The sequence below is a fragment of the Lepidothrix coronata genome, unplaced genomic scaffold (assembly GCF_001604755.1).
Source record: "Lepidothrix coronata isolate B3197 unplaced genomic scaffold, Lepidothrix_coronata-1.0 Scaffold40, whole genome shotgun sequence".
Lineage (NCBI taxonomy): Eukaryota > Metazoa > Chordata > Aves > Passeriformes > Pipridae > Lepidothrix > Lepidothrix coronata.
The window spans coordinates 2,606,392-2,750,570 of NW_016690220.1; the positions used below are offsets into that span (position 1 = coordinate 2,606,392).

The following is a 144,179-nucleotide window of genomic DNA, read 5'->3' on the forward strand; positions in this document are numbered from 1 at the left end:
TACAGATTTCTCTCCTCTCCCGCATACACTCTCTTAATTTTCATCACTGCTGTCAAGCTTGACAAAAAAACCCCAATCAATATGAAACAATCATTCAGACTACAGATATGCTGTAGCAGTATAGCAAGTCACAATTTACATACATTTTCTTCGGTAGATTCCAGACCACTGCTTATCCTGTAATGCTAAAGGGATTTTGATCTGCTTAACCACTATGAGGTATGACAATATGTATTGTACTGCATGGTTACGGCACAGCACTGATATCTGCCCCTGACACAGTAAGGTAGATCACAGATTACTGTTGAAAAGGTAGGTATGCTATGTAATGTACCCTAAAATCATCATACTTACTCAGACTGCTCATCAGCCCCACTAAAGAATGTGCAGGAGATGCTTTTCTTCCACTCCCTCAACGAGGAGGACCTAAAATTCTCTTTCCTATGCTGCTCCTCTCAGCAGAACAGAAAAAAATAGAGAAGATTGCCCCTTCCTGTTGCCACTGCAGCTGCTTTTAGAGGGAGAAAGCTGTGCAAAGCAATCCAGGAAAAAGTGGGTAGGATCTTTCCTACCCACAGACAGAAAATGCTGTGCTGTGAAAGATGTAGGATGAACTTCATCTTTGTCTTAAACTTTTAACATCATCTTTTCTTCTTAGAAAATAATGTGGCTGACTCCACAGGGAGTTCACTACTGCACTGAATTTCACCACTCTTTGCTCAGCCCCACAGTGTGTAGCATACTTGAAGGAAAAGAGAGCTAGAATTGGCAGATCCTTCCAGAATATCAAATGCATCTATGCTCCAACTTCTGGTAAAGAAAAATATAAGGTATCACTGCCCATCTTCTGGCCCTGGAGGATCCTAGAACAAGTCAAAATGAGGAACTGTTCATTTTGCTCTTCTGTTCAGCAGTGCATGGGGAAAGGAACATGTTAAGTCTAGGCTCTCAGTCAGTCATGCTGATCACAAGTCACAGGCTTATGCTCACTGTGCCTTGATGATACTCAGGTACTGAGCCTGCTGCAGGTAAAGGAAATTATATTTCTAAAAGCTACCACTGTTAATTTCTTCTTAGAAAACTTCATTAAAATATCACCTTCATTAATTATTTAATGAACTCCTTTGGACTTTTTCAGATAGAACACGTATCTTCAGCAGGAATTTATATCTGCCCCAGGACATAGTCAGAATCGATTTGTATAATTTGGTTTTCTTCTGCTCTAAAAATGTTATGCTCTGCTTTAGTTTTCTTACTATCTTTGTTATCACATCTGTTGATTTAATTTTTGATGTGTAGCTTTAAATAAAAGAAATAACAGCTATATTATTCATATATTTCAAACTATGTTGGTTTATTTGTCTTTTGGGGTGTCCCTGTAATTTTAGTAAGTTTGGGGGTAAAAACTATACTTCTTAAATTTCATCAGAATTATGATATTGCAGAAAGTATTAGAGAACAGTAGACTCATCTCTGTCAAATGACTTAATTCAAGTTATTTTTCAAGTTATTTTTCAGTTCACAGATCTGTGTTTGGAGGACACAATTATATAAACACATTTCTTCTAGTGTGCTACAAAAACTTGAGATTATTCAATTTTTGCTCAAATGAAATGCAAAATCCTTTTCAGTGACTATTCAGGAGTTAGATGTCACTTTCTTCTTATTCTGGATGCATCTGCCATTCCTTTCTTCAGATAATTGATAGAACAGATAGGGTAAAATCAGCTGTTCTTCAGCAACACTATTTTTTCTGCTTAGAAGCAGAGAATATGGATAACTTGTAGCTGTTATTATTTTTTTCTCAGTAATAATGGAGCCAATTGGTATTTAAGACAAATATATGTCCATTACAACAGCAGCCCATTGGCAGATATTAATCGGCAGCACATTAACTTACAGAGGGATAACTACATTTAACCAATACTAATGGACAGAGTTATTAATATAAAGGTTGATATATCATATGTAATTTTTAGCAGTTGCAACCTTTAGCATGTGAGAGGAAAAAAAAAGGAAAAAAAACCCTATAGCGCTGGACTGCTGCCCTGAGGAAGCCATAAAGAAAATACCTTACTCCAGCAGGGAAAACAAATAGACTGAGCCTTAGAAGAAGTCATGGAAAGAAATCAAACTGCTTTACTCAGAGGTGGAAACATCATCCTTTGCAGTATAGTTCTTCCATGGAGACAGAGATGATCGAGATCTGTTGCAAATGATCCCTGGTCAAGGGTCCAAGTTGTGCTGGGGAAACTTTCTGCTTATCCATGGTCATCCGTCAATCTGTCTTAATCTGACAGTTTTATTAACATCATAACTAGAGAAAATAGAAGTGCTCATGTAAAGAGATAGTGAATATTTCTGCTTAAGATTTATAAGCTTTTTCAGGAAAAGAAAAAAAAAACACTCTAGGCTTATCTGAAAAGTCACTTGTCAGTTTTCAGCAGCATAATGGGCTTGTTCATTTGGATACTGTGGATTATTTAACTGCTGGGTTAAATATATAACTATGGGTGTATATATATATATATGTTTATACAAATACATACATAAATATATCCATGTGCACTATTCACGGGCAGCACTCCAGGTGTAGTTAAAGATGTTTTCTAAAGAGCAAATAAGCAAATGAGGGAACAGAGATCCTGTACCAGGGTGAATTTATGCTGGTACTTTTGGTCTGCGTTTGGCCCAGACAACAGTAAAAGTTCTGTTCTTTCCCTGCCAAGTTTTGAGAAAACAAGTACGGATAAACGGGTACCTCGTCCTTGGAGAGAGAGCTTCTTGCATAAACTGTTTTAAGTGGTGTTCTGTGATTGGCTAATTGTCCTCCAAGGTCGCTTGAAGGAGAAAGTGAAGACTATAATGATGAAGTAGCGCCCCCAGACTCATTTGGAAAAGCCCCCCCAAGTGCAGTACGCAGGCACAGGGAAAGCCACACGTGTGCGGAAGAGATGCACTTACAAAACGAAGGGGGTGGGACGGAGAGCCTCTGGCTGGGCGGTGATGACCACCTCTGCTGCCCAGGTTGGGGTCACTCAGTTAATTGTATGAAAGCAAATAGTGCTTTCTTGAGGGGAGCGAGCTTTACACCAAGGACAATGTTGCTTTTTGGCAGGGATGCCTGCCAGTTTGTGAACTTACTGACTCTCCAAGGATGCAGCTTCTGCTATGGGTAATTATAGGCATGCTAGGTCGGTAAGATAACTTTATGGGCAACAGCTGGGTAACTGTGGAGGTCATGCTGGGGGCTTATTTCTCTCCTCCTTCTTCCCTTTTGGGTTTGTTTGTTTTGTTGGCCACCTCTTGGTAATAAATATCAGTTTTGTAGAGCTTGCAACGGTGTCATGGTTTTAGATTCAGTATGTTCCGAACTCTCCCTAATACAGATACATTCTATATATCCTTGAAACGAAAGAGAGAAGGAGATTCTGTCACTGACTGTTCCAAACGGTCAGGTTTAAAGGGCTTGTTTATGAAGCAACTTCCCAAACATCTTATTAATGACATGTGTGAAGAGTGGGTTTTTTATTAATACTAGGACTAAAATTTTTTCAGCAGCTCAATTTATAAGCACATACCACAACTGTCATGTGACTTACTAGTAATAATTGTTGTTACTACTCTAATGTGACAGTTTTTCTAAAAAAAGCTTGTGAAGCCATGGTTGCATTTGTGACATTGGGATAAGAGGCAAAGAAAGAGAATGTTTATTTGATATAAATCCAATCTTATTTAGATATTTCCTGGTCAAGTCAGGAATATAGCTAAGATGACAGACACTAAAATACCCCAGAAAAAGTACAAAGAAGTAACTCTTTGGAGATACAATCTCTATTTTTATTTCATGCCTTGCTTAGCCCCAATAACTATTTGGAGCTCTAAAATATATCACTTTAGATTGTATCTGGACAACAACCTGAAATCTATAATTTAGTTTCTATTTCAGTTGGTCACACACTTCATATGTGAAAAAATAATCATTTTGACTTACTAAGCAGGAATAGTCTAAAATTGCTTTGTTTCATTCTCAAGTATTTCACAAAAGGCCCTTCTTTCTTTGGTGTCGCCTTACAAATACTGAGTTTATGACTGAGTTCTGTCTATTTAAAGAGTTTATATGGCCCATTACTACTTATTCAAGTCCTGAAAAATGTAGTGCTCTAGAACAGTGTTACAAAAAAACCCCCAACATCATACCTCAGAACTGTATTATTACTAGGCAGATTCTGCTATCAAGATGCTACAATGCATTTATAAATAATGCAAGAAATTGCCTCATTTGAACTATTTCCAGACCTCTCATGGTCTCAGAGTCCAACAGTCTCTCACTAAATTCTTTTATATATTTCACACAACGAAGGTTTAACATCCTTTAACATGAAGTTTGCTTATTTGATATATTTGGCGTTACATGCCATTTTGATTTAGAAGCATGAGACAGCAACATGGTGAAATCTCAACACAAGCATCATACAGTTAAATTGCAACATACACTTAAAGCCCTAGACAAAGGGCACGCCCATTGCTGGTCTCTGTGTGCTCACCATCACAAAGCACAGCTACTCCTTTGAAGTGTTCAACAGGCTCTGCCATGAGACCTCCTGACTTTCCCTTATAGGTCGTGGTAAACTAGGACTCAGGAAGCTGCATACTCTTCTTGCTCTGCAGGGTTAAACTGGTACATGGAGGCTTAAAAGCACAAGTTCAGTATTTTTCTGATTTTTTGATATTTGACTTTTCAATCCAATGGTCCTTTCAGATCATTATCTCAGTAGAATTGAAAATTTACATTGCAGTAATACTCAGAGAAACCAAGTACCTTTGTAACCTCATTGTACTAGGCACTGTCTGAAAGCTTATGAATATACATTTCAGGTCTTTAATCTCAGAGAAGAAGTGAGTAGGATATAGATTACATGTAGACCACATTATGCTAAATGTATGCATTTGCTTCCTAGGCACTTTCTTATTTTCCCTTTTGCAGAACATTATTCCTCAGCACAGACTTTCAATCCAGTATATATGCAGAAGTTTCATTTTTCTAGTTTCCTTGGCTATCAAGATATATTATTTCTGGAAAATTACCCTTGCTTTACAAATGAAAAGTTAAAAACTAGGAGTCCTTTTTTATTTTTTAAGGACCTAGCATTTTTAAGCAATTTATGGTGCAAATTGTATCTTCCAGAAAGATATATTCCTTAATAATTTGCTTGATCTGGGTCAATTCTCCTCATACTATAGTTGCTAGTCAGGACTCTACAGTTTCAAGAACAAATTCTTAGATTAAAGTCCAATAACTCCAACCAATACTAACTCTGCTTTCACATCACCCACGACCCAGTTAACCCAAGTGATGCCACAGCCTGTGACCTCCAAGGCAGCCTATATTCCTCAATCTAATCTAGACTAATTTACACTTAAACAAAGAGAAACTAAACATAACAAGCAAAGGTCCTGCTGCTGCATTTGTCCAAGGGAATAGGAGATAAACCTAGAAAAACTCAAGTTCCTCTATCATGCACTTTTTCATTTGTGCAGCTTCAGTGATGACTGTTTTCAACATCTTATTTTCTGGCTTGTGATACAGTATTCTCATCCACAGGTTTCCTTTCTTGGAAAATTATGTTCTCACAGATTTTTCTTCTTTAACAATAGTTCTGTCTTCTCCCAAGTTTCACATCTTTATCTGACAAACTTCTAAATTCAAAATGAAACTGATGCTGAATTAAGCATCTTTCCCCTAAAACTCTTTACCCCACTTCTTATTCTCTGTATCTAATGACAGGGTCATATTTTTGATTTATAAATCATACTGGTGAAACTCAATTGGGGTCAAAACCAGCAAATGGATACAGTATTGAATTGCATAGGAATTATTAGCTCCAAACAAGACTTCCAACCAGACATACTATGAAAACACTTCTGGTCTATTGGATTGCTATTTGATAATAGAATAATTCAGATTGGAAGGAACCTCACAAGGTCATTTAATCCATCTTCCTGATAACAGCTGAGTCAATTGTGAAGTACAGCTGGTGGAGATACACTTTGCATCCCTCTACTTTGCCCATCTGGAAGGTGGGGGTCACTGGTCATTTTTCCAGGCCTCAGAAACTGCCCCTGCACCACTAACCCTCTCCTACTGCCCCACAGTCTTGCAATGACGCTTGAGAGTGTCCCTGCAGTGTTGGAGGCTGGTCCCAACAGCAGCCTTGGAGGCCTCTGGGCACTGCGGTATTGCCTGAGTCACCAAAGGGAACCTGAACTTTAGCTTCACTCTCCCCTGTTTGGTGTAATCTGCAAACTAGAGGATCAAGCACTCCATTGCCTCTTCCAGATGATCAGTGGCACAGCCCCCAAGACCAGCCCCCGGGGTACTGCAATTCCAGGGGTACTAAAATCCCTTCTCCACTCTTCTTGGAGCTCCATCAGCTGGGCTAGTGTCTTGTGGTGGGGATCCCGAAGGGTGGAGCCAGCCCCTCAGTCATGGTGTCACAAATGGCTGAGGAGAGGGAAGAAGCAATTTTCCTTGCCCTGCTGACTCCCACCTTGCTCACAGCTGGCCCCTGCCTTTGCCACAAGACACCTGGGGCCACCAGCTGAGCCCGGAGTTTTCCAGGTGCTGGGCTGCAAGTTTGGTCCTGCTCCCTGGGCACCAGCCTCCCCTTCTGTGGGACATGTGCCTTGTGTTGCCAGCTAGATGTAAGTGCTAAAAGTCTCTGAAAATGGAAAGAATCCTGGTAGATATAAGTAAGGTAAAATAGATAGATAAGACAGACATTCATGATTTCAAATATGAGCATTTGGGAGGGCATACAGCCCATGCTTTCTAGCCTGAGGGCTCACCTGTGCCCCGCTGGCCTGAGCAAGAAATCCAACACACCAGACTGTATCAGTTTGCTACAGAGATACTAGTTCATGTCTGGTTTCCCAAGAAATTTCACTCTTTCTTTCTGTGCAAGCACATTAGTATAAGCTGTTGCCTCCTCTGTCTCCCTAGTACTGGTGGAATTTGTCAGTTCAGGGTCTGAACCCAGATATGGATAAAAAATTGCAGAAACAAAAATAACCAGGCTGACTCAGGGAAGAGGAGCACCTGAACTTTTATCCATCAGATCAGAAATTCCATGTAACAGCTTTATAATCTTCCTTACCAAAATTTCTCCAAATCTTATACATTTCCATGAAAAATTTTGGTTTGAATAGAAATTTCTTAATGAAAATAACTTAGCGCTGTAAACGCAGCCCAGCCTTTCTTTGCTGATCCCTGATCAGCTTCTATGGCTTGCAATGTTTTCATCTTAAAGTTCCATTAAATTAATGGGTTAGTCTCCACCCTAGCTCCATTACAGACTGAATTACAGTCAGGAAATAGCTAGACTCCTATGGCACTAAGCAAGTCACAAAGCCAAGAACAAAGCTATATGAGATCCAGAAACAAGGCAATAGCTGTTTCATAAATCCACTAAAGACATAGCTAATACTACTGCACATTGAAGATGACTCCTATGGCCAGTAGCAGTACAGAACTTTAAGTGACAGAAAAACACACCGACTTCTGACTGGTATCCTTGTAGAGGCTGCTACAGGTCTTTTCACTGAGTTGATCCTTGCAAATGCATACAGAAAAAAGGAGAACTTCTGAAAGGAACTTTTTCAGGGTGTCCTGTAGAAGTTGATATGTGTCTCTCAACTTGAGCCTACTTGTCTGGGGCAAGTTTCAAAGGCTGTTTGTATTCTGGCTGAATTCAAGGCACAGTAGCTGTGGTACAAACGCTAAGCAGAGTGCAATACCTGCCTCAAATTCTAGCCCTCAAAAATTTAAATAACCCCCCAAAATTTAAAGAAATCTTGAACAAATTTGGCTGCTGTGAAAAGAATTCAGGATATCACTCCTTTTTAATAATAGAGACAGAAACATATCCCATGAGTGTGACTCAGTGGTTCCTACCCTGATCAGAGCATGTGAAGAGGATTGTGCCTACAGCTCTCCTTTCTGTCTTGAAAGAATCATGTTTGTAATGTTTAGCTAAAGGAAATTGAAGTGCAAGTATTTTCTTCAAATTAATTTTATTTAAACACTAATTGGTAATGTTAGTGATGGGTTTTCCCTTTAATTAACAATGTATAATGCAATTTTAACTACAATTTAATTGCATTATGAAGGCAAGAAGGTATTTTCTGAAAGATCTTGAAGTTTTTTTTTCTTGCTCTTAGGGAATTAATCCCATTAGTATTAATATTTATCTGCTTAAAATCCTCATATATTATTATGAAAACTGAGCTCAAAGTTTAACTATTCTAAAAATTGTAATGCTTGTAAATTAAACACGTTCTACTGAATCTTAGAGACATTAGAATAGAAAATGATGTATGGAATTTCAATGTGATTTTGGCTGAGTCTGTTAGAGAAACTGGACTTTTATTCATCTTAAGAAATGTGGCATAAATGTAGATGATCAAATTTCTCAAAATGAAAATAGCTGGTATGTCACTCACAGGAAAGATTTTGACATTGACAGAGGACACCTCTTTCCTGCCCAGAAAATAAGGTGTGAAAGCATTCCTATTTACACTTCTAAAGAAAATGAGCTGTTTCTTCTCCCCTTGGCTGCAACAGGAAAGACTCTTTGCTTTAGTTCCTTGGTGTTTAGGTTTAAATGGTCACATGCACAGCTCTCTCTTAAAGGGAGATGTTAGAGAAGTGGCTTTTGATCCTTGTCATGAATGATGCAATTCACCTCTCAAAGCAGCTGTTTCAGACTATCTGTCAGCTTAGGCAGATACATTTATTTGGTTATACCTACATATATAGGTCATGGTTCCAATTAATCTGTGGGCTAGAGATCCCTGTGTACAGAAAGAAGATAAAAAGTCCATCAGCAAAATCATGACATTCTGATGCAACTATTTCACTTTCAAAAATAGCACAAAATGTAAGAAACAAGGGATCCTAAAATTTATTTTGACCTAACCTCCAGAGGAAACTCAAATATCTGTAGCAGGCTCTAACCCATTACATCCTCTCAGAGGAGAAATTTTAGAATAACCACCAGAGGCAAAAGAACAGCAACCCAATAATCAAAGTTGGAAATGCAACTCCAGTGAAAATTTAAGTTTCCTTTAAATGTACAATGTTCAACTGGCTCTTTTGAGTGTCAGTATATGTGCATTCTGAGTGCAAAGTTTGGACACAAATACTGAGTTGTAAAAGCAAAGGAGTAAAGAAACAAATACTACAACTTTCTCAAGCAGACACTGTGGAGTAAGCTTGCCTTGGGTTCCCTAGATGAAATCAGCTAATATTAAGGGAAAACAGGCTAACTGGTGGAACACACTCTGGCTTTGACTGAGAATGAGAAGCTCCTGATGCATATGTTTTTGGGAGGACTGATGCAAATGAGTGGTTCCTACCAGAGTTTGTCAAAAGCAAAAGAAGCTGAAAGAGCTCTATTCTTTCTTTATGTATGCAAAGGGAAAAGTACTATTACAGAGACATTTATTGAGGTAAAGAAACTTTCCCTCAGTTTCTCTGGATACACTTGAAGAAAACTTGCAACTAATACAAATTTGTATGTAATGAAATGATAGGCTTTGACAGAGATTCAGAAATGGGGACAGCTATTTTTTCATGCAGTCAGGATTCCCTTCAAGTTTCTAATTCCATTTCTGAGGAATCTCTGTGATAAGCAATTTTGGAAGCTGCAGCAAGAGATCTTGCTCATCAAGAGTAAACTCTGATGACATTTTTCCTACTGACCACCTCATTAAAACCAAAAACATGGATTATGCGGGAAAGAGCCTCCATAGAAGAGAGGAGAGGCCTCCAAAGAGGCTTATAGGTAGCTATGACTTTCTGTGTTTTGGTGGAGCCTCAGTCTCATGTTAAGGCAGGGAGTTCTTACGAACCCCACCTAAAGTAGTGGCATCCATTTTCCCCATATTTCTGGGTGCAGAAATCATCTCAGTTATTTTTAAACAACATAACTTACTGACGCTGGTGAATGCATAACTGGGGCATATAGCCAGTCTGTGGTAACAGTGGGATTTCAAGTATTGCTGGACACAGCTCATGTGGAGTAGACTGCTTGTTACTTGCTTCTTCAGAGTACTACTGAATAATGCTACCTTATGGATACCCTCAGAAGAATTGATCTTTCTCCCTATAATTTCTTTGAGACATCAGGGAGGAGCCCAGAAGGTAATTTGCAATTTTCCTGCTGCCAAAAATGTCTTTAGAAATGCTGCAGTACATATCCAGGCAACCCCAGGGCTATAATGGTTTAGAATAACTCAAGGTTTGGTGATGCATTTTTGTTTAAATTTCTTAAGCCAATTCTTTGTCAGCTTTGAATGTTTCTAATTGACAACCCACATTACTATCCTATGAGTAATAGGATGAAAAATGAAACGTAGATGGGATTTATGAACTCTCAGATGGTACAATAGTTCTCATCAATAAATAGTGGAAAAACTTTTACTGGGTGCATTCCAACCTACACCAAAGGAAAAATTTAAGGATTAACTTTCCAAACATTCAAAGTTGATCTTTTCCATTTTCAAGTTTTGTGTAATTTGAGTGATACATATTTCCTGTTATTATCTTATATATTCTACATGATTTTTCTGTACTTATAATTCTGCCCATGTCTATAATAATCAAGGTAATAACGATCCATAAAGGGTCTATGGTTGTCTGAAACTCCCAAGAATCCAATCTCCTCTAGAGAGAGACAGAGAGAGAGAGAGAAAGGAGCTGAAAAACCCAGAGTTGTCCTGAGAGCTGAGCCAGGACGGAATGCGGAAGAGGTGGCCGTGCCCTCTGCTGCTGCTTCTATCATGCTGGCGAGCTGAGACAGAGCAGAAGAGCTTTGGTAAGACTGAACTGAAAGCTGCCTTCAATGTTCTAGCCCAAGAGGAGTGAAGATCTACAAGGAAATCCCCCGAAGGCTCGGGCTCGGGGTTGGAATTTCCACAAAGTAAGAACAAAAATCCTGACTGCCATACTTAAATCTGCTGCCTCAGGAAAATGAAGGATACTAACCAGTGCCACAAAAAACTGAAATGAAGGAACTGTGGCCTGAGGAGTGACAGAAAGACTTTTCTCTTTTCTTCTTAGACTTTTATTGAAGGAAAAGAGGAATTTAATTCAATGTAAATATATATATGTGTGTGTAAATAAACCTTTGTAAATATTTTCCCCTTCCCCCAATAACGAATGGTTGTGTTTTGTCTGAAAACTCTCCACATGAGGTGAAAAAGACATCAAGTCCATACCATCACTAAACCCTCTCACAGGGGCAAACTGTGGGAGGAGGGCTTGAACTTAGATTCTTGGGAGTTTCAAACCACCACAGGGTCTCTAAATAATTAGGGTGGATAGTTTAGGCTACAGTGAATCCAATACAACTGAAACTTAGAGCAACTGATCTGCAATTTGATTGCATTAAAAACAATACAGCATGTATACAGATGAGGTACCTTACCAAATGAACCAGCATCTTATAAAACATGGGAGCACTAAAATAAAACTTGACTGCAAACTTAACACTGCTGACTTATTCACAGATATGATGAAAAGAAAAAATAAGAAATTAAGTATCAGCTGAGTATATATAATACAGGCAATACTGCAGTCATAGTGAAAAAATAAACATTTTTTCTGGTAGTGGTGAAGAATAAAAGAAATTCTAGAATCATAAATGCAATTTAAGATTATTTTCCTTGTTTTAAGTATCAGATAGATATCACCCGAGATTCAACACATAAGGCATAAAACCCCCATGACATATTTAAAAACAAAAGCAGAACTAGCACTGAAAACAATCAAGAGGACTTTATTTTTAACACCAACAGAAAAAATAATTTAGTTTCCGTTTATTTGTGAATGGCTTATACTCTCAAGCAATCTTTCTGGCTTCTATGAACAATATTGTTGAGCAAAATTCAGCAAAAAAAAATGCTTGAACAAACCATCAGTGGCAATGCTGAATTCAAGCAAGAAATGTAAAGAAAATTACTCACATGCAAGAAAGAATTACTGAATTAACATCAGTTTTTATTTGACTTTTCTGAATACATCTTCTCAGTATTCTATTGCAATAGCCCAAGCAGTGCTTTTCCTGCACTGCTTAAAAACTCTTACTTCTACATTTTCTCTGTTCTCCCCAAGCTATATTCCAATTTACTAGTAAGGTTATTTGAAGATATCCCTTCTAGTCTTTAATCTTTGAGAAATTCCTTCAACCGATTATCACCATTCCACAACAGAAACTTGTAATCACTGTGTCTTATTGAGATGAAATCAAACTGAGTCAGACAATGTTGATTTTACAGATATTTGAATATAGAGGGAAGTGCAGAATCAGACTCACAAGAGTACTTATGCTTTGAATTTATATTTAGAAGACTTATTTTCTATGAAAGCAGGGAGTGGCTGGTGTTAAACTAGAGTCAGGTATGTAAACATTCGTAAGCACTGAGAACTATACAGAATGTAGGCTGTAAGATCTGTCACCTGCTCAGACTTTATTCTACTTCTACAGGTTTTGCCCATTTAACACTGAAATGAATTATTCTTTTTTCTTAAAATTACTTCATGTACAATTGCTGTATGATTATGTCCTGTCTCCACTGTCACTGTACAAATGCTAAATGATTACTTAATCTTTCCTCCTTCACAATCCAGGTTTAATCAAACCAACATGTTTCTGAATAATTAGGGTTTTCTTATGGAAAGCCCCACAAAACCTAAAACTTGTAAAACCAACATTCCTATTTCAGTCTGTGTCTTTCCCCGCCATTTACCAGAACCTCAGGCGCAGTTTCCTTTCCAACGTAACCTTTTGAGAATGTCAAAAGGGAGAATAATTTATACTTCTCCTTGAGTTACATTTCAGAAACTAGCTTTTGAAAACAGTTCACTGAAGCAACTAATCCTGAGATTTCAGAGAGAAATAACATATCCTTTTCTGTTATCTGGGAAGTTCAGACTTCAACGCTCTAAGGGCTCCTTGGTCTCTTATTTTTTTAGTTTCAGTCAAAGCTAAACAGAGGTGGTCAATCAAATGCCTGCTTAACTTTTACATTAAAGAGAAAAATAAGAGATGAATGATCTTTAATGCTTCAAGCTCTGAAAACTGAATCAACAACAAAATTAGGAAAAAGTCAACTGGATTTTTAATTTAGTGGATGAGATAAAGTTAGTTAAATTATGATAAATACTGAATATCAAGAGACATTTCCAAATAATAAGATCTATTAAAATGTGTACTATCTTATGTGTAGGAAGAAAAATCTTCACAACTATAATTAAACCTTGACTAATGTGGAGAAAATGACTTCTGTAGATACTGAAGGACAATATCACTTCCTCATTTCCCTACATGAATTAATTTTAAAAAGCATATTTTAAAAATACAAATACATACAGCCTGCAAACCCCATAAATCAAAAGATGAATAAGTTTCTATTTGTCTAGCTGTATCTTAGTTATCAAAACTGCTACAAAGGCTGTGCTGATACACTACTGGCAAAGAGAAATTGATGGCTATTTAAGCAAAATATCTGGAAAATAAACTTAATTATTAGAATATCTTTCATAAGTCTTTGAGAAGATCAAGTGGGTGAATATATTGGGTTTGTGTGGCCGGGTTTTGGTAGAGGGGGGGCTACAGAGGTGGCTTCTGTGAGAAGCTGCCAGAAGCTTCCCCCCATGCATGGCAGAGGTAATGCCAGCTGGCTCCAAGATGGACTCACTGCTGGCCAAGGCCAAGCCCATCAAGAATGACAGTAACAGCTCTGTCATAACATATTTAAGAAGAGAAAAAAGTTGTTGTGCAGAAGTAATTTTGATCCTCATGGGTCCCTTCCAACTCCGAATATTCTGTGGCTCTGTGACTGCGTCTAGAGAAGAGCAGAGTGAGAATATGTGAGAGGGACAACTCTGCAGACACTGAAGTGAGTTCGGGAGGGGGAGGAGGTGCTCCAGGTGCCAGCTGGTGCTTCAGCAGATCATGATGAAGACCATGGTGAGACAGGCTGTACCCCTGCAACCCGTGGAGGGTCACTTTGTGGAAGAGTGACTCATGTTGGAGCAGTTCATGAAAAAGTGTTGCCTGTGGAATGGACTCCTGCTGCACAATTTTGTAGAGAACTGTCTCCCGTGGGAGGGACCCCTCAAAGAGAAGGGAAAAGACTCCTCTCCCTGAGCAGCAGCAGAAACAACTTGTGATGAACTGACCGTAAGCCCTGTTTCCTGTCTCCCTGCACTGCTGAGGGGAAAGGTAGAGCCCGAGAAGAAGGGAGGGGTGGAGGGAAGGTGTTTTTAAGACTTATTTTACTTCTCACTATCCTGCTTTGATTATGTTGTTAATAAATGGAATTGATATTCCTAAAGTCCGTTTTGCCTGTGACGATAATCTGTGAGTGATCTCCCCCAGTCCTTATCTCAACTCATGAACCTTTGTTATATTTTGTGTCCCCTGTCCAGCTGAGAAGGGAAGTGAAAGAGCAGCTTTGGTGGGCACCTGGCATCCAGCCACAGTCAACCCACTACAGTGAAGAATCAGTCTCTAAAAATGTTCAAGGAAATTCTGAATTTTTCTAGGTTTTTGTTTGTTTGTTTGTTTAAATAATATAGCTGTTACTAGCATCTGTTAATTACAGAGAAGATCACAGAAGTTAAGAATGGACAAGCATACAACTTGCTCTTCTATGAGAAGCAGCAGTGAGTTTCCGGAGAAGCATGATTGCGTCACAAGCTCTCTGGAGACCAATACCATCTCCCACATAGTCAAGGCAAAGAGATGTCAGCTGACATTTCCGTTCAGCACATCAATGTTTTTGAAATTCTCACCCTAAAGAAGTAGAGAAGGACATATCTGGACCTCACTGTGTTATGTGCTTTAGTCCCATTGGACTCTATAAATTGTGTGCTTGCTTGAACCCTTCGAAAAATAACTAACTGCACCTCTCTCAATCTCTCTGTGTCTAAAAGTAACTGGCAACTGATCCATAATCAACCCTGTAGGCCAGAGTCCTAAATGAGAATTATAAACTTCAATTAAATAAAGTTGAAAATTATTTAGTGACCTCAGAGAAGAAAAACGTTATCAGATAAAAAAGCACCAGTGTGCTACAGCACCAGTGTAGCACCAGATAAGCTACAGATTTTTGGAAATGTCTTTGTAAATAATAAATTTAATTGATAGGAGCAAGAAAGGATTCCTCAAATGAGGAGTATTTGGCCAAGAGTTAAGAATTTTTATAACTGGTTATAAACTGGTTTTAGCTCATTAACTTCTAAAAACTTGTGCAGCTTTTGTAACACAATGTATCTGCTTAAGTAAGGGTTTAGGCTAGTTTAAAATTGCTTTAGTTTGAAAATTGTTAATTTAGATATGAACAATGATCTAAGCATTTGATACATATCATTACCAATATAATGACAAACAGCTTTTTTATCTGCTTACATTTCACATAACTCTTTTGTGATCTTTTGCTGTTCTGTAATGTACTTGCTGCTTCTGGGACTCAAAATGCTGAACAAATTCATCTTATATTTTAAATTATCTAAGTCACTGTTTTAGCAGTCCTGTCTCCCAGAACTACATTTACTACATTTATGATATTTGTTTCTGTACTATAGTACTTCAGAGCTACTGGACTGGTAACTAGCAGCCAGACATTTGATTGCCTTGCAGTCAGTCCAAATGCTAACACTTTCTTTGTAACTTTTGTAGGAATCATTGATTTAAAATACAAATATATATAAAGGAAAACTGCATGCATCTTGTCATCTTATGTAAAGTAGCACAATGAATCTTCAGAGGATTTATTAAGTACAGAAGTGTTTTTCTGAAGAATGCTTCACCTTGCACTTACCACTAATCTGGCAGTGGTCCTGCCAGAAACAGGCAGTGAGATCTGCCTGCAAGTGTTTTTAACCCTAGTTACAAGCCTGGGCTGCTGTACTCACATCAGTTACTCTGCAGAGCTCCCTCACCGACTTCTTGCCAGCCAGCTTCAGTTACTTTACAGTAATCCTACACGTTAAATACATCAGGACATGCAACGAGCCCCTGGTGTGATGACATCTCTACAGTTTTTTGACACCATTATGATGATTATGAAAAATCAAATCCTACCACTCAGGAAATCCACTCTATATTCAAGTTATTGCAAGTTTATTGACCAAAACTGTAATGCTATCAGCTAGAAATTTTTGGCTGTGATGCATGCACTGACTGGCATAACTCAAATTTGTCTAAATGTCAGATTGATTCATAATAGCCTGCTCTCTCTCCTTTTTTTTTTTTTTAGTTTTTTCCTATCAGCAAACATGGCCTCTTGGTATCAGAAAAATAAATATGAGTGGAATATAAACTTGGAGATCTGAAGGTTTCTGATATCATTAGTTTAAAATGGGAGATTAAATCATTAGATATTCTGATGGAGTCCCATAATGATTAGTTATTATATCCACAAAGAGGTTTCCAAGCCATGCCAGATTGACTTTGTTTTTTTCCTTCTTTAAAGGGTTGTTTATACTTGGCCAGTCTTATTTTACTGGGTTAAACAACAAAGAATCTTTATGTAGTGCTTTCCCTGTGTAACTTCACAGGTATCTGGTGTGCCTATCCTAGATGTCTTCTTCCTCAAGTTTGTGCATATTCTTTGTGAAGCAAGAGGCATTTTTATTAATAGGCAGAGCAAAGTGTACAGATCATTCTGAAGACAAAAAAATTAAGGTACAGAATCAATTTATTACTTGATCAGTTCCTCTTCCCCACAGACTTTCTAAACAGGAAAAAATTCATGTGGTTCACAATCCATTCAGACTTTGAATTCTGCATGAAATTACGATTTAGGACACCTCTGTGATATACACAAAGTGCTCTCAGATGTCAAGGGTTTTGGCAGGAAGTGAAAAACTCTGATCCATACAATATACAGAACATGGAAAAAAATTATGGCTGTTGACAATTTGAAATTCTGCCAATGCTATAGGAATTTTTATAATGGCAGTAAAAAGCACCTTTCTAGCCCAAAGACTCTTTCCTGCCAAGCTTTCAAAATATGCAGCTAATCATAATGGAATTGGAGCTTTTAAAAGTTATAACCATTTTATTTTATTACAGAAAGCAGTAGACAAACTGCACTAGAGGCTGCTACTCATTCTATCACAATGCCTATACAGTAAGGAAATAATTATGTCAAGCAATTACTTTTCAAATAAAAATATTGCAAATTTTTAATATATGGTTCTAAAAAACTATTTATATTGAAGACTGAAAATGCTATGCTTACATTTAGTTTGATAAGGTACTAAATTCTGACAGGTCAGAATTTTTCTTTTTCTAAAAAAAAAGGATATTCTCTTTGTAGCCACCCTTTAAGTACTGGAGTACTGTGATGAGATCCCTCTGAGCCCTGTCGTCTCCAGGGAGTGACTAACTCCAGTGTTTCCTCACAGGTCAGGTTCTCCAACCCTTTGATGATCTTCATGGTCTTCTGTCAGTCCACATGCATCTTGAATTGTGGGGACCAGAACTGAACACAGCTGTAGCCTTATATGCACTGTGTAATTGATCTTGTGAATTTTACAGTTTGAAATGACCTTTATTAATGAAGACCATTCTTCTCGTGGCTTCTAACCCTATTTTTAATTATATAAAATTGAGGAAAACATAAACAATTGCTCATTTAAATCGGTGGATTTTAGGCTTGAGAAAAGAGCTTTGAGAAGATAGGCTATGTTTCAAAGGAAACAGTAAACCATGCCATTTATAAAACACAAACCCTGCAATTTATATAAAAATATGCAGAGAGAAAATGCCCACAGAATTGAGAAATGCAGATTTGGATCAACACACACTGTATGACAGCAAAACTCTCTTGGGAGCAAAAAAGATTGAAAGGAAAAGAATGTTGCTTTGTCCCTTTTAGAGTATGAAGTGTTAAAACCATCAGAGTTTCTACATAGCAACATCATAAATGACACAGTTGTAACAGTAGCAAAGGGAATGATGTTTCTAGGAGAAAAAGTTGTTAGCCATGTTTCTTCTGTGATTGCAGAGAAGAAACTTTCAGTCAAAATAATTACTGCAAATGTGGTTAAAGGCACCACAGATAAACTCCTTTTAGCAGATTTATTTGTAAGAAAAAGAAAATGGAATTTTAGATGTTGGCAATGGAAAGCTACTAAAGCTTCTGCAAGATTACAGTATCCAAAATATTAAAGATTGGCAGCAGCATTTTTTCTTCTCTTCAGTACATAATATGTCTTTTTTCCCCATTGTTCAGAGACAAACCTTCAAGTCTGAAGAATTCATTACCCTTTTACCATTTTTAAAGCTTTCAAACCTAGTGACTTTTGCTTGCTATTAATCTATTTTCAAGGAAGATGGTAGAGTTGTTTAAAGTCTCTGCTTATCAGTTCCTAATTATAAGCTTTTGCCTTGTTAAAATGTTTGTATACAGATTCTGATAAGCATCTACTTAATTCAAAAATTATTATTTTTCCACAAAAAGACCCTAAACATAAAAATATTGTGTCCAGAGTCTGTAAAATTTAGTTTTTGAAAATAATGTTCAAAACATCTGCGCAGAGACACAAGGAATATAGAGAGCTTAAAATACTGTATTCTAAAAATTAAAAGACCTTGCCAGTAATGAGTACTGACAGTTTACTGAAAATGATGATTTTGCAGCTGCATTTTCAGCTGTCCATAATTAGAATGAATAGCACATATATATAGAACAATAATTATTGAGAATCCGTCCCAACATTGTGCCTCAGCTTCAAATGAACAATATCTATCCTACATGGACTTGTAGTGTATGCATTCAGAAACAAAATTATCATCATAAAAAAGTGAAAATTAACATCTTAGTGTATGACTTAATTAGTAACAATGTTATTTACAGTGGAATTTGGAAAGCTAAGGTATTCCATAAATAATACTATATTCTAAAATTCAATTTGCTTGCCATTATGCTATTGGCAACAGAGTTTTCTCCCTCTTCCGTTTGGTAACACTGTCGTATATTACTTTATTTTAGTAAATGTAAGAAACACTAATGCCCAGAACCTGCTGTTATGCGAGTAGGCAACCAAACACCTCAGGTAACTGAGTGTTTACCATGGAGAAAAAGTTAAGGAAACATATGCCCGTTTACAAAAGACTTGATCAAAAGCCTGTAGAACGAAGTTGCGTAGGGCCTGGGAATACTATCAGACTTCACAAGTTAGGTTTATCTCAGATTACCCGCTTCTTTATTTTATGCTAAATAAATGGTCTGATCCATCTCTCTGAATACTCAGCAAGCAACAAGTTTTTGACAAGTTCTGTGACATTATTACCATCATCTTTCCCTACCCCTTAGTTTGATTCTTGACTAAGGCACAAGATGAATTTTTTCTGCCAGGAAGCACAAAATCAAACACTAGGGCCTCCATTATTTTGGTGCTGGAACACATTTCCAGTAATAATGACTCAGTGGTTAACCCTTTGCTGCTCACGGGAAGTTCTTATCCACAGTCAAGAGAATAGTGTCAACTTGACTCATACATAACCAAACCATCCCAAGCAACACATTTTATATATATATATATATATATGTATGTACATATGTATGTATGTATTTTAGGTATATATATCAGCTTACTTACATATTTGACTGTTCAAATTGCTTCAGCTCACAAACCTACTATGGATACTTTATAGTGAATTAAATGGACTGTCCATAAAGAAGTTTCTTTTTAATCTTTGTATAACCTTGCGCCTGTTTTGCTGACATATATGTGACTGCATTAGTATCTGGCACCAAATCTGACCTAATAAGCTCTTCAAGAACACCGGAGAGACAAGTTCTGACTTGATGTCTTGCTAACGGGTTCTCTGGCTTTTGGGCTAGAACAGCCTCGTGGGCTGTTTAATCAGAAAGTAGAGAGCTTGTTTGTACCTGCCATCTGTACAACACTGTAGCCGTGCTTCACAAAGCTGCCCACAAACTAATTAACCATTACCAATGTGACTTTTCTTCAGCATTACATTTTATGTTGCTGGACCTCTCCGTTACCCTAAGGCTGTCCTTTGATAAAGGAGACTCAACCCACCAAGTCTCACTAACATCAGTGATACTGCAGCTTTGTGCTCTGACCAACGCTTCCAGTTCATGCTGATTGTTTCTCATACTGTGTGTAGTGGTGTACAAGCATTTCAGATATGCTTCTGAGCTATCCGTGCTCCCAGGAGCAGTGCAAATATTCCCATGAGCACTTACCACACTCAGGTGATGCCATGCCAACCCAATGGTGTCGGTAGCCCCTTTCCTCATCAATTCTAGTTTAAAGCCCTCTCCATCAGTTCCAGCAGCTGATTCCAACACCCAAAGAGGCACCTGCAAGTGCAATGCAGTATTTTGGTACTTGTTTTCATACTTGTTTTCAAGTATCTAAAGCTTCATCTTTCCTTCTCGTCTCCTAAAAAGGGCAGTTGCCTGTGCAAGGAATATTTTGTTTACAGCTATGTAAAACTTCATTAAAAAGACTCAGATGAAGAAATATAGAACCATGGAATATCCTAAATTGGAAGGAATCCACAAGGATCATTGAAGTCCAGCTCTTGGCCTTCAATGGGACAACCCCAAAAATCACACCATCTTTGTACAAGGAGCACGAAGTAGGTAGAAAGGAAGACCAGCACATGCAGGTCCCAGGACAAATCAATGAAGGAAGAATCTATAGAAAATAATGGAGCAAACATTGCTCTAAAAGCATTATTAGATCCTTTTGCATTTTGTATCTTTCTACAGGAGCCTTCTCTGGCTGCTGACTGAAGTGCTAGCAAGTGTGGAGGTTTTATTGTGAGTCCAGAAATACATGATTAAGTGTGAAATATGGTCCAGAAATATCTGGTATTCAACATTTTGAGATATTTGAAAAAGTCTGTTTTGATTTTCTGGGCTTAAGTTTGCCAAAAAATCTCTGAAGGCAGAGATTGCTGAATCACTAAGATCAGAAGGCAAATTTTATTATTTTAATCTTAAAAGAGTGGAGACTTTCAGTCACTCAGGCTTGCTTTCAGCATTTGGGTTACTGTTTTTTAATAATTATGATTAGTGATCTTTGGCCTTCTCTTTTCCATGCTCATTTCTGAAATACTAAAGTGTATGTGAATCAAATTCCTTTTGAAGTGAAAGCACTAGAAATGTATTTTAAAGACATGAACAGTGATATTAATTTCTAAAGACATTTAATAAGCAGTACTTTAGGGTTTTAAAATAACCATAAGAAAACAAAGTTCAATATGGAGGCATGAATTGACATCAGGTAGATATTAAGTTTTTTATACCAAACACACATATTTAATGTAAATTCTTACATGTCTCCATTCCCCTCTTTAGGATTTAAGCCATAACTGCTTATGAGACAGAGCACGGAGAATACTTGAAGGCTTTTCTGATCCATCACATTTGAGGTGGCAGTGTGAGAAACTAGGTAATGGAAAAATATTTTTCTTCTTTTCCCACAACTACACTGTTAGTTAAAACATTCTCCTTGAAAGACAGGATTTCTCACACTTCAGGTCTCACTTTTGCTCCATCCTTTCACCACCTTGTAAAAGTCAGTCCAGGGTAATTCTTGGGCATTGTGCCAATGGCTTCAGCTAAAGCTTTTAGAATACACCTCAGTGAAAAATCAGACTTACTAGAGCTGTGCTGCACTCAATTAGCATACATTCCCATTCCATCAAGTCAGGACACCCACCCAGGACTGGCTGCCACAGACAGTATAGGCAATGGTTTTCATGTATCTGTAGTTCTCTAATCCAAATATCTGATCTCTGCATTTGGTGAATGAAGCAGACAGGAGGCATCATACTTTCTCAGGACACCACTTATGAAGAGATCTGCTTATTATCAGGAGGCTTGGAGACTACAACTGACTTGGGTAACAGCTACATCATTTTTTTTCTTCACTGTTAAGAACATTCTGGTGACACTGAAAAAAATAAGCTCTCATCAGTTGTGGAGGAGGGGGGAAGAGATGTGGTTATTGGGTCAATGATTACACAATACTCATTTTCTGGATGCTCACTTGCAACCTGATTTACAGACAGGTCAAGGGCCTCTTACAGGACCATTTACCATCAGTGCAAATTTTTCCTTTTTAAGAAGTTGTTAGTCAGAAAAAAAAATCACAAACTGGGTGTCTAGATTATTGTGCAACAAGCATAAAAATATTTTTTCCTGATTGCTACCAGTGCAGCATCTCTGCAGGAGTTCTCAGTGTTGATGGTATTGTTGAGCAAAATCAGTGGAAAAACAGCACAAAAAAAATTTGCAGACTTGAACTGAAATTCTTACATATAGAGTAGGATTTTCTTTTGTTGTCACTCATACTCTATTTCCAATTTTGTTTCTCTATTTTACTTTTGCACAGACATCTTAAAACCATAAATGGTAAGGGAATTAGTATCTATTACCAGTACATAGAGTTTTTTGAATGTTATTTTTGAATGTAAAAACATTAACACATGTTAACGCTTTGTGTGATTGACTGAGATCTGTGAATAGCACCTTTCAATTATACAGCAGTAATTGCATTACTTTGGAATTTTGTGAAGTAGTTTGCTCTCAAGATAAAGGATGGGAAACAGGCAACTGTCTTACAAGAAGAAAGTTTAAAACTGAGTAGGATGAGAAATATGAGAAAGTTAGAATCTGGAAATTCTTTCATGTCCCAAACAGAAGAGAGCATTGAACCAGCCATGGTTCACAGCAGAATATGAAGTGAAACACTTTGGAGAATCCTGATGACTGAACCCAGACAAACTGTAACATCTTAAGTAATGCATCAGCACTTACTTTGCTAGGGTTGAAGAACCACCACTCAGGGTACTAAAGGACAGGCTGTTATTTCTTCTGGAGAAGACTACTAAAAATTAAAACTGCAAGCGCAGCTGAAAGCAAAGGAAGAGCTACAGAATTTGACAGCTATGACATCAAAAGTAACTGTGTACTCGTGTGTCTGAGCAAATAATATTGTATCTTAACAGGTTAGGTTAGGAGACAATGTTTTAGCTATAGCTCTCAGGCCATCAGATCACCAGCAACAACTCAGAATGAAAAAATGAGTGCAGCACAGCACTGAGTGTGCTGTCAGTGCTCAATAACAGATACACTACTTACTGAGCTGTGGTTTTGTTGTCATTGTCTGGCAGCAAGATCATTTGTTTTAATGACCTTCTGCCATCATGTGAAAGCAATAGCTCTTTTGATTGGACGTGTGGTAAAATTAAAGGCTAATTGGTATTCCACTGACAATATACAGTCCTGCCTTGTTGTGCTGCTGACAGGATCTGATGGATGCTGCTTCAGGTTCAAAGGAAATTAGTTCGATAGGAAAAAAAACCTGGCAGTGCCTGGTTTTCCAGTTATCTACTAGTGTTCTATTTCACAAGAGATATTATACCATCCAAATTTAATACATACCAGGCAGAAGAAAACATAATGACAATAATCCTAAATATTACTGTGGCATCTGTCCCCTGTATGAGGTTACTTTAGTGTCACAGTTTTGAAACAAGCACACCTGAAAGCAGCAATAATTTAACACAAGTGAGGACATTAGAGTAACAGTTTGTCAAAACAGGCAAGTTTTGAGACAAACAACAGGTCTCCTACTTACAGAAATGTTACAAGAAATTCTGAACGTTAGAGCTTGGCTCCTTGATATCTAGAAACCCTGCATGTGCTAAGTAGTTCCAGAGGTGTAGCTTATCTAAAGTGTTAAAAGTGCTACACGCAGTTTTAGAGTTTGTCTACTTATGTACAGTTACTACAACACACAATCTATTCTGCGGAATGTAAACAAGCAACTGTGGCATGTCCCAAGACCTACCCAACACACACGCTGCTATTTCTTTCCAGAAAGTGCCAAACAGAAATACAGCAATACTTTTAAGGTATAGATTTTCCAGTTATGTCTCCATCTGTGATCCAGGCTTTGTGTCAGAACAGGTTTACTTCAAATATTACCTTAATGGCAGCCATTAAAGCTTTACTGATCAGAATTTAAACTTACATTATTCATTAAAGATAGGCTTTTAAAATAGCATGGGAATGCTAGATCCAGACTGAAGAATGTAAACAAGCAGGCTTGGATTCTGAGATGCTCAGTATTCATTAGCTTCAGTAATTTCAAAGACATTTGGCTTTGAAAACTTTGACTTTAAACTCGTGTTTAGAAAGACAACTTCCCAAATGCATGCCTTCCAATTATCTTCTGTATCCAGCAGAGAATCTAAAACACAGCTAAAACTGCTGTGCTCATATGCGCTTTTTGGATCCAGCTTTTAACAGTCCTAGTTTTCCAAAGCAATCTGAATTCCAAAACTTTATTCCAACAGTTGATTAAACAGCTATGGCTTCCATTATTACAATCCATTTTCCAAATACACAAACCAAAGTAGCATCGTTTTTCTGTTAGGACAAAGCAAATCAGAGTGCAAAAAAGGAGCAGGCTGTGTCAAAAGGTGGCCAGCCATCAATCCAGTCCTGCGTTCAGCCCAAATAAAAGAGCTGCAGCAGAGGTCATCCTGGTGCAACATTCCTTTTACAAGACACTGTACCTAAAATTGCAGAGAATATGCTGCTACCATGAACATCATTCTTCACCATGAATTTTCTTGTCGTAAGTGAATGTTGCATTGTTGGCTCAAGCACAGAAGTGAAGGCAATGAGTGTCAAAAAGCCCAGTGCTATCCCAGTAAGATTTGCAGCCTGCCTCTGCTGATTGAGTCAGGGCACTTGAGATTCAGGCTTCTATTTATGCAATCAAACATGGAAAAAAGGAACAAACAAATGAGGAAGCTATTGCTTCTGTGTTTTTTAAATATAACTTTTTCTAATTAAGCAGAAAGTTGCTGATGAAAGAATTCCTACCCCTGTGTTTTAGACATACATAAAACATGCATGTTCTATGATGCAGCTTTGACAACTTTTAGAATAAAAGCTCTAAGCTCCAGATGATAAACTGTACTCAGACACTTTGACTATTATATTCCAGTGGCACAAAGGAACAGAATTTCCATCCTGGGATACCTTGTAATTATGTTGTAAAGTCTCCTGTGAAGATAAATAATAACTTATAGTACTTAAAAGCATGCCATGCATGAATAAATGCTGTTTTTCTCCTCCTTCAGCATCTTTCATTCAATGGCATCCACAAGAATGTATAAAACTATTGCATATTATTGTATTGTGTATGTTGTGTGTATATATATATAGCCTTGCTATATAACAAAGTGCATTGTTCTAAAATTCTAAATAGGTCTCTCTAGAGTGCTTCTCTCTTCCCCTCCCCTCTCTCCTCATTTTCTCCATATTCTTTTCTAGTATACTTTGCTGTTGCTTACACTCTTTTCCTTCCTGAAAACTCAGCCTTTCTCTATCTAGACCCAATACCACTACGATACCCAAACAACAACAGTTATTAGAGGTTACCAAATCTTGTTGCCCAGTAGAGGCCAGGATGCCGATAGTGGGGCTGAGCATGTTTTCTCAATAGGTGGAAGTGTACAGTACACACATGCACACACAGCCATCCACACAGATACACAGACAAAAAACATAGCCCTGGCACAATCACCAACAGCACCAGCACCCACAATACTGTTCCCCTGTTTGGCTGATTAGGATGAAGGCCTGCGAGCAAGGAACACATACTCCATACAATACTCCAGTGGCTGTTCATAGACACTCCATCTGTCCAGTAACTGACTGCTGGATCTTCTGGTGTCTCCAGTGTCTGGCACCTGGATATAAAAGCCCCTAAGGCCTGCACGTCCACGTGGGTTGCTAGGTCCCAAACCCCCGGGAGCATGTGACACACACCCTCCGACTCTCTCTGGTAACTGGTCTTACTCAATCTATACCCAGTCCCTGAATCCCCTGATCTGACAGTCGCCTCATGTACAAAGGTACGTGCTAACAGGCTCTCTTACAGCTGGTCCCCTGACCCCATGGGTCCTTCCCACAGCTGGCCTGGAGCTCCTAGTCCCTCCCATAGACCACACCCAGGGTTCTCTGGTAGCTCCAGTACTTGGCTCCCAAGCTTATCTTACTAGCCTGCTAGTCCAGCTTCATGCTCTTTAGTAATTACACACAGTGATGTACAGATCCTCACAAGACACACGTACTCCAGTCTTTCCAGCTGCTGCCACTCCAGACAAACGGATATCTATGACTGGGCATCTGTCCAGTTGCTGGCACTCAGCCCTACACACACTCCAGTCTTTGCAGCTGCTGGTATCACAGAAGCACGGGCCCCTGTGACCACTGGTCCCCTCTCCGTTCACTGGTACTTAGCTGTCCATCCACTGACAGACAGACTCTCATCCATGAAAACAGTTGCAAATGAAGTTCAGCAACAATGCTGGAAAAGCAGCTCTGATCAGGTACTTACCAGCGGCCTTACAACTGGCCCTTATTGCTACCTCTTCCTTATCTTCTCACATTTGTCCCTCCTCAAAACACCTTGATCCTCCTTTTCCCTACCTTGGTCCTTCCCCTTAATGTTTTATAATAAGTCTTGCACAATCCCAAGGATTTCTGAAGTCATTATGGGATGCAAGGACAATGTCCCTCTCAGGATGATGTGGTATCTGTAGTAACCCAGAGAGCCTCTTCCATTAACTTGTGTGCTGAGTTTCACACTTGGTCCTGAGGCACATCCTCCTCCTTTTACAGTCCCAGATCCAGATCAGGGTGTTCTTCCCTGATGTTTTCCCAGTGATTTCGTCACTGGAGTTTCACCTCCTGTCATCGCTCCTCTGTGCTCATGGCAATCAGCCTCTGGTCACATCATGTGGAAATTAACCAATTTTCTGTATTACTGTTACATTATCAAGCCCAGCTGAAAATTTTACAAATTATTTTCAATATAGATATTCTAGATACATCGTAAGCATTGATTAACACAAAATACAATCAAAATTACTGAACACAGGAACCCCAACAGACCCAAACTGCAAAGCTTTTGGTTTGTAAGTGCCTGTGATAGCATGCACAAATCCCTAGGGAGTTTTCCCAATGACTTCAATAACTGATAGATGAAGCTAAAGGCAAAAGATGCTCTGTAGGGAAAGACAGCATAACTTTCATATTTTATTTCTGTTCTTTACCCTTTTAATCATTTTAGGGCTCATTCTGTAGAAATTATTTGCAAGCACATCTAAATTGAAATGTTGTGACTATAGCCACGATTTGTAAGAAAATATAAGATACAAGTTGAAGCCCCATCCTGGCAGTTAGTGCTCCCCTGGATGTCTGTGCAGCTAAGCACAGCACAAAAGGATCTAATGCTCCTCCTGTGCAGCTTCTAAATAACTATTTCTTCTGTTAAAACCTCTCTATTTCAGAGAGGTCTTTGGAAAAGAATTTGTTGACATGAGAATGAGACAGGAAGAGAGACAGGAAAAGGTTCTGGATATTCTTAGGTAAGGGCTTAGGTACTGCTTGTTAGCATCTCTATTGAAAGACATATATTTATATATATTTTGTTACTTAAAAAACAACTGCTCTGTTCATGTGCTAATTAAAAAAACCCCAAACCCCCAGAGCTCACCTTGTAGGCTACTAAAAATCTGCAGCCATTCAGCAGACATAGCCAGTAATACTACTTTTCTCCAGACAGAATTCTAAGTATTTTAAAAACCATCACAGAACACACACACAAACTAAGGACATTACTACTTTAAAATATATCTTTAGGAATTAGAATATAATAACATCAAATATGCAATTGCTAACTAGTTATTCAGTATGGCATTGGGGAGAGGAACTTTTTGGAAGAATAACAGAAGGAATTGCTGATTCGGGGATTTCTTTACAATTGCGGAATGCTGGTATAGAATAAAAGGATTACTAGAGATTTTAAAGAAAAATAAGGGAGTTTTGCATGAGGCTACACTGGTCCAGGAATTGCATGGTAACAGCTTTGCAGTTTAAAACAAATTTTTGGTTTTTAACTTTCAGAGTTTTCATTCATACATTTAACATTTCTAATCACATAGCTGTTCTCAATTAAAAGTTAAAAGGCAAGGAAATATAAACCCTTCCAAATCTCAAGAAAATTCTACGGATAGAAGCTTAGAAGGACCACAGAAGAGTGGCCCTCAGCACCATGCTCAGGGCCACTTCCCTGCTCACTTCTTTATCATCACCTCTGCTAAGTGTGTAATGCTGAGCTCATCCAACACAGCTGTGATAAAGTCATGCAAAGAGACTAGAACTGCATGAACAGCTAGCTCCTTACTGGTTCCACACCACTACGTTTTAAAGCATTTGCATTGACACATACTCAGCAAAGCAATCAAGAAAGTTTTGGGCAACACCAGTCAGAGCAGTTAGGCAGGTGGTAATATTTCATTAACTTTTCCACTTCCAACCTATTCTTCCTCATCCATCTCTTTTCCATGCTGAAAAGGCTGTCACCTCCTGAAAAGCTCTTCTGAAAAGGAAAAAATATAACCAAAAATCCCAGCAAAGATGGTCTTTTCAATTCCAATCATACTCTTTCAGGAACAGAGGCCTGGAGCTACACACTGTCATTAAGATGAAGTCCCATGATGAATTAAGACAGCTATCAAACTCTTCCTGGTTTGCTCTCCACTGACTCTCTAAGTAATGTTTCCCATATGTCCACAGGTTAAGAGATTTTTACACATTCATTAAACCATCCACAAGGGTCACCAAGACCTTTGTTTTATCTGATCACAGCTACTCCAGAGCTCATGGCTGGACTAAGACACGGCTAACAGAAAGGGCAAAAATAGACTGAAGGGCTTTAATTTTACCATGAGATAAACTTACTGGGATAATTCAGGTACCGTAAAACTGACCTGACATCAAGTTTTACTGCAAATAAGTTTTTTCGGTGAATTGTTTTTACCAGCATGGGGTCTTTTCGCCTACCTGATGTGTGTTAGCTACTCAAATTAAACAAACAAACAAAAAAAAATAGAGAGCATTTTAGCACTGAAGACCAGTTCCGTGACCTAAGCTTTAGCACTTAGGTCTGTACATGACCTTGACAAGATGTTAGAGGAAACTGCAGATTTTACACAACGAAACAGAGACAGTGGATGCATTCAAGAGGCTAGAAAAACAGGCTCCATCATTTAGCAGCTGTAATGTGAAAAAATTAAAAAAAAAAATTTACCCCAATCAAATTATTAAAAATAGCATCATAGACATAAATGTTGTGTTACTGAAATATTACTAAGGCATCTAGTAAATAGTATTCATGGTAAATGAATTGGCATTAAACAAAAAACGCCACCCACTCCTGCATTTTATAGCCTCCCTCTCTTCCTCCAGGGGGGAAGAAAAAAGGAAGAGTAAGGTTGAGGGACACAGAGTTTTTTTCAATACCTCAAAAGTGACTGCACAGAACAAATCCATAACCTTCTGACATGTTGCTCTCTGTTTCTGGAGTTGTTCACAACGCATATTTCCCTTCTGTCCTTCAGTCAGCTGAACTCACAAAACAAAGAGGTTTAATTCAGTCAGAGTTGGAGGTATTAGGCATAAAAAAGATAGATCTGTCACCTCCTGACTGGTGAGCAAGGTCAAGAATGCAGACAGCAGAAGGAGAATCGTTTGGATGTTAAGTTTAAGTCACTGAGAATGGCTGAGAATGGTTTGGATGTTAAGTTTAAGTCACTGGTATAACATTTAGGAGTCATTGGTGAAGCCAGATCCTGCAGCAGGATTCAGTGTTGCTTTCACACTCTAGCAAGCTGAAAAATCTTGGCAACTGATCACACAAGAGAAGCCAAATTCCAGAGCCAGCTGGGATGGGTAAGCACAACTGCACCCACTTTACTAGCAATATTAATCATATGATGGTAGAATGTAAAACTCTGGAAATGGTAGAGGAGTAAAGAGGAAATGTAAGAGAGCCTATGCCAGGAATACAGAGTGGTGAAGGGCTCATGACGAGGTAAGAAAAGCGGTACAGCAAAGCAACGTTTGAAAAACTGAGTATGCCTATTCAGAAGAAAGCAACATGTTTTTAGCAAGTTTCAAGCCTTTCTCCGAGGTGACCTCATTCCTTTCTTACAGTGTCTTTGTCGACTCGTGAGCAGAGCACAGTTTTCTTCTGCCAGATCGTTAGTTACAATGGCAGTTCAACCATAGAGTGTTCATCACCATGGCCTCATGGATGCCAACAAAACTCGACATCGCCTGCCATTTACCCGCACCCCTTGTTTACAACCAGTCAGCCCACTTCCAGCCCTTGCTTGCCTGCACACGTACTCTTTGAGACTAGGAGTCCTCGTACAAAGCCCTTTCCAAGCATCCCTCCAAGGGATGCTACCACACCCAACACCATCATCCAAACCGCCGATTCCAGCCCAGAACAACTCGTATTTTCTGGGAGGAACCTCTCTGACTCTCATCCTTTTAACTCTTTGGGGAGCACTTCACACCTCCTCGCACGGAACCGCCATCTTCCAAACACCTCCAAACCCAAATTTCAGTGCTTTCGTAAATAACGACCCTCTCGGGACTCAAGTCTTCCTCCTGGGCCACCTCCTCCGCGCTGCTGACTCTCTCCCGCCTTGCCCTCCCCCAGCCCGCACGGTTCCTCCTGGGCTGGCCCTGTAGCCCCGTACAGAGCCCCGGAGGAGCTCCCGCAGGGCACCGGCAGCACTCGGACGAGGGGGGGTGGTGCGGCGAGACCCTCGGGTGGTGTGGAAGCCACACAGCCGGTGTGGAAGCCACAGCTCCGCCACCCCCACGTGACTCCCGCCCCTCTCCGCCGTTGGAGAAGCTCCGGAGCGGCGCGTGGCGGCCGCCGTACCCGGAAAAGGAAGGGAAAGGGAAGGGGCGCGGCGCGGCCGGCGCGGGCGGGCAGCGGCGGCAGGGCTCAGCCCGTCCCGGCGGCGGGCCAGGTAACCTCTGTCTTCTTTTTCTCCTCCCCTTCCCGCGGCTGCTGCCCTCTCACGGCCCGGAGCCGGCCCGGGGCCGGGCCTGCCCCAGCGCGGCGCTCAGGGCAGTGCCGGTGTCCGGGGCCGCCGCGGCGTTGGCGGCGGGGACCGTGAGCGCGGGCGCGGCTCCTGCGGGTCACGGAACCACAGAGCGGGTCAGGTCGGGAGGAGCAACAGTGGAGCATCTGGTCCAGCCTCCCTGCTCAAGCAGGGCCGTCCTTGCGCACATGGCACAGGATAGTGTCCAGACGGTTCCTGAGTGTCTCCAGTGAGGGAGACTCCACAACCTCTCCGGGCAACTTGTTCCAGTGCACGGTCACCCACACAGTAAATAAGCTTCTCGTCATGTCCCGGTGGTACTCCTTGTGCATCAGTTTCTGCCCATTCTCTCTTGTCCTGTTGGTTGGCACCACGGAGAAGAGCCTGGATCCATCCTCTTGGCACTCCTCCTTCAGATACTCATAGACATTGATGAGGTCACCTCTTGGCCGTCCCTTTCTGCCGGCGGTGTGGGGTTTTTAAGGCTGACTAATCTTTTAGGAAACTGAGGTTCTCGGCTTTAGGTTATGTTCTCTGTGTCTCCCTGGAAAAGGGAGGCAGCCCTCGGGTGTAGCCCTGCACGCAGCCTCCACAGCAGTTCATTCGCAGCCTTGCTGGAGTATTTATATTTATGGAATGAAACACATAAACGCTTGTGAGCATCTGGTCCACAGCAATGGTCTGCCTGCCTAGTGAAAGAAGCCGTGTGGCCATAATGTTAAAATACAGATAGAACATGGCAGCATAACAAATGCAATTTTGTGGAGTGGTGGAAGCACTCGCCCAGCTGGTTTGGCAAAACCTCCAGGAAATCCAGTGATTAAAGGTTGGGAATTTTGATTTTTAAGCAGGAGCATATAGTTTATACTACTTATTCATTCCTAAGAGAGAAATTATAGGGCTTCTTTTAAGCACCAGAAAACCTAACCTAGAACTGAGTTGGTGCACCCTTGAGGGCTCTCATTGTTTAGCCAGTATTAGCAGTGACTCAGGTGAAGCTAAACAAAGGTAAGCTTGCACCTGGGGAGGTGTTTATGGCCAGTGACCTCACTGTGGTATGCAGCTTCATCTCCTGTTACCTGAGGCCACATATCTGGGAAAAGTGCATAAGAAGTTTAAATGTCTCTCGCTGCATTGATGCTTTGAAAAGGGTTTGATTTTGTTGTGGGTTTTTTTTGTTTGTTTAAGCAAATTATGAACTAGCATTACAGAGGAAGATGTGATTGGTTCTATGCAAACTGTTAAAATTTTCCTCTTTTTTTAGATTGTTTGCACTGCTAAAAAGGAACTGCAATGGAGAGTACAGTATCGGTTATTTTCCTTGTATCCTTTTCCATACTGCTGTGTGAAAGTTATCATCATGGAGTGGAGACCGTTACTGTTGTGCATACATCAGAGAGAGCTTTTCCAGAAAAGACAGTGGGCATTAATACTGACTTGGCAGGACTAATACAGAAGTTTCACCTTCAAGAACTTTTTCATCGTTATGGAGAAAACAACTCTCTATCAATTGATGGGTTTAGAAAACTTCTCCAGAACATAGGTATAGATAAAATGAAAAGGATTAAAATAGGCCACGATCATGACCATGATCGCCATGATCATGACCATGATCGCCATGATCATGACCATGATCACCATGATCATGATCATCATGATCATGACCATGATCACCATGATCATGATCATCATGATCATGACCATGACCATGATCATGACCATCACTTTCACCATAATCATGTTTTGTTGAGTAAAAGCTCCGAGAAGACTGCTTGTCCAAACCATGAATCTGATGCTAACAAAGACCACAGGAACAGCCACGTGAAGGAACCTCATAAAGCGGAGAACGCGGAACACCAGCAGAACTTTGTACGCAGCAAGAACACAGTTAATGAAATAATGGCATCTGTCATCACTGCTTCTGCAGGTGGCCACTCCGAGGTGCAGAATGTGCAACCTGGGGAAGTCAAGACAGTTGCTCGCTCAGGGCTGACCGGCCCCAATGCCGTCAATGTCACGGGCGGCCGCAATGCGAGCTGGCTTGCTGTCAGCAAGGCAAATGAATCTCGTGCTTCCCCGAAGGAGTCGGAAGGAGGAAGTTACCTGTATTCTAAACTGAAAAAACAAAGCACTCAAGAGGTGAGTCCGATTCTGTTGTATTCTCAGGAATCCGGATCCGCTGGGAATGTTGTCATGGCTTATTTGTCAGATGCGTGTCGTTCAGCTGGGTGCAAGCTTTGTGGTGTAACCATACCCATGGCAAAACACATGCAAACAACTTTCCTTGAAACTTGACATTTTGAAGGAATGTTGTGTCATGTTCACAAGCTCAGAGGAAAATTAAGTATAAACGTATACTTTGTTTAATATATTTACTATTTATATAATAATTTAAAATATTACTAAAAATGAAAAACATTTAAAATTTAAAACTTGCAGTTCTGCCTTAAAGTCAGTCTCTGTCTTGTTTTCCTAATAATATGATGAAAGTAAAAAAATCTAGTTAAAATACTGTCATTCTTATCAAAGCTGTCACAGCTGTGATAGCATAGAACCATTTTCCTTCAACGCCCTCTCCGTCTTCAAGACTGTATATAGAAACCAACTAAAATATTGTGTCAAAAAGTTACCTGGTACTTTAAAATAGTAAAAAGTAGGGCCAATAAAGTCAATAATTGTGTCGTAGACAGTTTTCTTACACAGTCAAGTAGTTTTCTGTTAAAGCCTTTAAAAGGCAATTGGGGTCTTAACATTTGCAGCCATGCCAGGTAATTCAGACTGGATGTTGTGTAACATGTGACTGTAGGTACTGAGTTCACAAGTTGTTGCTGTGTTCTGCACAGTCAAAGCAGAATTACTACTGTTCTTTAAACTTGGTGAGACTACATGTAGGTCATCCAATGGGGAGCTCTTTACTAGAGGAAGTGTATGCAGAACATGCTCTGTGTAAGACTTTCCATAGTAGTCACTTCTATAAAAAGGTTTTTGACCTTGTTATAGCTTCCTTGTGTGGCCTTTAAAACAGAATGAAAGGTATTAGGCCTTTTCTATTTATACAGCAAAAAGCATCTGACCCACTTGTGCTGAGAATGAGTGATAATTATCTACCAGGACTCCCAAATGAGCTTTCTGGGAGAGGAAAGGGGTGGAGGGACATTTTTCACTTAAATTGGTCTGTTACCAGTTTTTGAGTTGTGTTGATACAGCTGCATTTCAATTAAGATGGGATGTGCAGTCCTTTTAAGGTATGTCATGGTATTTTGGTTCTGGTTAATCTTTAACATATGTCTTATTTCCGCAGTGCTCAAATGCTTCAAAACTGATGCAGTCACATGGAATAGGCACTCAAGTATTGCTGTCTGCTACAGAATTTAGTTACCTCTGTCCAGCTCTTATTAATCAGATCGATGGCAAGTACTGCATAGTCCATGCAACTAGTGAAAAAGCTGAAACTCCTCCCAAAAGTTACTCTCTGCAGATAGGTAGGTTGTTTTTTAACATCAAAGCTTAATGGATACATATTTCAGTTGGTTATGAATCTTTGTGGCTTACCCGTGATCAGAAGTGTTTGATAACAGAAATGTTAAGGAAACAAAATCACGTACAGCTGTTACTTACTGTTGTTACTGCTTTTTTTTTTTTTTTTTTTTTTTACCAGCCTGGATTGGTGGCTTTATATCCATCTCCGTCATCAGTTTTCTTTCCTTATTGGGTGTTATATTGGTGCCGCTGATGAATCGTGTATTTTTCAAATTTCTTCTAAGTTTTCTTGTGGCACTGGCTGTGGGGACCTTGAGTGGAGATGCCTTCTTACACCTCCTTCCACATGTAAGTATTAATTACTGTTTCATTTCTCATCTCGGAGAACTTGACACCTGTCTGCAATACTTAATGATAATTTTAATCCCTTTTAATTAATACCAGTTTGGTGAGTCACTTTTCAGCCTTGTAAGATAGATTATGTGATGGAATGGTTTTCCATTTGAAACTGTTTGTGTTACTCATTTCCGTCCTTACATTGCAAGAACTTCACAGTGTTATCCCTCTCTCTATTTCCTGTTTTTAGTCATATATATGCTGCCAAGTCAGTTATTGTTCCTTGTATGCAAGAATTTTGCATAAATGTTCTTAGTTGTTTATGGCAATGCTGCCTGTTCTTTTTCCAGTTTAATGGACTTTACAGATAGTGGAAATTGCTCACTGAAAACTTCAAATGTTGAATAGATAATCAACTATTTTCTGTTATAAGCCACTTATGTTGATGGCTTATCTATAGTAATTTTTTTATCAGAATCAAGCATTTCTGAAGTCCAGGGAAAATATTACTTGATAGTTGTTTTTGGAGTTGTTTTTATGTAATATGGACAATGAAATAGGTAGAAATTTAGCAATCAAATTCCCTTCTTGAAGCTCTCAGACAGACATTTTGCTGCTTCCTCTCCCAAAAATAACTCGTTCCAGCTTTCAGAAAAGTATAAGAATGTAGCTTCAGTGAATGGGTGAATACCAGGCCTATTCTCAGTCCTTACAATGTTTCTTCCCATCAACAAATTTCCAGCCAAAGGATTTCTTGGTAATTGTTTGAGTCTGTATGCAGAGCATTTACCCTGTGAAACTTGTCAAGTCTGGCCTCCAGACATGAGGAAAATAATATGAAAAAATACTTCCTACGTTTCTTTTGTTACGGTTCTTTTGAATGTAACAACTTTCCACCTTTGGTTCTCCTTTTAGTCTCATGGAAACCATCACCATCACCATGAAAAGCCTCTAACTGAACAAAACAAAGGCTCTATGCACAAACATCCTGCATTTCAAAGTACAGAGGAGAGTGCTTACCTGGATTCTACATGGAAAGGACTTACAGCACTTGGAGGCTTGTACTTCATGTTTCTAGTGGAGCATTTGATCACTTTAATAAAGCAGTTTAAAGACAAGAAGAAAAAGGTAGGGAAACTACTACTTTGAAGCTCTATTGTACTGCATGCTCATTTCTGAAAACACTTATTAAAACCCTTTTGCGAGTATTATATGTTTTTGATTTAATAGCGATAGCTGACTTGATTAGTGTTAGAATTTCATTTATATTGGTGATACATATACTTTTAAACTGCGTGATAACCTTTTTGTGTGATCCCATTATTAAGGGCTTTTAGCTATTTCCATAACCAGACAATACAGGCTTGATATCACAGTGAATTGTTTAATAAGCAAATGTGCAAACATCCAAATGCACCCTTTGTTTTAACAGAGTGATTTAAGAAGTCACTGTTCATTATTGACTTCCTTCTGACTGAATTTTGGCAGGTCATAAATGTTGGTAACTTGCCAATTACTCGTTCTTTACAGACTAGTGTAGCCAGGAATAATGAATGATGTAAACGCCGACTCAGTAAAAAAAGATACAGGAAAAGCTGGTGATATAATAGAATCATAGAATGTTTTGGGTTGGAAGGGACCTTGAAGGTCATCTGGTTCCAACAATCTTAAGCTTTACTTTGATCATGGAAGGTTGTGTTGGTGTGGTTTATACTGAAGCTAAACTAACTGTGAGCTTTCCCTATCTCTAGTTAAGTTTATTTGACAGGAAAGAAAATGAAGAGTTTCAAGCAAAGCAAGTATTTTGTGTGTCCTTCTCTGAGCCACAGGAATGAATCTCCTGTTAGACTAATAACACTCTTCTAGATACTGAGTCTAAATTGTTGTGATACAGACATTAGTGAGCAAGGATTAGAGATTTTACTTGGTTTTCCTTCTGTACATTATAAAAAACCCCATTATATTGACCTTACAATAGAAAAGAATGAGTGGAATAACTTCTACTCAGTATTTGATGTGTTTTGCTTCTCAGCTAACCCCTTTGCTTATTCCTTGTTCAAAAATGTGGTGTATTTATCTGTGTGGGTTTGTTGTTTGTTTGTGTGGTTTCTTTTGTTTTTTTTTTCTCCTCTCCTGTGGAGCCTGAGGAATCCTTTTTGTCTTATATTTAACTGGGTTTCTAATATTCCTCTTCTCCACTCTTTATACGGCCTCCATGTTGTCTTCTTTCTATGCAGGCTGCATAAATGTTGTGAATATAATTTTGCTTATGTATATCCTGAAAAATAAGTACAATATTTGTAACTGCAGTATTTTCTTTTGGACTAAGAAAAAAAATGAAGACGATGGAGAAAGTAAGAAGTTTTCAGCGAATGAAGAAAAGTTAGATGCAGATGATCGTAAGTATCATTAATATTGCACAGTTGTTATTTTGTGGCAGAGCTGTTTAAAAAACACCTGATTGATGGCAGCTCACAGATCTGCTTCTTACTGTAGGTTGGATAACTGCCTGCTTGAATTCTTTCCAAAACCAAACCTGCCTGTGCTTTGATATATAGAGGACTAGCTCTATTTGCTGCTTTCCTTTAAAAAGGATCAATAGGTTGGAAGTGGAGAACTCACAGTTTTGAAACCTTAAGCCTTTTAATTATGGATTTAGCAGCAGAAGTTGAAGTCATCCTGTGAAGCTCTTCTGGCCATGGCTGTTGCAAATACAGCTTTACCTGCTGGCTTCTGCACTTCTCTTTAGACTGTTAGATGTTATATGTGTGATTCATTATTTAGATTTCTGTGTACTTTAAGTCTGGATTTTGTTAGTTTGATTATTTATAAGGGTGATAATCTAAAATTCTAGATATTACTTGAGGTATTCGGAGTGCGAATGATCATATGTCCCCAAGGTCACGCTTTAATCCAAACCACACCTCACTAGGTACTTGTTAGCTCTTGTAGCTAAAGGAGACGCTCAGTTTTTCAGAATAATTTTATAACGAATGAAAAAGTTGTCTCTAAGGTAGAAAAACCCCCGTAAATTTATTCATTTAATTGCAGGGGAAGAATTTTGCAAGTTTTAGGAGTTAGTAAAAATAACTAACCTTAGTGTGCCTTGATGTCTGTACGAGGATCTCTCATGGTCTGTGTTGATGGCTTTATTTCTATGTGTTTATTTTTCAGGCGTAAAACCAAAGTGCATATATTTATATGAAATACAGGAGTTTCCAAAATTACCTGTAACGTAATGTGTTACAGGTAACCTCTTCTGTGTCCTTATTCTTCAGCCCTAAGATGAATAAATGGCACATGCTTTTCAGATACTTGGTCCTTCTGAAGCAATTGAACTAACAGCCTTCATGCTGTGAAACTGGGACTTGGAGCCTTATGCTGTTGTGTTTAAATTGCACTGGGTCTTAGATTAAAAGCTTTTTTACCTTTTAGGAAGCATTTGTGGCCATAATGTAAGGGCTGTTTCAGCAGTTGGGGACAGAAACTAAAAGTTTTTCTTATTTTGAACTATTGGGAATTATTTCTGAAAACTGATTAAAGAAAATAAGTTGTGGAAACCCTTAAAAATAAAATTTTTGGTGCAAGAACCTGCCTTATCAGTCTCATCTTCTAGACTAACTGGTTTGTTCTTTACCACATCACATGTTCAACTTGTTTGTTTGTTTCTTCCTAGGTGTTTTTAAAAATATATAACATTTATACCCTGGGTTTTTGTAACAGGTCCTGAGGGCTATCTAGGGACAGACTCTCAAGATCCATCAGCCTTCATGTCTCAGCAGCCAACTGTACAAGAGGAGGAGGAAGTGATGATAGCTCATTCTCATCAGGAGGAGGTTGACAATGAATATGTGTCCAGGGGCTGTAGAAACAAATGCCATTCTCACTTACATGATACCCTAGGACAGACAGATCATCTTAGTCACCATCACCATGACTACCATCATATTCTGCATCACCATCATCACCAGAACCATCATCCCCACAGTCACAGTCAGCGCTACTCACGTGAAGAACTGAAGGACGCGGGGATAGCAACTCTGGCATGGATGGTGATTATGGGAGATGGACTACACAACTTCAGCGATGGGCTAGCGATTGGTAAGTGTTAACTGGGACTCTGCAGCTTTGTTATATGTGAAGACGGTGAAGTCTTCTTGCTGTCACTTATCTCTATTAGGAATGTAGCTCGTTAATCTGCGAAGCCTAAACTGTTATCCAATAGCATCTCTGAATAAGAAAAATCTCCAGTTTAGCAACATGGAGGTCAGTTAGAAATGAAACAGAAGTTATGTGCTTACAGCTGCGTTTCTTTAGGAAATCCATAAACTTTGCTATATTTTCTACTTCTAGCAAAGTTAAAGCTAACATTTTTCAAAACTAAAGCTAGGCTTATAAAACAGTATTTAGGACTGACTTTTTATTTCAAAACCTGCAGATGTTCCACAGTTTTTTTAATCCTAATTATTTTTATGACAAGCTTGTATTTTTCGTCACATACAAAGTAACTATGGTTTTTTTACTTTAGTCAATCCACTAGTGTCATTGGCTTCTTTACTTCTTTTTCTCTTCCATCTTCACTTGTTATGCAGCAAGGTCGGGTTCTATACTTGGCATATCTGTCTTCTGGGCCCTGGTTACATGTCATGTGTAAGTTCCCCTAGAGCACTGGTGAGTAGGGAGGTGGGGCCCTGGTTTCAATCTGCTTTAGTCTAAAGTTTACCCAAATGGATTAGGCAATATATATGTGTGATTGCTGTGCTGTGGGAGGTAGGCATGCATTCATTTTTGCTGTAAAATTAATTTGGTCCAAATCATTGCGTTCTTCAGAGTGCTTTTACACTTTTGCATAGCAGTCATGTCACATCCAGATTTTCAGATCTTACCATCCCCTAAAGAGCAGCATTGCAGTTCTTCCTAGTGCTTGTACTAACTTTCCAGAGAAGATCTATTCTGCTTTTTGTATCCTAGGAGTGGGTGAGTAGGACAGTAGTTAGCCATTACCTGTCAGAAACATGATTCATGGAGAAGATACCAATGAAGTCACTGTATGTTGCCTTTATGCAGATTTTTGGATTAAGAATACCTATATCAATTGTGGCATTAACAGTTGGACTTGATCTTAGGTCTTTTGCAACCTAAATGATTCTATGATTCCAGAAGTAGTTTTCTTCAGATGCTCAGTGTACTGCCCTCAGTCTCTCTTCTTGGAAAAGGTTTTAAAAAAATTTTTATTTTCTTAAACGTCGGTCAGTCATAATCTACTCAGAATCTTGTTCCTAAAGTTGAGCTTAATAGTCCATTTTTTTTCAAATTTTAAATTGTATAAACAGTTATTTTATCTGTAAACAAAACATGTATCTTTTTGTTCCTGTTTTGTTCATGTCCCTATTCTTCCCTTAACATGTTGTAGTTGCTCAGTCTTTTTTGCTAATGCTTCAGTGAAAATATTTCTTTATCACAAAAATAGTAGGTTGAATATTTTGTTTTGGACTTCTGTCTGGGAGGTCAGGTTTGGGGATTGTCATTTTTTCTAGGAGAGGTAGACTACTGATATTTTGAATTTAAAAGATTAAAGTAAGTTACAGAAAGTGAAGTCAATCTTCAATTCTTATGCTAATCTTTTCTGATCTTGACTTTTGTATTTAAGACTAATCTTTACAGGTATTGGATTAATTTCCAGCTTGTTTAGGATACTGGGGGCAGTTCAGCAGTATCAGTCTTTCTGTAAATTTTATTGTAGGACAAGTTCATTCTTGTTTGAGGAGAAAACCCAATAATAACTATTTTTTCACAGCAGTATTTGCAGTTGTTCAGATTCAGTCAATTCCAAGTATAATGTGAAAAGAGACTTTCTTATTTAATCTCATTTTTGATGAAAGTTGAAGCATGAAATGTAAATTTCTGAGCAGATCAGTAGTGAAAATGTGGTAGAAAGAAGATTTGCATACAAATGACACACAGAATCAATTAACCTCCTGGCATTAGGGAGATTTGAGAAGGAGCTATGACTTTATAGTTACGAAGGGAAAAGTATGAGAAAGGTTAATAAAGGCTTATTGAATGGGAGAGCAATAGCTTTTAGAAGTCCTGCTGTGTAGCTTGTTCAGGCTAATGGAAATATGGGTTTCCTTCAGTTCCGTATGTGCTTAAAAGTATTATGGGAAAACATCAGTTTGATGGTGTCGTGAAAATGCTACTTGTGTAGTCTTACCTGTATTTAAAAGATGTGAATGCTTCTGTAAAGATAGCTTTAGCCACCATAACCCTTCATTTAAGTTCATTCACTCTGTGAATTGTTATTCATGATTTCCATCAGTTTCTTCTTTCCTCAGATCTGTTCTGCTAATTATGTAGGAACAAGTTTTAGAAGTGCTTATTTTTTCATTAGAGCATGGAACAGTTGCATCTGACTCGTTTGTACAAAATCATCATCTGTGATTTGGACTTTTCTGTGTAACTGCAACTAAATAAGTAAAATGCAGAACCCTATTTTTACACTAGTCTTGCGTATAAATTTTTTCCTTCAGCTTTGGAAAGAAGTGATGTCTTTAAAGTGTATTTTAAGATACCAATGATGCTACTAAATCAACTTATTGATAAGGGATAGTGCCAGATTTGTTAACGTCATCTTCAGTTTGTTGACGTTTCAAGGCTTCTTTTTAGCAGTGAAAAAGCAAAAATAGATATTTTTATATAAACTTGTACTTTGGTTACTTCTTACTTTTCCTTCTTGAACTTTGTAAGAATTAAGTTTACTGCAGTCTTGTCTAAAGCTCCAATGCCTGGTGTGTCACCTCAGAACTTACTTTCTCCCCATTGCCCCCCAGCTTAGCGTCATCTGCAAATTTGCTCTTGGTGCCGTCTGTTTCATCCAGATCATTAGTGAAGCCACTGAAGAAAATTAGTTGCAGTTTTTGTCCTGGTGAGCTCTACTTCTCAGTAGCCAGCCATCCGGCCCTCTTAGCTCAGCATTCGAGCCAGAGTGCAAGCTCATGTTTCCTCTTTGCCCAGATGAGACTGGCTGTAAGAGATAGTGTCAGAAATCCTACTAAAGTCAAGTTCTGTTACATTCACTGCTGTCACTGTCTCTATAGTCAGTTATTTCCTCAAGCTGGATGAAGCATCTGGAGAGGGATTTGAAGAGGATATTCAACATGATCTTTCCAGGAACTCAGATGGTGCTGACTGTTCCCTAAGTCCTGTTCTTTGCCTTTCTTAAAGATGGGAATAATGTTATCCTTTTCTCAGAGTTCCACCAGGGCCTTCCATAGCCATGATTCTCCACAGACATGTGGAGACTCCAAGACTGCAGCTTTGTAGTCACACCAGTCAACTCTGTCAGCGCCCTTGAGTGTGAGTCCCATCCCGGCATGTGTATGAGTGTTTCCAGTTTTTTCTACATATCGCTCAACTGTTACTTGTGTGGTTTGCTGTGCCTTTGGGATGGTGTTGGAATCTGGCTTTGCCAATGAGGACTGAGAGGAAGGCTGTGCTGATGCTTTGCTCTTTTTATGTCTACCGCTTGTTTCCCTTCCTGATCTGTCAGTTTTTCCAGAATGTTGTTTCTCAGCTAGCATTCTTGTAGAACTGTTTCTTGTTATCCTTGGTGTCTTGTTAGTTTTAGCTCCAGCTGGGCTTCGGTCTTCCTCCTTTTTGTTCCACTGCTTTTAACTTCCTTGTTACCAGTCTTTGTTCTGTTTCTTGTGTGCTTATCTTTTGAGTCTTAATTCATTAAGACACACTGCTTAGCTGGGCATGTCTTCTGTGAGTGTTCTTGCACTAGCCACCTCTTCTGGGCACTATTTCCCTTTTGACTGATTCCCAGGGTATTCTGCACTGCAATTCCTTAAAGAATTCAGAGTCTGCTTTGTTAAAGTTTAGAGTCTTAATTTTGCTTCCTCCTTTCCCAGTCTCCTTCTGTATCCTTAACTCAGTTACCTCATGCTCTCAAGATGTCATTTTTTGCTGTATTTGCCATCGTTTTTTCCTTGGTTTGGTGCAGTAGCATCAATTAGAAGGCTAATCCTGGCTGGCTTTTCTGTCATTTGTATTGAGGAAAGCATTAGCAATGCAATTAAGGGCCATCCTGGATTGTGTGCCCAGTACTGTTACCTTCACAGCTGAAAAATCTTCTGTGAATGGTGATGTCCTGTGTTCACAGGTAGCCTTAGCCACCACCTTTTCTTGATTAGGTGGTTTGTGAGCGGTACTCCTGGGTCTCTTGTGTGCCAGCTACTGTGTCATGGCCTTGTGGCTCTTTAATTGCTTATTGGCAGCACCTTGTTTGCTGGCAGGCTGCTGGGAGCAGCTGAAGAGGAAGTTGGATGTGGTTCTGCACCCTGGGGGAGGCTCTCCATGCAGCTGGGGACCTCCCATGCTGCGAGTGAGCTGTGGTTCAGCTCTGCAGTGTGCTGTGTCCTCCTCAACTGCTGCCAAATAAGAAAAATGGCAAGCGAAAGGAGAAACAGAGAAAACCAGAAAGATGGAGACTGTTGGACTAATTTAAGGGGGTTTTGTGTTTTTTTCTTTCCTCCACTTAAAGTGTAGTAGTTTGCTTATATTCAAGCTGCCTAGAATTCAGTCTTTGACTGTTGATTTTGTGTGACTTACACAGCTTCTCTTACTGTTGAATTGACTTGCCTTTTTCAAGTGCTGACTCTCAGATGTAGTTGAACTCCTTCCCTTTGTATCTTAAAAAAAAAAGTATTTATTGCATTTTTTGGGAAGGGTTATGTTGTGGAAAGTTATTAGTTCAGAAATAAGATAGTGAAATGTGGTTTACTTTACTTGGAAGATTCTGAAGGAGAATTTTGAAACCTATGAATTGTAAACAACACTTCAGTTAAAGTTTAAATACTTCCACAAACAGAAGAATAACTTGAGTGAAACTAATATGTCCTAATATGACACAAGCATGTGCAACGATGCTTCTGCACTTGATGTCTAAATATGCAGTAATGTTTTGTTCACACCTTTTTTTTTTCCTGTCTCTTCATAGGAGCAGCCTTTACTGAAGGGTTATCTAGTGGTTTAAGCACTTCTGTGGCTGTGTTTTGCCATGAATTACCTCATGAGCTAGGTAAGTATTTCCATATACTGCATCTATATGTTCTTAAAGGTGCATATGGGAGAATAAGTGATTTTATTCTGTGTCTCTGTAAAATTTGATCAGCAAACTTCATCTGTGTCAGGTTGTCTATTCAAGAATACTTTTAATTTACTTAAAGATGTTTCTAAACATTTCTTAATTGAAATCATCTTACTTTTAAAAATCTAAATATTTCTGCTACTTTGTTTAAAACTCTGCCTCTTGCAGTTGCTTACAGCTTGTTCTGTCTAGTTTAGTTGTAGTTTTTACTCTCCTTGTATATAACGTAAGTTGTGAATTGCAGGAGGATGCATGACAGAATTTGCCTTTCTCACATCTCTCTTTAATTTTATTCTTGTACTTGTGCTGTTAAAAGAAGGTCACGATTAGTCAAACTACTTTCCGCATAACATTTGCTGCTTTTTCATTAAGTCTTGCAAAGAACTGCTGTAGCTCTAAATTAAACTTGAAACTACTTAGAAATGTTTCCTAGAAATAATTTGTCTTTCAAGCTCAAGTGATTTAAATTCATGTGCTGTCTCATGAGATATTATTTTCGTGTTTTACAATATAAGTTCAGTATTTGGCCCTTTTGTGGGGCAGCTTGTGGGAACAGGACAGATCTGCTTAGTTTAACCCGAGATGAAGCTGATCTTCCCAATTGTCAAATCATTTTGAATGTGCAACTGGTGTTTATTTCTTAGCCGTCATAGTCACAGTCATACTGGGTGTATAGAATGGAGAAAGAAAAGTTTGCTTGCACTTTAAGGTTTAATTCCCTAGAGAGTAGAACATTCAGTTTCATTTAAAGGAGCTCGTAAACCAGTATGTGTAAACATCAAACTCTATATTAAACAGCTCGATATATTTGTGCAGTAATGTTATACAGAAATAGTTATACTGGGGAAAACATACCTGATTTTATGACTCGGGAGGAGTTGAGTCTTGTTCATATTAATCATGGAATCTTGTATTAATTACATGTATTAAAAGTTGTTAGTTCAGATATACAAAGTAAATTCATGTTATGAATCTGATAATTTTAGATTCAGCTGTTCTGTTGGGCTTGGAAATAAGAAAAATCTTTTAAAGTTTAAATCATACTTCTTTAATCAGCACAGAAAATTTGATAAGAAATACCTTCTTTAGCAGAGGACATGAAGTAGCATAGGAATATCGAAACAAATGGGACTAGCTGAAGTTAGCTGGGATTAAAATTGGATCATTGTTGTTAATGCTAAACAATGTTTATAATATACCAGTTCATCTTATCAGCAGTATCTTGTAGGAAAAGCTGTTGTAACAAATTACTCAACTCAGCTTTGAAGATCACTTTTGTTTGTTTGTTTACTTTAACTGGAGATAACTTATATAAGCTTCTGTTACTCTGGTTTAGAAAAAAATCTGTTCTGCATTACAGGAAATCTGTTTCTGGCTGGGGGCCTGTCATTTCTTCAAGTAAAATTAAGACGCTAAGGATCATTTACAGAAATTAACAAAGAAATTATTTTAAAATTTATGAAAAGACTTAAAGAACAAAGAGCAATTACAGGATAATAAATGTGAATGATCACCATTGCTTTATGCAGTCGAGTGGGAATATTTTATTTTAGGGACTTCTTTAGAATGCTCATGTATATCAAGTACTGCCACATTTTACAGTGGTGGTTTAAATGCAAACTACACTAAGATATAAAGCTCTTAAAGAACATCCAAAGCAGGGCTATGAAGATGGTGAAGGGCCTTGAAGGGAAGCCATACAAGGAGCAGCTGAGGTGACTTGGTCTGTTCAGCCTGGAGGAGATTGAGGGGAGACCTCGTAGCTGTTTACAGCTTCCTCATGAGAGGAAGAGGAGGGGCAGTGATCTCTTCTCTGGTGACCAGTGAGAGGACCCGAGGGAGTGGCCTGAAGTTCTCTTAGGGGAGGTTTATGTTGGATATTAGGAAAAGGTTCTTCACCTAGAGGGTTATTAGGTACTGGAACAGGCACCCCAGGGAAGTTGTCACAGCACCAAGCCTGACAGAGTTCAAGAAGTGTTTGGACAATGCTCTCAGGCACATGGTGTGCTTCTTGAGGCTGTTCTGTGCATGGCCAGGAGTTGGACTTCCATGATCCTTGTGGGTCCCTTCTAACACTGGTTATTCTGTGATTCAGTGCAAAGTTGCTTCTTCCAAAACTCCTAAGACTTTAAGGTTATAAACTTACAGTGTTTGCTGCTGTGTTTGTTTGCTGTGCTTCATGTGCATCCTTTAATTTTCTGTCCCCCAGTGATTTCTAATTTTATGAAGGAAAAAGAATAAGACAAATAACAGCATAGACAGAGCTTAGTAATCTTGTAAGTAAGAGAACTGTAAGTAAGAAAATACTACAATAATTACCTGAGAGTGAAAACTTTGGGTGTTTTTTTTTCCTTCCCCTGTTGTAGGAGATTTTGCTGTACTTCTAAAAGCCGGTATGACTGTCAAGCAAGCTGTGCTTTATAACGCTCTGTCTGCTATGCTGGCCTATCTTGGGATGGCGACTGGGATCCTTATTGGTCATTATGCAGACAACGTCTCAATGTGGATATTTGCACTTACTGCTGGCTTGTTCATGTACGTGGCTCTTGTGGATATGGTAAGTGGCTAGACTTACTTGAATTTTATATAACACAGTTTAAGAATTAATGCTAATTTTTTCATCTCAAATTCTTCCATCTTTTCTCCCTCAATTAACTTTCTCTGTGCTTGGAGGTGCTAATGAGTGTAAGCGCTCAGTTAAATGTTAATGTGACAGTGCCTTTATTCAGATTACTGTAGGAACAGGCTCTGTTTTCCCCTTAGCTGTTAAACAGAAGCAGTTAACAGCAGAGGTAAAGAATTTTCTGCTGACAGTGGCCAGTATAGCCGGTAAGACTGCTAGTTGCACACTATCAGCACCACCAAATTTGCTCCAACTTTTCCATGAAATCATTACTGCTTCTTGGCATGAAGACAGATATTTTTTAAAAATGTATATTGTACCTCCAGAAGTATGTTTGTACAAAGTGGATATTTGTGAAAGCTCAACTGTCATTTTAAGAATAAAACTCTTGGCTCAGTCAAATCACTTATTAAATAATCATATCCCAAGTCAATGGTTGACTTAAGACATCAGCATAATTATCATGAAAACAATAATTAGAACATTACTGGTTCTCTCCGTCTGTAAATATGAAAGTAGCCTCTCACAGTGTTGTCCATGTTGAGTAGCACCTAATTCAAGGAGCAATATTAATACAGTTGACAAGAACTAGAGGAGTAAGACTCCTCCACCTTGTGCCTCATGGTTGAAGAACTGGGTTTGAAGTAATTGTTTGTTTTGAAGGCATTTAACATTTTCATGTTTGTTTAGGTACCTGAAATGCTCCACAATGATGCCAGTGATCATGGATGTAGCCGGTGGGGATACTTCCTGTTACAGAATGCTGGGATTCTCTTGGGTTTTGGGATAATGCTGCTTATCTCAGTGTTTGAACATAAGATTGTATTCAGGATAAACCTGTAATCCTGGCTGCCAGAAAGACAGTTTGGTGTTAAATTATAACTAGTAGGGTTTTTTCTGTTAAACTCCTTATTGGAGAGGTACATTTGATATAGACTAGATATTTTTATTGATGTGCTTTGTTGTTAAGCCCTTTCCTCCCTTCTCCCCAGATAGAAATGAGCACTGTAAAGTTTTGGTTTTTTTTTACTTGGGATTTAGCATTGCTTATGGTACTGTGGAAAGTGGTACTTAGTAAAACACGGTTAAAGTGCCAAATCGGTATTATCTTTGGGGTTAGGTTGGTTTTTTTACTAAACTTATTTACTGTATGTAATTATATGTAATGTTTTTTTACTTCAACGGTTTGGTTGGTTTAGAGAGGCAAAACAACAGTGGTTTTTATTTTAGCACAATAAAAATCAGTGGATACAAATCACAGTGAACAGCGTAAAATGAGAAAAAGATGTAATGGTTAGCATGTGTTTATATTGGTAGACATTCATCTCTTCATCCACCTAGTGTATACGGATTTGCAGTGGTGGTGCTCTCAACAGCTTGTGGATTCCCTGTGTCTTATTCCAGTTGGTTTCTACTCCACACAAATTAATATGAAATAATGTTCTAAGTGTTTGCATCAAATATTTTACTTGTTTCATCCCTTCTGATACCAGTTGCTTTTCACTGATTTGTCAAATCAGCAACAAAAGTACAGCTATGAAATTGTAAAAGTATGGCTCTAAAATATGTGAATTTCATTAAAAAGGCTTTAAAACCAGTGCTATATCCCACTTATATTGCCTGAAATGACAAAAAACCTGTTTTATATCAAAGGGAGGAGTGGTACAGGCTGAGATAAAAGTCATTTACTATAAAACCTTCCTGAAGTAAAGTGTTGGTTTACTTTGGGAAAATGAGCTGAGTGGGAGAGCTGCCTACTTATAGTTCAGTATGATTGCACACAAACTTGTGCTCCCAAAGCAGTTATATTCTTTGCAAGAACTGAGGCTGAAAAATACAAAATACCAAAATTTCTTTGACAGCATATCTAGGGAAGCAGCATGTTAAGAATAATAAGCGTAGACTTAACTATGTGGTTTGAACTTAATATTTTTCACGACCCTGAATGTAACTGAAGGAAGAAGGCTGAAAAAAACAACAGCAAAATAAATAAATTCTGCATTTGCAGGGAAGGTGAATGTTAGACAACTTTTGTTTGATTACTAACTAACAGAATTATAGTATCTTACTAGCTAGCTTTAAAAATCCCAGAAATATAACAATTAGAACTTATTTCTGATCCACTGCTTCAAATCACGAGCTGAATAAGAAGCTTGGACACCACGGAAGTGTTTAATGATACCTGATGGGTTGAAACAGTCTGTTGGTCTGTCATACAATGGAAGCCAAAACCTATTCTATCACCTCAAAAATAGATGTTTTCAATTAATTGAGTGGTTCGAGAGTTTTTTCTTAGTTGAGAAATGGGTATCACAGGAGTTTTTGCAGCCAATGGAATATTAGCTGCTTCTCCTCCTTCAGTCTTTTCTGAGGTTAAAAAGATTGAGGTTTAATCTTCTGCCCACAGTGATGAAATGCTGTTCAGTGCCTCCTTTGAAGCCAGGGGATTGAGAAAGGCATACTTCCTTCAGCGCTGCTAATGCATCCTGAAAGCAGCACTAAGCTATGATGAAGTCTTACCACCTCCCCTATATCTGCACGCGTAGGAACCTGTGTGTCTCTGCTTGGTGAGCAGTTGCTTGGAGAGAAGAACAGAATTCCCTTTTGGAAGCACTCATTTTCCTCCTCCTAATCTAACTTTTCATCACTAGAAGCTACTCTGCTGCTGGGCTTTCATCTTTAGTAAGAACACTGACAAAATGTAGGTGCATTATCTCCCGTCATCAAGCAGTTTACATTCCGTATGTCTTCTGTTCTATGCTATTGCATTTGGACTTTTGTTAGAAGCACACCTCTGAACAGAGGAGTTGTGCCATGGTACAACAGCCATCTGCTATGTTTTTATAGCATCTCCTTGATCACCCATCCTGTGCTGTCTTTACTCCTTTCTTATAGCAGTCATATTCTAGTGTTCCCAAGCTTGAATTAGTAGTATTTATAAGTATGATGAAAAATGGATATATATCTACTCATTGCTTCTGCATCTTCCATGCACTTAAACTGATAGCTTACTTGAACTCTCAGAAGAGAAGGTAACCTGTTTTTTTCAGTCTTAACTCTGATGTTAATTCCGCCCTTTCTTCTATGTTCATTTAACTTCAGAGTAGCATTATACCCACCTGCTGATCTTCATCTTTCCCTTTCCACCTCTAGTGCTTGAATACCGTAATCTTTGGCTCATCAAAAGGTGTTTCATTTTTGCTATCACCGCCTCCCTTTTAGAAAAACAGATCCAAACAACCATGCTGACACCCATGCTGACAAACATATACACACTAAACCTGTCAAATGGAATTTTTTCATGCCTTTTCCTATACTGACCTCCAATCTTGGCAGTCCCACCTCATTCTAGATCTCTCAAAATATAGCTGCTTTTGCCCTGGAGGTGTTCCTGATATCTCTTTATTGGAGCTGAATGTATGATTCTTTGGGGTGATCTGATTTCACCCTGACCTGTCTAAAGAAGTCTTGCCTTTGCTAGGGTAATAGTGCTGGTCACCATCAGTGCTGATGTGCCTCAGTTTGTGCTCCGGTACTGCTCCTCATGGGCAACACGTATTCCTGAGGAAAAAGAGTCAGCAAGACTTGTCCCTTCCTTTCCTCCAGACCTCTCATTGTGACTGTTCTGCATGATGCAGTTTCTGGGATGCAGCCTCACTGTGTCCTAGCAGGCTTTGTAAGGCTTGGGCACCATGTTTACCCAAGGTGTAGTAAACCACCATAAATACCGTGCACTTCAGCCCATGGGACTTTCACCTTCTGTCCTGCACTCTCAGCTGCTACAGAAATCGGGCATGCTCCACCTCTGTGGTCCTGAGGGATTTCAGACTTGGATGAACTCAATTTGCTTTGAATTTTTTACTAGCCTACAACCATAATAGCTGCCAGTTCAGCTGGACTTCTGTTGTCCACGTACTGGATATGACACAGGAAGCGGACACGTGGCCCAGTGTTGCTCAAGAGACTTTAAGATCAGTGACTAAATGATGGAGATAAATCTACATATTTCAGACAGTGTTTCCAGTGGGTTCTTGGCTGGTTTTTGATGTGCCCAACTGACATTAAAATATCTGCATATCAAAACACATTGCTAATGTAACAATATGAAAAATGAATGGCCTTTAGAGCATGTGGGTAGAAATGTCCCTAACCTAAAAAACAAGCATATTCCACCTCTTTAATGATTGATGGAGAGATGTCCATGACAGACAGCTGTCCAAACTAGTAATTGAGAAGACTATAGACTGAAACTTGCTGTAGGTTTGTACCAGCAAGATGACAAAAGGTTGGTTGTTTGTTTGTCTGTTTTGAGTTGGTTTGTTTATTTGTTGTTTTGTTGTCAGCCTTATAAGGTAGAATCTGCATCTGTTGCAATGTTCTCATGTTGAAAATATTCGTGGTTTGGCCAACCGATGGGGCAGAGCCTCTAAGCAGCCCTTTTATGCATATATTTTTCTGCAGCAGTTTGTAATGTGCCTGCCTATTCTGACTGATAAATGGAAGTGTCTGTTTTGTGTATCTGTCTATATCTTAATTATGGTACAGACCTTAATTTTATACGCTGTTACAGCTGCCTTTAGTGCCTGTGCTAGATGCGGGTAAATGGAATAGGCAAACGATGCTGGAATCAGTTGTTTGGGTTTTTGGTAACATGTTCTTCTAATAATTTTGGCCTGTATTTGTACAGAAAAGGTGTCGTGTAGTTACTATGTGCAGCGAAAGTCAAAACAAAGGAGTGGAAGTTCTCACCTGCCTGGCCTGTGGGGTTCAGGCGCCGGTACGGTTTCTCTGCTCCTTTGTGGCGATATGTGATGGCAGGTGTGTATTTATGTTTATCTAAAACACAGCGAAGGCTTGAATGGAACTGAGAGGCTAAAATGGAATTCATCGAGGCTCTCCTGCTGCCTGAACTGAGACACCAGCACAACTAAAATTTCTGTGGAAAATGTGGCTCATTGTGTTTGTGTGCCAAAAGCAAGAAACAAAACGATGTTTTAATGAAATGTGCTGTTTACTTAAGGTACCTTTTTTGGCGTGTATATATCATGACTGTTGCTGTTACCGTACTGCTGTGTGCTAGAGAAAATAAACCACTGAACCAAATGCTGGGTTTTGAGCGTTTTTCTCACTGACGTAGATGTGGCGAAAGATGCTACATCTTTCGTTTACCTTCTCGGGGCGGGGGGGGTGGGGTTGGGTGGGTGTGGGGGGAAAAAAAAAAGTAAAATTGCATTTCCTTGGAGTTTCCCCTGCCGGGGAGAAGGAGGGGGCCGGGTTGGGGCCGCCCCTCTCTCCGTCATCGCGGCGCGCCGGCTGGGCGGGCCGGGATGGGCGGGATGGAGGCGCCGGCGGCGGGTCCGGGGGGAGCGGAGCGGTACTTTACGCGCTGGTACAAACCAGGTACCGCCGGGCGGGGGGACCCGGGACCGGGGCCTGGGCGGCGACGGGGCAGTGACTGGTGTTTGTGCCCTTGTTGCAGACGTGAAGGGGCGGCCGTGCGAGGACTTCTGCGTGCTGCAGCACTCCAACAGGCGAGTGGGGCGGGGGGCTTGGGGTCTGTCCTCTGCCCGCCGCGTTCTGACCCCCGGGAAGACTCTGGCCTTGCTTTCCATTCGGCAAAGGAAAGTGCCGGATTCTGCACCTGGGATGGGGCAACCCCGGATGTACGTACAGACTGGGGAATGAGATGCTGGAAAGCAGTGCCACGGAAAGGGACCTGGGGGTCCTGGTCGATGCCAAGTCGAATCTGAGTTAGCAGTGCTACGGCAGCCAGGAGGGCCAACCGTGTCCTGGGGGGCATCAGGCAAAGCAGCCGGTCGAGTGGGGGGATTGTCTCGCTCGGCACTCGTGCGGCCTCACCTTGAATATTGTGTGCAGTTTGGGCACCACAATATAAGAAAGATATTAAGCTCTTAGGGAAAAGGTTCTGTACCTAGAGTGTGGTTGGGCACTGGAACAGTCTCCCCAGGGAAGTGGTCACAGCACCAAGCCAGTCTTGAGTTCAAGAAGCATTTGGACAATGCTCTCAGGCACATCGTGTGACTCTTGGGGATGGTCCTGTGCAGGGCCAGGAGTTGGTCTCCATGATCCTTGTGGGTCCCTTCCAACTCTGCATATTCTGTGATTCTGTGATTTGTGTACTATGGATGGTGAAGGCAAGATAGGAAAATGTCATGCATTGCTTCTGCTTGGCTGTAGCTGGATATCCATTTATTTGGAATAAATCAACCTGTACCTGATTTGGAGTCTCATACTTTACCTCCCTCAGCAGCAGCCTGCTGGGGTATTCGGAGTGTTTCTGGGGTGTTTGGTCTCAGAGGGAAGAATAAAACCTAACTACTATCTACACAAAAACTGGCAGTGCCAATGGCTCGTGTTGAGGGAAGGTAAGGCCACATTTGTGTTCCCAGTGGGTTGCTTGCTCCTGTTAAGAATTCAGAATAACAGGAAGAGCGTGCTTGGCACAGGGCAGAACCATTGCCTTGCTGCAGCCTTTTGGAGCTGGAGCTTCTCTGTGGCTGTTTTCTGCAGTTCTTTCTCATTCTTTCAAAACAGAAATCAGAGTGCCTGTGAATAAAAGGCATGACAGCAACAGCAAGAGAGGCCACCCTTGCATATGTACTAAATACTAAATATGTAGTTACTAGTCTCAGTTGTCTGATATAAACAGTACTTTAAATCCTATTGATGTGGGGGAAAAGGAAATTAAAATTTGTTCAAATGTCTATGAAGACTGTTTTGCTACTCTGAATTGTGAAATATTGGCTTACACAGAAGCTTAGCCAAATGCTCTGTGAAGTATTTTACCCTTATTATGCGTGGGGCTGTAGCTCAGTTTGCTTTTTCTAGGCAGTATAAAATTCTGGGGGGATTTTTTTTTTGTTTTGCAAGGTCTCAGCTCCAACAGATGACTGTTCAAATAAATGATTTGCCATCTCCCCCTTAGAAAGAGGCTGGAGTGAAGAGGAGGTAGCTTTGCTGCTGGGGCATGCTGAATGCATTCACCAGGATCCAGCTCCCTCTTGTGGGAGCTGTGCAGCCAGAACTCCCTAGGAGTGTGTGGAGATGGATGCAGCATCCACAGGGAAAGCTTGGCTTGTCTCAAACCGTCCAGTTTCATGGCAGGAAATAACCCTCCTTTAGAAAAAGATGAAATGCAAGCAGCAGGTTAACTAAAGCCCAGATCACTGAAGGATTTATCTTCTCTAACTATTCACTACAAATGGCCTTTAGCTGTTCTGAGAAACATTGCCTTGCATTACATTTTGTGACAAAAATGTACTGTGCTCATACTTGTTTAAGTGAGTATCTACTTCAGGTATTAGCTGTCAAGTGAACAAAGTATGTTCCCACAGGGTACATCAACAGACAGAACAGCTCTGGCTTATTTAAAAGCAGTGGTTCTGTTTAAGTAAAAAATGTAGTGCTTTTGATGATTCTGTCTAATATCTCAAAATGAAGGACCTTTTAAGGGAGTTTTAGGTCAGAGTGCAGTTTTCATTTGGGGTGGCACAGCAGGCATCAAGTAAGATAGGCAGAGAAGGTTGTGGAGCTTGCTTAGAGCACAAGAGCATGGCTTCTCAAAACTATAGCATAATACTTTTATTTTTTTTTCTTCAGAATCTGTGTCATCACCTTGGCAGAAGCCCATCCTCTTCTTCAAAGTGGGAAAACAATTAAAAGCATTAATTACCAAATCAGTGCCAACTGTAGCAGACTTCAGAATAAGGTCTCTGGGAAGTCAAAAAGGGTATGGCTTTTTTCTTTCGTTAGTTTTCATTTTAATCTCCCATACTGCCTAAAACTTTCTGTCCTTTCTAGGATAGAAACCTAGGAGGTTATTTTTGTATTGTATTTTAAACCAGCCTCTCTACAGCTGAAGAATTTAGACTTCCTCAAGAGGTGCCTGTCTGGCTGTCCCAGCCCAGGTCTTGCAGTGCTCCTACAGCACTGGTGGTTTCCAGTGTTGCTCAAAGCCACTCACTTTTAGTAATTTTTTTTTTTTTATAGTATACAGAGGGACATAAGCATCCCTGAAAAGACACAAATTTATTTCCAGGAAAATGCCAAGGATTTGTAGACTGCTGTTTTTCTCAAGCTAGTCTAGATAGCAAATGGACCAGTTTAGTGTGTTTCATGGTGGGTTTTTGAATGTGTAGTTGAACCTGCTTATACTGAAATCAGCCGTGCTGTTTCTTCCCTGATTTTAATCTGATCAAACTACAGGTCTGCTATTCTGCAAGAAACTTAATTATGACTCAATCTGGAAGCCCTTAACAAGCTTCTGTTTGATTTGTGCACGTAACTAAGTTGGCATCTTCCCTTCTGTAGGGAAGCACAGCTCTGTAACTTGCAATGACCTGTAACTATCACCCATCCTTGCTTTCTGAGAAGCTTGCAAACTTATGTTGCTGATGGTAATACTTTTAAAAGCCCTGTGTCATTAAACTACATATATATTTATTTATTTTCCAAATGCAGGGAGCTCAGTTTTTAACAGAACTTGCCCCTCTGTGCAGGATATCTTCATCAGATGGAGAGGAATACACCATTTACAGGTAAGGTTTTTCAAACCTTTCTCTTCTTACCTTGACATACCATGCACATCTACTGAATCTAAACACTTTTGCAGTTGTATACGAGGGCGGCTGATAGAAGTGAATGAAAACATTCTCAGTAACCCCACTCTTCTGCAAGAAAAGGTAAGACACCTTCTTGCTTTTTATTTTTAACTTTTATTTCACTGCTTACTTCAGTCTTGCTTTACAGCCATCAACTGAGGGTTACATTGCAGTGGTTCTACCCAAATTTGAAGAAAGCAAGAGCGTAACTCAAGGACTTCTGACGCAGAAGGAGTACGAGGAAGTTTTGTTGAAACGCCGTAATTCTTCTTCATGAAATCAATTCTACACTTATCATCTGTACTTGATACTAAACAAGCTACTTTTATTGTACACTGTGAGTTTTGTAGTATTGAAAGGCCTAGTGCCACTTTTTAAAAGTGGAACTAAACTGCTTGATTCATACAAGAATAAACCAGTCCAAGTAGTTTGTATATTAAAATTTCCGTACTCTTTTTCTCTGAGTTCTAACACTACAAGTTCTTAAATAAGCTCAGAATGACATGTTGGAGTATTTATGTTCCACAATCAGTTTTGCTTAATGCAAGCCTAAAACATACAGAAAAATCATATGAATTAGCTATCATCAAATTCAGCTAAACAAAAACAATATGGAGTTTGACCAAGGTGAATTGAAAATAAAAATGTAACACAAGCGTAGGTACAAAGAGCAGATAAACTTGAAAATAAACATTTCACACCAGGTTGTATTTTCATGGCATCCTGAAGTCAAATAATGCCCTTTGTACAGAATTCTGTATCAATAAGTATCTATTTTCTTAAATTTTAAATGGTATAATGTCAAATCTGCATAATACTTCAGTGGTTCAACATGCAACTCAAATTCTCAGTAAATTTTAATAAAAAAGGAAGCAACAACTACCATCTACAAATAGAGAGGGTAAAAGAAAAAGGATTTGAGTCAAGACTATTAGTCACTTAGAAATACCCTTTCGTAAAGATCAGTCATGTCATCAAGATTAAAATTCAGGGGTGGAGCTACTGAAAGAGGGTTTTTTTCCTAAAACTACTTCATTGCAGGTATAACTTGTAACTAAGATAACATTTCAGTGCTTCAGGCCACAGCTTTTCAGACTATATTCCTGATTCTGCTTTATCAAATATATAGACTGATATAGGCCGGAGATGAGTTTACAGACTTCAACAGTAGTGTTACATATAGCATATGCAGCACAGGCATCTTTACATAAAATGTCTATTAGCAGCATCTTTGGGCTGAAACATCCAGTAAGACATTCATAAGCATTAATTACAAAATCGGTATCAGTGAGCATAGGAAAGGCATTCACATTATAAAAATACAGAAGATTTAACTAGTTGGTGTTGTAATAGCTAAGTAATGGGACATCTATTAGATGTGACAAAGGCCAACAGTTTCATTTCAAATTAACCTGGCTTGACTTTCCACAAATGAAAGCAATATTGAAAATTCAGGAAGTGTTATTTTCAAATGGGAGTTCCTGCATTTCTCAGTGCTGTAATTACTTGCTCTCTAAAAACGTCATGTTTGTTACATGGTTTTCTAAAGACTTGATGCCAAATGTCTCCGCTCTCCTTTCTGGAGTATGTGCATTTGTACCAGTTCGTATTCTGTCTTCTTTCCATGGTGGAGCAGGTTTAAGGCAACCATTTCCTGCTTTATTCTGTGTATATATAAAAAGAAGAATATTTCTTAAAAACAATCAGTCAACCAACCCCAACAAAACAAAACCCAAAGCCTATTTAAAGTAGTGCAGATGAACCAAATACTGACCTTTCTCAGTAATTTGAAGCAAAGTGGAAGAAGTTGGCATAATAGAGTCATCACATTCCTTGTTTTCAGAATGCATGCATCAACCTAAACAAGACAATTAACAGAGCAAGACCACTCATTACTTGTGTTAGGCAGTTGTTTTCTACATGAGATGGTAATCTGCTCCGAGCTGGAATAAGTAATATTTCGCCTTCTGAAATCTCATGTAATCAAATGGTTTTGCCTGCATTTTTATAAATTTCTCTGTATAGTACATGTAAAACAAGAGCATCCTTTCTGTTTAGCTAAGACTTGAGCTATGATGCAGAAGGAAGGGAGTGACACACATCCCAAGAGAATGTGTAATTCTCTACTAACAATACAATATTAAACAGTAATAGGAGTTTCTTGAAAAGGAGCTCTTGTCATCTAAGTATGAATCATCACAATTCTTCATGATTTTCCCTTCTGTTTTATGTCCTGTCAGCATGCTTTAGAAAGCCATGCATCATGAAAGCCTTACTTTGATGTGAGTTACACTAAGAATTGTCTTAAAGCTTAGAGCATTTGAGTTCATGCCTCAAGTCTGACACTCAGCACAGATTATAAATTTGGGCCCTTTACAAACACTTATTTGAGAGCCTGGTACTGCTTTGTAGTGATACATCACTGTGTAAACAGACTGGAGTTCCCATTCAGTTTAGAGAGTGTAAAACAAACCAAGAGGTAGCCCCAAGGTGCTCAGTTTGGTTCTGAGTGGCTTGCATGCTCTATCTAGTTTTAGACCTTGCTGTAAAATTGAAACACCTTTTCCACAGCCAGTTGGAAACAAACATTCAGGTGCGCAGAAGTCGTATTGCTCCCACTGATCATACTGCTGCTCAGGGATACTTCAGTTCTTCAAGAAACCTGACCTCCATTCCCCACTGAGTTCTGCAGATCTACTCCTTGTGGTAATTAACAATGCTGAAACTTTCATGGCAGCTGTATAGGTATTTATTTATAGCAAATATGAATATTATCAGAAAAAATTCTGGGTAGTCTAGGGTACACTACCTACCTACTGAGAAGCAAGCATGTATTTCAGAAATAGAGCCAGGGGGTTGGAATTTACATTTATATATATTTACATTTATGTTAAGCATTAGTAACAACAGAAGAACAATAATTATTACAGTGGTGGAAATACTGAAGTCCACAGTAAGGTATGCTTAATTACAGTTCCTATTTCTCTGGATGAAATTCGAGTGGATTACAGTATTATTACTGCAATCTAGTGGATTGCAGTGTAATTATATACAGTATTACTCCATCTCTTATTATTCTGCTGAAAATTCTCATTTGCAGCATGATAAAATCCCAGTACTTCTCTTTATCTAGTGGGTAAGGTCAGGGGCATGTTGATAGAAGTTCTCTGAAAAAAGATCTCAGCAGCAAAAAGAATATAAAGTAGTGGAAGCCTATGGACACCTTCCCACCTTTTAATTTTTTTTAAGTGCAGTCCAGGAAAATCATTGTCTTGGCAAACATTTCTGTAAACTCTTTCAGTAACAGTAATTTCAGTACTTTAAGCAATAGGAAGGAAAAAATATCCTATTACTTATTTTACTGATTCTTAGACTCAATAAGTCAGTAAAAGCTCAGAGTAGGGAAACTGTTCCTTAAAACATTAATATCAATTATATGTCTGTGGCCACTGGGCCAATTACACAAAACTTGATATCCTATGATCCCTAAAAAAAGTTCATATAAGCCTGTAGAGTAATACCATCCAATATCCAAGTCATCCAATGACAGGCTTCCATGTATGCTGGGTGCCAGTGCACTGTATTTTGCCTCCTATCAAACAAACTCCCAGCATGAATGAGTGGATCAGGTCAGGATAAACTTCAGTGAAACCCTTCTCTGGTAGTAGGGAAAACATAAAGAAAAAAAAATAAAAGGCCAGAAGACAACAGCACCTATGCTGGAGAGAATCCCTTCCTGAGACAAGGCAGTGCAGCAAATGGCTGGGACTAGTAATCAGTGAGGGGTGTCCCAACAGACAAAACATTTTCAGCAAGGACAGCAGTTCTTATGGTTTTTCCTCTTTATTTTGCACATCAGCTGCTCAAAACATGTTAAGTGCAAAATAATACTTTCGTTCCTCTCCTACACAGGGAACAGCAACAGTGACATACTGCATGGCAGAAAAATGCTTGCTCAAAAGCACAAAATTTTGTACTTATTAATTTTTATGATCCTCTGTCAATCCAAAAGCCAGTCAAGAAGTTCAGCTGTCATGAACTGTTCCATATTTTAACAGGAGCATAAATTAGTAAATTACTGCATTCCTAAACAAGTTAGGCATTGCTTTCAGGAATATATATAATTTTTAGCTTACCTTTGTAAACGTAGCACTTTTTCCCTGAGCAGAAGCTTTAGCTGTTATCTGGAGCTGCCTGCACACAGAGATGAGTTTTTCAGCCTCCAACAGAAGCAAAGGCTTGTCATCCTCGTGTACCTGAAACATGGTTCAGGAAGACAAAACAACTCTGTGTTAAAGATTCCGACATCAAGTTAACAGAGGAGACAGCACAGCCAGCTTTTAAGCACTGGTGTCATCAGCTGAATGGCTCTTTTAGAGGTCATACATCACCTGATCAGAAAAAGCATGAAGAGCTGAAGCAAGCTTTGTGCCCTCTGTGGCAAAAATCTGAAAGGAGGAGAAAGCATGAAAGAAAATGAACCACAATGGAAGTTTTTCCTCGTTGTTTTAATAGTGTGCTATAAAGTAAAAAGGTAGCAGGAAATACTTGTAATTGTTGTATATATTTATAATTCACAAGTCAGCAGTTTGCAGTGACTTCTGAAATAAAAAGCTACATTACAAACTGCCATCCTCCCAGATAAGCAAAGCTTAAAGGCTTTTCCTTTAGATATAAAACCCCCCTGATTTCCAATTATTTTTTGCACTGTGGCAGCTCACAAATTTTTTGTGGGTAGATAACACCTGCTGTGTTTGTATCTTGTCCTATCAAAGGTAACCAGTCTCCTGTTACACACAAGCATGAAGGCTGGACACAAGGAATCCACGCATTCCTTCATTTGGTCCCTTCCTTCTGTTTGTATTATGCAATTTTTTACACCCTCTTTCTTTCCCAAGAAAATACTGCTGCTCAGACTAGGATCGAGCAGCACTATATAGTTAACATTATAAGGGACTGAGCTACTACTAATGTATTGAAGTCCACTGATATTTGCCATATAATGCCATAATTTGCTATTCTTCCTCCTATCTGGAATGTAACACCTGTTGGTATAATGAATGATGTCTCAAGCTACTACTGGAACACTGAAAAGTTTGCTTTCAGAAGGTACGTACCAGAGTTAGGCTGCTTAAAATCTACAGCTGCCAGTCAATTCATGGTACACTGTACTTATGTGTAAGGAATCAGAGACTTAAGTTCCAATTTGGCCTTCACTCAAGAGTGCTTACCTCCTGTTTTGTTTAAAACATATTACCTCTGCTTGATGAAATAAATCTTGAGTAGTTTTCAGAAGTCCTTCTCCTCTGTGGGAAATAAAGAAAGCAGAAGATAAGCCATGTATAGACTGCAGATTATTTTGCCTATTACTTCCGTAAGTTATAGTCTCACCACTGAATATTTAACAGTGCACACCACTGAACTGTAAAATGTCAGTCTTTTAGAAAATACTAGACACAACAATAACTTATTACAAGAACTGCATTTCAAAATATTATACCAACACCTCAGTAGCTAGAGCACTATTGGGGAATTAGCAATGGCTCAGTTCTCTTAAGCTGAACAAGAACAGAAATCCATGTCTCTGGCATACTGAGTGTTATTGGACTAGTAGCTTAGAAGAAAAAAATCTCAACTCTTGCAAATAAAAACAAACCTAAAATCTTCAAGTAACAAAGCTAACATTACAAGGGTAAGTTTCAGAACAACTCTTTTCAGTACAGCAAAGATTATATACCTGTGCCTTAATTCCCTTGATTTTCAAAGTATTTACGAACATACTTCTTAAAATGTTTTCTGTCCCCAAAAGATATTTAAATAGACGTGCTGCAGCCCTTTAACCCCCCCCCCAATTTTATTATTAAACAGCTTAGAAATTTACAAAAATTTATAAAGCTTAAGGATAAAATCAAGTTCCTTTCTGAATGGGTCCCAATTATTATACTCTGAAAATGAAACTATCTTCTTTCTTATAAACACTGTTAATGCTCTTCTTCCCACCAAAATTTGCTGCATACAATGTAATTACCTGGTAAATAAATACATGGAGTAGGCCATACTTGACATGCCTTGTCCATGCTGCACGATCTCATTCTCCTGATCTTCCCATTTCTCTGTCTCAGAATCCACATCAGATGTGAGCAGATGCAATTCTAATCCAAGTTTTGCAATTTTTGCCTGTTCCTGTAACCACATTTATGGTACTTGAAAACGCATTCTTCAGACAAGATAAAAATAATAAAGGAATTTTTTTACGAAAATGATGGCATCTTACCTCAGTATCTAGTTTGACTGGCTTTAATGCTTTCAGATTTGCATTATGCTTCTGTTTCAAACAAAAATAATATTTTTAAATAAAAGGAATTTGTAATCATTTTACTAACAAATCATAAGAGGTAGCTCTATACTCAGAGGAAGACTTTGCAGGAGAGTTCTAGTGCTTTACACAAAATTCTCAGGAGAAACTGAGAACCTGTTCTGTCTGTCCTCCTGAAATTGGAATGTGCAAACAGCATCTGTGCCTTGTAGATGCCCAGAAATTTCAAGGAAAAGACCTCTTCCACAGTTCTTGGACTCCACTTCCTAATGCAGTACAATCTCTTCCCCTTACCCTCTAAATCTTCAATAATACTTGGGACTAAACAGTCTCAATCAAGTGCTCCTGCACTGATTTTTCCATCATCAAAGATGACACTATGTAACAGGGAAGTTGATTTGGCTAGTAGTCAGCTGATGTAGGCTCCAACCCATGTAAATACTAGTGTAGCTCATTATTCTGTGTCCCTTTGTTGAAATAGCTGGTAACAAATAGTGACACTTTGATTTTTCCTTCTTTTATTTAAGTCATGAACTATTGAAAATACCAGTCTGTCTGCAAGCCAAATACTGGCTCAGATTAAACAATAATTAGTGCAGTGCTTGCCAACTGCATGACACACTTATGCAGGAATACATCATTTTTTTCAAATTAATTTGCAGTTCCTGCCTTTAACATTGTGTGCTGGTGCTGTCACTGTGCAAAGACAGCAAATACTACCAGATGTGAGATCCACAGTCCATGTTCAGAAACTGCACTGGATTGCAGAGGAGTAGCAAGTACAAAGTTGGTGTCATAACTTGGAGAGGTGTGAGACAGAGGAAGAGGATGGATGATCTCTGAGGAGGAGAGCAGGACTGAGACCCTTGTCTGGGAATCTGAAAAAAGCTGCTGTATTCATTAGTGGGATTACTTGGGCAAATTAAGCTCAGTAATGCCTGAGGGGGGAAAAAAACCCCAACACTGTTCATTATGAACAGCATCAGAAATTAAGCCCCCTGGCACCACCATCTGCAGCTCTCACTTCAGGAGTCTGAGCAAAAGTAAAATACTACTACTGAATTTCCTACTGAAATTTGGTGCTCAGTTTAGCTTTCATGCCATTTCTCTTTTTCCATCTTGAAATGTTTAAATATTCTGAATCTTATGAATGTCTCCCCCGATTTGGAACTGTAATTCTGCCTATGTGTTAGAAATGCTGATCTCAAAGATTTAGCACAAAGGGTAATAGCTGATACTCTCAATTGTGATTTAAATTTAACTATATTGCATATTAGAGATGCAGTTTAAGAAATGCTGGTTTTAAGGCATCTTAAAAGAAGAAAGGAAGACAAAACCAAACTAAATTTGCATGTAAACACAAATTTTGTGCTAGAAGGTATCACAAATATTTAAGGTGCAAGAATGAAGGGTACTCAAGAAAACCAGCCCTCTAGCACAGGTTAAGCTTTTCTATCCACAAATAACTAAAGAAATCTTGTAATATTTTTGTAATTTTCTCCACTCTAGTGTTCACTTGCATTACTTGAATACTACAATTGTTAAAAAAGCAGACAAGTTATTGTGCTTTTAAAACATGATTTAACACTTAATACTATAGAGAAAAAAATATACCCATGCAGTAAGCACACACATGAATCAGCACTGCTGCTCTGGTCCTCAGCTACAGCATGATCTGGGATGCCACTCATTAAAAGCAAACAGCACAGTTGCAATTAAACAGATGTAACAAAATATGTAATCTAATTAGATCGACAGGAACAACATGGCCTCTGTGCAGGGACAGTGTGGGTGTTAGCCAGGCACAGAAGACCTCTGTGCTGACAGCAGGGAGAGAAGAGGCACTACTGAGCGTAACAACACTGGGAAGAGAGGCAGTTCCAAAGCTTAATGCATCAGTTAGGCAAAGAAGTTACTCTGTGAATAGACTCTAGTGTCTTATGGAAGTAATCTACATCTCCTGTCTACTTTCAAACTGTACATTTATTTTAACTCCCCCTCAATGGTAAGTATCTTACAAAACTCAAAAGAAGGCAGCAACCTTTCAGAGAATAACAACGCAGAACTGTTTAAATCCTGGGCACAATTTTTTTATCCAGAGTATTTTAAAAGGCATATGAATCAACAGGTGGAAATCTGACTTCAAATTTTTCTTTAAATTTTGGCTGAAGTCTAGGAGCTATGTAGCTTCTAGACACTGAAGGACAAAAACCCTATCAAAAGTCACTGAACCAGTCTGTTTGCAGTTTCAATATTTAGTTCCCTAACCGTGGAATTCACCTATGCTCCTGCAGCCAAAATTATATTCTATTTAAATCTGCAGATTGGGTTGATAACGTATGAGCTTTTCTCTTCTTCTTAAGGGTCAGAAGTAGTATTGTGTTTGAAGTCATAGAATTACACAACAGAAGACACGGAGACAGGGGATCATTTCACACCCAAATTCCTGAACACTACGGGTTAAGGAAAGAAAGCATGGAGAGAAAGAAACAAGCTAGAGCTTACTGTACTTTCTGAGATCATTCTTTCCTTTTTTCCTACCCATGAAAAGATTCAGTTCGTAGCAAGTGAATGAAATGACTGATGACATGATACTAACAAGGTTTAGAAGGTTTCCTAACATACAGATGCTCTCAGAAAGAATGTAATATCAATTATAATCAGCTAAGGATATTCAATATCTCACACCTAAAACTGGATATTTGGTGTAACTTTTTTCTCTATATTAAACACACTTAAGATCACAGAAGGAAACAAGAACCCATTATCTGAAGAGCCTACAACAGGTTCAAACGTCCATTGGTTCCAAATAGGTCAATTTGGGCTACAATGTTAAGTCTTGGTAATTTTTTTTTTTTTAAATTTCAGTATGTTGAAGCATATTCTTACTGTTTTAATAGCAACAATGCATCTTTAAATTATATAGCACGACAGCAGAGGTATATGATAAGAAATGTCATATTAATAAACAGGAATTAAAGTTCATGTACAATCAAAGTGATTAAAGCACATTACATAACTAGTTACCTTAGTCTTCAGTCTGTTTATTATTCATTTAATAAACTGACAAAGTTTGGTATTTTACTGTCAACCATCCATCCATTCATTCTAGACTTGTTACCAAGACATTGCTGTCCCCATCAAGTTGTGATACAGAAAATTCAAACAGATAAAAGCAGATATAAAGTAAATACAACAAACCCAACAGCAACTTACCCCTGGTCTGGGCAGTGACAGGTAGACACGCTTCTCTCCTATGAAGAACACACAGGTTTATACCAAAATTTGTATGCACATTTTAATCAATGGGATCAAATGCCTTACTTTATCCATCCTTAAATTGCAGTACTACAAAAGCAAATTACTTACCTGTAATTTCTCCCCTCTGAATATTGCAGATCTTCTGTCTCATGCTTTCAGAGAGACAGGCCAAGAGCTCTGTACTGTTCAGATTTTAGCTCCCAGCAACTGGCAGTTAAGAAAGCTTCTCTGAACAGTTTCCCTCAGTAATATTTCTAGTCCCCTTGCTTGTATTCCATAGGGAGTAAAGCAACTCTCTCCAATGACTCACTATTTACATGCACTCGTTTTGTTGCAAAGTATAGAACACGCAGTGGGTAGCTCCATGTAAGGCTTGTTTTGGTATGGGTTGTATGGTCTAAAATTTGGAGTAGACACTGCCACTGGTAAGAAATAGCTAGGCAGGTTTTTCGAAAAAATGCCAATAAAACCCTCACGTTGTACTGTACTATATGTATCCCACATGCAATGTATTTTATAAAGAAAAAAGTTCTACAGCATTTTACACACTTATTCAATTGTTTCTTGTATCACTGGGAGCCTCAAATATTCCAAATCTGAGCAAAACAAACAGGAAAAAAAATCCTTTTACGTGTTACCTAAAAGTTCGTAAGAAGATTTTATTAAAAAGAAGAAACAGAGCCTGGGCTAAAAGCCTAGGATTAGAGCTTCAGCTACCAGAAGCCATAATGATCTATGAAGACTTACATTTATTGCAATAGATTCAGGAGAGGAAAAACTGCTAAACGAAATTAAAATAAATAACGACCTTAAAAGCTAGTAAGAAATAAGATTTTACTCAAAAAACCCCAAGGGTACTACAATGGATGTCACTACCAGGTTTACACAGAGATGATGCACCTCAACAAAGGACGAGCAACAAACCCTCCTACAGTCGCTACTTCCTCATCTTGTATCAGCTTCTAGAGAAATTCCATTCTGAGTCCTCAGAAGACAGTTCCTTTGTGCATTCATTATTTTTTGAAAGCATGCCCTTTATCTCCTGACACCACAGAAAGATTGTGAGCTCCATGTCTAGGCAACTGACTCCTAAAAAACAACTTTTAGGACGTTGACTAGTGTCTCTCCACCCTCCTGATAAATATGAAAAATGTAACTTTACTTTCTAATATCACCTCTTCCCCTACCCAGTTTTGCAAAAGATGAATGAGCTATCAGGGAACAAGCTGTCTAACTATTTTTTTTCAGAATGCAGAGTTATTCAGATATTAATTGCCCAAACATGTATCCAAGCAAGATTTCTCCCTGAAGACTGATACAAATTATGACAAGTGATTTACAATATCCCATGTATCAAAACATCAGCTAAAGGGCATGTAAGAAAGCATGTAAGACATACCAAGAACAAAAGCTAACTTGTAATTTTAAAATGCTGCAGCATAAAAGATCTCCTTTGGAGCTATGTCAAAACTTGTGCCTTGTTAAAAAAAATAAGTTCAAACACAAAAAGATTTGACATAATAAATGGAATACAAATGCATACTGAGAAGACACACTTCTCACACACAAAAGGTCAACATTCAGAATTACAGAAACCAAATGGAAATATGTAGCAAACAGAAATAAGAAAAAACCTTGCCTTTGCTCTTGAAGTAATTCCCATTATTTGGCTTTGCAAGGTTTAGTTGCTCATATTCATTTAGTTGATTATATTCAGAAAGAAGAAGGATCTTACTATTTATATCTTGGGACAATTTTTAAAAAACCCTAAAAACCAAAAAACCATGCAAACAAAAACCACATCTCACTGGACCCACAGACACAGGAACTTTCAAAAGAGGAGATCAACTCAAGGCAGAGATAATTCTACTTAATCAGAAAATACTTAATTACATCAGTATAATCACAGAACTTTCATTTCATTAACAGAATACATATATATAATTTTTCAGGTATTTAATTTCCCTAGTTTGTGTGTCAGATCTTGCTATAATAATATGAGGCTTTTTGCCACATTATGATATTTTTATTTATTTGAGTCTGCCTTTGCTTTCTTAATGCATTTTCTCTAACATGTTTTTCCTTTTTTAAATTTTCTTAACTTATAATTTATTTTTATTTCTTCTTGTCTTCCAATTTTATGCTTTCTATTAGTTCCAATCATGTCTTTCCCTCCAAAGTGCATCTATTTCAACTTCCAAATCCTGCTTTTCATGTCACTTCTTCTCTGAGAGGATGGCAGCATGCCTGCTTCACTCTTCTTTCTAGAATTCAAATTTCTTCATTCTGAAATTCTGATCTGTATTGCCTAGTCATCAACTACGGCCCTCCCAAATCGTCATGGTCATTTAACTCCTCACAAATCAAGTGAGCACAACAAAAGAGGAGAGCAGAAAAGTAAATTATCTTCAACAACCATTCTCTCACTTCCGACCAAGTTATAAGGGAGCAATCAGAGAATTATTTATATTCTTATCCAGCATGTTGAAACCAAAATGTTAGAAAAAAAAGAGACTGGCTGATATCCGACAGCTTGGATCGATGAGAGGTACTTCTGTCAAGTGATCCATCTCAAAGTACAGGAGTTTCAGAGTTAAGTATCAAAGCTAAAGAAACAAAATGATCCTGCCTGGGCAAAACCAAACCTCCCAGGTGGCAGGAGCCTCCCTCTTGAGGAGCCTTCACTCTCCTCAGCCCAGACCAGATACACTGACATTGAGGAGAACGGGCCTCACCGCTGGATTAAGAAGTGGTTTAGGACTGAGTAAAAGAGGGACAACTCTACCTCCCCATACAGTTCTGCACAGCACAGAAATATTTTCAGAATGCAGATGAGGATTACTGGGCTGTGGTGTCTCACCAACCTCCCCTACCCCAACATGCCTGTGTGCCCTGCTCCCTAAGACAAGCCCATTTAAATTCGGGCATGATCTGGTGTGATTATATTAAAATTGAGTAAAATACTGCTTCACTTTCAAGCTAAATACAGCCCTCTATCCAAGTGAGTTTTGAACCTTAGTATGAGAAATACCTCATTTGCTGTTATGAAAAAAAACTGGAAAAGGAGCTATGCAATAGCTTGTAAAAATAAAGAAATTAGTATAAACAATGTGAATCTAGTATAATCCGAAAAATGCTTATTTTATTTTTTGTGTCCAGCACATTTAGTCACCATTCAATTTTTGCATCTCAAGCTGTATTCTGAACTCTCTAACAAAGCCAAACATTTCAATTGGTAGTACAAAAATACAGGTTTTTAAGCTGAGGAGAAAAAAAATATATACCTCTTACTGTAATTCTATATTTTGTTACACACAATCACAATTTTACTAGGAATAAAGCACTTGATATATTTTAGTCTGTAAAATAAAGACACTTTTAGCAACCTCAACATTAAGACAAGTATCATGAATTACGAGAAGAATAAAGTCTTATGAAATAGTGAAACTTCACTGTGTTCAGAGGCAAAAGTTTTGTGAATGTCACTCTTATACTCTCTTAGCAAACAAATATTTTAGTGTCATTTATTTACTGGGTCACCAGTTGTATTTTCTAGGAGATGTCCAAAGTGTCAAGGTAACTTTAGGGTATTTTCCGGTAGCAAAAAGGTGGGACTACTAGGGGAGAAGGGGGTTCCTCCCCACTTTTTTTTTTTTACTGACAAGGGTCAATCTGAAGTCCAACAAGAGAAAACAAGCAAACAAAACCAGATTAGCTCACAATACAAAGGAAAACTTTGTAAAAGATGGGTGGATATAGGAGACCAAATTACTTCTAGGGAGATAACTGATGGCTAATATGAAACAAATCAGATTCAGAGAGAAGGTCCCTACTAGGCTGGTCCAAAAGACAAGGAAAATGGAGACATGATCTCTTAAGCATTGTTTTGGCAATGCAAGGCCTAATGTGCCTGAGGCCGTATAGAGAACATAAGCTACGCGTAGTATCTTACCAGTGGTGGTATCAGAACACTTTATGCTGAAAGACTAAGGAAATGAGAGATGCTAATAAAAACAGACTCATCTGGCTATGCCAAACAGGAGAAGGTAGTCTTCACCTACGCATGAGATAGCCTCCAACACCTATTCATTTTCTTTTCTCTCCTTCAAGCAATGACATTGGGTTGCCCTTGTGAAATGATGCTTTAAAGAAAGTGGAAAGTGCCATTTATGGGAAATGTGTTATCTGCCATCAGCAGCCCCAAGAGAAAGTTACTAACTACAGAGGAAGCTGGGCACCTCACATCAAGAATAATTTGTTTGGAGAGCCAAGTATATGCTTTGCTGTGGCTGCATGATTCTCATCCTATTATTTTTAAATATAGCAATATATATATGTATGCACACACGCACAGATAGATATAAATACATAAAAAGGTTACCATTCAACCCTGCTAGACCACTGTATGAAAAAAATCAGATACTGCATTATCAGCCCTAGAAATTCCAAATTTATTCTAACACATTAATAATAGAGCAATGCCATTATTTAAGTTTCATTTTATAAAATGTTATGTTTAAAGAAAGTGAGTATGTCCCTGGCTCCCAAAACAAACCAAAACCCACTGAATGTTAAAAGGCCCATAAACAGAATCTCTGACTGCTACACATATTTATGTGGCATTCCAGACCAAGGTGGAAGAACAAGTAGGATAACAATCATGTATTTCTCAAAAGTCTCAAATTCCCAATAACCTGTGCTACACACAAGTATTGTAAACCCACCTAGAATTTCAACATATGTTTCCCTTCCAAAAGTCTTGAGGCTCAGGCACACACTCATATAGCAACCAGCAGCAACAATTTAAAATATTACACCCTGTGGCTGGTTGCTACTGTGCTCACAATGCTGGCAGAAAAGAACTGCTTACACAAAGAATCAAGTACAGAAAGTTAAACTGACAAAATAAGCTCCAAAAATGGAAAAAGGTCTCATGTTAATAGGTCTCACGTTAATAGCAAGATGAAGTATTGTATCACTGATAAAGTGTCATCTAACCTGAATAAGGATTTACTTTTTCTGTATCTTAAGATACAAAAAATCAAGTCCCTGTATTTAACTAACTCTAAACTTTAAAACCTGAGCAATTCTCTTAAAAATACAAGACATTCAGTAATATTATATATTACATTCTATTCGTATAATACCTTAAAGACTGAAACAAACACATAGCTGCAAGAAGTATGACAGACTACACTAAAGACATAATCTGGAAAAAATTATGTTGGACAAAAATGAAAACCAAAATGCCTTCCATTTTAAAGGTAAAGTACCCTGTGCTAAAAGTAAACACAGAATTTTCTCCTTAAGATTCCAAGCTTTTCTTCTACATGTTGTACAAATACCAATAAACTTACCAACCAGAGCAAATATCCCAAGATTGTGCAGAGTCGTCAAAGATTCCATCCAGGAGGAAGGACAGCAGTTTAAAAATCAAATAACTACATTCACTACTTTATGAAGTGAATACAAGGCAAGCTGACAGTATAGAATATATATGGATATATGTATTGTGCTAAAATACAGGAAATTAATTAAACATGTCACACAATTGAAGTTGTATCTTGACTCTCATGAGCTGATATGCCTTAGACAAACCAAAAGGTGGGATGAAAGCCCTACACATCTAATATCTGGACACTGGTGGCAAAGAGCTGTGTCTAATGCATTTGTGTCCTTTCAACAGTTCCATCTGATTTTGCTAGAACTAACCACAGTGCAGAAAGTTAAACATACCTAATCATACACAAAACTAGACCTTTAAATTTTTGGCTGCTTTTATTTGAGAAAATCCAGTAAGCAGCCTGATTCAATATCTATACAAAACCAATATAACGTGTATTGATACCTAGATCCCACAGGATGTGGAACTGTTTCTTGCACTCTTCTCTTAAGAAAACAGTATTTCCTAAATCACACTTAAAATTCTTAGATTATGTGTTTTGAAAACTACATTTTTCTATTTCCATACAGCATTCTTACCTCGTCTTCCTTCAAACACATCATTAATTTCTCTCAATAATAAAGACATGTCACTCAGTTGAGACTCCCATGCCTCGCAGAACACCTCAAGGTTTTCTTTTGCAATCTTGCTAGATGGGTGTAATGCCAGTGTTTCTGCAGCAGAAATTATCTGGACAGAGAGCAAAGCATTTGCTGTTGCAAGTCCTAGTACATAGCGTTCCACATGCATTCACAAATGCCTCCACAGGCAAAACACAAAATTAAACTGCTACTATTATGTCTTTGTAGTGTAGTCATCTGACATTTGCAGGCTTGGTGATCTTCCTTGTGTGTTCTTTTAGCTGCTACCCAGCATTAAACTGTAATTCCTTCTTAGAACTGCTTTGAACAGTTCAACATTATATTTCAAAAAAATTCACACAAGTAATTTTTACTGATGTATTATGTTTAGTAGAAGTGGTCAATTTGAAAGCTAAACATACCTGTGGGCCAGTGACCTGAAAGGTGTCTTCTGCATGTATGCAAGTAATCTCAAGGGGCTCAGTTCCAGAAACATGCCTCAATAAGCGACACATCTAGATTTTTTTTAAAAAATATGAAAAGAATGGTAAAAAATATGCTTTCATTAATAGTGAGAAAAGGTGTACATGCAAAAACCCACACAAACAAAAACTTCTGACAGTCTAGAAACTTACAGGGAACCACACAGCTGAGTGTTTCTCATGGAGCATTTACAATAAAAATTCTTACTTGGAAGGTGTAGAAAACCACCAAGAGAAACACAATTCTTAATAAATAGATTAAAATGAAACAAAAACAATTTTACATATTTATGACAGGATAAAACTGAAAGCAATCACACATGTATAGAACTTGGAAATACTGTAGCCTAAATAATTTCACCAGAGCAGGCTTATTCAGCAATTGGAAATGATGTGGAAAATGTAGGCTTTCATCATCCAGAGGACTGAATTATATTTGAGCAAATCAGCATCAAATTAGTTTAGGGAAGTAATACTGTTTCCTTTCACAGTAAGCCAACATCCTTTTTTTTTTTTTTCTTCTTCATTAAGACTAAGAGTGAACTTTTGCTCAAGAAGGAACATGGAATTTTTCAGATCAAAAGGATTTTCTAAGACAGAGATAGCACTTATGAAACCTACTGCACTGTCCATCAGAAATGCTCACATGCAAACACTAAACCTCATGGTTATGACTGAAAAAAAAAAATCAGTGTCTCACTGGAACGCTAAATAGTCACAGATAAAGGGGACATTGAAACTGAAATCAAAAATTCACAGCATTGATCTGCTAGTCCTGGAAGTTCAATGGTATTGCTTTTGCTTATTTATACTTCCTCAAGCCCTGTATACTGTATTTTTTTAGAAATTACTATCAGATACCATGCAAGTACAGCTGCTGGCTTTCATGACCCATATTTCAGATCAAAGTGATCTATCTTTGTATGTCTCCTACTTGTACAGGTACCTTAGCTCACAGCAACAAGGCACAGGTGGCAGACATCCTCTCCACAGCCACTCCTATAAACCAAGATGTCTCAGTACTCAGAAGTCCTCTTTATTCATATGTGTGAATACTACCATACAAAACCATAAATGCATCAGTCCATGGAACATACAAACTGCTTTTCACAAAGGAGAAAGATTTTCAGTGGCTTTCTTGACTGACACAAGAACTTCAAAATGGTCAAATTCACTGAATTAAGAAACTTTACCATATAATTTCCAGCATTATTGTATATTTGGATTCAGCTATTGCTAGATGCCTCCTGCTTGAAAGAAAAGGGTTATCATCTCTTCTTAGATCTAGAAACCCATTTTTTTGTTAATATTTTAGACTCAACATATACATACAGATTGATTCTAGATCCAGGAGGAGAATTGGGTACAACTCTATATGCTTTCTACAACACCTATATGCCACAGTGACACCTCTGGTTCAGACCCTACCAAGAACAATACAAAATTCAATGACATACCAGGAAAACAAAATAAAAAAAACAACCACCAATAAAGACCAAAGCCTTCTTAAAGAACAGATTGATACAAATCCAGCCACTCATTTTCTAAGTGTCTTACACAATGAAAGGTGTTGTGAACTTACCTCAACAAGTTGTTCTTTCTGCTCTGATAGCTTGCAAGTATATTCTGCTACAGCTTCAAGATTTCCTTCTACTCCTGTGATTTTTAATGCTTTGAGAACCATATGATCTGTATGGTATTTTAGAAGATCTGCTGCCAAAGATGTTGCTGCACTGTGGACCTTGAGTAGCATTAAAAGGAGAGATAAACCATGGAAGGAAAAAAATTAATTCAGTACGAAGTCAAACAAAAGACATACTGATTTTTCCAAGAAGCAAAATTTTACTGCTATGAAAGCTCATATACAGCTTGCTTATTATCTTGGGTTTTATTTCTTCTATTACTATTCAAAGTACAAAGGTAAAATGCACGGCACTAAAAAAAAACAACAAACCACTGCAAAACAATAAAACCCCCCAAAAAACAGAACAAAAAAAATAACCCAAACCAACAACCCCACAATCAAATATGGAGGGAAACAAAACAGGAGCTGGGTAAAATGAGGACATGAAGTTACCACACTGCTGCTTTCTGATTATGTTACAGATAGGGAAAAAACAGGTGCATGAATCTGTGGGTCACCAAGTTCAGCATAAGCAAGGAACAATGTCCACTGCACTTTTCATAAAGAACACACATTAAACTGTGTGAATCAGACTGAAGCCACACAACATATGAATTTATAATACATTAGAAATTAGAATTATCAGTGGTGCAAAGAAAAGCTTGACAGTTATATAGCTTGTGACACAGCCTTAGGAAAGTAAAAACCACCTTTTCTACAAGGAGATGGGTCTTGGAGAAGTCTCAAACACTCACACTACCAAGAAGAAAGGAGAAGGTTCTCCTTTAAACACATCCCTAAATCCAGACACACTTTCAGACTCACAGATGTGCTGAAATTGTGCTGTGAAGGACTCTGCTTGACAACAGCTATCAATGACAGCTGCTGCTAGTTCTAGTAACCAGTCAGGAGGTTTACCTGTGCCCTTAAGAACAGAGGTAAAACCAAAAGAGCAAACTCTTTAGAAAGAGAATAGTACTCTTACGCTCATAAGACTATTATGAGTCTTGTAATATTGCACTCACTTTGCTAGACTACGCTGAATATAGAACAACTTGGCTGTTCAAGGAAAAAGTATTTTTCAAGCTCTTACGAATGCAATGAGCTTGAAACTGATGCTGTAGAGAAGGGAATGTTTACTGTAATGATATGCTGGGTTTTTTATTTCATTGGACTCTATTTATTTTTACCCCTTTCCCTTGGCAGTACAGTGTACCCAGAATTAACTTTCTCTGCATTTGTTTTTTAATTTCACAAAAGACAGCTGAATTACTGCCTCAAAACCTGCTGCAACTGTTTTTAGAGAGGAAAGAAAACAGCTATGACAACCTGCTATAAACTATTTATATAACGTTGCCTGCATGGCATTAAAAATTAGCACAAACTACTAATCTCAGAAATGAAGTCAGCTCTGAAGAAAGGATATGTGAAAGGCTTGTAATGTTGAAGTGGGAACTGGCAATTCTCATTTATATATAGGCTACATAGAGATTACCTTTTCATTAGAGATTCTTTTCATCATGATCTAAGACAGAAATATACTTCTAGTTAATGCTGTCTCTGATCATTAGCAGGAAAATCATCTCAAGGAAGGAATGTAACTTTCGTTTCTTCCATAAAGAGACAGAGATGGGAAAGAACTACTTTTAACAAGGTTGTCTTGTGTTCTCAGCCACTCAGGCTCTCAAAAGCTTTTTAATTAGTCATAATACTTTCATTTTACCAGTGAGATCCTGGTTGCTGACTGATACATTGCAGCACCCCAAGTCAGACTGACAGGACAGTCCTCCTCAGCCATGTAAAGAAGCATGGCTACTTTGGGATCAATTCAATCACTACAGAGAGAACAACAAAAATGACATAATACTCTAAACTTACTTCTAAGCATAGCATCAATCCCGTGCATTTTAAAATGGCTCTTACTAAAGCAAGCTTTTCGACTCTATAAGTCAACAAAGCAAATAACAGAGGACTTAAGATTTGTGGGTTTAGAAATCCACACCCACTCAATTTGCTCCACAATTCCTAAAACAGCATGCTGTGTTTTCACCTGCATTGCTTTTAATACAGAGCTACATCACAGGGCAGAGGTAACCTACCATTTTGTATTTTATGCCACCTTTGTTAGCTGGTTTACAGAAGATAATTTTCTATTTTTGTCACCTGACAAATTTCTTTAACTTAAGTGTGGTACATGTGTAGTCTTTGCTGCGTGACATTTTCATAAATATAAACCTGTGGGCAGGATGATGTGTTAACATTTACATTTACAGAACTGCAAGAAAATACAAGATATTAATGATTTCTTCCATATACCATATTCCAGCCACCTGTGGCTTTACGATCTATGAAATTACACAGCTGCATACTAATTTGACTGGGAATCATCCCTTCTACCCCATTCAGCACCCAGGAATGATGTTACCCAAAAATGATAATCTTACAGTTAAAGCAGCTGAATGCCACTTTGGAAAAGCTCTGTGACTGACTTCCTACATAATGGTGACCACATTACAAACTGTTAATCAAAGAGCACAAATTATGTACCCTCCACTTTCTGGGAGCCCAACATGCTGCCTAACAGCAGAAGTGCAAAGCACTTCACTGAAACTGAAATGGATTCAAAGCACTGTTTAAATCTTCAGGACAGCTGCAGGAACTGTAATCCAGAAGACAAAATTTCTCATTTCATCTATATTAAAAAAAAAGGAGCATGATTTTTTGAGCAGTTGAGGTTTTCCAGTTACAGCACCTGACAGCTCAGCCTAATAAGTTCACCATGCTTCCCTAAGATCTTTGCACTGCTCTGTGTTGAAACCCTCACTGTTCTTAGCCTTCATTTCTCCATCTGTTTAAAAGAACAGTAATTTAAAGCAGTTGAAAAGATATCTGAATGATTTGCAAATATTCAGGAAGCTGCCAGAAACCAGTAATTCTGTATTTGACTCAAATCTGTGTAACAGATAAGGCAGCAATGCTATTCCTTACCAGAAAGGGGGAAGACCCTGATCAGCAAATGCAGTCCATCCCATGTACCAAGGCAGCTATTCTATGTGCATATGTAAGCTGACCCCCAGCATGTTTGCATTTAGGAAAAGAAACATGATTTACAACAGGCACATACACAGCTGCCAACAGTAGAGAAAAAAACCTGAGTATAAGGCACTGACATAACACATTTCTGCTATAGAAATCAATAGAACAGGCTAAGTACAAACAAACTGCAAATGTAATTTATTGATTTAGGTGCACACTAAAAGAAAAAGTATTTAAAACGGTGACACACAAATTCCCAAGGAAACTTTGCCTTTACATTTAAAGCAATGATTATATGCATATGTGCTGGTAGGACAGCATAGTACTTACTTCTAAACACTTCTTTTTTGTCAGTTAGCAATGAGCCCATGTATCCAACGGATTTCTAATCAGTAAGGACAGAGAAGATAATAGCTCCCTGATGTAATTCTGATGTAGCTACTCTTTTCTATAAATAGATATTAGCCTTTTTGGGTGCAGGATACCATTTTACAACTTCACATATAACAAGTAAAAAATCCAAACTCAATTTATCTTGCTTAAGCTACACTTACCTCTCTTTTAAGTTCATTCATGCACTGGCATGTTTTTAGAATGGCTACTTCCAAGTCTTCCATGAGATCCTTTGTCTTCTGGTTTTGCTACAAGCCAAAGAAAGCAACGAACAAGACATTAGACAAAAACCCCAGCAAAACCCACCTTCATGTCACGTGTCATTAGTTCAAGGAGCTTTAGAAGATGGCCTTTTCCTTCCAGATGAAATGTACTCCTTTGCACATCCTGTGTATATCCTAAAACTCTTTTATAGAAACATTCGTCACAAAATTAAAACTAAAAATAATAGTGGTTCAATCTAATTGACTGCTTCCATTCAACAGCAATTTATTTCTAAGTCTCACTGAGTTTTTCTTCAGGAAAAGGATTTCCTTAAGCTTGCCAAGTTCCTAAAATCTTCTGTCTAACCAGCCTAGAGTAAAACAAGAGTTTAAGGCTTTTTTAAAAAAAATATAAACACCCTTTTAAAATGAAGTGATACCTAAAATGTTATACCAAATGTTCTATATTGAATTATAAAAAGAGACTCTCAGGAGTCCTCGAGAAAATATTCACCCTCTAATGAAGCTATTGAGCTGAAACTAAATAGCCATTTCAGTGAGCTGATGCTATTTCATCTGCTACTGTGTCTTTAGTCAAGCTAGGCTGGGTTATTTATCAATAAAAATACTTAAAGCATAAGCACACACGTGCATGCCCAAGTATCTTCATGGATCATATATATGTATAATCTAGTACAAGGCTCTCATTTCTATCACTTGAAATACAGCATGTAAATTATTTAGAGGTGATCATTTTCCACCAGTAATAGAGCTTAGAAATACCCAAGTGTCCTACTTTTGGCTGGGATAGAATTAATTTTCTTCATAAATCCAGCATGGTGCTGCTTTGGATTTGTGATAAAAACAGTGCTGACAACATGGGGATGTGTTAGTTATTGCTGAGCAGTGTTTACACAGCTGCCTACCAGGGCTAACAACCAACACCAAGCTAAACACAGGTTTAGTTTCTATAGTTAAAGGTGTCTACGCAACTAATATTCTATATGTGTCTTGTTTGTCATAACAATGTTCTGTTATATCAGTAAGATTTACATGCCCTTCAAACTGCACTACTGTGTTAAGAACACCTGATAGCAGTATCTGATTCAAAGAGAGAAAAAGGAACAAAAATGCTTTCTCATAAGTAATACACTCAATTAAGTAAGAATCCTATACTAGTACACATCTGCCATATTTCATAATGTTGGTAAGATTTTGTGCTATATGTTTCCCAGAAGCAAGACTGAAAGCAAGTCAGCATCAAAACCAGAAACTGCATTTTCCATCTCTGCTTTTCCTCTCTCTTTTGCATGTATCTTCTATCATCTTCAAGGAATAAGTAAGACAAATGACAAGAGAGAGGCTTAACATGCTTCTTCTCTAAAAAGAAAAACTCCCATCATTTAAATAATGTAAAAAAGGACAAACAAAAATAGCTTGTAAGTCTTAGTGTCTCTTCCTCTCTCCACAAGAATAAAAAAAAATCAAGTCAATTTTTTAGAGTGTTTCCCTTTCCAATAGTTTAACTGTTTTCAATATTCTGTTAAAAACAGGAAATAAAACTGTGGTCACTGCTATGGGATCAAGAAAACCGAAATCTCTGAACTACTCCAACAAAATACCTAATTGTTTAAGACTGCATAATGATACTTCAGTTCACTGCCTTGTTTCCAATTACAGCTTCATTAAAATTAGTCTACTGCCACCAGTAGCCTAATTTAGCCATCAAAGAATCAATGAAGCAATGACACTGGGGCATTGGGAGGACAGAACATATCAAAGTTGCAGAAGGCACAGAACAAACTGTGGCTTCCTTGATCAGCTCTCACTGTGAGGAATACACTCAGTTCTCTCTTCCCAGAACAGAAGAAAGACTGCATCAAAAATTTCTTTCCAAAGTAGAGGTGAAAAGATTTACTTTGCTAAAAAGCTCTTACAGCTTGCATCCACACTGAAACCAGCTGCTCTAGTTCCATTTTAGCCTGTTTAGACAGCTCCAAAATGTGTTCTCTGTGCTCATGACTGGTATAAGCAGAGTCTGTGAAGTCTTCTGTATGTTCCAGGATAACTTCCAGCATTGTCGAAAGGTTCTCTTTTGAGAGAAAATAAAGATTCTCACGAAGACCCTCCACCTTATTCTGAAAAAGAAGCATATAAATTCCTTGAGAATTTATGTGATTATACAAGTTGGGATGCAAATGTAGAAAGCAGAGGCATCATTTTCATTTTATTTTTCTCCTCAATGCTTTCTTTAGTTATTCACTTATTTTTAAAGTAATCCAACAATCTGCTTGTGCCCAGACCTCCAGTTTGAGGTTTGGGATGATTTCTTTAAAGTGATAATGCCATCAGCAAATTACTGGCCACTTACCAGGAGTAACAGCAAATACATCACTGTTCTACTGCTGTCAATAAAAAGTTTCTAAGTTTAGTAAGTTTCAGAAATTAAATGTGCATTCCAATTTTGTTTGATCTTTTCGCATCCATGTCATCTATTTTGAGTAGTTTTCTAAAACTTTGTATGTAGGAAATTGAATACTTCGAGGCACACTGCAAAAATTTTAATTGAATTCTAAAGGGGGAAATAGATAAGTAAATAAATTAAATCAAAGTGACAGGCTCAAAAGCAGTAAGACATGGTGTTCATTAACTGTTCTTAACAGAGTATGAAATTTAAAAACGCCTTTATGAGGAAAAAAAAACCTGAGCTACAAGATAAATTTCAATTCAGAACATTTCCTTTGAATGACAGCTTGCTCTTCTAAATGTTTGTATGAATATTTTTGTCTGCAGTTTTACTAAGTAAGAATTCTTGAACAACAACTATTTTAATGAAGGTCTGATCAGATCCTGATACTTCAGTTTATTCAATGTCAAGGCATCACCTCAACAAAACATTAGAGTTCTGAATGCATACTGATTCAAAAGGAGATGGCAAGTATCATGAGGTGTATTTTGGCAATGACTTTGAAATTATAGTCCCTTCTTGTCAGATTCTCTAACATTTTGGGACAGTTATTTAAGTTAACACTGCTGAAGAGATGCAGCTCCACCATTTTACATTTAAAACTACTTTCTTTTCCCTAAAATCCTAGTTACGAGGTACTTTACTGGCTGTAGAAAACAATATAATTTCCACTCTTACCTTGAATTCTTTGATGCCAGAATATATGCTGATGGGGGCCATTTCATTTTCTCCATTTGGTCGCGAGTCAGTTACAATTTCTATTACCTGTTCCAAAGCTAGTCGCATCCGATGGAAAACTCCATCTTTGTTAACACGAGCAGATTCACAGTCTGGATGCCGCAGACAAGTCTTTTTAAAGAAAGTAAAGTAGCTATTATGAAAGAGTACACATGCAGTATATTGAAATGAAAGCTTCCTATTAAGGCAAGTCTAAGGAATGTGTTAGAATATTATGAATTCTTTCTATTAAACTGCTGTTAAGTAGAATTCACACCACTACTGAGAATATAAAGGTTTTCTTTACCTGTTCTTTACTCTTACACCCTTCTTTAGCATGAAGTTTAAACTGGGGCTGAGAGAGGAGAGTTGGCTATCCTGTCAGATGTCATGCTCTGTGATTTAGCCAAGTTGTGTAAGAGTGCACATACTCACTCACCTTTGAAGCAGTCAGGAGCATCATGGTGCACTTCTCAAGAACAGCCCTAGATGCTGCCATTCTAGCCTTTTTCTTCTCATCCTTCAAATCCTAAACATCAAAAGAAAGAAAATGACCTGAATAATACACAGTATCTAAAATACTAACTGCTTGTGAGATTGGAAAAAGGAAACTTTCTAGCAGATGAATGGGTTGTGAGAAGGCTTCCCAACGTCTGACAATTGCTATTTTCAGCCTAACTCATGATCTAGAACTTGCTTTTCAGAGAGATTTTAATTTATGCATTTATTCTTGGCTCTATTCAATTCAGATTTCAAAGAAGGACGATCTCAGAGCATATTATGTAAACTGTTGCTAATTTTGCTATCTTTATCATATAGCATTATTCATAAAACAGAAAAAGGATGGGAAAAGAATACCTGACTGAAAATATTTTCTGAAATGGGAAAAAGGGTAAGGCAGAGGCAGAGAACATCTGCTTTTCATCGTACTGCAGTGAAGGAAATATAAACTAAATCTTTTTTCTACTTGAGTGTTGTATTTGCTACATACCAGTAATAAAGAAAGTCTTGACAGGCTAAAAAAGCAATTCTTCCGTATTGCTCTGTATTGAGTACATAAACTTATCAAGAACTGTCCAGGGAGATGGATATACCTGCAAAACTGAACTAACCCCCTAGCAAAGTTCAACAAAATGGAAGAGTTTAGACTCCACACTGGGATGTAGGGGAAGAGGGCAAGACATGAATCCCTCAGCATATAAGGATGCCTAGCAATAGGAAGAACTTTGAAAGCTACAAGTACAATCTTCTCACTGTTCACAAAGATAGCTGAGTGCTATCTGAGGCAACTGAATGGGACTGGCTGAAAAGGGAACAGTTTACATTAATGTGTCTACATTAAAAAAAAGGCACACAGATAAATCACTGCAGCAATCTGTTTTGACATTTTTATAAAATTTGTATTTAGCAACTACAGAAAATTTTTAAGATCAAAATCACCACATTAAAAAAAAAAACAAACAAAAACCAAAAACCAATCAAACGACAAAACAGTTAATTTCTGAAATTCTGACATTACACTCCGATAATTCTGATGGCACTCAGGAGTTTCCAGCATACTTAAAAGTACTTTGAGGGATATTTCCTCACAATAGGACTAGCAATGCCACATATCAGCCTACACATTGTAAACTGAGTATATCAAGAAAGACATAATTTAAAAAGTGGTAACAAAACAGTCTTTCCAAAAGAGTCAAGTAGGAAAGGAGGAGAAAGCAGAAGAGGAGTTAACACTGAAAACCCAAACCAGTTGAAAATAGTATCACTTACTAGTAATGCATCTTTCCCTTTTAAAGGCACAACTGCTATCAATACTTCAGGGAAAAATAGAGTTAATTTCCAAGCAGAGAGTTAATTTCCTTTAATTATATGCAGCTTTCCGAGAAATGGTTCTTCGAGACTGCACATGTACTTAGCAGACTCAGCACACATCAACAGTAAAAGGAAACAGATGAGGTTGGCCAATTGTTTATACAAACTGAATTCTGAAATTTGCTGGATATTAGGGACTCTGTAGATCTCTACCAAACCCTGGTTCAATTCTAAATAGGGGATTGGATTGCCAAGGGAAAGCAATCTGAGCTCACAGCAGAAGTCTTAAGCCTCACAGCAAACCCTTTATTTATATGGAAGTTGCAGGGAAAAAAGCTTCCTGCATGAATGAAAGGTTTTGATAGAGTAGCTGCATGTGAGAACTAAAAAAATCATTGCCCTAACATAAGAAGGTTTTGACCTAAACCTAGAAAAATATTCAATAATAATAATAATAATAATGAAAAACAAACCCTAACAAGCCACCAAGCAGATGCTTTTTAGAATCTAAGGATTTCATGTTTGGAGTTTTCTAAAATAATTACTCTGCTTTCAAGTCCCTTCACTGTGTGCACACATCAAATATTTTTGTCAAGTAACAACAGAAAAATTCTCTACCAATGTAAAGAGACAAAAAAGTTAGAGTCAAAAGACAGTGATTGAAACCAAAGGACACCACAAATAACATGCAACCAGGCATCTGGAAGATACGCAGATCAAATAATGCAGTGATATTTCTCAGGCTGAGATTTAAAATCAAAAGATGTACTTTGGGTGGAGCAAGGACAGGTTAGGTTCCAGAGACAGGACACCAGCAATTGTTTTGTTTCATTAATCATCCCAGAAGAACTCAAATCTTTCAGATAATAAGATGAAAATTACAGTGTGCAACATCCCTCACAACCTTTTATTAATACTTACATTTTGACGATCTCCAGTTAAATGGGCAAACTCTACCATTTCATTTCCAAACTGGCTGAATATTTGTACAAACTCCTGGAAACTACTAACTTTTTCTAGTTGTTCCATTGTTGCAAGAACCTGCAAGATAAGGGAAAATACTGCAGATCATCAAGATGCTAAACAGAAAATGTTATTATTAACCCAGGAATGCTACTATTTACAGGAACTTCTAAATGGTGTAGTTTAAAATGCATATATTTTGTTACTATTTAAGCATTAATAACTCAACAAATGGAAATCAAGTGTAAATTAATAATCATGCTTCATTCAAAATGAGTAAAGCTGTTGTCAGCCCTCAGAAAACATTGTCCTCATTTCTCCCAGTATCAAGACTGTATCAAGTATTACAGGATTCAGCTTCCAGATTTAGGAAAAATGTGTTTTTAAATTTAATATGACAATAACAAGTGCTTGAAATTAATATGCACATTATATCCATGTTGTAACTCTCAATTTCAAAGTTCAATGTCAGATGCATAACTTTCAAAGTCTAAAACCACAGTTGCAAAGATAGGTGTTTCAATGGCTCTGTGCACTAAAAAAAAAAAGGCAACAGAATTCAACAAAAGTAAACAAAAAAGTTAGAAATTAGTTAATACGTAGTTTTACACTATCTGTAGCAATTTTCTCTAACTTTGGAGATTTTTATTAGTTGTATATAAAACAAAGAACTAAATATATCCAAGTTGTATCAAGCTCTTACTCACAATACATTAAAGCATGTAAAATCAGCATTTTTTAAAAACATTCAGCAAAAATTATCATATAGCTTACAAATTACTGATTACTGAAGCTATCCTGTGAAGTCACTACAATATGGTTTATAACAGAGATTAACATCAGGGTTTTTCAGGTTAGACATATACTTGCTAATCTCAAAGTGACCTTTCAAATCCATTAAAAGTCTTCAGAAGGGAAAACAGTCAAAGCAGTTAATTTTGTTTTTCACATTGGAGATAAGATACCACATAAAAATTCAACAAACTGAAATTTAAAGGGAGAAACTTCAAGTTAGTCTTCCTTTCCTATGCCCAAACTAAAAAAAGCAGTCTATATTCTGGATTATGACAAGCTACCCCCTCTCTGCACCTTTGGCGAACTCTCCTAGAAACACCCGTTCCTTTGTGGTAGAGCAGCTGCTCAGTCTCAGCTATAAACTACGTAAAGCAAATGTTCCACTAAATCCTGTGACTACTGTGGAACTGACTGCTTTATCGTGCAATATTAGACCGCAGTATCTGTCTGAGTATGTTATGTTATGCAGCCAGTTCCACAAAGACTGTAGAATAAGGGCTTCCCTGATTCACGTGTTGATGTACGAGTAAGGATGGAATATAAAGAACTTGGAAGGAAGGTGCACAAAGATGTGAAAATAGCAGTATGAGAGTGGAAGGAGAGAACCACAGGATTGGGAGAGTGAGGATGTAGAAAAGAAAGCACGGAGAAAAGAGAAAACATACAAGTTGAAGTCCAACTTTCTCTACTAAAAATGGACAAAAGATTAATTATTATCTACTGTTCTTGTTTTAAGCAAGTATAGTATTTCATGAGTATGGTCATGGTTGCAAACAACCCTGTTACAGTTACCCTAGAGCAAGTGTTTCTCTCATGACAAACCTCGTCAAATAAAAATTTCAGTGAAAGCACATGCATTTCCATTACATTTAATAATTCTAGACATCCCAGGCAGAGCTGACATTCCAAGAAACTGTACAGACAGCTCTAAATTTGTCTAAAGGTTATTCAAGAAGCTGCTACAATGCAAAATACCTGTGATGTCTTCATAATTTTTCATTTTAAAAGTTCTTCAACATGGAACACGCAGATAGTAATGAAAATGTACATTTTTAAATACAAGATTAAAAGTATGTAACAAAATAAGGCTTTAAGTTCTTACTAATATCTAAATTAGCACCTGGTATTGCACAGCTACGGCTGCAGTATGAATGTTGCCCTTCAGACAGCAGTCGTAGGCTGACAGCACTTCAGGGCACATCCATATTTTGATCCAATCTGCACAGTGCAGCAGCTCCCCCACTACCTGTCACTTCTCTGCTCATTGTTCTGGCATTCCTAACCTGACTGGTGACAGCAAGTGGAGCAAGACCTTAAGCTCACTGATGTAATGACTAAGTCTGATGGACAATGAAACTAATTTTATAAGGCAGAAAGATGTAGGCAGGGACAGAACAAATGCACACAACCTAAGAACACAAGGACAGTATATATGGTGCAGAGGATGCAGAAGCAGGAACAAGATCATTGGGATCATCAAACAGAAGTTGGGTTCTGGAGCTGATCACCACTCCAGAAGATCTCAATCACTTCATCATTCTGTGCAGTTGGATGTCCAACCACTAAGCTGTTTTTCTATCCTTTGCCCTTGGTTGACTCTTGATTTATATGAGGAAGACGATGATGACAATGAAAATAAAAGGTGTTCAGAAAGTGCTTCAGAAAAAAAAAAAAGGCAATAAAAGTTTAACATTGGGCATTCAGTCTCTAAGATAAAAATGGAGCTGAGATCTTCTGGAACAGTGACTCACTTCAAGAAGCCAGAGTCTGTTCCTGTTGGCAGTACTGATGATCCTACCTTTCCATCCTCTATGCCATATTATACTACACTGTCTCTGAGTATTTGTGTTCACTTCCTAAGTCCCTGCCCATACCACCCCTCTACCACAACATTTCTTACAGGAAGAACTGCTTTGCTATCCATCATAGTGTCTGACACACTTTTCAGGAATGTACTCTATAGAAATCAGGGCATATATAAATACCAGGCCTCTAAAAGACACCATCAATTGTTTAATTAAATAGAGATGTGAATTGCCCTACTGGTACCATAAACAGAAGCCAACCTTCTCAAATACATGTGCACTATGCACAGAAAATGAGAATGCACTAAAACTCAAAAGCTCACAAACACTAGCTGTGTCCTGGGGGCATCAGGCAAAGCATCACCAGCTGGTTGAGGGGGGTGACTGTCCCACTCTGCTCTGCACTGGTGTGGCCTCACTTTGAATATTGTGTGCAGTTTTGGGCATGACAAAATAAAAAAGATATTAAGCTCTTAGAGAGTGTCCAAAGGAAGGCACCGAAGATGGTGAAGGGCCTTGAGTGGAAGCCATAGGAGGAGAGACTCAGGTCACTTGGTCTGTTCTGCCTGGAGAAGAGGAGACTGAGGGGAAACCTCATTGCAGTCTACAGCTTCCTCTTGAGGGAAAGTGGAAGGGCAGGCACTGATCTATTCTGTCTGGTGACCAGTGGCAGGACCCAAGAGAACGACATCAAGCTATGTCAGGGGAGCTTTAGGCTGGATATTAGGAAAAGGTTTTTCATCCAGAGGGTGGCTGGGCACTGGGACAGGCTCCCCAAGGAAGTGGTCACAACATCAAGGCTCTCTTGAGTTCAAGAAGTGTTTTGACAAAGCACGCAAGCACATGGTGTGGTTCTCGGGGTTGTCCTGTGCAGGGTCAGGAGTTGGGCTTCCATGATCCTTATGCATAATCTTGTGAGTCCCTTCCAATTCAGGACAGTCTATGATTCTATGACTATGGCAGTCAGAGTCAGATATGCTTACTCTGGACTATGAGACTTTGCTTGAAATACCTTCAAAATTAAATGCTGCACCTATGCTTACTGTATTCTTTTCAGTGTACATACAACAATATTTTCATATATATTTAAAATTATCAGAAACCATGCTTGCTGCTGAAATGATATATTCTTCCTTATCCTTTCATGATACATACACTTGCACAGTTGCTCTGTAGCCTAAATCTGTGTTACCACCAGCCACTTTTGGAAAGGTATATTAATTAGGATTATTGCTTTGTAGGCTGCAGACAACAGCAGAAAATCAGCAAAAGGTATTAAATACACCATTCTGGTCTCCAGGGCAAGAAAAGACCAAAGCTGCAAGTAACTTCATCAAACTGATACTGATGAAAATGCCGCCACCTTCACCAACCACTGGGAGATGAAAACAGCACAAAGACAGCAAATCAGGAGCAGGTTATTTTTGTTGGTTTTGAATCCTGGACTCAACTAAGTGTCTTGGACCTAGGAGCTGCAAAATAGAGAGCAGCACATCTGCAAAGCAAATTGGGACAGAAGTATAGCGACATCATGAGGAGTCAAAAGAGGAAAGAGGGGCACTGCTCTGGATTATGAATTCCAAAATAATGGAAAACCCCATAAGGAAAACCTTATGAGGTTCTCATTTTTCAAACATGAGCGTTTTCTATTTTTGTTTTAGCACATTGTGGAGAAAAAGAAATGGAAGAATATCCAACAGGCAAGACAGTGAAGTCTGCACTGCATGAAATGGATTATATTTGAGGTTAAATGGGCTTTCATACATTATTTAAACCAACTAAGTAAATTCATGCTAAGTTTCAAGACCTAAGTTAAACTGCGTAAAAAACTTTTAATCTGTAAGCATCACATCTCTAGCACAGAATTTCATATGCATTCCTCACAGCTTTTTGCTTAGACACATCCATAATGCTCTCTTTGTCTTGATCCTGACAGTACAAACATCCTGTCATTAACAAGGAGAAGCTTTTGTTGACCACTTTACAGACACGCACTTTTATGTAGAAGTAAACCTGAAGTTATATAAGCAGTAATACAGCATCTTCTACAGCATACTAAGTCAATAGAGCAATAAATATGGGTCACATAAGATGTAGAGTCATTGAAAATTGTTATTTTAATACTACTGACTTACAGCCACCTCCTTTCAGATACCTTGTGGATAAACATGTGCAAGACATTAACTTTTTTACCTTTTTATTTTAGACTTCCCCTAGAGATATAATGAAAATACCACTTCATTTACCACCACTCTTTTGCACTGACTGCAGGTATCAGTTAAACAAAACAGAAAAGGAGCTACAAATACCTTGTTTCTGGAAGTTATAATTTGCTTTATAACAATTCTGTCTGCTAACACCAGCACCTTTGTGACAGAAGAAAGCAACAATCTTGCAGCTTTTACCACACCCGTTTTGTCTGTAAAGATTGTTATATGGCTATCAGATTCTGGATGATCCAAGCTTGCCACATCTGTAAGCTGTGCAATTGTTTCACCTAGAAGAAAAAAAAATAAGTTAACTTTTCATACTCAGAAAACAGATACTGGGCCATTAAGCATTCTTAACTTTTACCTTTGAGGGATGAAACAATTTCAGAGCTACCCATAACTCTTTTTTATTTCACTTCACTTCCTTTTATTGACTGTTGGTGGCACCCTCTCCATATTTAAATTTGGACTACTACTCAGTACTACCTTATTCTTCCATCTGTAACATACACCAGTTTTCTTACAGTCTACAGATATTTGAGTGGGGGGTGGAGTTGAGCAGTGTGGAGGAAGAAAACATTAATGAGAGATATGTTTTTAATAGCAAAAGTCAAATCAGTGTCCACACTTGCAGCATCAACCCACTGAAACAGTGGGATGCAGCAAGGAAGAACTATAAATTCCTCTCCACTTTCCAAATTACAGTTAGCATTCCTGTAATTTACAGATTTCCTATTCCTTTAGAAGTCTTCAGGCACGAATAATAATAGATTCCAGTAACTTTATAAATTATAAGACTGAAGCATTATAGTGAGACCACTGCACTTTTTATTCTAAGGAGAGACACTTAACAGTATGCTGACAGAGAGAGGAGACAAAAAAAGGCAATAAAGCACTGATTTTCAGTTCATCATTATCTTCTTTTTCAATTTGCATTTAGTTAAATAGATAGTAGTTAAATAGGCTTAACTGACCACTTTTATTTCTTATGCAGTCAAAAATTCTGCATCCAGTGCAGCCAGTGGATCTGCTTATTTGAGAAAAATCACAGACCCTATCCAATTAAATCTTCTGGAGTACACTAGATAATAGTGCAATAGAGAAAAGACAGGGCAGTTTCCTATTCCATTATCACAGAAAGGCTGCTGGGAGACTGAACTCAGGCAAGCTCTGAGACATGCTTTTAGTTAGCATGTAAGACAAGATGATCAACCTACAACTCACCTATAGATCATCCTTGAATATAAAATCTAGAAGATTTGATCAAGTTCCCTAAGACTCATCTTTAAAACCTCAGGTAATTCACCTAAGCAGACAAAATACTCCAAAAGCCTGATAAAGCCACTGCTCCCATTTGAAAAACCTGAGGGTGCATTATTCCGGTACTCCACAAATATCACACACAAACACTACAGGACAAGACCTGACAGTCCTTCAAACCATAGGGCTTCACACTGCATAGCGTTCATGTATAGATTTCTCTCCTCTGGTAATTGTAATCCTTTGGCTTCTTAAGTTGCCTAAATAGGTATTCCATTATGGCAAGGAACTTTCAGGACTTTTGCCAGGACCAGGCCAGGTCATAAAAGGCATGCTCCAAATAATCAGAGGGTCACTCTAGTGTAAGCATGCAAATACGATAAACAGAGTACAGTCTGAGATGGTGAGTTCCCCAGCTGAAAAGCCTAAAAATAAGCAAGAAGAATCATAAAAGTAGAGCTACTATTCTAACAGCAAGGGCAGCCAGATGCACTAACAGTGAATCTGTAGGATGAGTCTCCAGTCAGGTAATGAGACCATTTAACAGGAAAACACACTGGCCATTGCCTTCTCCATAGTCCAATTCATTTTGGTTCATGCCAATGTCTGCTTGTTCACCTTTGTCAGCTAATTAATCCCAATCTCTTCCTTTGACCTCAAAATATACGAGACAACACAAAACGGTGTACAAACATACAGAGAACAATTAAAATAGATGCAAAGTTCTTTTGGTAACCAAGAAAGGATGCACAACATTATTATCCCGTTTCTTATGCTGTGGGATTCATCTTCTTGAAGATGAATCGAGTCATAGGTGAAGCATCTACTCATACAAAAACTTATCAGAGAACGTGAAAGACCTGCAACATCTGCCTGTCAAAAGCTCCACACAGCCCCAGAAATTCGAGACTTCTGATAATAGAACCAAGGTTTCCTCCTCTGCCTGTAGATTGCAACTACAGGAACATGAATTAAGCCTTGGGAGTAAGCCACGAGGAGCAAAATCTGTTATGGTAAAGAGACTGAGTTAGGGAAGACATCTGGGTATAAACAAGTCCATAAAACACACCTGAGCATGTTAAAGAAGCAGTTCACTGTCCCTGTAATTTCTCCTATTGTGACTGAAAGATTGTGACAATTGGGAGAGATTTCCAATGACAGAAAGACAACTGTCACATCCAAGAAGGTGCCACATCCACATGCAAGAAGGGTAACAAGAAAAATTCAGTCAATTATGGGCTAGTCAGCCTCACATCAGCCTCCAGGATTATTACTAAAATAATACTGGAAGCCATTACCACATGAAGCAGAAAAAGGCAATCAGGAAGAGACAGCACAGACCTGCAAGGGTGAATAGTCCCTTATTGATTTGAATGCCTTCTATGATGAGATGGCACCAATTTTAAAAAAGGAAAGCTATGAATGCTGTGCATCTCAACTTCAGCAAGGCCTTTGACATGATCTCCCATAATGTCCTTATAACTTCATCATAAGATATAAAATGGTGGGCAGAGAATGAACCTGACTGTTGGGCTTAGGGATGGTGACAACTGGTACAAAGTCCAATGGGCTGTCAGTTTTCAATGGTACCTCTCTGGGACTGATACGAGACATCAAAGCTGTCCCCAGGATGATGGGTTAGCATGTTCAACCAGCGTGTGAACAATACCAAAATGGGGCAGTGTCTGATACTGTGGAGGGCAGATCTCCATTCTTGAAGCTAAAATGTCCCTTACAACCTCAGTTATTCCGTGATTCAATTTATTCATCTTAAATTGTCATTTTTCAGTCTTCTTAATTTAGTCCTCTCTGTACTAAAAGACAAGGCAAAAATAGAGAGCTATTTATTGCTTTCATTTTACTCCATGTCTTCCTCTAGGGCTATGTAGTCAACTGGCAGAGAATACTGGAAATGTTATGACACTAACTTATTCCTGACATGTGCTTTCTCTTTTAAATTAACAGTCTTTCCTAGTTTTAGAGGGAAAAAAAAAAAAAAAAGATAAAAATCACAGATGGGCATCTAAAATGCGCTTCTTCTGAGTTATGTTCCACTGCTATACTGTCATTGTTAACACTGACACAGTGCAAGACTAATGTTAGGCAAAATCTGCTACATGACCCTCTGCAGTGTTTTATGATTCTATTTTGAGTCAATCAAATTACAAGGTTTATTACAAGGAAATAGTCATAACAAGTCTGAAACACTTCAGATCACTGATTATACCCTTCACAAGAGGCAGATACAACATCTGTCATCCTTCAAAGCCTCTGCAGGATATGCAATTGATTTAAAGACTCCCTACTTTTCTTAGCAACTGAGATGCTTAATGTTCTAAATCCTTTAGTGCTGAAATCTATCTTCTATGCCTAACAAAATGTCCCTTTAATTTCCGAAGCACAATCTAATTTATCAGCTATAAAGAATAATGAAAAGCTTACAACACACTCTGCCCTAAACAGCAAGGGCTTTCTGCTACCTATGCCTCCAGAACACAGAACTCTTTTATACATGTCAATATTCTTGGCTATAATTGTCCAGGAAATTTTTTTTTATTTGCTTGGAAACATCAAAGTTATTAAAAATGGCACTTGAGCAACTGTGTTCAGAATTTGAATTCAGAGGACATTTATCTATAAGAATTTATCTGCACAAAGGACTGTTTTACCTTGTCCAACACTGAGCAGCCCACAGAGATAATACTGGCACAAAAAAACCCCGTCAAAAAAAAAAACCACAAACAAACAGAAGAAAACGTGTTTGCTATATTGAATTTCCCATATAAGTCTTCAGTTAGCTCTAAAATGCATTGCTCACAGAGAAAAACTGGCCCATGCCAAGGTAAATGTGAGGCTTGAGAGAAATGTAAACAATCCATATCTTCACTCCCCTAGACTGAGGCACATTACTGCGCAACAGGAAATAAAACTTACTGTGTAAAAAACTATAGCCTTTTGTTGAGGTAAAATACTGCAGACTATTTTTAGATTCTGAGATCCTCCTGGATACACTGATAGGAAGAAAAAACACTTGGCCACAGCATAAATGGTAAGTCAAGAAACAGATTCAGACTTCACTGCTCTTCTAGCAGCTGAGATTATGAATGTGAACTTTGGCAATTTTGGCTTGTCAGCATTTTACTTGGATCTCTGAAGAGAAAACACATGCTTCACATAACAACTGGAATGTTTTTAAATTAGGACATTTCTGTTCGCAGCCAAATTTACTGGAGCGACTAGGAATTTTCAGTCTAAAGTTTATCCAGAATAGTCCTTCAAATCACAAGAACAATCATTCATCACCAGTATGTTTCTAGACATTGTGATTCATTGTTGAGGGATTTTCAGAGGATTTCTTACAGTACCATGCCTAACTTCCAAGCTTTTTTTTCTTTTAATCACAAATAATAGTATGACCTGCATCCCCAAAGTTTGAGGCCAGTACAGTGAATCAGCAAGAAATACACCAGTTAGGACAGCAAAAGACAGGTTTTTCAGAATTCTAAGGTTAAAAGATAAAAACCAAACACCCACCCACAAGTCCACTATTTAACTTAACAGAATGGTTTTAAGGACAGTAACCCCTGTCTTGGAGTAGAGTAGTGCTCCTTTCTGGAGTCAAAGACATTAGCATTGAAGTGTCATTTATTTGCCTCCACATCCAGAAGCTCAAGACTGTCTCCCTGAAGCCACAGTAAGCAGGAAGTCTATCACACTTGTAGCTACATCCACCTGCTCAAAGTGGGAAAGCTTCAAATAGAATTTCCTATGATCCAAAGGTATTTGAAAGAAAAACCAAAACCTTACCCCACTTACAACAAAAGGAACATTCTACTAGAAGTCATCTTGAAGGCTGCACTGCAGATCTAAGGATATGCATTTACTGAGAGCCACTGAAATATCATGCAAGGAATAGTACTTAATATCTAGGATAGTAGTTTCTAGCATGACACTGACATTCTCTTATGTTATCCCCTATTTGCCTAGACAGAGGCTTCTGTGAGGAGGAGGGTGACAGCAGGCAACTCAGTTATCCATACTTCACATTCAATTCACACACACAGCAACTCTGCAACAAAACTTGAATCCAGCAAAAAGGCAAACACAATATGATTTTCATTCTACTGAGAGGAGTCATCAGATGACTGATGTGAGTCATCTTACTGAATCCTGATGAAATATGGGTTGACACTGACCTTCATTCAGACATTCAGATTTAGAATGCAGTGACCTCAATAGCATAACACTCAATTTTAGATACTCCACTGTTTTAGCTTGGTAGCAATAGAGTTGTATTCTCAACACTCTGTTCTTTGTCTTTAATAACATCATAAAACAAAGAGCAGTCAGATAATTCCTTGTGGCAAATGATCCTATAAAAATCAGAGCCAACATACAATTCCATTCCCTGTTCATAAGACGACCGTAATTTAAGTAAGTGAAAAAATCAGGTAACAGATCAGGCCTTGAATGAACCAGCAGAAGATGGTTAAGCAATCAAATAGTAAAGTTCTTACGTTATTCCTGACACTAAAAATAGTGTGCCAAAAATGGCACAAGTACAATTTCATGAGTAACTACATACCTGCTCTCCTTGCCTCAATGCAAGCAACACTCATTTCCTCTTTCAATTCATGGTTTTCGTTGGCTATGGCTTCACCCACTGTAACAAATCTTCCCACTGCCAGGTTAACTGCTTGGCCCACTCGCTGAATTGCTTGCAGAGTCTTGTCTGAACGCTTTGGTTTATCCTTATGATTAATAAGAGTAGTTATCTGCAAACAAGAAGAGTTATTTATTAGAACATTTTAACTTCAGCATTAAAGGCAAGTTTTGAACTGAACTCCATATTAGATTTTTACCATACTTCAGTAATAACGTTTAGCGTTGAGTCATAAGGTATCATTTAACTTCTCAGAGAATTAAAAAAAAAGGTTGCTCATCTGCTGTGATCTCAGTTTAATTCAAATGAACAGAAGAATTTTTACTTTTTCCCCTCCCGTTTGCAGTATTAAAATAAGCTCCCTCGCGTCTGAACAGCCTTTCACACTACAGACTCAGCCCTCCCCCCATTAAAGTATCCACTCTACTTGTAACTTAAACTCAATTGCACGTGTTCCTAGAATTTAGAAAAAGGTTGCCATTTAGATGCAAGTTATCAGTAAAACAATTTGCAAGGACATTCCTGTTCTGAACTCCTGTCTTAGCTTTTCTGTCCACTACATCGTGCTATGCATTCCCTCTTGTATCACACAGACCAGAGATCAGCTGCACACTGGCTGCAGGAGACTGAAGATTTGTCCAAAACACCAAACTTAAGGAAACGAACAAAGAGATCCTTTCCCCTCACCGAGGAGAAAGGCATGAATGCAGAAGCAGATTCTCAATCAAGGCACTAAGTAAATGTGAGAACAGTATGCAATCCTGCCACTCAGAAATAAGTAACTATAAACTACATTACAAACATGAGCTTTACGTTTTTGGTATGACAACTGTTTTCTTATGAGAAGCAGGACTGAAGTTAAACTCTGTAGTTTCAAACATCCTAAATCACCATAAAGGCCCCACAAGGATAGTCCTGCCTGTCTTTGCCTCCCACTGTCATGGTTGCAATTAATTTATCTGATGTGAGTTAAACCTGAGTTGTGGAAAAGGTGATGCTTGTTAATTTAGTTTTTCCCATAATCAGGTTTCCAGTTCAGTGCGTAGCTTTACAAATACTTCTAGTGGCAAAAGGTAAAAGGTACAGACTGGAGAAAGATGGGCAGAAGTGCTCCTTTCAGCAGGAGTGTGATTTTAAAATGCCCACAGAACTCTACTGTAAACCACATTCCCAGGCACTCAAGGATGTCTGCTGAGAGAATCTCAGAAATACATGAATTACTTAACTGTCTGAACACCTCAGCTATATCAGCTTAATCACAAGTGTCTTTGCCATTCCTCAAAAAAATATAAACCATCATTCACTCATACATTCTCCTACTAGTCAAGCCTATGGTTGGACAAGAGCATACAAGCTGTACCTGTAATGCTCACATGAGATCCAAGGACATAGTAGGAAGCAATGTAGGAACTGTTCTGCTTCATGATGTGATCAATGCCCAGCACCTACCCTTCAGATGTTACTGAGTTGTCTTTCTGGGGGAAAAATATGGTGGTTTTCAATAGCTTTCTAAGGCTAGTTTTGAATGCCAGGAGTTCGTTTAGCCAAGTGTCCAGTATTAAAGTCTTTGCAATGGAAAATGTCAATACTTCATAAAGTTCTTTGCACACCGAAGGAGAGAGGGGGGAAAAAAAAGAACAGTGCTGTCCTAAGGAAGAACTGGTATGAGAATGGAAGAGTATTTTGTCCTGGTACAAAACATCAGTACAGAAATGCTTAGTCTGTCCACTGCCTTCTTATATATGCCCTATTTTTCCAACTTGTACATAAGCCACAAGGTCTAAAGGAAGGCCACTTACTATAATTCATACAACAAATCTGCCTGTGTAAGAGTTCCCCTGTAAGAAGTCACCAAGCTTCAACCCCAAAGCCTATGAACCCCAGATGCCCTTCCAGTGCAAAGATCTTCTTATGATGAAAACAGTCTTATTACTTTTACTACTATTATTTACCGAGCAAATAATTCAGATCCATTTTAGAGGAGGAATGACATTCCTCAAAACACACAATTACCACCACTTCAGTGGAAATTCAGATCAATATGAAATTGACGGTACAACCAGCTGCACTAGGCAGCTCTCCTGAATTCTTGCATTGTAGATGCTTCAGGTATACCAAATTAACAAATACCCAAAATCTAACAATCCCAGCTGGTGGATTCTTGATTAGGCACGGCCAGCAAGCCTACTGAGAGCATTAGTCCAAACCTTGAGGAAGATCAATTTGATAGAAAGTCACAACTTTCTTTCCTCAACTGCTTTTTAAGCAAACAGCAACCCAATACTGGGTTAATATTACATTCATACAGTTAATGACTTCTCATAAGTGTATATAAAATAACACTGGCCTAAGACAAACTGCAAGTTTACATACTGGCTGCAAGTTTACCTCCCACAGCATTTCACACCAGTAAAAGTTTAAATATGTTCTGCATAACCCTGAAAAAGAATGCATATGCAAATCACATTGCAGAGTGAAAGGAATCCCACTGTCTCTTAAAAATCACCAAGGGCATTTATTTTAATTCCTATGTCACTGTAGAGGTATGCAAATAACAAAAATCATGAAGATGTCACAGCTTAAAAGGCTTTATTAAAATCCTACAAAACACTTTCAAAAACATGAGTGCCTTTTACATTTCTATCCTTTCTTTAGCACTCTCTTCAGAGGGCATCATAAGTTTTGCAGAAAAAAACCCAAACCCATTCCCCCCCGTCTTCCCATAGGTTAAGCAAGAATCAGGAGCTGTTTTGACAGCTCCCTCACCAGTGTCATGTTAATCTCAAAGTTCAGCAAAACCAAATGTATGGTCCTGCACTGGGCCCGGGACAATTCCCAGTATCAATGCAGGCTGGAAGACGAATGGATTGAGAACAGCCCAGCAGAAAATGACTTGGGGTACTGGTACTTGAAAAACTGGATGTGAGCTGACAACATCTGCTCACAACTCAAGAGCCAACTGCATTCTAGGCTGCATCAAAAAATGTGTGGCCCGCAGCTCAAGGGAGGTGATGCTCCCCCTCTCCTTCACTCTGGTGAGACCTCACCTGGAGTGCTGCATCCAGCTCTGAGACCCCCAACATAAGAAGGAGCTGGACCTGCTGAAGCAAGTCCAGGGAAGGGCAAGGAAGAGATAGTGAGGGTGATGGAACACCTCTCCTATGAAGACAGGCTGAGCAAGCTGGGGTCATTCAGCCTGGAGAAGGGTCCAGGGAGATCTTATAGTGGTCTTTCAATATATAAAGGAGGCTTAGAATAAAGATGAAGAAAGACTTTTTACCAAGGCCTGTAGTGACAGTAGAAAGGTCAATGGTTTTAAATTAAAAGAGGGTGGTTTTAGATTGGACTTAAAGAGGAAATTTTTTTACCAGAAAAGTTGTGAGGCACTGAAACAGATTCCCTGACTTGTGGACGCCTCACCATCGTAAGAGTTCAAGGCTAGGTGCTTTGAACAACCTGGGGCTTTGATGAGGCCTTGAGCAACGCAATCTAGTGGAAGGTATTCCCACTCATGGCTGGGGGGGTGGAACTAGATGGTCTTGAAAGGTCCCTTTTAACTCAAATTATTCTGTGATTCTATGACCTACTTTAGACACTCACTGGAGTAGCCTGTATATGCAAATTAAACCCAGCTTGGATGCCTGTAGTTATACACAGCAGCAGAGGCTTTGCAAATACCTCCTGGAATAATGAATTTTTAGATGGATAATATAATTTCTTCTCAGACTGGCTAACTTAGGGCCACTATAGTGACTATCTTAACATTGGCATGGAGGGAAGTTTGTTGAGCTCTCTTTTTTTTTTCAGAAAAGTCAAAAACTATGGATTGCCAGTTAAAAACAACCATTGCAAAAAAACTAAAACAGAGGTTTGTCAAGAAGCTTGAAACATAACAAACAGCTTCACGTAACACCTATTTCAGATGTCATCAACATTATGTAGCAAATGCAGCCTGTACTGATATTAGATTTACATAGGATGTGTGCTATAAAAAAATAACAAACAGCCCTGAAATAGGAGTAGGTACGTCATGATGAAAGAAAGAGATAGAGAAAGGTATAAAATATAGATCAGCTAAAGCAAAAAGGGCTGGTCTTGGTTCTAGAAACATGAGTTAGACATAAACCAAATGTAAAATGCTTAAGAACGTCAAAGGCACAAGCAAAGCTGTTCAGACACAGATGGGCTTCTCATAACCTGCCACCTGCAGAAAACATTGCTATGCAAACAAGGAGAATGTGTAATTCTGAGAAATATCTTACTCTTTCTATCATGAAGTGTTAAGAGTGACAGGTGTATTTCTAGCTATGTCCTCCATTTCAAATAAAGTTTTGGAAAAGCAGAGGCAATAGCAGTTTCAGATTCTTTTCAAGACTTAATCAAGCAGGTAATTACCAATCAGTTAAAAAGCTAACAAACAAGATCTTAACTGAGCAAGGAGAGGAATTTCACTAGCATGTTAAGTGACAAACTGAAGGAACCTGAGATGCTAATAAGCAGCACAAAGATTATTTAGCAGTTCAGACCATGGTAAAAAAAAAAAAATGCCTAGGCAGTGAAAGTGAAGGGTTGTTGGGAAGAGGCACACAATACTTCTTGCCTCAGGACACAAACACAGCAATGAGCATTAAAAGGCAAATAATCTAGGGTTCTACAATAAAGAATAAACAACGTTTTTGCTCCTGGCTTTTAAACATTTAAAACAAGGATAAATTAGACAGGTTAAATGGAGAAAAGCAAAGACCCACAAGAAACCTAACAAGGAACTTTGTCCCCAACAATCATCTTTCTCCAAAGAAACCCTAAGAACCTATAAAAAACTGAACTAGTAAAATGTGCAGCATTCAAGATATTTCAGATTACCAGGAATTGCTTTTCCCCAGCAGCCCATCCAGCTGCAACCAGACCAGAACTGTTATTGCCGTGTTTCTTTCATTTTTTTTTTTCAGTTAAGGAAACCATTTCAAGTCCCAGAACATTATCTAAGCCCTCCTTTAAAGCTTAGCACCTCCCAAATATTTAATCTGTTGTATTCTGATCATGTATTACCCGGTGACCAACATCTGTGGTATTTGGACAGGAGCTAACCACTGAAAAGATTACCTGCAAGTCTCTTTGAACAAGAGTAATATGTTACATGCTGTTTACTTAAGGATTTACTGATCAGGTCTTAGAAAGGAAACAGTCCTTTCGATGGTACTCACCCTCTGTTTAATGTGAGCTCTTACGCCGCTGCCATGGAATGCTTATCTGAGATTTCAGACAATCAGTTTAAGGCGTGCGCAGTCTCAAGAAATTGGCAGTTACAATCTTTTGTCACTTTTTACGAGAAGCCACAGAAAAATAATGGCCTTTTCCCAAGTACTTCACCAAAACTAACACATACAGTCATAATGTATCACGATATATTTCATATTTAAGGAAACCAGCTCAGTTGTGGCAGTTTTTGAGCAGCTGTTTTCAGATCTCTTTGAGGGCCTTTAGATACTGACATTGAAGTTGTTATATGCTTCATGCACAGGAAACATCATGGCAGCACGCTTAGCTAAAAATATTCTAATGTCTATTTATTGTCGGTGTAATTAAGTCTTGCATGACAGAATTAAGTGATACTTAAGAGACTGGGTTTCAGGAAGTATTTATAGACATCTATAAATAAAACCAGAGGAAATGTAGCTATTTCACAGCCACTGCTACAAACATAAGAGTTAAGCTAAGAAGTTGCATTGGGAGTTACCCTATCCATCTCCCTCCCTAGGGAAGTACCCGCATTGTACACAGGATGATTTAGACTCTAAAGAGTAGTATTTGTTAGTACCTCTTATGTGGTGGGTTGACCCTGCATGACTGCCAGGTGCCAAAGCCACTTTATCACTCCCCTCCTCAGCTGCACAGGGGAGAGAAAATAAAACAAAAGGCTTGTGGGCTGAGGCAAGGACAGGAAGAGATCACTCACCAGTTACCCTCATGGACAAAAAACAGCCTCCACTTGGGGATATTAATTGAATTTATTACCAATCAAATCAGAACAGGATAATGAGAAGTAAAACAAATATTAAGAACACCTTCCCCCCACCCCTCCCTCCTTCCCAGGCTTAACTTCATTCCCAGTTCTCTATCCACTCTCCCCCAGCAGTGCAAGGAGATGGGGAATGCAGGTTGTGGTCAGTTCATCAAAGTTGTTTCTGTTGCTGCTTCCTCCTCAAAAAGAGGTCTCCTTCCCCTGCTCCAGCGTGGGGTCTCTCCCACAGGAGACAGTCCTCCATGAACTTCTCCAACATGAGTCCTTCCCACAGGCTACAGTTCTTCACAAACTGTTCCAGCATGGATCCCTCTCACTGGTGCAGTCCTTCAGGAACAGACTGCTCCAGCATAGGTACCCAGTGGTGTCATGCCATTGAACCTGCTCCTTTCTCCATATCCTCCCTTGGACATCCACCTGCTCCAGCGTGAGGTCCTCCATGGGCTGCAGGGGCACAGCTGCCTCACCATGGTCTTCACCACAGGCTGCAGGGGAATCTCTGCTCCAACACCTCGACCACCTATACCCCCTGACTTCTTTGCTGAGCTTGGTGTCTGTGGAGCTGTTTGACTCACATATTCTCGCTACTCCCTTATCTGGCCGCAACAACTTCTACACAACATTTTTTCCCCTTCTTAAGTATGTCATCACAGACACAATACTACCATTGCTGATGGGCTGGGCCTTGGTCAGTGGCAGGTCCATCCTGGAGCCAGCTGGCATTTTCTCTGTCAGTCGTAGAGGAAGGTTCTGGCAGCTCCTTGGAGAAGCCATCCCTGTAGTATCCCCTGTCATCAGAACCTTGTCACAAAAACCCCATACACTCATATTAATCAGCCTTCCTGCTAGAAAGAAAATCAAGACACTATCTCTGTGCAATAAGGATTAACAGCCTCAGAGTAACAGCTCCTATTTAATTTTGTGTATTCTCTGCTTTCTACCTTCCATTAACTTCATAATGGTAGAAAATTCCTTTCTGAAAAAAAATGTAATACTGAGAATGGAAAGCCTTTGCTAAGAAAATGCAATAGCACTACATATGTCGGAAGAATCACAGAATCGATTAGATTGAAAAAGACATCTGAGATCATTGACTCCAACCTATGACTGAACACCACCGTGTCAACTGGACCATGGCACTAAGTGCCATGTCCAGTCTTTCCTTAAACACCTCCAGGGATGGTGATCCCACCACCTCCCTGGGCAGCCCATTCCAGCATCTAATCACTCTTTCTGTGAAGAAATTATTCCTAATGTCCAACCTAACCTCTCCTGGCACAGCTTAGGACAATGTCCTCTTGTCCTGTCACTACTTGCCCAGGAGAAGAGACTGACACTCTCCTTGCTACGACCTCTTTTCAGGTAGCTTCTACAATAGAAGACTGTTGTACAGTAAATTTGGTTGCATTTGATAGGACATAGAAAAATCTTGGTCAAAAAGGCCTTTCCCATGCAGCCTGCACTTTCATTAGTTCATCTTGAGTTTGAACTTCTAATATTAAATTTTAAGTACTGTCTGTCATTAGCTTTGTGTACTACTTACAGACAACCAGGTCTTCAGACTCATTAGCCAGAGAGCAGCACATGTTGTTCCAACACCCACACCTGCTACAGAATACAGCCATGCGTGAGAGAGAGCAGAGAAGCAGCAGCTGGCATTTGACATCCTGTCCATAAGGGCTACAAGCAGAACTGTCACACAGACTTCTCATCACAAGATGAGCCTCAGGGATCTCAAGAAGTGAACAAGAACTACCTGCTTACTTGTCCTAGAAATCAGAAGTCTGTTAAGATTAGATGCCTGTCCAGGCATAGTAAAAAATGCTTAAGATTTCCATTATTTCAAGCAATAAAATATGTTTTAGAAATTTGGCTAATGTTTGAGTTTTTAGAATTGGAAAACCTTATCTCTCTACTCATATTTCACTATGTAGAAAAATTGCACAAATAAACTTTGTAGAAACTCAATTTTGAAAGTTTCTGAAGGTTGGAAAAGACTAAACAAAATAGAATTCAACTGCATTAATTACTAATGCACTAGTTAACTGTAAGAACCCATACTGTATTCATCCTGAAAACATTATTTGAGACAGCTGCCACTGCTTTATGGACAACTGAATGCGTCATTATTCAAAGGGTCAACCAAACTCTTCTTGCAGAAGTCACAAAGTCCTCAACACATCATTCAGGACCCTGAGTCAACACTTGTGTAAAAAAGCAGCTCCCAACAAGTGGTGTGATCCAGCTAATGTGTTTTTCTCGCCTATGCACTGATGTCTAGAAGGGCAGTACAAATATGCTCCATGTCCAGGACTGCTGAGTACTGTTATTGTTGCATTGAGACTATTGTAGTTGTACCTTTACCTGAAGGCTCTTTAGAAGTACCTTCTCATTGGTTTTATACACATCTTTCACAAAAACCTTCAGGGAAGCAAATTAAATAAACAACTTCAACAACCTGTAAGCTGGTTCACTTATCTGTGGGCAAATGCTGACACACTTAGCGGAGCCTCAGGCTAACTTTCACATGTAGTGTCTAACAAGCTGGTAAGCCACCTCTGAAAGGGTGAGGGAACAATCTAGGACCTGCAGTGACAAGTAGAAGCTGTCAAGCAACACAAGAGCAGCCCTACCAAATCAGATCCGGTATCTGGTATCCCTGACCTAGTATTTTATGTCTGATAGTACAACTTACCTACTTGTCTAGAGACAATTGTGAGAATGAAACAAGCAAATGCGACACTAGCCACAGTGCAGCTGTAACCAGAATTTTTGGTTAACTGCAAATTGTACATTTAATTTTAAAACACCATTTAATTATGTACTTCTCACGAGCACAATAGCTTCAATAAATGGAAATATTATCTGGAAAGCGTGAAAACAGTCCTCTTCATCTCCTTCAAAACCCACTCTTTGTAAAGTTCATCAGGAGTGACAAGAGTACACAACATCAAATTGAAATACACGCCTCAGACTATTAGTACCATCACTATGTACTTGTTAGACATTCTTGGAATTTTTAAGAGATCAAAAGAAAGGATTCAACTCACAGCAAGACTGTACTATAGTAGTGAATACCCTTTCTTTGTGCTGACTGCATTCCTAGAAAACCAAGGGCCTCTTAAATTTCAAGATCCAAACTGCACCACTGAGAAAATGATTATCCAAAATGTGATACAGATGAACTTGTTCAGATGAGGTGCAGTATTTTGATGACAGCAATTTATTTCCTTGAGTGATGGTTATTTTGGGTTTGGGGGGATTTGCGTGACCTTTTTGGTTTGGTTTTTTTTGTGTTTTTTTTTCTTGTTGGTTTGGGGTTTTGTTTGTTTTGGGTTTTTTGGGGTGTTCTTTTGTCAAAGCAATGAAAACTGGAAACTTCAGGAATTCTTTTTCTTCAGTGGGATTAAATTATTTCCAATTCTTTCTTTTTGCAAGTTTTTTTTTAAAAGGAACTTTGGAGAAATAAAAAACAAGAATAAAAAAAAAGGAATGAACACAGTTCTCACTATTCTTTCAGCCTATGGATTCTTAGATATTATGTGGAAGACTGAACTAATTTAGCAATGTTACTGAAGTAACGCTATTGAAGAGGAGAAATGTGCTTTCTTCTAAATGTTCACTTTTCACAGGCTCCTTAAAATCAGGGATCCCCACTGATCTGCAGAGGTGAAGCAGAAAAGTACACAAAAACTGATGTGCACTGCTGCTATCCTCCCCTCTTTTTTCCACATACGGAAGAGAAGAAAATGATCACTGGAAAATGCTCAGTGAGGCTTGACCACTGATCAAAGCTACCTTGTTTACTCTTATTGCCACGTGCCTTGCAAGTCAGAGAACTACTGCCCTATCTTCCCCTACAAAAAAAGGGGAATGTCTCCAGAAATTAGTGACCACGATAAAGATCTTAATTTTCAGATAATTCAAGATCAAGCTTTCTTCTCTTTTTATACAGATGTACGGAATTTCACAGACTGAAATTTGTACCAAAATTTGCACCTTTGGGCAACTTGACACGAGTTGGCAAAAACAGTTTTTCAAATTGGAAGTCCAATTTAGCCTCTTCTGATTATATGACACACCCATCAACAAGTACATGGAACATGAGAAAATATGTGTTTACCTATCATAAAATGCACGCAGAAGTAAAACTGGCTAACTCATCTGCTGTCTTGAAGTTTGCTGAAATGCACCACTACGTCACTAGAAAAGGTGAACATAAGTTAAATGACCACATAATTGGGTTTTGAGGAGCACAAGGTAGTACATTTTCCTCCCCTCCTGTTGCCCTCCAGTTCACTAACTTCTTACCTAAAAGGGTAGATTTCATAAACAAAGCTATTACCCTTTTTCATTCCACACGTAGAATTCCTGTGCTTGATCAAGTCTAAGAAAACCCAACTCAGAGGAAAGTTCATTGTTTAAAGTGTGCTTTCAAATGTGGTCAAAACAAATGCAGACATGTTTTCAGCACCAGAGAGATGCAAGTCTGAGAAATAACTCAATTTACTTACACGATCAGGTAACCTCAAAACTAGAGACTGGCAAATGTTAATTGTGGCTTTTCTCCCTAACTTGCCTTTGTTAATGTACCTAACCGTCTACTACTTGTGCAAACAATGCTCTGAGTTGCTCTTTCCAAAAAAAGCTGTTGTTGTGGAACTAAAAATTCAGACATTGTAATAAAGAATGTAGCAGGGACAACACATTAATACCAGCAATTGAGAATTCTTTCTGTTCAAAAGAGGATCGGCTCCTGAATATGCAGCAAAAGTTGCTCGTTAGTTCCATAAACAGGTAGCTCCCCTGGCATGAATACCAGCCATTCAATCCATCTTGCACTGAATGTTGCCAGCCAGGAGGGTTCCTACAGCCTTTTTCAGAGAAGGCTTCCTTAGCAGCATTTTGGCATACCACTTCCACTCAGAGCAACACCTGGTATTCCATTTTGAAAAGCACATACTTGCTCTAGAGATTAATAAAGAACTACAGTGTGCTATGGAAAAGGCTATGCAAATCCAACTGCTATCCACCTACAGGAGTGCAAAACAAAACGTTCATATAATCCAGGAACTATTATTTACGTTAAAGTGCCTTTATGTTCTTTTGATTGCTTCGTTGAAGAGCTCAAGGACAACAAAAACTCATTCAGCTGGAAAATTTAAGAACACTTAAATGTAACACGGAGATACAATGCAAAATCTTTGATAACTAAAAGGAAGCACTCCATACACCAGTCTACATGTTAAGCACTTGCAACATTGGACAGTATTACCCTTCTACTTCTAAACCATTTTCACACCTGTGAATAAACAAACAAACAAAAATACCATCACAAACCCCATGTTTACAAGACTATGTTACTACAGAACAATTTTGCTCTATTGCTATTTGAAAATACAGGATTTGCGTGGTTCTAAATGGTTACACTTATTCTGCTTAATACAAACGTTTCTCTAAAACAAAAGCAACAGCATAATTTTTTTATTTTTCCATATACATCTGAAAGAACTTCAGGATTTGCTCTTACATTACTGCTGTAACTGATGTTTAGGAGTTATCTTACCATTTGAGAATTCATTTTATGCATAAAGCCAAAAAAATAATCCGATTCAGTATCTGAAGTAGATTAATTAGTAATAAGTTGGCACTAGAATCTATATCACTGCACATTGACATCATTAGCTTTAAACAAGGCTATTAATGGAATGTAATATAACTCAGTGAGTAAAAAATAGAACTTAAGGTTCTAGCTAGCAAGGGTTATACTTTGTCAATGAATTAAGAAATGTAAAATAAATCCATGCAGAAAGCTATAGGCTCATAGTACCACACAGCAGTTTTACTGAACTATAATCAGAGTTGTTTGCAATCATTAATTCATAAATCATCCTTTGGGGATTTCCCTACCTAATCTATCTAAAACCATCTGTTAACAATGCTGAATAGCAAGAAAGCTGCTCTAATTCTTCTTGTGCAGGATCACAGAGAGGTAGTTTTGATTTAATAGTCATTCTAATGGAGAACTACAAAAATTTGTTTTATCTGTAGAAAAGTCATTAATCAGATCTCAAAAATATGAAAGATAAAATTCCATTGAAAAAGATTTTCAGCTATGTCAGTAAAAAGCATCTTCCTTCAGCTACTTGAAACGCTAGTCTGACCCATTTATCACATCAAAGACTAAGGTATAGAACATTATAAAGCAGTAGCCAAGCTTAAAGCCAATTTCAGTATCCAAGGGTTCATGGAAAAAGAAGCCTGAAACCACAGCTGTTTCATGATAGTGCTGTTGCTCAGGTGGTAAAATGTTCAAGTGAAATTTTCTTTGTAAAGCAAAATATCATTAGTGATAGTAATATCAATAATTATTAATGTAACAAAATTGTAACAATATTTTAATTTACCTCTTTAGTCTATTCTATGGTACTCCTGGCCTCCACAGTATTGTAAATGACCCTCTATTTCTCTTTCACTTTTCATAATGACCTAGCTCCAATGACTAAAAGCTGTCAATTAAAAAGTAATCTCAGTAAAAGGAAAACTGTGATCACATCAGCCAAGAAATACAATTGATACTTTTACTGAAATAATCACCTTTTCGATATCCAGATGACAATCTCCTAAGATTAATTTTTCTGCATAAATCGAAGAGAAAGAATCAGACTCCTTTAGGGGCACAGAGCACCAAGTGTAGGCTGTAGGCTGAGTAACAGCTGAGCTGCTGCCAGAAAAAGAACTTGTATGGAGCGGAAGATGCTTAACACAAAACAGAAATCACAACTTAACCCACAATACCTATGGAACCACGGGGAAAGGGGCAGTGAGTTAGTGACTAATTGAAAGTAACGAGGTGCAACTCTGTTCCCAGGCAGCATACCATATGCTTCCAGACTCACGGCACTCTGCACCCACGGCAGTTTCCCCGCAGTACAGATGTAAACTAAGAAGAGTTTAGCAGGAGGTTTGCTTCACTCTGTACAAGTTATAACGCAAGCTTCTACACCACAATTCATAATTTTATTACTCAACAGTAGTGCCAAGTTTCAAGTCTAAAGGGAGTACCAAATTAACTCGCAAGGGAGAAAATTCTGGAAAAGGGGATAACTTCTCAAAGCTTGCAATTTACCAGTTTTTTATAAGTAACAAAAAGCAAAGACTAGGTCCCAAGAAGCATTTTAAAAGGAGTGTGCTCAGGTTTATTTTTTTTCCCCTCAGATGCACTGAGAAAAGCAATGAGTTTAAGACAAATATGGATCACCCGACTTTTTCCAAAAAAGGATTTTCCCATCCACCAAGAAGAGCCATAAGGGGCAAGCACAAGCCCTGGCCCCATACTGGAGCAGCAACAGCTAGCAATGTAAAAACCCTTTAGCACCTTAGACATATGAAAGGGAAAGACCTAGAAGTATCAAAAAAATTCCCAGTGAAACAAGGCAGCCAAGGGACTTGCTAGAACTAATCTGTCAGTGCATCTGCTGCATGGGAAATGCAAATAAGTTGAAATGGATCTGAGCTTGGACCGAATGCTGAAGTTCAGGAAGGGAAGGAGACTGCATATTTCTTAGTTTTATGAATGTTGCCCAGAGTGTATGAGATGCTTCTGTTTAGAAGATGCTTCTGCTTAGAAAAGGGCCACAGCAGACCTCGATGAAAAGATGGTATCTACTTTCAATACTGTACCAATGGAAGCCTATTTAACCTAAGGCGACTGAAGGCCCATACTAAGACCTTAAATCACCTTGTCCGGGAGCTGCTTTATGCTGATGACGCCGCCCTCATCGCCCACACAGAAGTAGCTCTGCAGCGTTTAACATCCTGCTTTGCTCAGGCTGCTGAGCTTTCTGGGCTGGAAGTCAGCTTAAAGAAGACAGAAGTCTTCTATCAACCTGCACCTCAGGAAGTCTTCCATCATCCCCATATCATCATTGGCCAATCAGAGCTCAAATCAGTCCAGTAGTTTAATTACCTAGGTAGCATCATCTCCTCGGACGGTAAGATCGACGGAGAGATAGACAACAAGTTAGCAAAGGCATATAGAGCTTTCGGAAGACTCCATAAAAGAGTTTGGCAAAATAAACACTTGAAGAAAAGTATAAAGATCAGTGTTTACAGAGCCATAGTGCTGTCCACTCTTTTATATGGATCCAAATCATGGGTCATCTACCGCCACCACCTGCAACTCTTAGAACGCTTCCATCAACGCTGCCTCCATACAATCCTAAACATCCACTGGTCAGATTATGTGATCAATACATCTGTTCTAGAACAAGCAGCAATCACAAGTATTGAGGCCATGTTGCTGAGAACTCAGCTGCATTGGGCAGGACACATCTCCAGGACAGAGGACTACCGCCTCCCTAAGATCGTGCTTTATGGTGAACTTGCCACTGGCTGCCACATGAGAGGAGCCCCAAAGAGAAGATACAAGGACTCCCTGAAACAACATCTCAGCCTTGGCCATACTGATCATCATAACTGGTCTACTCTGGCTTCCAATCGGAAGGCCTGGAGACACACCATCTTTAATGCTGCTGCTTCTTTTGAGAACGCATGCAGGATCACTCTAGAGGAGAAAAGACAACGCAGAAAGAACCGTGTCCTGCTGATACCATCCAAGGAGTCTTTCTGCTGTGCCTTTTGCAACTGGACTTGTCTATCTCACATTGGCCTATTTAGCCACCAGCACACTTGTAGCAAATGTCAGTAGAGTCCTTCACAAATCTTCATTCGCGAAGCCTAGCCATGATGATTTAGAAGAGTGCCACACATGTACAACCCAAACAAAATAAGCCTGGTGAATCTCCTTGAATACATCCAGAGGAAATATTCTTCAGCAAGGAAGCATACTAAGGTCCACGTGTACAGGTATACTGAAAATCTCAGTGTGAGTTGCTGTTCAGAGTTCTGCTGCTACTGGGTTACAACATAAGCAACCTAGTAGTTTCCTATCACCTCAGAATCACAGAAGGGTCAGGTTGGGAGGGACCACAGTGGGTCACCTGGTCCAACCACCCTGCTAAAGCAGGGTCATCCTAGATCACGCTGCACGGAATTGGGTTGTCAGTCCTTGAATATTTCCAGTGTAGAGGACTCCACAACCTCTCTGGGCAACTTGTTCCACCCACAGAATAAAGAAGTTACTCGTCATATTCAGGTGGAACTTCCTGTGCATCAGTTTCTGCTTGTTGTCTTTTTTCCTGTTGCTTGGCACCACTGATAAGAGCCTGGTTCTGTTCTCTTGGCACCCTCCTTTCACATACTTATATACATTGATGAGGTCCCCTCTCAGCTCTCTCTTCTCAAGGCTGAACAGGCCCAGTTCAGCCTGTCCTTCTACAAGGCCTGTCCTTGTAGAAGGGATGCTTCAGTCCCTTAATCATCTTTATTGCCCTCCACTGCACCTGCTCCAGGAGTCCCATGTCTCTCTTGTCCTGAAGAGCCCAGAACCGGACACAGCCCTCCAGATGTGGCCTCACTAGGGCTGAGTAGGAGGGGCAGGATCACCTCCCTCAACCTGCTGGCAATGCTCTTCCTAGTCCACTCCAGGATACCACTGGCCTTCTTGGCCCCTAGGGCACACTGCTGGCTCACGGAGAGCTTGTTGTCCACCAGGACCCCCAGATTCTCCTCTGCAGAGCTGCTTTCCTGCAGGTCAGCCCCCAGCCTGTACGAGGTTATTTCCCCCCAGGTACAGGACCCTGCATTTGCCTTTGCTGAATTTCAGAAGGTTCCTCTCTGCCCGTCTCTCCATCCTGTCGAGGTCCTTCTGAAGGGCTGCACAGCCCTCTGGGGTATCAGCCACTCCTCCCAGCTTTGTGTCGTCAGCAAATTTGCTGAGGAAGCATCTGCCCCTTCATCCAAGTCACTGATGAGTAAGTTAAACAGTACTGGGCCCAGTATTTTACGTTGGAGGACACCACTAGTGAAAGGCTTCCAACTAGACCCTGTGCCACTGATTATGACCCTCTGGAACCTAATGTTCACCCAGTTGTCAATCTGCCTCTGTGTCCATACAGCCAGTCCATGCTTCCTGAATTTGCCTATGAGGATGTTGTGACAGACAGCATTGAAAGCCTTGCTGAAATCGAGGTAGACAATATCCACTGCTCTCCCCTCATCCATCCAGGTAGTTGTTTCATCATAGAAGGCAATCAGGTGGGTTAACTGTGATTTACCTTTAGTGAATCCATGCTGACTATTCCTGATCACCTTCTTGTCATCCATGTGGATAGAAATGGCCTCCAGAACAAGGCGCTCCATAACCTTCCCAGGGACTGAGGAGAGGCTGACAGGCCAGTAGTTCCCTGGGTCCCCCTTCTTTCCCTTTTTGCTGACTGGGGTGACATTTAATTTCTTCCAGTCCTCAGGCAGCTCTCCTGATCACCACAATCTTTCAAAAATGAACGTGGGTGTCCTTGCTACGGTGTCTGCCAGCTCTCTCAGCACTCATGGATGCATCCTGTCAGTGCCCATGGACTCATGGATGTCAAGTTTGCCTCCTTGACCAATGGAAAGTCTTCCTTCCAACATTCCTTTACCCTAGTCTCCTGGGTCTGAGATTCCTGAGGGTTGGTCTTGTCAGTCAAGACCGATGCAACCAAGGTGTCCAGTAACTTTGCCTTCTCTGCGTCCTCTGTTAACCTGTTGCCATTTAGCAACAGGCCCACATTATTCTTAGCTTTCCTTTTGTTATTGATGGATTTGAAGAAGCCATCTGAGGACTTCCAAGCCAATGAATCCACAAAACAGCTTCCCCCGAGACACTGCTAGCCTACAGACAAAATTCAAAGACCAGTGTCATGGAACAGTAGCATACTGAACTCCATATCTACAGTTTTACACTTTTCTTAAATCTCTCTCTTGGACAGCTCATGCTTTTTCAGTGCCATGGAGAATAATATCAGTTCCACTAAAGATACAGTAAAGTACCAGCTATTACAGTCCATTTCTTCAGATGTTATAACCCTGATGTACTCAGTTACTTCCTTACCACAGTTTTGTTCTATTCCTTTGAAAGAAAATAAGAACAGAGCAAAGTAGCTCTTCATAATTGTGCTAAACTACAAAAGAAAGCAAAGTGATCCCTACTCCAGAATGTACCTATGTGATGTACTCAGAGAATCTGTGTAATCAAAGTGACTGCAGAACAGGCTATAAAAGTGTTAGATAAAATGAACTGGAACAACTTGACAACATTAGATGTTATTCACTAAGATTTCAAGGGGCTAAAAGATACAACAAATTATATCAACTTCCTCATGCAATCTCCTGCCTAAAACTAGATCGACAGTTGAGGTATGAAGGTTGCCCAACACCTGTACATGGAAAATCAATACAAAAAGTTAGGAAGAAGTAGCAGAGACCTGCATAATTATGACATACTGACAAAGACTCAACATAGTGTTTGTTAAAGGAATTGCTGCCTCACAAAACAACCAGATTTCTCTGTAGACATCACAGATCACATGGATAAGAAGGCACTCTGCTGAAAGGAAACTAGGAAATAAAGTGCATACTATTTCAAAGGACACTAAGCAAGTCTATGAAAGAAATAGAAGCCTTTTTGTATGAGTATTTTACTTATTAAGAGACAGCATGATGAGAAGATGAAGGATAAGAGAAAATAAATGACTGTACACTTTAACAGAGGGAGATGACCAATGGACTTACATAGAAACCTGCACTGCAACATGGATTATTACATATAATCATAAAGAGGGAGGAGAGATAAGCAAACTTCCTGTCAGATCATCTTTCCAGCTTGTCCCTCTGCCTAGCAGCCCTGTTCTCTACAGTATCAGACACTCTCCAACTCACTGTGGAGGAGTTCACATGCCTGTTGAACATGCTGGCCCATCACCCCAACATTCAGACCATTAAAAAAGATGTTAAACAGTACTGTCCCCCATATCAGTCCCTGATAATTGATCAGAAAAAAACAGAGAAAAGATCACAGATTATATACAGACCTCTAGCTTGATGTACAATGGCTATTCTACAGTCATATCTTCAGTCTGAAAACTGCGTCAGTGAGCTTTTTACAAAAGTAGAAAAACATCAGCTGTTGGTTCTTCTTTGGGCTCTAATAATTAACTCCAGACACTTATTGAAAAACAGAATACTGACAGAATATTATGTAATGGTATATAACATTTACTGAAATAGGAATTATTTTAGCTAGCTTCAGAGAAAGCAAGGAAACAACACCAAAGAACAGGTTTGTTTTATCCAACTCAAGGCATGTACCACTGTTATCTTATGTAGAATCTATGACTGAAAACAACAAAACTCAGAAGCTTGGGTATCATGGGCTTTTTGTAGTTAAAATAAAGAAAAGCTTAAAAACTTTTATTTTTGACTATATAGATCAAGTAAATTCCAAAACCTCTGACAGTATATCCTATACCAAGAAAATTGGAAAAACATGTTCAGTAATATACAGGCCCACAATCATTCTCCAAAGTGCCTATGACAAAAAGGGATTTCTGAAGGTTGAGCAGCTAGTTGTAATCACAGAGGTCTGCCCTCTGGATGCTGGAGGATAGCTCACATTCAACTGTGAAAACTGTCTTCCTTTGGGAATACAGAAGCATAGAATGATTCGGGACAGAAGCAATCTTAAAAGTCATCTAGTTCCACTCAGACCCTGCCAAGGGCAGGGACACTTTCCAACAGACCAGGGTGCTCAGAGCCCCACCCAACCTGGCCTTGGACACTTCCACGGATGGGTCATCCACAGCTTCTCTGGGCAACCTGTTTCACTGTCCCACCACCCTCATAGAGAAGAATTTCTTCCCAATATCTAATCTAAACATATCTTCTTTCAGCTTAAAGCCATTCTCCTATGTCCTACCACTTCATGCCTTTGTAATAAGTCCCTCTCTAGCTTTCTTGTAGGTCCCTTTTAGGTACTGAAAGGCTGCTAAAAGTCTGTCCAGAGTCTTCTCTTCTCCAGACAGACAAGAGCTCAAAGCTTCCCTCCTTTCCCCAAGCACCTCATTGTAAAAGTTGACAAGATCCTATTCTGCAGTTTCTCAGAAGGCTTCCTTAGAACAGATCTAGACAGACAAACTCCTACAGCTGTGAAAATACCCAACTGCTGCTAGACCAGCACCCAGGTACATAATGGCAGCTGCGGAAGTCACTGGTGGAACCACATCCTGGAAAGTGCTTTTCCCCCACCTTTGCCTTTCCTCAACTGCTTAAATGACTTGTTATTAAATGAGTCAGCACTGACCACTTCAAACACCCTTCCTGACTTGTGTTGCCAAAAACTTTCCATAAAAAAAAATAAAATCCAAAATAATTAGACTGGAAATGGGTAGCAGCAGTGAAGGAAATGTCTAGATTTTTGAAGAATGCCATACTATTTATGCATGGAACACTGAACTAAAGACACCTATAAGAAGAAAATTCTACTTATTTTAAAGAAAATTGTAGTGTTTGACCCCAGAAGCCCCATTTTCTGAACTGCATGCCACATGCTTTGCAAAATAGTGTACAATGATTCTTTTCACAGTACAGCTATGTATACAGTGAAGAAGTATTAGCACGTATGCTTAATACTGCAGCTTAAATCTATCATCTTCTTTTGTCATTTGTGGCACTTCTAGAAATAGGCTGCATCAGGGTCTGAATAGACTCCAAGGGTAATTTCTCCCAGTGAAAAAACAGGAATCTTATACCACTGCTGGTAGCAAATATACTCTGTTACAACATAGTCTATAAGAAAAAAAAAAAAATCAAACAAAACAACCCTCACGTTTGCTGACTAAGAACAAGCGGTCAAACACATGTTTGCAACATTAAAATCAGGACAATGTACTGTACAGCACATGAATTTAATAACAATCAATGCAGTTTTTTTTTCCTTAAAGAAAAGATTTAGCTCCTCATGAAAGATTGAAAGTGAGTTTGTCAGACAGAGCACCTTTTGTTTCTTCTTTGCTTAAAGTAGTAAAAAGCAGTAGCAAGGTTCTGACTGGTTTTTTCAGTAGTATACAAGTATCACACTTCTCAGCTTTTAACAAAATGATAAACTGTAAAGTTAACTTCACAGCAAGAAAAAAGCCCTTTGCAAGTCTATTTCCACAAGCAAAAAAACAAAGTCCTGAAGGTTACTGCCATACACAGCTTATGCAGAATCTAAAAACAAATTCTGAGACTAAGTACTGTATAAACACGATTTTGCATAAATTCCCAAACAAAGCCAGCCAGTGAGATCTCTACTGAACAATCTAAATGAAACAGTACAGACAGAACTGATTAGCCACTACAGTAAGTGGGGCATTTTAGGAGTCAAGTGTAGAGAGCTACTGCTGACACCATCAGCAACTTCAGCCTGGATCTGAACAGAGCTCAGTGCTCACGCTTCAAGGGAACAAGCTTGTCTGGAATCCTTTAGCAGCAAAAGAGTAAGCTCTGAGTGTTCACAAATGCTCAGACACCTTACCCTGCATATAGAGGAAGTGAAAGCTGCTTATTCCTTCTGGAAGATGCTGTCACAGGTTTTGTGGTCAATGAAAAATTATACATGACATATTACATGTCCAACAAACCCACAGAGAAGTAAAATCATTGTTATTAAAGAGTATTCCAGAGAAATAAGAACGTGCACATCTTCATTTAAATCTGTTAAAAGTAAGAATTTAACATTTGCAACTACATTCAGCTTTTGCAATTGGATGTGTTTCTGATTGCTCTTAAGCTTCCTAAAAGAGGTCTCCATATTTTACCTCAGTTGTTTCAGGACTAGGAAATTTATTTAACTTTACTTTGCCTTGGAACAAGTGGTTCGGGCTTTGCAGAACTGACTGATTTCTCCAAACAGAAAAATAAATATACGTTACCATGATAAGTACGGAAACGCAATCACCAATCACAAACCCTTCCAGCAGCCCAGCTGTACAAATGCAAAACAAGGCTTATCACATTTGTTTCCAGATCGGCTATGATGGTATAAACACAACTCGACCTCACCAGGACTAGTTATTTTTGTACATCTGTTACATACTGCCTAAAGATTTTGTACAGATAGGTTTTTACTAGCTAACTTTAATGATCAGCGCCCAAAGCACAAAAACTCCATACAGCAAACACTGTGCTGTTTTCATAGATTATTTTTCAAGGAAGAAAATTTTATGGGGTATGTCAAACGCCAATGTTGTAACTAAATATTGCCAAACACCGACTTTGTAACTAAAAAACCCAACAAAAACCCCACCAACGCCGAAGTGGCAGGCAAAGAATTACTTAGCAGACCGATTTTTATTTTATTTTAAGGTCATTTAGCACTGTGAGGGAGGGAGACGTTAAAAGGTCACCAAGACACAGTCTGCGTATTACTGAACTTCATAAAATCGGACACTACCCTGCGACGCGGTTAGAGCTCCAATCCATGCAACGCTCAAGCCAGACCGCGAAAACACAAAGCTCCGCCAAAGCCCCTGGAAGACGAGCGCTCTCGCCAGCGCCAAGCTCCGAGGAAAGGAGCGCGCTCCCACGCGGACAGCCGCCAGGCGGGAGGCTCGGGAAGCCGGGAGCACCCGAGCGGCGGGGCAGTCCCTCCGCCCGCCACCCACCGCGGCATCCCGGGGCTCGCCCCGCCGGCGGCACCGCAGCGCCCGGCGTTACGCAACGCTCCCCGCGACCTTGCGGGGAACTTCGGAGTCTGTCTGGGGACGGACGTGCGAGCGGCATCACCCGCACGGCCCCCGCTCGGCCAGCCGCCGCCGGCCGGCGGGACCCCGGGACGGGAAGAAGGGAAGGAGGGAGGAAGGGGGAGCGGCTGGGAGCAGCCACCCCCGCCCGCGCGGCCGGACAGAGGGGGCTCCGGAGCGCCGCAACTCGAGCGCGCAAACTTCGGCGGCGGCGGCCGAGCCCCGTCCCGAGCGGGCGGCGGGAGGCGGTCAGAGCCTCCCGGCGGGAGGCAGCGCTGCCGCCCGCCTCTCGAGGGCTGCGGGGCGGGGATGGGGGGTGCAGGTGTCTCGCGGCAGCATTCCTACCTGCGACACCAGCGGCACCAGCGTCTGCTCCACGGAGCGCGTGCGGATCTCCAGCCCCGCGTCCGCGCCCAGTCCCGACGAGGACGACGAGGAGACGCCGCTACTGCTGCACGGGGACGTGGCCATAGCGGGGGAGCCGGGCCGGGACCCCCCGCCGCCGCCACGCACGCTCCCGCACGGCCGACCCTTCTCCCGGCGCTCCGCTCCGCTTCCCTCCGCGCCGCTCCGCCCCCGCGGCCGCCACCGCCCCCTCTCCCGTTCCCTGCCCGAACGCCGGGGCGCCGGGCGAAGCCGCGCGCGCGCGCTCAGCCAACCAGCCCCCCCTTCCCCGCCCTTGGCGGCCCCTTCCACGCCCCTCGGGACGGGATGGATTTAAAGAGGCAGCTCGCGCTTCTGCGCTTCCCGCCCCTCCGCGGAGCCGGATCCCGGTGTATGCCGCCTACTCTCGTGCCCCTCCTTTCCCGCGCCCGTAGCCCCCCGCCCCACCCCGCAGACGGCGGAGGAGGGGAAGCTGGGAGTCGTCCCGCCACCACGGCTGCCAGCGGGGGTTTCCCCGCCCGTCTCGCCCGAGGCAGGCTGGCGGGTGCAGGCAGAGGATCTGTGCCCGAGTGGGGAAAGCGGACCAGGCAGTGGCTGAGGGGCTCTGATGGCCCCAAGGAGGCGGGAGTCCGATCCGGTCACCGGGGCAGCAGCGGGGCTGCAGCGGCTCCGGCTGGCGGGAACCCCGGGAAGGGTGGTCCCTGTCGGGAAGTGAGGGGCGCCGGTGTGGGGGCCAGGGAGAGGCAGCCGGGGAGCCGCTCTCTTTCTGGGGAGGGCTGCAGTCACGGTTCGCGTACTTTATAGCATGGGGGAAGGGGCCCTGATGGGTGTCTCGAACTAAACGGCATCAGCTTTTCTTAGCAGCCTTTAGGGCGAGGGGGCAAAAGGCTTCTCCTGGCTTTGAGTGATTTGTATTCCATACCTGGCACACGGGCTGCTCTCAGAGAATAGCTGTCGTGGGCATCCGGGTTTGCCCAGCCCTGGTGCTAAAGCAGAGCACCTATGATCGATCTAGCAAGAAGGCGGCAAAAGTAATTCAAAGGAATAAAAATGGTTTGGTTTGTGTTGCGAGTTGGGGGATCTTTGTTGTTGTTCTGGTTTGGCATGGGCTAAACTCACTTCACGTTACTTAGTACCCCGTATTTGAAAAGTAGCAGGACCTGGATGCTTTCAGCTCTGATTTGGCTGTATGTATTTGGTATGGCTGGCTCTTCTACAGGCTTGTCTGCACAAAATTGTGGAAAGGGAATGGAGCTCTTCTGGCTGTGATCCAAACCACCGAGGTGTGAAGCAGATCCAGCCCAACACTCGGGTCACTCGATGCAGTGTTGTGTATGAGAGAGCAAGCCCTGTGTAGGGTCTGGGACAGTAAATCACTTTAACTTAGCTACTTAGTTTCCTGATCAGAACTGAGGATTTGTATTTGACTGCTCAGCTCTCACACAATACAACTCTGTAGCGGTGTCTTTGGCTTTTTTATGTTTTCGATCAAGGACTTTGTATCATTTTGTGTCTTCAGAAAGATTTCTGACCCATTTTGCACAAAGCATCTTTTCCACAATTTTGAAACATAGACATAAGATAAAGGACAATATTTGTTGTTGTTTGGAGTCCTATGGAGTTATCCATATTTATTAAAAAAGAAAATTGCCTGAGCTGCAAGTATAACCCTAGATAACAATATGACCCTATTCCTAGCTCTTCAGGAAATTGATTTCCAACATGGTCTCATATTTTCTAAAATGACATCTTATATAACATCAAGTGTTACAGGAGGGAACTGAAGGCTTAAACCTGCCATGGCACAAAAACATCTGAATGATGATGTAGACTTGAAATTAATGCTAGTCCTGCTTGACCAAAGGGGTTTAAAGCACACTTGAGATTTCTTTTTTTTTTTCTCCTAAACTTTTCATTTTCATGCAACATCTTTCATTCTTTTTCAGGTAATTTGTTTTTCCTCTCAATACCCAGATTCTAAGCCTTGCCAACAATTGTTGTTTTCTTTTACCTTTTGGTAGAGTACTGAGGGCAGGGGTGGTTGCAGCCTCCCCAGGACTGTGAACTGGTACTGGAGACTTCTGGATCATATGAGGTGAAGCATCCACCAGACAAAGTGTCAGTAATACCAGACAGAAGTGCATTCCTTTGCCCTCTTCCCCCTGTTTTTCCCACTCATTGACTATTTTATGAATATTGCTGTAACACAGATTAACCACGTCATCAACATCTACAGATACAAATTCACATCAGAAATTAACTAGAAGCACATGCACACTTAGATGCACACGTGGTTTATAATTTGACAATTTGTGTCACTTAATTTCAAAGACAGCTGCCTATCATCTTCAACACAATAACAGATCAGACGTCCCAGGGATGATGTTTTCTGATTGAAAGCCGAGTTAGTAGCAGAGGTTAATGATTAATTTTAAAGATTGTAGCTTCTCTTTGAAAAAGAAGACAAGTTTACTATAAAAGATACTGGCAAAAATAGTTTAAAAATAATTTCCTACACTTATTGGACAAACAGTAGGAACTTTGCAATACCTTTCTGCAGACAAAAGTCTTGGTCCCAATCTACCACGCTCTTTTGCTGCTTCCATTTTGTTTTCATTAGAGAAGCAGCATTAGTGGGTGGTACTAGAGACAACACTGTCTAGTTCTCCCACTTCTCTTCCTAACATGCTTCCAGTTTAAACATGGAAACCACATGCTCTGCTTCTGAAATCCTGTGCTAAGCAAACAGAACGCATGTTGTGATGTTTTTAATATAACATGATTGAAAAGCTCTAGCATGCTGCAGACTAATGTCTTTGAAGACACCTTGAGGAGATCTTCAAACATCATAGCCTGGAGCTTAATTGTGCTTTTTAATTATGTTAAGACAATTTGAATGAAGCAGAGTGATAGATTGCAACCACACCTTTGGCATGCCAACACATACCTCTGAGGGAGCACACTGCAATGCACAGCACTAGACTATTTTGCATACAATCATCTTGAGCCCATGTGATGGATTCAGGAAAGCAATAGCCCATCACCCCAGAAAGAACATCTGTATGATGTGAGGACCACCCACTGGCCATGGCAGTCTTGAGGTACCACTTGAGTTAGCACTGTTTAACTCTGCTTCGAATCTGAAAAGCATTTGAAGTATTAAGATAGAGGACAAGAGTAATGCCTAATGGACCATATTTCTAACTTCATGATTTGCCAGTGCTAAAGGAGAAGGAAGGGATTTGTATCCTCATAGCATTATCAACATGTTATATTGTCCCTCCTTGTATTGTTTCCAAACTTCACTCAAGGAGGTGACGCCTGTTGCTCTGCCTACGATCCCCCACAAGCTTGGGTTCTGTGACTGGTGGCAGGTTCTCACACACAAAGTAAACCAGTTTTCCCTCATCTAGCTCTTCATCTTTATTGTTCCTATCTGAAGCACCTTTTATAGGAGATAACATTACTACCCAGAACGGTGCTCTGCCAAAGCTCTCAGACTAAAGTGATGACCCCCACACCCTGACAATGACAGTGCTCCTGAGAAGGATGGTTGTTTTGAACCTTTATGTGTAGCTAGGCCTCTGACCATGGATGCTGGCCTCTTAGCTTTGATGGGAATTATATGAAATGTACTAATGGGTGTACTGAGCCCATCTTATACTACCTGTGCCATGGCTTGTTTGAAAAGGCTGTCAGCCTCAGTTTGATGGAGTAGCTGGCACCTGCTCTTACCTTCTAGCTAAGATGTGTGTGCTCCCTGATCTGTTTAAAGCAAAACAAGATGGGTAATGCTTTAACAGTTTATATTATGCTTTTGCTAATCTGGTCATTTTGACCAGAATAAGGTCAGTGGTGAGAACAGAAACCTTTTTCACATGAAGAAACCTTCCTTAGGAAACAAGTTTTATAGTTGTTCTGTATGTGCTGTTGAGGCATATACAGGAAAGCAGATGCCGTTTAGCCAGTCAAGACAGGATTGAACTTGTGAACTTTGAAGAGGAGCCTAACAGTTTCTGTCCACAGGAGCAGTTGGTCTAGGAAGTGCAAACTGCAGGGAGAACAAGGAAATACTGGTAAAGGCCAGCTGATGGGATCAGAGGACTTTTCAGTAAATGTTGATAATGAGCACTTTTCCACACATGTTAATAATGAATGAGATAAGACATAGGAATTAGCTAAATGAATAAAACTTTGAGGTTGAATTCCAAGGAGTAATTGCTCTTTATCCTCCCATAGAGAGCATCCCAGATATCCAAGGGTGAGAGGAAGCGGTGCCTCCATTGCTTCCTTATCTCCGAGCTGCAGTCTGGAAAGCAGAGCTGAGTGAGCTAAGTGTCAGATTGCTTTCTTTCTCTTTCCTCCAGGTAAGATTAAAGTTATAGCAGTGTGGGAGGGGAAAGTGCATCAATCATCCTTCCAGATGAAGTTTACAAATCCACTTTAAGCTTTTCCCTTGATTACTTCTAGTTTCCTCTAACACTTGACTCTTTTTGTTTCAGTGGGGATGTTTTGCAGGCAACTTGTGAAATTAGTAATTTTGAAGACGGCTAAAAATTTTAGGCTTTTGGGAAAAGTCAAAAGATGGTAGACAAGCATTGCGTGAAATGTCTAATCCTGATTATTAGTAGTTATTAACTCCAAAATACATTACACTTCTTTATAAAACCAATCAATCTTTTATGTTTACTTCATGCCATATAGTAAAATACTTTACAAAGACTACATTACTTTTTTTTACATGGAGAGCATTTTATGTGACTGTACACTGACTATATTTTTTTGCCATTTTTATGAATTTACTAGTTTCACAGTGGGATTACAGTAATTATTACAGAAACTATGAAGAAGAGGGGATATAAAAGTAATGTATAGACATATCTGAAGGACTACAAGTCCTACTAGTGTCTGTTTTTATTCTGACTGTTTATCCAGAATGCCTGTGTGCCCATGCAGCCAGAGAGTGATTTCAAGCACTGGCTCCCTTTTTGTTTATGAAGTGGTAGCTGTTAAAATCTTCAGCAAGTAACAGCTCTTTGGCCATGCTACCAAATGTGGTACACCTCTAAACCACTTCTGTTCCCTATTACTGTGGAAAATGAGAAACCTTGTTTGGATGGTGAGATACTGATAGCCCATCATGGCTTGACTGCCTCTTTTAGAGACCACTTATGAATTGAGTTACCCATGCTAGTTCTCCAAGAAACTTAAGGACTCAGTACACTTCATCAGTCCCAGCACCATCAAGAGACTTCTGTAATGAGTAGCAGTTTTTGAGAATACATCAAGTCATAAAACATATGTTTCCTGTGACATACTGAATGCAAAGAACACAGAAGCTTGAGTCAACCTATCAAAATTAAAGAAAGATCATTAAAGTCAGGGTCTGAAGAAAATATCCTACCTTTTCACTGATGTTTCCTACCCAAGCCATCTACAGTTGTAGTAGATGTGTGTCTGAGGTAGGGAAGAGCGAGGGAACAAGCTGCAATCCTGTAAGGCTTTGCTTTTTTTGGCAAGGAAAGATGTATACTGGATAATATATAATGGATGCTGCTAGAGTCACAGGAGACTGTCCATTGTAAGACCCATGTTTTTGGCTGTATATACATATGCTAAGTTTCAAAACTTTGGTGTTTTCTCCAGCAGGTGTTTGTCTTAGAATGTGTTGTTCTTTTATTTTTTTCAGAAGAAATTATGTTATACTGAATCAAAAGAAAATAAAACAGAAGAAGTGAGGTTAGGGCAAAAAAGGCATTTCTCAAAGCCGCATAATTCTTATCATTGTTTTGCTGAGATCTAGGCTGGCCCACAAAGGTGAAATTTAATGACATGTATGTAAATGAGATAGGACAATCAAAGAAATGCCTTCTGTACTTTCTGTAACAGTATTTCTAAATTTACCTGAAGAATAAATTTGTGAAAACTTATTTTTATATGTTTTGAAGGATTAATTTGTTGACTACCAAGTAAATTTTCTGACATCTCTACATACATTGAGCGGGACTGGTTTTTTTGAGAGCCTAGAATAGGGGTCAAATGTAAGGAGTAGGAATAAATGAGAATAGGACAGGCTGAAGGAGAGCACAGCAAGTGATAGGAGAATAAGGGCCCAGCTGCAAGGGAAACATGTAACAGGAAGCAAGTACTGTGCTAGTCAGAGATTTTGGTGTTCTCCAGCTGCAGGAATTACCTTCACCAAGTCTTGTGGGACAAGTGGGACTCAATGATCTTAGAGGTCTTATCCAACCTAAATAATTCTTTGCTTCTGTGACAGACAGGGACTTGTGATTGCTGGACAGGTATAATGTATTGTGGGAGAAGCTGAGGCTGCTCTGTAGTCAAGCTTGGTATTTTTTCCTTTATTTAGAATTTCCTTGTGCTGTCCTTTAATACATATTACTGATATATGGACTGGAGTCTAACACCCACATTGGTGTGACAACTTTTGGAGGTAAAAAGTCTCATCAGTTTAGCTTCAGCTGTGAACTTGGCCTTATTTCAAAACAACATCTGAAAAATACAGTTTCAACTTGAACTGTAGGTAGGAATTCATGTGCAGTTTTATAAAACCATACCCTAGGAATAGGAGAGTACAGGACCCTTTTCAGACTAACACTCTATAGATTTATTAATGCATTACTATACTCTTCAAAACTCAGTGCTGCTGTAACATTTCAGGCAAAATCACCTAGATGATCAGTTCCTAGATGCTAAGTAAAAATTTGGGATTTTTGTCTTGCAGTTCATGAAGTTTTTCTTTCATGAATATATATTTTTCAAAGAACTATGTCTGAGGCTCATTCATTACATCTAGGACCTTGTTCTAAACAGGAGCTAGCACACTAGTTTTAGAAGTCATAAGCAGCCTTGAAATAAGCAGGTACACGATAATCATCCCTCATGAAAGTCTTAAACTGACCTGTAGTTAGGATTGGGAATAAGCTTTTGATGCCAAATCTTTTACCTCTTTCAAACCTGCTATCATCCCAGCACTGAGTGGTATTTTCTGGGGCTTTTTAACTGTTCCTATGGGTTATAAAATAAATATGGAGGATTAAAGGTTTGAAGAAATCTCTAGCCTGCAAAATCTTTAAGAGCATTTGCCACCTAGCAACAGCCAAGAACGTGTGTTTCCTTCGAACAATCTGCAATTGTGTGATTCAGAAGAAATCTCCACAGTGTTTATAACTGCAATTGTAGCTTATGTAGGAAGGGAAAATGCAGCAAAAGGCTCTGGTTACATCACTGACAAAAGGATTTCATTACCATAAGAAGTCCCTAACAGGGTGACAAATAATCAAGATCAAAAAGAATGTGTGAGACCAGCAGAAAGGGAAACAATGACGTTCCTATTATAGCTGTGGCCTTTGCAATAAATGATATGTCAGCTTTTTCATTTTGAATTGTGCTGAATAACTTAGTGATTTTAATTCATCAGCAAATGAATACTTAGATTAGAAGCTATTTTCTTTTCAAATGTGCATTTGCTAATTTAGTCATGCAATAAATACCACATTCCTTGAAAAGTGTGTGTTATTTTTAGAGATATTGTTTATAGATATTAATGATTTAAAACCACAGATACTCTGTTAGTTTGCACAGATATGTGCGGAAAGTATGGTAATTATATGAGAGGAAGGGTAACTGCAACATGCATGAGCTGGCTGGCTATCAAAGTCCCATTGGTCTGCATTTTGTGATGCTAATGAGATAGTAGGGAAAAATTACACAGATGCTAATGCACATGGGTTCTACTTAGATGATTCGCATGCATAAGTCTCTACAATGTCTAAGAATATGCTTTGCTGGGTATCAGTTATCCCAGTTGCTCTGTTTTCCTCAATTTTTTTTTCACCTCCTTAAAGGAAAAAAATGGGGGATACTTAAAGACACTGCGTCTTTCATACCTTCCAGACCTCCGAACCATGTACACTTGTTAAGGAATTTTACCCATGTGACATTGTTAAATTAACCTGGATCTGTTTAAAGAAAAAAAAGAGCTTCTAGACTTACGTTCATGGTATTACTTAAAATTACTTATTAACAGGGTACTAAAACCCACTTTGTTTCAGTGTATGTTCTTTTTAAAACATGCTTCTCGGTTAACAAACTAACTTAAGCCCAACAAAGACATTACTAATATACATTACAACAAAATACTTCTAATGTTAAAAAATAGACGGTGTGTTGTTGCTAACCTCTTACAGGCAGCTGGTAGGATTCAATTCTGTTTCTGGCAGCAGGAGAGTACATGCTGAAGTATCAGAATTAGAGCAGAAAATTGTAAGTGCAGCTGAAATGGAAGGGGAAGCGGCAAGCTATTGCCAAGGGAGCACAAGCACTTTTGAAATAAGTACATTCAGTGAGTTTATACTAAATATTAAAAGTTCCAGAAAGCATAACGTAAATAACTGAAAATTTAGAACCCTCTCTTTTTCAGTCATGTTCAAAGTACTAAAAGCATTTCTTAGAACGTGATATTTGTACTGAATTGCCAGTACAAATTGCAATATCAGACATTTTTGGAAAACGTCATAATGTAGATAGGCCCTAACAGGCAAAAGTTTTGAAAGCAAAATGAGTTGTTGGGGTTAAGGAGCACATTGACAGAATGTTTTTTTGCTGTACTTACTAACAGTAGTCCTGACCTGGCAATTCTTCCACTGATGTACATTAGTGTGGTGCCAGGTGAGGACTGCATGTTCAGGTGTGCTTGGGACACTGTATATGTTCCTCTAATAGGAATAAATTTGCAGATCACAGGTGGAAGGCACTTAAAAGTCCAAGCTTTCTTGTTTCACAGTTGGTCTATTCTAGCAATCAGAATATGAAATCTAATTGTCTACTTTGTATAAGGAGAAAATAGTTTCCTAATCAAATATTTCTTTGATTCTGCCATAAAGGATGGCAAAAGTTCTGCTTCTCTGGAGAGAAAACAAACCAATCAATAGGAGACAATTTGTGTTTTCAGAGTTCCAGGATTCATGTCAGCTACTTAGCCTGCAAGTTGCTTCAGGATTCTCAGGACTTCATTTAGTGTCTATACCTATATATATGTACCCATTTTGATTTCTTACAACACTATGTATCTTACCAGGCAACATAATTAGAAAAATATCACTCTATTTAAAACAGTGTATTTTTTGAAACTTAAAATATCACAGAGTAATATATAATCAATAATTACATCCTGATGGAATTGCTCTGTACTCTGCCTGTCATGCTCAAATACTGATATGCATTGAGTAGGGAATCTCAGCCCTTTCAGCAGAAACTGTGCAACAACTGTATTTTATCTACCTCTCTGTCCTTCTCAAGAGTTATGATCAAGGTGCCGAGGGGATACAACAAATGATAATATTCTTTTAGCTCTAGCAGAGCTTCTCCTTGACTTTGAAAGATAGATGATTAAAAATCACATTTTTTAAAAAGTAGGCACAGCAGAAACGAGTCGGAAAGTGAAAATCCATGTAGATTAGTGTAACCTGGTGTCCAGGTGACATGTGTAGCATACATAACCTGATTAAAATCCCTACTCAGTCATCTTCAGATCATAGTCTTTAAACTAAATTCCCACTTCCCATTTGTGTGTTTAGCTATGGATATTTCAAGGTAGTGTCTTTCTTTTAAGAAGTCTCAGTCAGGCTTTGTCTTCATCCGGATGCAAAACAGGAACTGCTGTGTTCCCCACAATTAATTCTTACCTACATTTAGGAAAAAAAATATATTTAGTAGGAAATTTCCAGTCTTAACATTTTACTAATGTACTTATGATTTACTGTTCTTTTTATTTCAAAATAGGACTAAAAAGTGTGATCTAGAGCAGCTCATATCATGTTTAGCAATGTTCCTGCAGGTTTACCATTCATCCCAAACAAATGGTCCACTTATGTCCACTTAAGGATTTAAACTTACGTTTCTTTCTTCCCTCCTAATGTTCTTTTTGATATCTGAAGATGCTTTAAGACATTTCTGCCCCAAACCTTCATAATGGAAACTGTGAATTAATACTTTTGACTCCTAAATCATGCATTATTTTAGTTCTTCCTCTTAAAAGTTCCTTAAAAAGAAGTCACATATTAAATATGAGTTTCAGAGAAAGTTCAACATTCCAAGGGCACCTTATAAAAGGCATGAGCACCTGTCTTCAGATGGGGATTTTGTGTATATAGGCTGATCCCAATAGACTTAATGTGCGTGATGAAATTGTACTATAGCCATGCAGTTTGAATTAGACTGTTACTTTTATATCTCTTATCACTACTCCTTTCCAGTTAACATTCTCTTCATTTACATCCTGAGTTTGTAATCCCTTAGGATATTTTTTCAGCAATTTTTCTGGAGCAAAATATTCATAAGATTAGAATCACTAGTTTGTCATATTCCTCATTTGAATACAGCAAACGTGCTTATAGTTGGTTCTGTAGTACTTGTTTGCAATCCTCTAGCCAGGAAGAATAAAACCCAACAAACTGGTTTGGTACCTTATACTTCTCCCATTAGGATTCCACTGAAGGAAATTCTTTGGAAGAGTCAAAACCCTTCAGATATTGACCTGAAACTGTTCCTGTGGAAGTCAGCTGTCATCTCCTGAGTTCACTGGGTCGGGCACAGGTCAATAAAGGGCACTTCTGTGAATCCCCACTTACTATAGCCCAAGCTCTGTTCATGAAGAGTGGCTGTATTCTTGCGTGCTACCACCTGATAACTTTTCTTCCTTGTTCAGCACTATGGATGGTCTCAATTTTTGGCAGGCTAATGTGGAAAAATTGCTAGAAGGAATTAGGCACAGGGAACATGCATCTATTGAACCTTACAATATTTATAGTCATCATGACTCTATCTTTGTCCTGTCCTTCTAGAGTTGATAGTGAGAGACATTTTATCACTATTTATTCAGCTCTTTTTACATTTATTTCCTGTCTAATGGAATGGATGCAAATTGGAAGTGGGGGAGCGGGGAGGGGAAGAGGAGAGAGAGGAAACCCTTCCCTGCTCTCTGTTTATGTCACCCTGAACAGTGCTCATCATCAAATACCCCAGTAGTTGAATTCACCTTCTAATGATGAACTCACCTTCTAATGAAGCATATTATTAGTTATGCCTCTGCTTTTCAGAGATCCAGACTCCTCTAGTCGAAGGTCAATGGCAATCTCCAAGAGAGTGGAAGTAGATTTGCTCCCAATAAGGCAGCACTATCTTCTTCTTCTCCTCCCTTGGCAATTTTGCCTCAGAAGAATTGGTTACAGATTTTCTGGGGATTTTTTTTTTAAAGAGATTTTCTTTTGATCCTAAGAATGTATTGAAAGCTGATCCAACCATAATTAGTGTTCTCTTCTCTGGATTATTTATGTGAGGCTGCTGGGAGAATTGGCGTATTCAATACTCTGGCTTTTACTTTCTTTAGATCCCAGCCTTTGAGAGCACTCTAGGTTAGAAAAAAGTAACAAATGGTATTATTGTCCCACAGGACCTCATACTACTCTAAAAAAAATAATAGGATATGCATAGTTTAGCAGAGTAGGTGTTTCAATGATTTCTAGTTGAGACATGTTGCTGTGTACACTTTTATCCCTTTCCAGTGGATGATAGACAAAATTTTGAAACTGTTAATTAAAGGGTGACTTAGAAGAGTTTTTTAGGTTGGAAAGTAAGACTTTATTAAGTTCAGCCTTGGTAGAAGACAATGCCAGGAACTATAATCAAGGATAAAAAGGCTAAGTTTAGCCCACTCCTTTCAATTCTTTTGTCTGAGGTCAAACTCTTACTGTTAATAGCTGCCTCTCTTTGTGCTAAGTCATGCAGTTTAGGTTCCTATAGGCTTCCATATAAAAACGACCAGTATGATCCAACATGGACATTTCAATTCATACTTTTTCAACCATGCAGCTGTTAAACACTAACCAGTTAATCATAGCCATTCAATCTGAGAAGTCATACTTCAGCCAAATTTAATATTATTTCATGGAAGTGTTCAGTGTTTTCAGAGGCACATTTAAAATCTAAGCCTGTTGGCAAATAGAGATAGCTGAGCCTCCTCTGTTCCACAGCACTAAAGCACAGAGGACAAGCAAGGCAGGCAGGCTATGCAGGCTTATTAGACACAGCTTTCTTTTTAGAACAATTTCTCTAACACATTTTGCTAAGCTGTAAGTCGAATATAAATGGAACCTGTTGCTCTGCTACAACAGTGCAAGGAACCTTCAGCTATCACCATTTCTGAACTAATACCTAAATATTTGGAGAAAGCTGTGGATCACTAAATCTGAGATTTGAACAGGAATCTGGACTCCTATAACAAACTGACTTCTCAGATACTCTAGGAATATGAAACTTAATGTTCATAGGTATGTAACACATCTTAGTTCAACAAAATAAAGGGCTACCGGATTAAGCTACAATATCTAGTACTAAGTCACAAAGCTGGTAGTTCCTGAAAATGCCTTTGCATCTGAAAGGCTCAGGAGCTGTATATGAGTCAAAGTAAGGAAAACCTGGATGAGCAATTACATAAAACTGGAAGGGTCTTTTTGCAGCAGCCTCTACTTGTGCATCACTAATACAGCCCAGACAGCTGTGATGTCTCAGGGAAGACTATAAAGAGCATTAGTCTTGTTTTCTGACAGCCTATCATATGATTTTTAACAGCTTTATGCAATGAATATAATTTCTTTCGGTTTTTTTCAGTGTAGGCTTTACTGGAAAATACTACAGAAAATTTTCTTTAATTTCTTATATTCTTTGTTATTTGAAAGCCAAAAATTAGGCTAACATCAGTGGTTACACATTCCCTAGTAATTTCTTTTACTTGGTTGAATATAGAGCTTTTATCAGATTTCTACAGTGAAAATTTTCCAAACTAAATTCAGAATTATTTTCAACAAATATTTCACAGTGAGACTGAAACATATCACAGATGGTACCATTCAAATGAATGAGTGTAGAAAATAATGCATAAAATTGATTCATCAAATGAATTTAAATATTTATGGGAAAAATATATTCCATAATATTTTCAACAGATTTCGTATCCTCTCATGAAAAAAATGACAATCCTACAGACTTTTCTGGTTAGGGATTGGAATGATGTTGTTAAAGAAATATGTCTTTACATCATAAAGTATAAGCCTGCAGCGTCTAAGCTTGCCTTCCCTATTAATTTTTCCTAAATGTATTTCTAAAAACCTCTTAACTTGTTTTCTTTCATCAACTAATGTGTCTAACCTGTATTACTTCCCTGTAATTATTTTCTATATTTTCTCTGTAATCATTTTCTATGTCATTTATCTCAAGGGAATTTGAATGATTGAAACAAGCAGACTCTATTTTGTCATCATTTAATGATATCATTTTGATAATTTCTTTATTATTTACCATATAGTTTGTGGATCCTGTTATCCAATAATGCACTCCACAGTAACCAAAAGCCTGCTGGTGAACTCTCTGTAGTTAGATTAGCTTGCTGACGTCTGTCACTTTTTCCATGAAATGAAATTTACCCATTCTATCTGAAATACTAGCTGGTGCAAAAAGATTGCTGGAGGACCAGTGTCTGTGGCACTTCCATCCCCTGCCATTGCTCTGGTAATCAGGTAAACAGAACATCCATCACTTTTAGCAGATGAGCAGTGCTGCTGCCTTCTGAACTGAGAGACCTGAAGGGATCTTACCTGCTGTCCTAGTTAGCACAGCTGAGAGCAGTTCATCATGGTATGGGTGTAACCCAAACCTGTGTATTCTATAGCCTTCCATGCCATTTCCCAGAAACTGTTAACTCTTAAACCAGCACACCTGCAAAGGGCTATTTACACCCAGGGTAAATTCCCACATGCACTCTTTTGCAGTCACAACTTAACGACTTCCAGCTTGGTTTTAATGAAAACATTAATCAAGTTCTAATTATTTCTGAATTATTTTAATTCTGTTTATCAACAGGTACACTATGTTAGCTTGTAATTATCAAGTTACAAAAGCTGCTTATATCAGAAAAGCAAAGTGGTTTTTGTATATTTTTAATATGTAAAGCTCATGAGTACTTATAGTTGATACTGCATCCCATTTTTCTAGTTAAACTCTGCCTGATAGCATTTCAGTGTTTACACAGTTCAGCTTTTCAGTTACCTTTCATGTCCTGATTCTGCCAAAGTATATTTTTTTAAAATCTAATGTGAGCAAAACACATAGTTTTTTGTTTTAGCTAGAACTGTTAACCAGAAATAACACAGTTTGCCATTCCTTTCAAATGTATTTCTCAGGCTGCAATGTGGTCTGTGCAGTTAAAAATGTGGCAATAAAACAAATAGTCTTATAAATTCATGTACAAGATGTTCCAAGAATGCAGTCAGAAGAGAAGGAGACAAAGAGGACTGGTGAAGGATAAAACACTGTGCAGGCTCATTTGCAGTTCTACAGTGAACGCCTTTATGTGGCTGGTGCCTTTCCTTTCCCCTCCTTCTCAAAAGCAAGAGACTTCCAGGAGAGACTGAACTTTAAATTCGTTTTGGCATTTCTTACTAGGAGGAATTTACTAGTAGCTACAGCAAAAAGAGTTAGTGATTTAGGACCAACTTTGACATATTAGCTTTTCCTTTAACTCCTTAAAGACAAGACTTATTTTACAACATAACTAGATATTTTTTTCTTTCTCTAGTTTGCAAACTGAGTTAAGGGAACATAAAGAGTTACATTTAGTTGGACTTCCACAGCAAATCTGTAGCTAAGCCAGAAACAGATGCCTGGGTTCTTCTGTCCTCTGCTCTAACCATGAGACTCACTATGTGTTTTTGCCAATACATATGTGATAGCTCATGGTTTTTGAACCGATAGCATTCTGGATAGTTAGGAAGCTGCTCAAGTAGAAGCTGAGTCATTGGTAGATTGTATTTTTATCTGGTGTCATCTCACCATCCACTCTACCCAGAATCAGTTTGGCTGTATATTCCTTGCAGACCATTTATTTGCTTCTACTCCATTCCTGCCAGAAAGCGTTTCTAAGCTTCTCTACAGTACGCTCCAATACTTATGCAAATCTCTTAAGATATTATAATATACTGCTTAAGTGAAGCTAGCAGCCTAAGAGCTACACGAGATGCAGTTAGGCTTCATTTATATCTAGAATATAATTCTGATTATAGAGGCAAAATACACCAAACACTGCATACACACAAAGATAGTACATGTATAGTACATGTCTCCTTAATAGGCATATTCGTTATAGTAAAGCCCGAGGATGCTTTGGGTTACTTTCACACTGACTATTATTACTATTAATGCAGTGAGAAACGATACCAGCCATAAAATTTGAGAAGTTTTCAGTTCCAGGACATTTAATAAATTAATTAATTTCGTAATTACAAAACAGAAGGTTCTCTGCAGTCAGAGAACAGCAAGGAAAGAAGTATAGAGGCTGAGTTCTGGCAGGGTTTTTTAGTTGTCAAGCAAATTGGAAAGTTGACTAATATAACAGTTACACTTTGTTGTAACACAGTGCTAAATGGAAGAGCACCCTTTGAACACTGGTATTGTTGAATCTCATGGGGAACCACTCCAATCCTTGTATAAAAAAATGAAGAAGCTTTAGCACCCTAAACCAAAGGAAAGCCAGAGATACTTTAAACAAAAGTATTTAACTGTTTCTCTCTAAAACAAACCCAGAACATTGGCTTTCCACCAAGCAATTCAACAAATGTAGAGGAGAAGCACAGATAAACTGCCCTGGGAACTCTGACTCATGGTGTCAGTCGTCCTCCTTGTTGCAAAGGGGAAACAGTTTGCACCACCACCCTTTTTCCTGGCACAGCCTGTTTCCTCCTCTCCTGTTCCAGGACGCAGCCCTGCCTGCTGACCCATGAGCCTGTGGTGTTTTATGTACTCTGCCCACCACAGAAAAAGGATAAATCAGCCCACCACAGAAAAAGGATAAATCAGTCCACCAATAGCCCTTTGCAGGTAAGATCCCTTCAGGTCTCGCTTCAGAAGGCAGCAGCACTGCTGATCAGCTCCTTGCTGTCTCATACATGACAGCAGGTACTTGCTCTTCTATGCAGACATTCAAAAGGGCTCACAAAAGGACTTCAAGTATTCGTGCAAATGTTTGTTGACATTTTTAACTTCATAAAATGAGTTACTGGTATGACTAATACTCTAGTGAATTTACTATTACTTTTTGGCATATTTCCAGCAATTTCAGCATGGTGAGAACTTCTATTGCTCAGTTTATCTCAAATACACTTTTTTGCCAAAAAAGGTGTACCTGCTGCTTAAGTGCATCATGTACGGTTGCTGAGTCTGAGTGTGCAGACAAGGTTTCATGCTAGCCCTCCCAAATCTGACCTTCAGTTCTGGTTTACTGGTCTGCTACCCACTCACAGAAAAAATTAAATTGAAAGGTACCCTCTCAGTTCTGCTGTAATTAGTTTCCAGGAAAGGCATTATGAGTTCAGCTACTGATGTGGTAGTGGTCCTCTGCAGCACAAACTTCACCATCAGCCCTCCTTCCAGGTCATACAACCTATATTCAGATCAGTAGTAGATCTCTTCATTTCATCCCTGGTTTGATAAGTTTTGGGACTTGGACTCAGTGATATTTATGGGTCCCTTTCAACTCAAGATATTCTATGAGTCTAAGCTGAACCTCTATCTCTGCAAATTGCATCCCTCTCTTCTTGTTTTCCACAAACTTGGAGCACTGGGAAAAGTACTACAATGACTTCACAGTTACTGCTTCCCAGTTTATGTTGTAAAACTTATGACTGCTCCATAAAAATATCTTGTAAGTTTTTCTCTTATGGGGAATTTTCATTAGAAACTACTTTATAAATTCAGCATGAACATTAAAGGAAAAATTCATGAAAGTTGAGCACACTATAAGCTGAACTTGGCAGCTGCACTGGGTAATATATGTGACAGAAGAATGGAAACAGAAAAATTAATAGGCAATGGATATGGATATGAATATGAACTATGTCAGAGTTGTTCTAAATCACTAATGTTTAACAAAAGATTTATTCTCCAAAGATAACATTTAAATTATTGGATTTTCATCACTTAGTATAAACTATCATTCCCTTGAATATCTTTTCGAAAAAAGGTGAAAAATATCAGATTTACTTTCCTGTTAAAATCCAATAATGAAACACCTATCTAGAAGTGCATTTCTTTCTCAATGTAGGTCAGGGTAGTAACATTGTACATGTTTTCTTAATAGAAGATATCTAGGCCAAAAAAATTTCATTATCTCATTAGGAGATTACAAGGGTGGATGACTTGAATTGAAGCAGCTTAGTTTGAAATCCTTTTCTTTTCTTAGTTCAAATTACTCTGAGACAGGGAGTCTCCCCCATCATTAAACTGATAACAGTGCACTTGGGGGCCATGGGCAATGGCACAAGCAACCTTCCTGGAAAGTCCAGACTGCTGAGAAGAATGGGATTACAAGTTACATCTGAGGTACCAAGGAAACGAGAAGGGACAAGTTAGTTTCAAGACAAAATTCTGAGATTTTACATTTCTCAACTGAAATTTGCTAATTGAAAAAGTATAAAACAGTATTTTGGCTTTTGGTTATCATCCATTTTTTAATGGTAGAATTCCCAAGAATTGCAAATTCTCAGTTTTAATAAATACTACTAGAAACAGCTACCTAAGACCTTCCTCTCATTCAGGCTTCAGCTCTACAGGTCACAGGGGCACAACAGTAATAGCTTTCCAAATCTCTCAATTGCTAGGGCTGTTTCAGAAGATTTATTTCAGATTTGTGAAAGTTCTGGGTCCTGAGCAGCTCAGCTGCCCTGTGAGTCCTATGCCAATGCCACAGGGATTGGGATGATGTAAGAACTTAGTCTGAAATAAAATGGCAGGTCACTGTGCAAAGTAGTCAATTAAAATTTAGGTGATCTATATTCCAGTTTTGTTTTCTGATGCTTGTATGCTTGCTGGCTTCCTAAGCCTGTAATTCATTTACAGAAAGATAAATTTCATATCCGTGACTGTGACAGCCTGCATGCCTTGTCTATTGGAGCAAGCTAGCAGTACTCCATATAAAGCAGTTCCCCGAGGGGCCCAGAACGTTTAGGATCGGTGCCTTGGCAAAAAAGTGCTCTCACTGCTATAAGCAAAAGAATCCCATCACAATAATTTTTCTGTTCAGAATATTTTTCTTTGCAATACAGCTTTCTTCATTTTCTCCAAAGGCCTTCCAGTTTCTACATTTTCCTGTGCTGGCATACTTAGGACTCTGTGTTAATCCAGAGCATTTGCATTTTGGTGTGGGGATAGTGCATCCTTCTTTTCACACAGTAACAGAGCACAGCCTGCAATATGAAATAAGAAAAGCTTTAATAGATAGGAATAAAATCCTATTCTGAAGAATTTTACCTTTGAGCTGCGTGTTACTACTTAACAAGCTTGTGAATTCAAGTTTGATTGATAGGGTATGTTATTCTGTAAATTTGAGAGGTTAAAACGAACCATGACATTAGAAACTGGCACAGTTTGTTAGGGGAGAAATGTTGCCTTTGTTTGCATGTTTAGGGGGATTATTGGTTGATTGGTTTAATTTTACACTGACTATTCTTGCCACTTTTCTGTGTGCTAGTGTCCAACAGCATTTTATTTTCCAGGCATTTTGGACTTGGCCACTTCATTACTTGAAATTTCCTGGTGTTTTATCTGAGCACAATTTGCTACTGGCAGATTATTCTCCTCAAGTCCACAAAACAAATTCCACTCACTCCCTATGCTCTTATTCCCCTTTATTTACCCCATGTAAATGGTTATGTCGATTTGAGAAGACCCTCAGAACAAGGGATAACAGAGCATGGGGGAACAGAATATGAATTAATCAGACCTTACAACAGGCAGCCAGGTATTATCTTAATTTTTTATTTCAAAAATATTTCTTGGTACGATCTAAGATGCTGGAGATGACACCAGATATTTCAAATTTCCAGGGAATGAGTCCATATATATTTTTAAAATTAGCTTCACCTGGTCAGAGGCCCAAGACTCATCATGTAAAGGGGCCAGAGGTTTTATTACAATGAATATCTAGTCCTAGTTGTCATTTACATTAAACACAAACATCTTGATCTCTTTATACTTGGGGGATTAAAGAGTAAATAAACTATCCAAAGATGAGATATTTGGCATTGTAATGACAGAGAGAGGACTCAAACACAGGTCTCTGAAGACACTGGGACACTTAGGAGAAGCACAACTTTTTCCAAGCACTCGTAATTTATGCATTTAGATAGTTATCCCTTCCCCTGATGACTGATACTGCTGATAGTTAAATGGATGACATAACTATTCAAAGTACCAGGAAAAGCAAGTGTTAAATCACTCATCACTAATGAGACTGCTACTGCTCTTGTCCCAATACTAATGAACTAGAGGTACATTAAGCTGGGATGCCTGCAGGAACTGCTCAGCTAAGAGAATTCCAGTGGTCCTCCACTCCCTGTTCATTGCTACTGACCTGTATTCAGATTTTGCCTCCAACTTGAGTAGCCTGAAGGGCTGCCATCTTTCAGAATATGGGAAGTGCAATATTTATGCTGCAACTGATCAATTTTAGCTGCACTATTGCCTCGTGTCCTCACTGCTCTGGGTTACGCCACTGCAGTTGCACTGAACTTAGCGTACAGCCTCCTCTGTGGCAAATTCCAAGTGATTTTAGAAAGCTTTCTCAGAATTTAGGAGACTGTGGGTTAAGTCCCCCGGAACATATTGCTGTTTTCTTCTGAAACTGGGAATAGGAATGAAACTGTGATTTTCTCATACGGCAGAGCAACTTCAGATTTTGGAAATCTGCCATAAGGTCTATGCAGCAGCTGTTGGGAAGTAGGGGGAATGGTAGAGAGCTGGGAACTGAGATCAACAGCTGCAGAATTATTCTTTACAGCTGTCTTATGTTCTATTCCTTTGATATGCCTCTTTTAAAAGTTTTTGTAATATGTGAGAAGAGTTTCTTAGGACAAACCCCTTTTTCTGGGTCTGCGATGGAGTCAGCATCCCTGAGTGACAAAAAGGTTCCCTGCTTTGTTGTAATGAGGTGTCTGGAGAGCACTTCCTCTGAGCTGAGAGAAAACAACCTATTTTCTGTGGAAAAGATGTGCAAAAAATAATCATTGCACTTTTTGAAGTCCCCTTGGTGGGTGATGCTATTGAGGAAGACTGCAGGGAGACAATGATGGAGCCTATGTGTCCTTTCCATGTGCCACCTCTAATCTCTTCTCAAAGTACCTAAACCATATCGGATTACACAGAAATGCAATAGTAACTCATCGTGGTGGGTATTTGAGGAAAGGCTTTAATTTGCACCAGCAGAGGTTCAGATTGGATATTAGTAAAAAAAACCCACTCTGAAACACTACTTAGGCATTGGAATAAGTTGCTCAGGGAGGTGGCAGAGTCACAATCTCTGGAAGTGTTCAAGAGGTGTCTGGATGTGGCACTTGAGGCCATGGTTTAGGCGTGATTACGGTGGTGCTGGTTTGATGGTTGGACTAGGTGATCTTGAAAGTCTCTTCCAGCTTTTATGATTCTGTGATTCTGTATTTGATGGTGTAGTTAGAACTGTTGGGTGAGCATTAAAAACTCTGAACTTAACAGGAACTTCAGAAATGATGTGATGACCTTTAGATGGAAGGAAAAAGGATAACTGCAAAAAATATCAGATAATGTTTTAAACAGGAACTCTGTAAGCTTTAGGTATACATTTGCAGTTCCCTCAGATAAATAATTCTCTACTGAATCTCTCAACACATGTTATTCTTCAGACACATTATTATTCAACAATCCAATTCCGGCCTTTTGTCATATTTCAGCTCTTCAGTCCTACTTATGACATGTTGAGAAGTGATACTTTTCCTACAGTAGGTGGCTGAAAATTTGTTTACAGATCCGAAACTGTGAAGTCAGGTTTCAGAAAGCTGAGGTGCACTACTCAGGCCCTTCTCAGGCCTTGTGCTTTGCTCTGATGTGTTTCTTAAATAAAAGTTACTGCTATGACAAAAGCATTTGTCATCAGTTCTTTGTCATAACTCTGCAGAGAATGCATCATTTCAAAAACCTCAGCATATAAAATGAAACTGCTCTAAGATTACATCATTAAAAGACTTTTAGCACACTATAAAAGAATGTAAGTAGCATTCAGTTACCAAAAATGGTTTGCCATGATCTACACCTTGATCATCTTTAACCAATTTAAAGATTGCATTTGATAAGTCTTCACCTAGTGTACAAAGGCAACTCATAGAAGCTGGAAAAGCTTTTAAGTGCCTTTTAAGTGCACTTATTTTTGGTGAATAAGCCTCGGAATACTTGTGTATTATACTGACAAAATGAATCATAACCTGAAGTTCCTAGATATTTTTTGGCATATGAGAGTGCTAAGAAAGTTTTGTTACATAACTTTCAAATCAGGAGTTATGTTATGCATGTCATTGTTTTATGCAGCATATGATCTGAGCAGTTAGAAGCAAATATGCTTGTATTCATTCAGATTGATACTAGAATATTCCCCTTGTAAACCTATATTAACAATACTATGATAACTATATAATTCCAATTATCAAAACTATCATGGGCCAATGAGAAAAGTATGTCCTTTTAATTAGTCTTTAATTATTTTCTACTTTAAAAGAAAGAGTTATTATATTTTTAAGCTATATTATATTCTTTTCCATCCAAGTTATAGGAGAACAAGTCACTCACTTCAGATTAAATAATCTACTGTACCTATCAGGATTTGTTTTCTTGGCACACTTTTTATCGCTTATGTTGCAGTCACTTCAGCCTTTTTCTTACCAACCAAATAAGCTGTTACTTAGCAGAAGTGCTGGAATTTGATTTTATGCTTTTCTCTTTTAACATTTTATCCCGTGTCTGACAATCCATCATGAGAAACTGGAAAGCTCTTACCTTTTTTGATAGGTGCAGAATTTTTCTACAGTGAAGGGGTATCTCTTGTTTTACAGATGAGTTATTCTAATGATCTCTAAAGTCATGATCATCATGTATACAGGTATATAATTCAATAAATTAGTAATATATGAGGGCCATAGCCAACCCTAACTCACAATCAATTACTCACACCTTTAGTGCTGGTCCATAGACAGGCATCATATTTGACTATATGTGACATTTTAAACAGGTAGGATAGCACAACCTTTATAGAAGGTAATTCCAGCTGAGTATCTTGGAAATCAACTAGAGCTTTCCTGGAAGACACATAGTGTAACATCTTAAAATGCAGCAGCAGCAGAATTTCTTTCCATGCCAAGTTTATTAATGAACATATGAAAATTTGCGTTCAGGATTTAATTCAATTACTCAGAAGCCTCTCTAGGAGTGAGCGCTCATCATACATCTTTCAACTGTTCCTAGTTGTCAGAAAACAGAAGGAATTTCCATGTCAGGTTTTTTTGGAGGATGTCCGGCCTCTGGAAAGCTCAAGTGGTCTTTCTCCTAAAATCAGAAGGGGATCCCAGCTCGCTTTCCAGTTCCCTCAAAGGGCTATAACTTTTATTTGTTCAGTGTGATAGTTTGTGGGAGTGAAAACATCAGTGACACAGTAAAACCCCCAGAGGCTGAAGGTCTGCTTTATTTATAGGATGTTGAGCCTGTTATGAAACTTCCATACAGCACTAGCAAAGCTACTACTTGGGGATAAAAAAAAATTATAGAAGCCATATGGGCTGGTTTGTTTCATGTTTTTGCCCTTCCCACAGTACTCACTTAATGTGCAATAAAACATACTAGACTTCAAATAACATTAAGTATTTTCTGTTCATATAGCTTGACATGAAGGCTTTGAAAGGTTTCTTTTTTTGTGTGCCACTTCCCTAACTGGGTTACAAATACATAAATAAAAGTGTGAGGGAACATCAGACTTCAATAGCCAATGGCTCAAATACAAATTCCACACCCATGACTATATTTCAAGCCTGTAATTCAGGATAGCCACAGAATAACAGAAAATCATATTTTTCTTAGGCTTTGTCTTTAGATTTTTTAAAAAAAGATTTAATTTCATCAAGGCTGAACTCCAGCCTAAAAAAGGTTATAGTCAATGACTGGATCGGTTGGTGTTGCCTGGCAAAACTTATGTCAGTAGCATTTCTCCAAATGGTTCAATCTTCCCCACATCCTTCTGCGAAGTGAATGAAAAATCTATGTCCCTTACAATTAAGGATGGAGTGTGCCCGTGGTGAAAAAGATTCTTATGCCAACGGAGAGTGCTGGTCCTCATGAGGTCTCATCAGCCTTTACAGACTTGAGTGCATCAGAAGCTGCCCCTCTTTTGACGTTGTCCTTAAAACTTACTTCTGGTTAGCTAAGCCCAGGCAGATGATGGCTCAATCAGAATGTGTTGTCATTAACGATGGAGTTAGTTCAGAATTATAGTTTTGAAATGATTCTCCTGATTATGCTCATTTACTATGCTTTTGTTTGCATCACAGAGAGGTCTTTGACATAGGTGGATGAGGTCTTCCTAAAAAAAAAGGAAGATCACTAAAGAAACCCCTTCCTTTATAATGAAAGTCAACCCAACATTTGGTTTCATCAAACAGTATGCTTCAGGACTGCACTAAGTATGCTCCAGCCACTACTGGGCTGTTAATCAGTCTTGGCTGTCGGGGGACTGGACAAAAGCTGAAACACATTGAATGTCAATGTTGGATCAATACTGCAACCTCAGATTGCAGTCTGCAAAGTTGGATTCGCTCCACCCACATCGCACAATTTGCTAATGTAGACATTGCCTTGGCAGGAAAGAACTGGGGAGACTTTTATTTTTTAGAGGTCAGAGGGAAATGCCTTTTGGGTGGCAAAGTCCTGTGTTCAGAGCTCATTGTTCTAGTCATCATGCTTCCTGCATTCACATAATAGGTTTTGAAATTAAAAGGGGATTTTGGATGCAGTAAACTGGGAGGACAGTTCTACAGTCTTGAGGTGGCCAAAAGACTGAAACTACTCATCTTTAATTAGGCTGTGATTAAGTCCTAATGTCTACAGGCACATGCTTTCAGACTGGATGCTGGGAACTTGTAAAAGACGTGCAAATTAAAATTTTGGTTTGTAAAGTGGGTCACTGCCAGTGTATGTTTACACCTGCTCATCTTTGCTGTGAAACATTGTCTTTGCTTGGAAACTACAGCACAGCTGACCTTCCAGAAATGGCATAAAACCCTACCTTCTGGGTTGCAATGTTACCATCATTATCATCTTTGTGTTTCCCTCCTTGGCAAAGTTTTAAGTAAATAGCTGAGGTTGGCACCAACCTTGTGTCCTTTCAGTTTTGATTTTCCCTTCTGCTGTGATTTGGTTTGGCTTCTCCACTGTCACACTTCAAAACCAGGGATAGGCCTCAAGAAAATCATGTCAATGGGGAAGGAATGTGATGGGACATGGGTATTTAGCAGAAAATCATGCTGTTGTCCCCACTGGTATTTAGGCCACCCCCAACAGAATAAAGGGACAGCTGAATATGTGCAGCAGTTATTTTTGGCTTCTGGAACAATCAGTTTGGATTAGAAGAAGCTAGGTGCAAATTAAAGAGACCTATAGCTGTCTTAAATTGTCAAGGATTAATGACTTGTCAGTTAGCCCTAAAAAGAGGGACCAGGAAGATGGAGGATGATCTGCTTTAACAGAATTTGTGAGCTGCATTGTCGCCAGCATTTGCCCAGAAGAAACATTCAGACACGTCATGTTTACAGCAGCTGCTCTAAAGTCTGAGCAATCAAAACACAGATTTCTCCCAGCACTCTGAAACCAAAGCAGGCCACACTGAATCTCCCATGCGCAGATGAAAACTCCCAGCTATTATTTTCTGTTTGTTTAGCGTGCCTGTGGAATGGACCGTGACCGGTGATTTCCAGTCCATCCCGCTGTGTCTGTGTGGGCAGAGGCACTACAGCTCTCTTGCAGTGGTGGGAGGCAGCCAGGCTGTCTGCAAAGGCAATGCTGAATTCAGTGGTGGGTCTATTGCTCAGGAGAGCTTGTGCTGCCCATGGGAAAAGAGTCAAGACTTCCAGCCCACAGTGCTGAGTGGGATATTGTTTTCTGTAGTAATCCTTCCCTGGGATGAGTGACAAGGAAGAGATTGAACTTGCAGTGTGATCCTGCTTCTGGCTACTGGAAACTTTTGAAGATATTGTGATGGTGATCACTTATGTGCAGGATGATTTAAAGTAGTCTCTTTTTTAAAAATGCAGAGCCACCACTCTGGTGACAATGGATGCAAGATCCACTTGGGTATAGTAGAAGAGGATAAGAGCTCATTTGGTCTTAATCCAGTCCAGCTATAGAAAGAAGTACAATGAAATCAAGCATTTCAAAACATAATTATGGCAGAGACAAACTGTGCCCAAAGGACAAATTCTACACCAAAATTTCAAACCCTGTCTGTTTATGTGCGTTCAGGAACAATTTCACATTAAAGCAAATCTACTATTTAATGGCTGAATCAGAAGACAGTGGGATTTTCTCTGTAGAGAGTTGTACAGATTTTTCTTTGGAGAAGCAAGGCCTTGCATGGTTGGCATCAAGTGGAAACTAGGAGAGCTGCATGACCAAGTGTCATAAGAAGTGAGATTTCTTCTCCAGATGAGCCTGACTGTGCTGAAAAGTACTAACAGGCTGTAGCAGAGCAGTGGGCTAAAAACCAAATTTCCTCTTACAGCTTTTGCAGGGCTGCAACAGGTAGCTCCCACCCTGATAGAGTGAAATTAAAGGGCATGTTTCAGACTTTGGGGATGCGAACAGAGCTTGATGAGCTGGATTTTACAAATTCTCTGTTTCCTTCAGATGTGTGAGTAACTAGGCTGACATCTCCAAGCCATCAAGAGCCCCAGACTGGTCCATGGGCCATGAGTAAGGTCCTTTGCCCTTTGCTAGCAGCTTAGTCTCAGTTTCATATGACTGCAAAGACACTGCAGTTTGAAAAATCTTAATGAACTCGTTCCTTGAACTGGAATACCCACTAGCCAGTCTAGTTTCCTAATAACTAATGACCCTCTTATCTGGATTACTTTCCTAAGACAAATTTTCAAATGCAAACTCGTCATTGTTTTTTCTGCTTCTATTGATTCGCTCAGCCCTGCTCACAGGCCTGCAGGGTTACAAACTCTCTCTGATCATATGCTAATGAGTCATTAATACTGACTGTGTCTTAATGTGAATAAAGCACCCCTTCTTAGTTAGCCTTTGTCCAAATGAAGAAGTCTATTCTGATAACAAAAATGTTAAAACCAGCCAAAAATCAGTGAGATAAAATTAGAACAGCTCTTCTTCAGGGCTGCCAGGAGCAGGACTCAGATCATTCTGCTGCAGCCTGGCTGGTCCTCCCTGCCACTGGCCCTTGTCTCATTTAAGCCTACATTTTCACTAAATTACACTTTGAGTCTAAGATGGGGTAACTGTGTTCAGTCAGATTTTAATGTCTTTAGATGTCCAAGAACAAAAGGTCAACACTGTTACTAGCTGTACGGCTTTCCTGGCATGTGACTTTTCACCATAAACTTGGCACAAGGTCATTTTAAGATGTTTTTTGCACTTTTGTTAGCAAAGGGGAATTACCCATTCACTTCTAGACAAGGTTAAATAGCTGACAACAGCTACAGGTTAAATATTAAGCCGTTGGTCCTTCATTTCAAGTAAGAAATTGCAGCTGTCTTCAAAACCACTTGAAAGTTCAGGCAACATCTTGGAACTGGTACAAGGAAAGGCCACTTCTAATTAGCACAGGAGAACTGTAGGGATTTTGAGTCAGACTCTGTTGTCCAGGACCTTAATACAACTTTGCAAGATTAATAAGGGCCATATTTGAAAAAGCTATCTTTTTCAAGAACAACCAGTGTTTGCTTGTATTATATTCAGCAGGTCTGAAGATAAAATCAAATGAGATGGCTGAGCTGACTTCTCAGCTTGCTATTTCTAAAAAATAATTCTCTCACTTTTTTTTTTTTCTGTGTTAATTTCTACCACTTCCATGAAATGAGCTGCACCTTGAATGATAGCACCAAGGGAGCCCAGGGAAGTGCTGGGGACCAGTGGGGTAAGAGTAAGAAGGAAGATGCCAGTGACAAAAAAGGAGGAGGAAGAGACGGAGAAAGACTGCTCCTTTTAGGAGGAAGAAGAGGGAGAAGGACTGATGGGTCAGTTCATCCTATTTGGTCTGACTGGACCCCTGGGATCCTACAACAGATTTGCAATAGATTCACAATAGCCTAAAGGCTCCACAGTCCAAGCATTTAGACATAGGTTTAATAAAATGTTTAGGCTCATGTATTTTTTTTCTAAACTTGTAATTTCCCTCTTTATTTGCTTTTCAAAGAGTTTGATAATAGCTAGGATCTATATCTCATTGTGTTTGGATCTGTGGAATTATGATAGCAGTGATAATTTTGAAAGTACGAACCAAGTTCAAGTCCCCAGTTTGCTCACAGCTTGCAGTAATAGCTACCACAGGGGGTAAAAAGCTGCCTTCATTTCAGACAGGAACTGTGTGCTTCCAGAGTGCACAATTTTGGCATCTTTTCCAGAATGTTACTGAATTTGATATTTGTACTCTAAAATGCACCAGCTCGTTACATTTGGCCACCATCCATTTCTCATTACTTTGGATGGCCAGGACATGCTTGCAGCTCAGTTTTCCTTCCTGGTTTTCCTCACATGGTTTTCAAGGCTGCCTGAATTATGGCGCATGATGCCTGAACTGCTAAACCTTTACCTAAATAAAAGCACATGCCCTCATTTACTATCCAGCCATAGGGTGCTCTAGCTTAGCTCTTGAAAACTGCTTGAGGATGTGGTTCAGAGTAGAGGCAAGAGCAGCCCACATTTCTAAAGGTGGTCATGACCCATGTTCTACATGCTGTGTGGCTTGAATAAATCAGGGAGAAACAGAGGCTAAAAGTTGGCAGTGTGTAGCTTCATAGAAATAAGGATTTATTTTTTAATTGCACCAAACATGTGATGGTTCCTAATTCACAAAGGTTCAAAGTAAAACACATCACCTTATTAGAGTTGAGTTTAAAATTGTCTTGAAAGAGACTGGAAAAGCTTAAGTGTCCTAGGATGGTCAAGAAGCCATTCAAGAAGGTGAAATGCCTCAGCTCATTTTTGTGTTCTCCTCCCAAAACACAGGTTTACTGTGTGAGTCCTTCTAGTTCCCTTCAGTTCAAACTAAAAAAGATGCTTTCCACATACCTACTTAAACTTGCTCTAAGATGAGGAGGGAACTTCACAGAGAGGAGATGCCTGTATAATGGTCACTTAAAGGCTTTTCCTTTCTGCACCTCAGCTGGTAGTTGCTCCTGGCTGGCTGAACAGTACGCAGTTGTATGACGAGGTGGTAAGGGCAACAGTGGGTCAGGCCTGGAAGAAAGTTCTGTGCTAAAGGTCAGATGTAGGTGTGTTTCAGTGGTGCTGCAGGCTTAGTGCAGCGGGGAAAAAACTAAAATCTCACTACTCTAGTGTTTTATAAGCAGTATCTTTTGCTGCTTTGCTTTTGATAGCAGATACTTGGCTATTTATGTGAAGTTTCTATGAGGCATCTCTTTTGTTGCATTTTGTAGACACCAGTGCAAGTCTGATTAACTGTGACAGATGACTGCAGATGCAGTCCTCTTCCCAAATGCTGAGAAGTGTCCTGTAATATTTGCTGGTCACATTTGCCTAGGTTTGGGGTTGGTGATCACAGCTCTGGGACTGCTTTTTTTGTAAGTAATACTCTAATTCATTTAATAATGCAAATGTGGTCCCAGCAGTGCAGTTTTGCTGCATAATGACTAATCTCTGTCACAGCA

General features: G+C 39.1%; 3 protein-coding genes across 3 annotated transcripts; 2 read left to right on the forward strand and 1 right to left on the reverse strand.

Moving 5' to 3' along the window:
• Positions 1-30,922: 30,922 nt before the first annotated feature.
• Positions 30,923-51,742, forward strand: SLC39A6 (solute carrier family 39 member 6). The gene is made up of 10 exons (XM_017813302.1): positions 30,923-30,974; positions 32,314-33,188; positions 34,351-34,531; positions 34,708-34,877; positions 35,781-35,993; positions 37,195-37,264; positions 38,589-38,966; positions 43,867-43,947; positions 46,383-46,573; positions 47,330-51,742. The coding sequence occupies exons 2-10, from the start codon at positions 32,343-32,345 to the stop codon at positions 47,480-47,482; spliced, it is 2,283 nt and encodes a 760-aa protein (XP_017668791.1). The 5' UTR covers positions 30,923-30,974; positions 32,314-32,342; the 3' UTR covers positions 47,483-51,742.
• A 229-nt stretch (positions 51,743-51,971) lies between these two features.
• On the forward strand, positions 51,972-55,696 carry FAM206A (family with sequence similarity 206 member A). The gene is made up of 6 exons (XM_017813245.1): positions 51,972-52,039; positions 52,119-52,170; positions 54,260-54,389; positions 55,121-55,197; positions 55,272-55,341; positions 55,409-55,696. Exons 1-6 carry the CDS (start codon positions 51,976-51,978, stop codon positions 55,535-55,537), a joined length of 522 nt encoding a protein of 173 aa, XP_017668734.1. The 5' UTR covers positions 51,972-51,975; the 3' UTR covers positions 55,538-55,696.
• Positions 55,697-56,462: 766 nt separating this feature from the next.
• CTNNAL1 (catenin alpha like 1) lies at positions 56,463-115,503 on the reverse strand. Its single transcript, XM_017813244.1, has 19 exons — positions 115,321-115,503; positions 93,214-93,403; positions 87,468-87,655; positions 82,517-82,636; positions 80,223-80,312; positions 79,745-79,915; positions 78,537-78,737; positions 76,558-76,644; positions 72,926-73,084; positions 71,284-71,376; positions 70,820-70,970; positions 64,793-64,830; positions 61,535-61,585; positions 61,289-61,443; positions 60,518-60,566; positions 59,652-59,708; positions 59,397-59,516; positions 57,035-57,118; positions 56,463-56,924 (listed from the first exon to the last, which is right to left on the reverse strand). The coding sequence occupies exons 1-19, from the start codon at positions 115,444-115,446 to the stop codon at positions 56,763-56,765; spliced, it is 2,292 nt and encodes a 763-aa protein (XP_017668733.1). The 5' UTR covers positions 115,447-115,503; the 3' UTR covers positions 56,463-56,762.
• Positions 115,504-144,179: the final 28,676 nt, after the last annotated feature.

Coding starts and splice junctions, on each gene's coding strand:
- FAM206A (XM_017813245.1), top strand. CDS start 51,976: ATGGAGGCGCCGGCGGCGGGTCCGGGGGGAGCGGAGCGGTACTTTACG. Junction 52,040..52,118: donor TACGCGCTGGTACAAACCAG/GTACCGCCGGGC, acceptor CCCTTGTTGCAG/ACGTGAAGGGGCGGCCGTGC. Junction 55,198..55,271: donor GAGGAATACACCATTTACAG/GTAAGGTTTTTC, acceptor ACACTTTTGCAG/TTGTATACGAGGGCGGCTGA.
- SLC39A6 (XM_017813302.1), top strand. CDS start 32,343: ATGGAGAGTACAGTATCGGTTATTTTCCTTGTATCCTTTTCCATACTG. Junction 35,994..37,194: donor TTAAAGACAAGAAGAAAAAG/GTAGGGAAACTA, acceptor TTTTGGACTAAG/AAAAAAAATGAAGACGATGG. Junction 37,265..38,588: donor AAAGTTAGATGCAGATGATC/GTAAGTATCATT, acceptor TTTTTGTAACAG/GTCCTGAGGGCTATCTAGGG.
- CTNNAL1 (XM_017813244.1), bottom strand. CDS start 115,446: ATGGCCACGTCCCCGTGCAGCAGTAGCGGCGTCTCCTCGTCGTCCTCG. Junction 82,637..87,467: donor TTATAACTTCCAGAAACAAG/GTATTTGTAGCT, acceptor CTTATCTTGCAG/GTTCTTGCAACAATGGAACA. Junction 64,831..70,819: donor TGTGTTTGAAGGAAGACGAG/GTAAGAATGCTG, acceptor TGTTCTTCATAG/GAGAGAAGCGTGTCTACCTG.